Source organism: Paramisgurnus dabryanus, chromosome 4, assembly GCF_030506205.2.
Source record: "Paramisgurnus dabryanus chromosome 4, PD_genome_1.1, whole genome shotgun sequence".
Lineage (NCBI taxonomy): Eukaryota > Metazoa > Chordata > Actinopteri > Cypriniformes > Cobitidae > Paramisgurnus > Paramisgurnus dabryanus.
The window spans coordinates 28,725,177-28,831,837 of record NC_133340.1 but is presented as its reverse complement, the minus strand read 5'-3'; the positions used below and the strand labels follow the sequence as shown (position 1 = coordinate 28,831,837).

Below are 106,661 nucleotides of genomic sequence, written 5' to 3'. Positions count from 1 at the left end.
ATCTTCAGACTTATTCACTTTAATTTACTTCTTTAAATCCAAAATAAATCCAATCACGACCAACTCACAGCAGCCATGAAATGACAGAATATGATGAGGGAGTGAGAAATTAACCAACTAAACTAAATACTAAATAAATAGAGCAAAGGAAAAAAATAGCACTGTGGTCAGTGATCAGTCATTTCTGCCACATTTATGGGTGCTGACATGCTGACAAAAAAACCCCAAAAACTTCCAACCACAGACCAATGAAACATGTCGAGCATATTAGATTTACACATTTTGGAGGCACTTTTATCCAAAGTGACTTACAGTGCATAAGGTATACATCAATATATGTGTTCCTTGTGTTTGAACTTAAGGCAATGCTTTAACACTGAGCTACAGGAACAATGTTGTTGCACAAAGCAAAGTTTTCACAGAAAGTATTAAGCAGAGCTGTAAATGGCCTATGTGTTATTGAAACAGTTGAGCTTAATGTCAATGTAGATAGGTAGCCTACTTGTAACCTTAAATGTTTACAATCTCCACATCACAGCCACAGATACAGACGGGGCACTGGTGTCAAAAGTATTCACATCCATTTGGTAACTTTGTGGATTTTCAGGACATCAGAAAACTACCAACTCACTTCTGAACATGTCAGGACAACTCTCCAAATGGACTTGGACTCTCACAGACAACCAGGACAAACGTCTGTTCATTCAACAAAGAGTTACAAATAGGCTTTGTTCAGCTGCAAAAGTAGTATAGCCTACTTACCACAACATTGTCAATCGCAAACACTAATTTATTCAAACCGAACTACCTACACTCTTAGAAATAAAGGTACAAAAGTTGTCGCTGGCACAGTACCCTTTCCAAAAGGTACACCTTTGTACCCAAAGAGTGCATAGTAGTACTTCAAATTTGTACCGCTTTGTAGCCAGTAGTGGAGAAATAATAACTTTTAGGAAATAATCTTTTTCAGTAACGACCCCAACATTGGCTATTTTCTCCTTGCCATAGTGTTATGTGTTTTGTGTCATGTGCAGATGCGATGGATGAATTGGGAACAAACCAATAGGGTGTTGGAATGGTATATGTTTATACTTCTCATCCAGCCACAATCAAATTCACTCTTTTCGGATGGCGCGATTTATCTGGATAGTTTTTTTCTGACAAAACAACGATGACAAAACAAAATAAAAACAAGCCAAAATAAAAAAGAGGTAACGAGGCTATTTTTAAGTAGCCTACAGATTGCGTCAAAATGTAAGGAATAAAAGTAAAAAGTCGGCTATAAAATAATTACTCCAGTAAATTTCTACTTAACAGGGGCATTTCTAGACTTAAAGGACAACCTGGGCTTAGCCCAGCTTGACCTGATGTAAATTTAAAGATTAGCTGAGGATTTTTTTATAAATATACATTACATTAAAGGTGTTATTATAGTAGACATCAGACTACATTAGACTGGAATTAGACAACAGACTATATTAGACATACTGAAATTCCTTTCATTGGTGAGGCTTAATATAGAGAAGCAAATTTGCCTTTATAGCTATATTTCATAATTTTATGAATAAAAAACTGTTTGGGGTACAGCTCTGACATTCGACAGAACAGATCACAGACAGGTGTATGGACATGATTTTTTTTAAATCCATGACATCAACTCGAAAACTTTCTGAAAAACTGAGTGAGTTGGCATGGAATGACTTTATAAATATTTTAAATAAATTACACCAAAATAAATATCCTAATGCTCCTAATCCTAATATTCCTGATGCATTTAAATATGAAAGTGCTTCATTGATTAACTTTCTCAAGCACAAAAGTTGGTTCTGAACGGTTACAAATGTCCATGCATGGTCCTGACATAGACCTATCTGCTCCTGCTGCTGGCTCCTCCTCCTCTGTTTGTAGCCCATCTATGCTGCCACCATCTACAAAATCATGGAATCAGATCAGTGTGTGGCGTCTCCATCTCCGTTTTCAGCCCCTCCCCGCACGTTCGGCTTCTCCGAGTTTAGTGTTTAGGATTTCTTGTTCTAACAGGTTACGAAGGATAGAACGCACATATAAAAAACACGAAATAAAGTTAAATAACAGTTCTGGCTACCAAAGGTAACAAAGTATTTGTTACTTGACACCTCTGGGCACAGTGGGCAGGGGTAAGTTGGGCTTTGTTTTCTAAAGTCGGTTGGCATTTGTTTATTTGTGATGTTGAGTTGTAATGAACAGAGGTGTACAGCACTCCAACAAGCTGTGGTTCATTTACTAATTTTAATCTCCTGCCTAACCTCAATACAGACCACAACAGAAAGAGTCATCCTCAAGCTGCATATGACTTTGAGTTTTGAGCATTGAAGTATGACGGGTGAAGAGAAATGGAGAGGGACACTTTATCCAAAAATGACGATTTTATCATTATTTACTCACCCATATTCAAACCCCTGATTTAAAAAAAAATGTTTTAACCCATTCATGCACTAAATATAACAATCTCTGTCAGCATTTCTAAATGCATTTGTATTGCTCTTTGGGCATGAAAGATAATTTACACTTATTACACAGTTTACTGTAAATACTAAACCTCTCAACACTGGGTTTCCCTTTTTGTTTGTGGTATGAATTGTATCTGAAACACATTGATTTATTCGTCCATGATAAAAATGTATACTTGGAAAATGTAACGTCATCTAATGTCAACAACAGCTTAGATGTCACTTGATGTTACGTCTATTTGTTTTTTTTCTGGCATGAGTCTCCTAGAATAGAAGAGATGAGCGGATTTTACAGAGCAGCTTTTTGTCTGGCTATCTTGCCATCTTGGTTTTTAGAGACATAAATCCACACACATCGACTTGTCACTACTGTAGGTGGCACTGGCAGTCTATGGATGATATACAGTACACAAATGCTGATGAAATGTGTACTGTGAATGCACTAAGTCACTTTGAATAAGTACCTTGGAGTACCATAACATAGCCACAGTACTACACATGATTATATTTATTATAGTACAAACAATGGGTACCATGCCATGGCAATGCCTTCACTTTATCCACATCTGGAAAACATAATGCAACCTTTTTTACTTCACCACAGTTTCATTTCATACACAGTAGAATGTTCAAATGAATATACAGGAGAATTTACAATATACACTCACCTAAATGATTATTAGGAACACCATACTAATACTGTGTTTGACCCAGTTTCGCCTTCAGAACTGCCTTAATTCTATGTGGCATTGATTTAACAAGGTGCTGAAAGCATTCTTTAGAAATGTTGGCCCATATTGATAGGATAGCATCTTGCAGTTGATGGAGATTTGTGGTATGCACATTCGGGGCACGAAACTCCCGTTCCACCACATCCCAAAGATGCTCTATTGGGTTGAGATCTGGTCATGTTCAAGAATTGAAATGATTCGAGGTTTGTGACATGGTGCATTATCCTGCTGGAAGTAACCATCAGAGGATGAGTACATGGTTGTCATAAAGGGGTGGACATGGCCAGAAACAATGCTCAGGTAGGCCGTGGTATTTAAATGATGCCCAATTGGCACTAAGGGGCCTAAAGTGTGCCAAGAAAACATCCCCCACACCATTACACCACCACCACCAGCCTGTACAGTGGTAACAAGGCATGATGGATCCATGTTCTCATTCTGTTTACGCCAAATTCTGACTCTACCATCTGAATGTCTCAACAGATATCAAGAATCATCCGAACCGGAAACATTTTTCCAGTCTTCAACTGTCCAATTTTGGTGAGCTTGTGCAAATTGTAGCCTCTTTTACCTATTTGTAGTGGAGATGAGTGGTACCCGGTGGGGTCTTGTGCTGTTGTAGCCAATCCACCTCAAGGATGTGCGTGTTGTGGCTTCACAAATGCTTTGCTGCATACCTCGGTTGTAACGAGTGGTTATTTCAGTCAAAGTTGTTGTCTTCTATCAGCTTGAATCAGTCGGCCCATTCTCCTCTGACCTCTAGCATCAACAAGGCATTTACACCGATATGACTGCCGCATACTGGATGTTTTTCCCTTTTCACACCATTCTTTGTAAACCCTGGAAATGGTTGTGCCTGAAAATCCCAGTAACTGAGCAGATTGTGAAATACTCAGACCAGCCCGTCTGGCACCAACAACCATGCCACGCTCAAAATTGCTTAAATCACCTTTCTTTCCCCTTCTGACATTCAGTTTGGAGTTCAGGAGATTGTCTTGACGAGGACCACACCCCCAAAGGCATTGAAGCAACTGCCATGTTATTGGCTGATTAGATAATTGCATTCATGAGAAATTGAACAGGTGTTCCTAATAATCCTTTAAGTGAGTGTATAATTCAGTAAGATGATTTATTATGTTGTCTTGAGAAAGCCAACATGTTGTTTCTTTTTATCTTTTGTTTGCTGAATTGTCTGGAGCAAACACAGTCATGACATTTTTACTGCACCCTGGTAAGTTGATAATAACCATTCAGTATATCATTGACTATGCTGGAGTTTTGGCATAATAAAGCCATAGGCTTATTTCTGTTCATTGCATATACGCTATATGTCTGAAATAAAAACAAAGTTCCGACTCCGTCTTATCTTATCTCTAAGGGTAAGAATTGTTTCTGGCCCTGTTAAAACTTTTAAATGATAATCTGATCTCCATGACAGAGAAATTCTGCTACAATAGAAGGCACAAAAACAACATTTCAGCTGCGTATGTCTGATGAAACGGAGAACTGTCTCCATTTGTAATCTGCACTTGTGATGCATGCATTTAAAAAGGCATGTTGCCCACAAGATGTCAGTATTGTATGACATTTACATTGTCATGATGATTTAAAAGCACATGCATGTTTCATTATTCATTATTATTATGTTGTGTCACTTTTTTGTTATTTTATTCACTCCCTGTTTGTTTTATTGTTAAAGTGTCTCTCAAATAGACTTAAGATTCAGATTTTACATTGAACATCTTGTAACCCAACATAATGAAACATAGATCTTTAAAAAAAAGATCAAATATGTACAATGATTAACATGATGAACAAACAAGAAAATATTTTATGAATAAATAAACAACAGCAGAAGTACATTATCTCCCTTAAATTACTTTTTAAATCAATGTTTTATCATTATTTAGAGTTATTTTAGATATTTAATGATCTTTCTACTGTCAGTACTCCTTTAGAACAGACCTGTATCTTATTTTTGGCATTCAAACCATCATGAACCAGATGTAATTCAGTGTGATGTTTAACATGAATGTTCTCATTCAAAAAGAGTTCAGTTTATAAATGAACTGATAGTTTACAACATACATTTTGTGACATATTTTGATTTAAATATTAAACTCATATTGTGTTTTCTTTTTTAGAAAATAGTTTCCTCAGTGTAACACATTACACAATCTCTTTTACACCTGTGATGCCCAATGACATTTTCTCTCTGCACGACTGCCGCTCTATGATCACAAACAGGAAGCTGATTTTATTTCCTTCACCGCTGTCTTACAAAAGATTTGGAAGAGAGTAAACTACAATACAGAGGAACAATGAGCACCAAACATCATCTTACAGTTTTATTCTTCTGTGGCTTTAATCTGCTCGCTGGTAGGTTGAGAGTTTTTATAGACTTTTATTAGGTTTTTATGAAGTTTAACATGAGTTCATATTTATAACACTTTTTAATGACAATATAACATTTGACCTAAACACGCAAGAAAAATCCTACAGATAAATGCAAATAAAAATCACATTTTAGGTAAAAAAAACCCTCTTATTTCAGCCTTTAGGTTTATTATCTATATTATTAAAGAATATTTAAGCTACAGTATGTGGTCTGGTTGTAAATAATAGGTTATATCTGTACTTTATTTATAGCAGAAACACACAAAAAGACTGGAAATTATCATTTGTGACTATTAAAATCTAATGATGTTAACAGCTGCAATGTTTGTTCATGTGTTTATACACATAACCAAGTCCTAAAAGTCATATGTTTATTAAAAGCAAACCACACGTTACCCTGTTCAGTTTTATGAAATGCACATATTATGTTGTTTTATTTATAGTTTCTGCACAGATATGTGGAAGTAATCTGGTGGAAGGGCAATCCTGCATCATTAAACTGGAGAAGAAAAGTGGTGAAACGATTAATACGTTAGAATGGATCTTTACCAGCTCCATTGATACTAAAACACATAAAGCTCAGCAGAAAGGTGTGAAGACTATAAACAACATTCCTGATGCAACTATTCAATCTGACGGATTAAAACTTCAAAATGTTAAATTGAACAACACTGGCAAATATAGATATGAAATTTATGATGACAAAGGTAAAAAAACTGCAGGTATTGAAAAGGAGATTACAGTTTACGGTAAGTGTTTTGTTCAGCAGGATTATTTTACATCAAATCTATAGAAGTTATGAAAAGCTGTTGTAAATAACTTCATTATATGATCTCATATGTTTCAGCAAAGGTCACTAAACCCAATGTGAAGTCTACATGCGTCAATGGTACAGCTACACTCACCTGTGACATTAAGATAAATGACAAAAGAGGTTTAACTATAACCTGGATTCAAGAAAAACCAGAAAAAAAAGAAATGAAGGGTGAAAGTAATCTAATCCGGACTTCAAAACAAATAGAAGAAAACGCAGATTATTCATGTCGTGCACAAAATCCTGTTAGCAAGGAACAAAGTGATGTTAAAACAATATCATGTAAGTAGATTTTATTTAATGTCTAATTCAATGTTTTACCACATAACTGTGTGTTATAATATTTAATAAATATAGTTTATGATCTATAATTTATAAAGTCATCTAAAAATGTATTTTTATCAATATTGTCTAGAGATCTTAAAGCGATAGTTCACCCAAAAATGAAAATGTTGCCATCATTTTCTATACCAGTTTTTTATTTTGATGAACACAAAAGGAGATATTTTAATAAATGATGGTAAGCACACAGCTGATTGTGACAATTGACCTCCATAGTAGAAAAAAACAAATATTATCGAAATATTGTGATTAATGATGAAGATGTTTTGTGATGACAAATGATGGTAAGCACACAGTTGACAGTACTCATTGAATTCCCTCATATTTGTTTTTCCTACTATGGAAGTCAATGGTAATAATCAGCTTATTTATCAAAATATCATCTTTTGTGTTTATCAGAAAAAAATAATTCATACAGGTTTAAAATAACATGACAATGAAAAATAGTGAACTATCCCTTTAAGCAAAAGATTTAGTACGGAACATGTTACATTTAAATCAAACCTTATGTTTAATAGAGATAATACCTGTAAGCCTTTATTGTTGGAAAAGAAAATGCCTGTGTAAATTATACTGTACTTTACTTTTTTCACATTGCACAAAATGACCAGTAACAAGTTTTGACCCCCTCACTTTATTATTTTTCTTTTCCACATTTTAGATGAAAATATTAGTGCTGGAAAAAGATTAATCGCTATTAATCGCTTTCAAAATAAAAGTGATTTTTGTTTTTGCATAATATATGTGTGTGTACTGAGTGTAATTATTATGTGTATTTAACCACACACACATACATGTAGTCACTTCAGATTTTTAAATTTATATAAAATATAGAATATATAAAAATATACATATACACATGTAAATGTTTCTTAAATACATACATGAATGTGTGTGTATTTATATATACATAATAATTACACACAGCACACACTTATATATTATGCTTTTATTCTGTATGCGATTAATCGCGATTAATCTTTTCCCAGCACTAGAAAATATACTTTTGTCCTATACCTGTATATTAGATCTAGGGCTGTTAAAAGATTAATCGCGATTAATCGCATACAAAATAAGAGTTTGCGCTTACATAATGTATTTGTGTGTACTGGGGAAATTTTATGTATATATACAAATACACACATACATGTTTACATTAACATACATAGTATACATACATTTGTTACATTTAGATATAATATTAAAGTGTATATATAAAAACCTAAAGTGTTACAAGAGAGAGGTACTTTTTGGTTCCGAAGAGAGTTTATTCGCACCTCAAGGATACATATTAGTATCTCAAACAGTGGCGGGCGTTGACTTCTTTTTGAGGGTGCACAATGCGAAGCTCATCACAAGATGTAGTTTAGCCCGTCATGTGTGTGGCTCCGTCATGTCAAAATATGTGTTTAGTGCGTCATGTGAACCTATGTGCATTATGCGTCATGTCAAAATACATTCCTGCCGCAGACGCTTCGAATGGGGTTTATGATAAAAGTGACGCTCACGTTTGCCGGATACTCACATAATCTCATGTTTAATCAGAGTTAGTAGTAAGTGAGTGTCTTGCATCTCTTTTATCATAAACCCTTTCAATGCATGTGCAGCAGGCACGTATTTTGCCATAAAGCATGATGCACATAGGTTCACATGACACTTCGAACACATATTTTGAATTCACACCCCTTGGAAGAGTAGTCACTGGCTGACATTGATCTCAAAGGCACATTTTGGGACCAAATGTTTACATATCATTTACTGCGACCCCTACTTTGGGAACCACTGAGCTAAGGTACCTATTTTTTAACATTGTAAACATTAACATAGAATAAATTAAAAGCAGATCAACAGATAAAACAACAACAAACACTTACTGTCAGGGGTGTTCATAAGGGTTTACCTGGTTTTATGCGTCCCTCTCATAAAATCACATTAAAAAACATTGAATGTACAATCAAAGGTTATTATCTCCCCGACAGGTGGTGTTTCATTTCTTGGTCCAGGTGGAAAGCTCTTTGGCATTGACTTCTGGATAATGATTGGCATTCTGGCAGGTGGTGGAACTCTACTTCTCCTGCTCATTGTTGTCCTTGTGGTGTGTGCGTGCCGTAGCTGCAATAAACGAGAGAAAATGCAAGGTAAGGATTGTCAACTACTGTTAAAATTATGAAATTATGTCATGAGCACATTACTTACATTTTTAACAAAAGGGGATTATGAAAGTTAATCAAATAAGTGTGTCAATGAATTTAAAAAGTCTGAGTATAATCCCTCTGTATATTAAAACAACAAACAATGTAAAAAACACCCATGTATTGTGACCATTTCAGTCCAGTGTCTGTTGAAGTACAAAAGAAAACCTCAGGATTGACATAAAGTCACCCAACAGCGATGTAAAAGACTGAGAGCATGATGAGAAACTGTGGTGGCCAGTGACTTTGCTTCCGAGGGGTCCAAATTCAAAATATGTGTTCATTGTGTCATGTGAACCATGTGCATCATGCATCTTGTCAAAATATGTGCCTGATGCAGATGCGTCAAATGGGTTTATGATAAAAGAGACGCTCACGAAAAAACTCGCAAGATGCTCACTTAACACTAAACTCTGATTACACATGAGATTAAACGAGTGTCTGGCAAACACGAGCGTCTCTTTTATCATAAAACGCTCCGAAGCGTCTGCAGCAGGCACTTATTTTGCATGATGCACAGAAGTTTGCAATAGGCGCCGAACACATATTTTTAAATGACGAGTAACATACAAGACGAGCCCCCCCATTGTCAACGGTCGCCACTGTGTAGGGTTTATTTTTTTGCAAAAAAAGGCCAACAAAAAATGTATATAAGTAAAAGTATTTATATAAGCAAATTGGTAGAAATGTTGTTGGTAGTTAATATAATAAAATTTTTATTTAATTATATACCTATAAATAGCAAATTTGGAAAAACTGAAAATATCGTTGAAGTGGTCTCTTTTTTTACAGCGGTATTTATGCAATGATGATCATTTTGGCCCAACTCATTCTATATATATACTATAGGAAAGTAAAGATGGCAGAAAATAAGAAATAAGTAATACCCTGAAAATAAAATAATACAGTAACTTGACAAAAGTCCTTTACAAATTTGAAACATCTGTTTTATGTCTTTCTTAAAATCAACAGAAGAAGAGGAGCTCAGACTGCGTAGTTTTCCCAGTCCTACTCCTCCAAACCAACACAGATCCAAAAATACCGCACGAGGACAACCAGCACCCCCCATTCCTCAAGAGGATTCCTCTCAAAACGGCCCAACCACACAAACCCCACCTCAGACCCGAGCTCAACCCAAAGCCCAGGTCCGGGCTCGACCTCCGCCTCCTCCGCAGGACGAGGATGAGGAGGATCCTCCTCCCCTACCTCAACCGAGGAAGAAACGTGAGAAGAGGCATCAAGAACCCTACCGACCAATGGAGTAAAATGACACTGAAACCTGATGGAGTGACTTTTATTGATTTGCTGATGGTAGGGCTGGAAGGAATGACCAAAATCTGTTTCATGGTATGAGTGCTTTAATTTCACTATAAGGATCATGATTTCATTTGATGAGAATAGAAACCCTAACCATGTCAAAGACCACAGATGTCACACTTCTTTTTAAAATAAGATCCTCCTCCTGCTTGGGGTTTGTTTATGGACTTTTTTTAATCTATGTGTTTATGTTTTTCTGTGTTTCTTTGTCACTCACCGTTAGCCACGCCCACTTATTTACATATCGTAGTATAATCTGTTGTAGTTGACATTTTATTTCATCATAAATGTAAACAGCTTTATACCGCCCATCCCTAGTTGATGTTATGTGTAGGGGAGGTGTCTTTAGGGTGACCATACGTGCCATCTTCCCCGGACAAGTCTTGGCCAGGATTTCGGGTGTGTCCTTTGGAAGTAGTCACATTTCAGTTAAAAACATTATAAAATGAAGATTTAAGATGAGTCATTTACACTGGGGACGTCACTGTCCCTACCACTTGTTGAAATGGCTGATCTTTTCCCCAACACTTTTTGAAAGCATTTGGTTGAATGCATTGTTGCTGAAAAATCAAGCGGACCAAGAAATATTTAAGATTTATTTGTACAAAATAAAACATGCAATGCCGTTTAGATACAAAAAGAAACAATGTATATTGTCCAAAAAAAGTAACTTAAACAAAATAAACTATTACTGATTCTAAAGTACCCAAAAACATGCATGCGCCGATCAATAACTTTACACAGTTTCTTCTTGTCCAAGTTATAAATTCTCTCTCTGTAAACATGACAAACAAACACACTGTTGAGTCGGGTTTTTGACATTGAAGAGCGCAGCCAGGTCTTCATGCGTCTCAAGGCAATGAAGCTTCTCTCTGCTTTAGCAGATGGGGCACGAACAATGAGCAGCAAACGCCGAAGTGCCTCAACTTGACCGAAGAGACCACGGACCTTGGAGATTGTTGCCTATTGTTAAAAATATACCGACTTACGATTGGTTTTGTGGTCCAGGGTCACATATGTTGCGTTGTGTGCTTATACCCTACACTGTAAAAAAAATCCGTAGAAATTTCAATGTTATTGCAGCTGGGTTGCCGGTAATTTACCGTAGATTTACATTTATGTTATTTACTGGAACGAGTTTGTTCAAAGTTAAATAAATTTTAAATATTAACAAGTCGTTATCTTTACAGAATAAAACTATACAATAATAGCCTCATGCAAAGCATTCTGGGAACCAGAAATCATCATCAACCTTTTTCTGTTTTTTGCTTCAGATTTTGTTTCCCAGAATGTTTTACTTGATGCTGTTTTTTAAGTTTTACTCTGTAAAGACAAAGACTTGTAAATGTTTAGTGTTCATTTAACTTTGAACAAACTCTTGCCAGTAAATAACATAAATGTAAATCTACGGTAAATTACCGGCAACCCAGCTGCAATTTCTACGGAATTTTTTTACAGTGTACTGAAAAATCCAGCTAAGATCAGCATAAGCTGGTGAGCTGGTTTTAGCTGGTCTCCCAGATTCGTTTTAACTGGTATTGCTGGTGTAGCAAGCTGGTCTTTTGCTGGATTTTTCAGTAGGGTGGTGTGTTTTCATTTACATATGTAATGAATTTCATTGTAATCATTGACTTAACGCTGTTTTCTGGTGCTTTGGCACTGTTCGGTTGAGCTGGTGTTGCAGGGACTGTTACATGTGCAGTCGACATTGTTGATTATTTTTGTGTTGTTGACTGGCCTACGCTATGCCAATTTTTGATGCGCCGTTACTCAATATTTTTCCCGTCCTGCTGTAATGTTTTTTCATCTGATCTTTTGTCCCCACCACTTTTCAACACAAACGGATGCCCCTTCCCTTAAGATATACAATCATTATAGTTTTATTATTTCCTTGAAATGATGATGCAGTCGACCAATGTGACCTCCAGAGGAGGTCCGGGGAAAGTTGCACATATGGTCACCCTTGGTTTTACTCCTAGGTAAAATGCATGTTTGAGCTGGCTTAATTTTTAAAAATGTTTTGTACATCATAACATATATCAGTGCCATTGTTTGTCTTGATGCACACCAATATTTTTTTTTTTATAAAAACTACTTATTTGTCTAACTAAGGCCTAGTCTTGGCTTAATCTAAACTTCACCAAGTATTATACGTAGTGGGACTTACGTTAGAAAACATGAGTGTGTTGTTGGTCAATAAGCAGCTCAGTACGTCAATATTGTATAGAAATAGGTTTATTATATTTATAGAACAAAAATGTCAAAGCTATTTTTGGGACTTATATGTATTTAATAATACTGCAAAGTTTCAGTTTGACCTCTGGTTTATATACATCTGCCTTTTACTGAAAGCAGGAAATAAAGGATGTGATGTAAAAATGCCTACAATATTTCTGTTTATATCCAAAATAGAAGCAAGACCTGTTGAACTGAGATTTTGGAGCACACTGTATGTTTAATGTACAGAAGTATTACGAGTATTGTTAATATCCACGGCAAACAAAAGGAGAACAATGCAAAGCAGGTTTGCGTTTCAATTCTTGTGCTGTTCGTGGTGGCGTTTTCATAGTTAAGATCTTATGTGTGAAGTTTTTGAGGGAAGTGGTTAACGCAGCATCTCACTAAACTCACTGTGACACATTAGCTTTTTCTGCATTGTCTGCTGTTTTCCTGTGTGCGTGGGAGATGGAAGCTACAAAAAACCTCCAAACACAGATATGCGTTCAGATCAGCGGAGAAGGAGAATAGGTTTGAAAGATTATTCATCTCAAACACACTTTTCTTGTATAGTTTTACGTACTCATTATGGGCTACAGTGATGTTCAAGCCGGCTAGATGATAAAAATTTAATTAGGCAAAGAAATGAAACCGAGAATGACCACACCCTAAACACAATTGCAAGCATCCATTTAGGTTGTATCTGTATTTGAAAGTTGAGCAAGACGACCGTTTTTTCCGTGAGTGGGCGTGGTTTCAGCACCAACCCATCCCCACCGTTTGAAAGCAATTTTTTTTTTATTTGGCTGGATTGTTCATATTTTTTTCTGTGGTGTGGCAAATTGAGAACACAAACTTTAAATGCAAGTCATTTATTTGAAAACATGAAATCACTGAGCAATAATGAAATTCATGCTGTTTTGAATGACTTCCACTGAAATTCACACTGGGCGTCAACACTACTTTGAATGGGTGACAAATTTCTCAACTTCTCAAATCGCCAAAGCAGGCGTCAGACAATCAGATCGCCTTCTACACACAACCTAGTGCAGTTGTAGACAATAACGTTTATGCAAGAAATGAGAATAAAGAAATGGTAAATGGACTGCATTTATATAGCGCTTTTAACAGACCTATGGCCATCCAAAGCGCTGTACATGTTGCCTCACATTCACCCATTCACTCACACATTCATACACCGACGGCGGTGTCAGCCATGCAAGGCGCCATCCAGCTCGTCGGGAGCAGCCGGGGTTAGGTGCCTTGCTCAAGGACACCTCGACACTTGGTCCAGTGGAGCCGGGGATCGAACCACCAACCTTCCGGTTTGTAGACAACCTACATGAACCACTGAGCCACTGCCGCCCAAATGGAGGAAAGAAAAATGGTGGTGGTAGGAAACATTACAGTACATTTACACAGGGCATCAGCGTTAACACTTGGCATATGGCGTGTTTGAAGCATGGCCAACAGCCAATCACAGTGGGCCCAATCACACATGCTCCTCTGTTCTCCATTCTTGCATAAATGTAATTGCCTGGTTCTGCGCTAGATTTTTGCAAAAGGCAATCTGATTGGACAGTGGGCGACACCGTTAGAGACAGAGCGCAACACGTCATAACCTGAAAACCAAGCCCACTGGGGGAAAACAATTCAACCGTCTCCATTGACTTTGTATTACTTGAGGCTGCCTCCTTGTCATTTCTGGCTAATAACAAAAAACATAATAATGCCTAAAATCTGCTGTGTGACACGATGTACAGACAAGCCAAAAAACACAGAAATACGTTTTTATAAGCTGTTGACCCCAAAAAACGAGCATTTAAAGACACACTAAAGAGTTTTTGCTCTTTGCTCCCTCTACAGGTTGGAAGCAGAATTGTCCATTACCACTGTCGTAAATAATTTAGCCTACTGCAGCAAAGCTGGCTCTGATCGGATTATAGGTCTGCCGTAAAGCAAGTTTTTGTAGTTTTCACTCGAACTTCAGGACCGCGACCCGACGGTTGAAACTTCTTTAGTGCGGTTTTGGCCGATTGAGGGCTGCAAGCGAATGTGAAAGTGCCATTCACCCTATTTCGAGTGGATGAACGACGTTATTTTAAGGTAAAAATAATTCTTTGGTGTTTAATTCCTTACTGAAAGATGCTGGTTTTAGCTGGTCTCCCAGCTTGGTTTTAGCTGCTTTTGCTGGTTTAGCAACCTGGTCTAGCTGTGTTTTGGTCACTTTTTAAGAAGGTCTAGTTGGACTTAGCTGGTCAGACTGGAAGACCAGCTGACCCACCAGTTTGGCCAGCTTTGTCAGGCTGGGAGGACCATCTTAAACCAGCTTATGCTGGTCTTAGCTGGATTTTTCAGTAGGGTTTAAAGACACAAAAGTGCAACAGGCAACTTTTCATAGTACTACTATTAGTAGAACTGGCCCACTAAAGGGAAAAGTAGTCGGCGATCCACTTTTATCTCCGTAAAGGCTGAGTTTTACGGCTCGACAGCTTATAATAACGTATTTCTGGGTTTTTTGGCTTGATAGCTGTACATCTTGTCACACAGCAGCTTTTAGGCATTATTCTGTTTTTTGTTATAAGCCAGAAATGAGCAGGAGGCGGCCTCTTGCAATACAAAGTCATTTGGCGTGGGTTTCAAATGAGCATAACTGCGCTCTGTCTCTATGGATCCACCATTCAGTTTGGCAATGCATGACGTCACCAATTCAAAGTAAATGAGAAGCGTTAATGCTGACACCACGTATGAATGTACCGTTAGAGCTACACCAGCTAGCACAACCAAACCAACCTTTTGTGTGTTGCGGTCAACTGATTGCTGTTATTTTGATGATCGCGTCAGGGCCAAAATCAGACACGCCCTGCATCAATCTACTACTGTAATAGAAAATCATCCTTCCAGCTATAAAACTCTTTCTCTGTTGGTCACCAGATATACAAACTCTGTGTGGGAAAAGTGTATTCAAATACAAATACATAATACATGTGAAATTGGCCATCAAGTTCAGGGCCAGGTGAAAGTACACTCTCAGAAAACCCTGCTGAAAAAAACAGCATCAAACCAGCATGGACCAGCATGGGAATTATGCTGGTCTATGCTGGTTTAGCTGGTGGTCACAGCATACCAGCACCAAAACACAACATATGCTGGTCTTGCTGGTATGCTGTTTTTTTCAGCAGGGAAAAGGTACAAGAAGGTCCAAAAGTTGTCACTGACACTTAAATTACACATTTAATTAAGTACAATTTTGTTTAAATCCTAAAACAAAGTTTAAAAGCTAAGTGACTGCTGAGTTAACGTTATATGCTATTAATGCTATATGCTAGCGTTTAGGCTAAAGTTCTACTATTGACGTTACAGTTACGTTTTGCAGGTCCAAACTGAAAAATCACAAAAGTACAACTCAGAAACGTCCATTGACAATCTCCAAACATTCGATTATTTCTCAAAATCTGATACAGACTCAAACATAAGATCTGTTTACATACACACAGAGCTACTGATTCTGAAGGAGCAGAGCTCAACATTATTATTCATGACCTAGGTTTGTAAAAGGACATGTAAAACCCAGTGGTGGTTCTAGGGAGGGGCCAGCGGGGGCCAGTGCCCCTGTGACAACAAGCTTGGACCCCTTGTGGCCCCCCTAAATGTGGGGTGTGAAATTATTTACTAATTTTTTTTGAGATTGTTGTTTTAAAATCTGTTATTAGACAGTGGGAACACAACAGAAAACAACGCGGAACAGAAAACAATGCAGAATATTTTCTAGAGGAACTGCTTAAAGTGGAACACAACAGTATCATAGAACAGTGCTGCGTCCGAAACCGCCTACTACATACTATATAGTACGCGAAAAGCAGTAGGCGAGGCGAGTAGTATGTCCGAATACATAGTATTCGAAAAACAGTTTGCGAAAAGTACCCGGATGACCTACTACTTCCGGTTAGATTTTGCAGTGTGCATATGATGGACGCTTCACTATCCCATGATGCCCCGGACGAGGAGTTATCCAACGAAGAAGAGCCACGCGGCTGTTTTCGCGCTGAAATGACATGACGTGATGATGACGTATGTCACGTGATGTAGCAACATGGCGGATGTAGTATGTCCGAATCTCATTCATACTACCAAAGTTCATACTATACAGTATCTACTGTTTTAACGCCAAGTAAGTAGGTACTTCATCTAATTCAGTACCTACTATACAGTATGCGGTTTCGGACGCAGCCCATGCGTTTGCGGGTTTTCATAACAGTAGTAATAACAACAAAAAGACATGACAAAGTGTAAAAATGAAGGTGGTAAAATAAATATATAAATGTATTCTCATCTACTCTGAGTTTTATTTTCATTTTTATTTTTGTTGTGTCAAATGTTTATTTTAAATGTGAGTAATGTGAAGTGATGTGTGTAATGTGTAGATGTAATTATGTGATGTAGTAAATGTATTGTCACACGAAAAGTTTATAGGACCCCAGGAAGAATAGCTTTTAGCTTATGCTGAAGCTAATGGGGATCCAAATAAAAACAAACAAACAAAAACAAACAAACAATGGAAAACTGAAAAATACTTAGATAGACAGATATTTTGGGAAATGATAGTAAGCACACAGTTGACAGTGCCCATTAAATTCCATCATATTTTTTATTCCTACTATCTAAGTCAGTGGTCAGCTATCAGCTGTGTGTTTACCATCATTTATCAAAATATCTTCTTTTGTATAAAAGGAAATCCAAGCCACTCTTCATATATCAAAAAATATAAAAAGCCTTTATTTAGACATGGCTATATAACATTAAAAACATGAAACTGGGAAGCAACCCACGCTTAGCAGCACAGATAGACTCCTTCAGGGGGAAGTTCAAAAGATGTGTTCATAAGAAAAAAGAACAACATGTAGATGAGAAAATGATGACAGAATTCTTAGTTACTGTGACTGATACTGAGTATGTAATGAAATGTAAAAATATAATGAAAAGGCAATTACAGTTAATGTGACTAATACTGAATGATGTAATGCGGATGTAAAAAATAAAGTTGAAATGCAAATACATTGTTGAATGATAATAAACATGGTATTTTGCCTGTTAATGCCTTTAGTGCAGTGCAGAAAATGATATGACAAGAATAAGGTCTAAATGTAACTGGCCCCTCTAACAGTACAACTGGCCCCAGATTTGCCCTCCCAGTTGAAATGGTCTAGAACCACCACTGGTAAAATCATCTCTAGATCGTCTTTGCACTTAATAAAGCCACAAATCTTCTATGTAAGGTATCAGAGTACAATTTAACAGATTGTATCAATGCATTCTTTGGCACCTTTAAAGGAGCATACTGGTACCTCAAAGACAGGCTATATATCTAAACCAAAATGGTAGCGTCCCAAATTTTTTATCTGTCTTCCTGAGAGTGTATAAACAAGGCTTTATCTGCACAAAATGCTTCCGTTGTAAGAGAAATTGGCAACTGTGCAGCGATGTCCTGTATGAAAGGATGTCCACTCTCTCTCTCTCTCTCTCTGTGCGTGCACAAACTGCCTACCAGCGTACAAGTGTGAATTTGAATTTCCTTTCACAACATACTGCGCTTTTAATAATAGAAAACATGTCATCACGCCCTGTTACTCATTCGCCTGTTCTTCTTTTTCCACTTTAACGTTCCAATAATTCCTGCCCACTAAAAGCTGTACGGATGTTGCTTACCCTTATAGGCCTACATAAATGATTCGAAAAAATACACAGTTTAAATCATTACTATGATAGGCTATCTATTGCCAGATCACAGATCAAGTTAGTTGATTATCTATTAAGATACACATCTTATTTAAATACAAATCACACTTTTTCTGAAGGCTTTAAAATACAAAATAGCATATACACTCAAAAAAAATGGTGCTATATAGCACCAAAAGTGGTTCTTTGCTCATAATCATAGAAGAACCATTTTTAGTGCCATATAGCACCGGTGAAGCACCTGTGTAGAACCACATAGTGCCATGTAGAACCACATTTGGTGCTATAGTGGTGCTATATGGCCCCCATTTGATTCTACACCAGTGGTTCTCAATCTGGGGGCCGCGAGATGATGCCAGGGGGCCCCAGTTTTATGACATTTTATAAAATACATTCATTTATCATGAAATCTGTGTAATTAAACCTAAAAAAATAAGGCTACTAACCAACAGCACTATTTTGTATAATTTAATGTTTTGTTTAATTAAAATGTTACATTTTAGAACAGTTTTTGTCATAAATTTTCTTTGGGGGGGCCACGAAGGAATGCACTGTACACAAGGGGGGCCACATGCGGAAAAAGTTTGAGAACCACTGTTCTTCACAGGTGCTTTACCGGTGCTATATGGCACTAAAACAGTTCTTCTATGATTACGAGCAAAGAACCACTTTTGGTGCTATATAGCACCGTTTGTTTTTAGCATGATGTATTTTAAAAACATGTATCAGAAATACTGCCATCCCTATTGGTCACTGTAAGGCTGACGTCAAATCCTTAGCCCCTCCCCTAAAACACAGCATTGGTGCCCAGGGCAACGAGGACATCTAAAGAGAAATCTCTACACCACAAAATCTCCTCTCAAGAACCAGAATTTACTATAGATTACAGTGGACGCCCCACAGAGCCACATTTGGTTTTTAAACATTACACCTTCATTCAGACGGCAGACCGCGTTTGCCCCTCTCTCCCCCTCCTGTCCTCCTTTAAACTCAGAGGACCTCACCCCTAAACCATATACCAAATGCCACATTTTACAGGACCAAAAATTTGACATTATCTTCGATATCATTTGAAATGTCTCAGTGCGATTGGTGCAATGGTCTCATTTCCACATCAACAGAATAAGTGTAACAATAAATGAGTTTATGTTGGTACACACCTTCCACCTTAGACATGTAAACCAATCACCCACTGTATGTTAATTAGTTGCAACTCCTGTCACCCACTCACTACCAAATTTCTATCACTATTACAATGCTTTGATCTCTCTGGATATTTAAGGAAAGTTTGCACACGGTTCAGGGGGATTTACTATATTTGGAAATGAACCCCATGATGTTTCGTCTTTAGACCCAGCAATTTCAGTTGGGAATTCTGTAGCAGATTAAGCTACACTGTTACTACCAGGTATGCAATGCTTTCATGTTATTACAACCGTTCGTTGATTTATGCTATATTTTTTTCTGAATTGTGATTTGGCTTTTGAATTATGATCTCTTTATCTGGCTAATTGTTACATTTGGATTTATTCTGTGTTAATTGTTACAAAAGTTATTAGTAAATTACGTTAGGTGGCCCATATTGGCACATCAGCCGAGGATTTTGGAGATCTGAGTAGCAGCTGGTGTTAATACTTAAAGTAACCTATAAGTGTTGTCTGCCCACTCTAAATAGGGTAAGTCTAAACCTCTGGTTATTTCGATATCAATCTAAGTGTACATAAACTATGGCATGACTATACAAAGCTACTATTGGAGAAGTCTGCCAGTTTATTCTTGTGGTGGCGGTCATGGCCACTTGTTAGAAATAATTTTTGTAATAATTAAGTGTCACCTCGAAGGGAATCATGAGGCGGCCATTTGAGCGTATAGTCCAACCTATGGCAGCAGCCAAGCCTTGTTAAATTGTGATCATGGGTCTGCATATTCATAAATAAATGGGCGGTGCGTGAATATTGTGCAACCGAATGAACGAGTGCACCAAATAGAGCTAAACCAGAATAACCAGACATCCATCCAAATTCTGTGATTATTAAAAAGTAATAATTAATCCGATTTGTATTATAACTAGCAAGATTTTATCTTTTGGAACCAGAGAAAAATACCTTAAATACGTAACATTAGAACGTCATCAGTAAGGCCAGAAAAGTCAGAATGCACAAGGACCCTTCACCATTCAGATTGGTTTTTGCCATTGGACCAACGGGTGGTTCCCTTAAAGTCACTCTAGGGTTAGGCTGAAATTTTAAACACTGAAGCTAAATGTAAACTTAAGGGACGTCATACATTCACTACAAATCTTCCTGACACCAGACAGGCCATTGCAAACATGACCTAGAAAAAAACAACACCCCTCAGCATTTCATGATTGTTTTAACAAAACATCATACATTTTAAACTTGAAACGTAGATGTCATAAGGGTTTACTATACATGTTAAGAAAGTTTAAATGGATAGTTCACCTAAAAATTTTAATTACCTCATGATTTATTCTATCCTCTATGTATTTGATTATCTTTTTCAGACAAACACAATCTGGATTATATTAGAAAATGTCCTGGCTTCAAGCTTTATAATGGTAGTAAATGGTGCTTCAGATTTAAAGTTCATCCATCCATCACAGAGGTAATCCACACGGCTCCAGCGGGTTAATAAAGGTCTTCTGAGGGCAATCAATGTGATTTTTAAAATAAATAATCATATTTAAAACTTTACAAACTAAAATAACTTAACGAAGACATGTTCACAAGGGATTGCGTTTTCAGCCTTGATAAGTGGGCAAAAGTGCTTGCTTCTAGCTTCTTACCAAAGTCTTTTATTCATTAACTGGACAAATTGTTTATACATTTTATTACAGAACTTAATATTTATCAAAAATATGAACCCAATGCCAGAAAAGTACATACTTTTAGTATAGTATGAGCAAGAAAAGGCCTCCAGCATGGTGCAAATGTGATAAAGTATTAAAATGTGTTAAAATAAATATAGATATATCTCTCACATACTCATACATTTTGTTTCCAACTAATCATCATCACAAGATCTTTTTCCACAGTAATGAGGAATTGAAATGTAGCTTTTTTGGTCATAAGTGTGACATCATGGAAAATAGAAATACGCTTTGATCTCATTTGCATAGAGAGCATCTACACAGTGGCTTTGCACAAAATCTGTGACCTGTTTTTTTTTTGTGGTGGTGGTGGTTAATGCTAATAAACAAATTCCATTCATCAATAGCCACAGGATTCTGGTCTGTGACACACAAAGTTTTGCAAAATTTGAAGAAATGAATGAATTTTTTTTAAAGTTGTTTAAACAGGTCTATCATTAGATATATGTAGATGCTTTCTGTTTATAGGTGTCCACAGAGGAAGTGGCTAAAACAGCGGTTCAGCACTTTTCTAGAAACATCAAAAGCATCAACTCTGTGAGAGCAAAGGTGTTAGAAAAAACTGATGAACAGGCAACAAAGACTAAACTTTATACATGCAATAAAGTCGAGGTATAACATATAACTTAACTAGCACCAACTTATAGTTATATAACAGTAAAACATTTCACAGTGTGGGTCACCACCACTAAAATGTGCCAATATCAAAAATTGCAGCAATGGGCTTTCTATCAGACTCAGGTTGTTTTTTACACCTGCATTTATATAAGTGAAATCCAGATGTTTACAATCCAACAGATGTCTCAAACTAGGCCCTACTGTCATTTTATGGCGTCTGAAAAGGAACAAAAATATAGCAGTGCATCACAAACTCATCTTACTAATTTTAAAGTTTGTGTCTCTACTGCAGGTGAGGTGATTAATTGTGTTACACTGTAAATTATATTTGTTTACGTGGATTTCCAGCACAACTATTCGTACCATTTTCACTGGGTACGTACTGGCCAGGATTTCGGGTGCATCCTTCAAGTCGCATTGGTTGACCGCGTACGTCATCGAGGTTTAAGATTTCAGGTTCTATTTCAATAAAGCAGCCGTTGCGTTTCAAGGTAACAATAAAACTATAATGATTGTATGTCTTCAGAGAAATAAATCTTGAAGAGAACCTCAATGTGAGAACCTCGATGACGTATGCAGTCGACCAATGCGACTTCCCAAGGACACATGCATCCTAATTCCTGGCCAGGACGCGTCCTGCAAAAATGGCCACCTAAGCACAACACAAGTTTAATGTTTTAGCAGCACCATACATGCAAAGTAACAAAAGGATTGAATCTATAATTTTCTGGCATTATTTTGACTGATCTTAAAATGTAAATCTGTTTAAATTAGCCACTAAATGCATTTTTGCTTTTTCACTTACACAGTATAGCTTTTCATGTGTAACATGTTGGAGACATGCAGACAGATGCAGCAGATCCACGTAAACATTTATAAAATAATACAAAACAAGGCTGACAGACAGGAACAACGTAAACCGTAATAGAACTTAACAGGTACCAACACATTACATTACATTTAAACAACGATTGACAACAGACAATGGAAACATTATGGTTATATATCAAAGATGAGAAGACACACCTGGGAAACAATCAGCACACAAACCAATGAACAAAATAACTAAAAATGGCAAACAAAGACATAACTTCAAACTAAGAGTACAGGACAGGGAACCACAGAACAAGACCGTGACATCATGTGAGATTTATATACTTAAAATGAATTTAATGAAGCAACCTAACCACTAGGTGTCACTGTGTATACTCATGTGTTAAAGAGGAAGCATGATGGTCTGAAAAAATAAAAACTGGATATTAAAAGTTGATTGTAAACTTCAACTCCATACATGTAGTGAGACATGGTAAGGCCCAGCTCTTCTTCCTCAACCAGGGGTGCATTTCCCAAAAGCCTCGTTGCTAACTAAGTTAACAACTTTGTTGGTTGCAATGCAATTTCCCATTGCCAACCAACTTGGTTGCTAAGAGGTTATCAATGATGCTTTTGGAAACGCACCCCAGAACATCTGCCATCTGCACAAGGGCCCCGCCCAGCCTACCACACTGTAAAAAAAAGATTTTTTTGAATTTGTAAATAAAGTGATCAAACGTTATGACAATGTCATGTTTTAATGTTCACACAATGTTTAAAACAACTTACTTTTTTGCTTTTTATGTAAATAATAGAGAAACATTGCATTTTATTATAAATAAACATTATTGTAAAACATAATTTCTGAATGTTTGGTAGAAAACACAACCCTGCTAAAAAACAATAGACACCATCACAGAAATTCAGTTGGTTTTATTGGGAATTTTATTGGTGCTAATGGAATATGGCCCAAACACACTAGTGTAGGGGATTTAATGGTAAAAGTGAATGGTTCCTATTGGTATTTTAATGGAAACCATTAGAATTTTCTGTAATGGTTTTTTTTCAGCAGGAAACTCACTTATTAAGTTCAGCTGTTGATGTTTTGTTGCATTTAAAGTCACCATTATGGTGATGAGTGTTTGTTTTAGTTGGACTCTTGACCCTTGAGATTTTGTTTGCTAGCTTTGCCCTGGTTGGATTGCGTTAATGTAAAGTTAATAGTGCAATTCTGTGGAGGTTAGTACATAATAATAATAAAGATCATCATCTAATTTAGTGATTAACTCACTCATCAAAAGTTTATATATGTCAAAATGAGATCCAGCACTCTCATAGTAGTTTGTCATTAAGGATTTTAAGGAACTGTGGACAATAATGAACCGGTGTTGTGCATTTGGGACGCACAAACATCAAGAATTAAGAGTATGAATCCCAATAATGGTGACAATTAAATGAAGAACTTCATGTTGCAATGCATGGATAAATAATTATCTTTGTCACCATTGTTGAGATTCATACTCTTATTCCTGTTGTTTGTGCATCCCAAATGCATTACTTAAAAATCCTATGTAAACATTACTTAGAAAATGTGTTAAAGCTGCTGATAATTGTGTTTAGCCTTTACTTGACAATTCTTTTAAATTTTCTGAGTGAAAATAGTTTTCTAGCTTTTTCAAGTAAATACTGCTCAACATTTTATCCTCCTCTGTCGAGGTCAGCCAGTCTTTCAGCTTTAAAAAAAGCATGCAAACACAGAATTTGTTTGTGCATGACAGGACACATACACACAAAATTATCTTGAAATACCAAATATTCTCATCAAACAATCATGCCTTAAAGTGAACACATGCAGTTCGGAAAGAAATCAGATGTGTGTCAGTATATCTGGTCTGTACCCTAAAAAATCGGTTTATGTTTGTGTCATTATGTTAATCAAACAAGAGAAGACAAAAGGAAAATCACTTCTCTAGCTTTAAAAAGATTAAAAAATATTTAATTTATAGAATGAAGAAGACACTGTTATTATTCATTTACTTATTTATGTTCCTAAGTATACCGTTAAACTTTATTTTTAACTTTCATTTCTATTTCCATTTGTTCTCATTTTATTTTCCTTATTTTAATTTTTTGCTTATCCGAAAATTCTATCCATGAAATGTGATGCAATCATAAATTGTGTAATTTAAGAGGTCCACCCTATTTCACCAAGGTCCACTCAGTTTAAAAATCCAGACCTTGCCAATGCTTTGCACAACTGCAGCTCTCTGATAATAATCAAGAAGCTCATGTTTATCTTCACTGCTGTTGATCTGGAAGAGATTTAACTACAATACAGAGAAAAAATGAACACCAAACATCATCTTACAGTTTTATTCTTCTGTGGCTTTGCTCTGCAAACTGGTAGGTTGTCGTTTTTTTAATAGACTTATCTAGACTTTTAACAGTGCATTGTTTAGCTAAAATGTGACTTTGCATTATTTGTTTATTTTAAAAACATATGTGACCTGGTTCTACAGTGAATAATAAACATCCAGACAGTCATTATCACAAATAAACCATGACAGGATGATTAGGACCCTGTACTTACTTTACGGCTTCTTGACACTTGAGTAAATAATTTGGACAGAAAATTGATTTGAAATACTGTATTAGCTTATTTGTAATGAATGCATATTCACATGAGAAAAGATGTTAAAAAAGTAATTTGCCTTCTGGCAGGTGCAGGAAAAAAACTACTTAAGTGAAAAAAAAAGTGTAAAATGTGGCCTGAAGAAGACCCAGTAGGGTCAAAACGTTGCCTTTTATTAAATATTAAGAGCAGTGTTGCGGACGTTACTTTATTTGAGAAAAGAGACAACAAACTGATACATTAAAACTATACCTGGCAACATGACTTGAAAATCCTGTGTGTTATCAGTTTCAGTGGTTGTTTTCTGGGAATAACACAAACAATTGAATGATGTTTAATAATGATTTAAGCAAGTTCTTTGACTTTTTTATTTGAGTTTGTGGAACTTAAAGCAGTGAAATCATTGAAGACACATAAACTTTTAAGTTAAATAAACTATTTTTCACAGGTTTGAGTACAGTTCACTCATTTTAAATGACTACATTGTACTGTTTGGGTTTACAGGTTACCCTGTTCAGTTTCATGAAGTGCTCATTTTATTTTGTTTTATTTATAGTTTCTGCACAGATATGTGAGACGAATCTGCTGGAAGGGAATTCCTGCATCATTAAACTGGAAAGGAAAAATGGTGAAATGATTAATAGGTTAGAATGGATCTTTATCAGCTCCATTGATACTAAAACATATAAAGCTCAGTGGAGAAATGGAAGGACTGTAAACAACATTCCTGATGCAACTATTCAATCTGACGGATCATTAAGACTTCAAAATGTTAAATTGAACAACACTGGCAAATACAGATATGAAATATATGATAGCCAAGGTAAAAATACTGCAGGTATTGAAAAGGAGCTTACAGTTCACGGTAAGAGTTTATTTATTTTACATTTAATCTATAGCAGTTATGAAAAGCTGTTGTAAATAACTTCATTATATGATCTCATGTTACAGCAAAGGCCACTAAACCCAACGTGAAGCTTACATGCGACGGTGAAACTGCTACACTCACCTGTGACATTCAAATGAAAGACAAAAGAGATTTAACCTGGGTTCAAGACATGAAGGGTGAAAATAAAGTAAATCTAACCCTCACATCAAAACAAATAGAAGAAAATGCAGAGTATTCGTGTCGTGTACAAAATCCTGTTAGCAATGAACAAAGTGATGTTAAAACAGTATCATGTAAGTAGATTTTACATCATATCTAATTCATCAATGTTTAACATAACTGTGTTATAATATTTACTCAATATATTTTATGACCAACTATTTACAAAAATATCTTTTTACTTAGATTGTGTGCGGATCTGCCAAAAGGTAAAATAATAACGCAGTATGGGTGAAGGTATATTGCACTTGTTTAGGGTTAATAGGGATGGAGAGATGATTTTCAGTCTGCAGGTTTCAGCAATCCACAGGTTCACTGTAAAAGCAGACAAGTTTTGTGTACTCAAAACTTTTGTGAAAATCGATAACCGATCACATAAAAAGATTTAAGTATTAACCAACTCAACATTTTTAAGTAAATAATATTATAAACTACAATTAAAACTTAAAAGTAATTTAATTCCAGTAACTTCTGATGTAATTGAACTAAAGTATGGACTTTTTTCTTAATTTTTTATGTATCCTCACTTTAAATACTTTGAGTTAATAAGAATAATGGTAACACTTTACAATTCTCATTAACTAATTGGTTATTAGAATTAAAATTACCAAGATATTGACTGTTTATTAATTTAAAAAAAAATCTGTAAAATCTGTACTTTTACTTTTACTTAAGTATGTTTTGTTTAAAAAACATATTAGTTTTCACATAACGTAATTTGTTTTGCGCCAGATTTCACTCTCTTACTGAAACATTTGAAAAGCTTGGCGTTTCTGATTCGCCAACTAATCTGTACTTTGTGTTTGGCCTGAATACCTCTGACATCAGCAGGAAATGTGACGCCTCTTAACATGTTTGAAAGATTCGCTCACAATAACAGGAGTTAACTTAAAGGCTGTGCGTCAAAGCGAGAGGAATTATGATAATGCCAGTCTTTACTACATCACCAATACCAGGAATTAAACTGTTGCCTACAATCCGTGTGTTTGTTGTAGTCCAAGAAAAGACATTTACTTTAGTTAACTCGCATCATCGTTTATTTTGGGGTTTGTACCTTTTGTATATTGTTAACATGTACTAACACACACTTACACACCAAAGGAAATGTAAAATCGGACAATAGGAGATCTTTTATACACATATAATGCCTAATTCTGCAAAACCTTATTCTACTTTCTTAATCCTTCCCAATACTTTAACTTAACAACTACTTTACCAAGTATTAATAAGCAGTAGGAGTATATTGATGCGAAAGTAGTTTATAGTTAGTTAATAGTAAGAATTGGAAAGTGTGATCAGAATTATTTATGTACTTTTTATATGATTTATTAGAGCCGTTTCAAGACTATCTTTGTACCATTTACTAAACAGGCTTTAGAGAGTAATTAGTAGTTAGTAATTTTTGGAGAGTAATTTGTACAGTAATCTAATTGCATGATTAAAGATGTCATAAGTAACTACTATTTAATTACTTTTTTGAGTAACTCACCCAACACTGATAACAGAAACAGACAATGTGAGTCATGTGTATGTAAGTGTGAAGAAAGTGAGCTCATATCTGTTCATATGATGAAGCAACACATATCTGACCTATACAAGCACTTCACTGAATAATCGAACACAACACTAAAAAATAGCAATCTTTTCTAAATCTCCAACATAAATGAAATGTATTACACTGTTGAGTCTTTCTTTTTATTGAAAACCACATCAAATATCACTTCATTTACAAAAAAAATTCTCGTGATGCAGGCTCATGCAAAGCATGCTGGAAACTGGAAATCCTCCTCAATCGTGTTGATTTAACATTAAACTGAAGTAAATATGCAGTGGCAAACTCCTTAGCATAAAAGTTTGTCATTATTTGCACTGTTTGTTAAAATGAGGCTGTTGCATTGAAATATTAAATAACATTTTTGAGTTAGATAAGTTCTTTGACTTATTTTATTTGAGTTTGTGAAACTTTAAGGCAGTGAAATCATTGAACACACATAAAACTTTATGTTCAATAAACTTTTTTTTCACAGGTTTGAGTACAGTTCACTCATTTTAAATGAGTACATTATACTGTTTGGGTTTACAGGTTACCCTGTTCAGTTTCATGAAGTGCTCATTTTATTTTGTTTTATTTATAGTTTCTGCACAGATATGTGAGACGAATCTGCTGGAAGGGAATTCCTGCATCCTTAATCTGGAAAAGAAAAGTGTTGAAATGATTAGTAAGATAGAATGGATCTTTATCAGCTCCATTGATACTAAAACATATAAAGCTCAGCAGAAAGGTGGGAAGACTATAAACAACATTCCTGATGCAACTATTCAATTTGACGGATCATTAAAACTACAGAATGTTAAATTGAACAACACTGGCAAATATAGATATGAAATATATGATGGCGAAGGTAAAAAAACTGCAGGTATTGAAAAGGAGATTACAGTTTACGGTAAGAGTTTATTTATTTTACATCTAATCTATAGCAGTTATGAAAAGCTGTTGTAAATAACTTCATTATATGATCTCATGTTACAGCAAAGGCCACTAAACCCAACGTGAAGCTTACATGCGACGGTGAAACTGCTACACTCACCTGTGACATTCAAATGAAAGACAAAAGAGATTTAATTATAACCTGGATTCAAGGAAAACAAGACATGAAGGGTGAAAATAAACAAAATCTAACCCTCACATCAAAACAAATAGAAGAAAACACAGATTATTCATGTCGTGTACAAAATCCTGTTAGCAATGAACAAAGTGATGTTAAAACAATATCATGTAAGTAGATTTTATATCATATCTAATTCATCAATGTTTTACATAACTGTGTTATAATATTTACTGAATATATTTTATTACCAAGTATTTAAAAATATATATTTTTACATTGTCTGCAGATCTGCAAAAGTTGAAATAATAATTCAGTATAGTGGGTGAAGGGTTATTGCACTTGTTCAAGGTTAATAGGGATGGAGGGAAAACCAGTTGCAAAATGTTAATTTGATGATGTGTTTTACATTGTCAAACAAAAACTGTAGCAAAATGATCATTTTAACACATTATTTATGCATCATTGTGCATATTTACATGAATATGATAAATAGTCCTTAAAAAGAGAGAAAAAAGATAACAAATAAACATTCTGTCAGATGTGTCCAGGTGTTTAACTGTCTGTATCCATCTCATGTAATTACATTAAACAACATAGATTGTACACATGTTTTACGGAGTCTGTTGTTGTCTTACAGGTTGAGGTGATTTTAATTCAGCCTAGACTCTTTGGCACTGACTTCTGGCTAATGGTGGGCATTCTGGCGGGTGAAGGAGCCATACTCGCTCTTTATTAAAACACCAGATCATTTAAATAAAGTTATATAAATTGCTCAATGTGAGAATGATTCATATCCTGATTAACTGCTACTCTTAAACAGACAGAACAATCGGCATCAAGAACAACAAACAATCATGAACAGGTGATGTAATGATCTGTAACAAACGGGGGCAGGATGAGCGCAGATCCACATGCAGCTTTATTTTCAAATTTAACATAATGAACAAACAAACACTGACAAACTAAGATGAGCACACAATGAGAACCAATGACAAAGCAGAACAAATAAATCACTATGGAAACAAATGAAGAGATGGGTGTGGTTACAATGAATTACCATCACAACAAACAAGTGAACAGAACAGCAGGGAAACGATAGGGAACATGGCAGCAGCAGAACAAAAAACTAAACTTCAAAATAAGAGCACAGGACAAGACAGAGGAAACACAGACAGGATCATCAAGATAAAGGACACAAAAGTGTTAGAAGAAATAACTTCATGTGACTTGCACACGCTTGCTTTGAGTTTACTGATGTAAATAAACACCCGATTTCATGATGCTTTAGTGATTTACAATACTGACAAATTGTTTGTCTTTAAATATATAAACCCACTGCAAGTAAAGGATCTACTTTTAGTATACGGTATAAACAAGATGACACACAGTCTGGAACAGTATTAATAATATTAAAAATGACATCAAATTAACAAAAAGATTTTCATAAAACACAAAGTCTGCAAAATGTAAAAAAGAAGACTCTCTATCATTAGATTTATGATAAAGATGCTTTTTGTTTTTGATATTCATAAAGGATGTGGCTGAAACAGCGGTTGTGCACTTTGTCTAGACACAAAGCATCATCATCAGCACCAAACCTACGAGAACAAAGCTGTTCCGGTAAAAAATCTGGTAAATAGACCACAAAGACTCAACTTTGTACATGCATTAAAGTCAAGTGAAACATTGTGCAACAGCTATTGTTCTAATTATTAATGAATTTAACAAGAAAATCATTAAATGATCATTAAACAATAAAGTAATTTATGCTAGCCACAGAAATGTGTTAGTATGAAAATCTGTGGTAAGGGACTTTTTAAATCTCTTTATCAAACTAAGGCGTATTTTTCATTTGACTGCATTTAACCACCATCAGCAGTTTACCACACCGCTATCAATCCCACCATTTGTGACGAGTTCTGCAAAAACTAAATGAAACCACTAACATTTGTTTATTACAGACAAGTGGATGTAATGTTTGAGTCTGTTTAGTTTAAAGCTCGTTATTAGTCGCTGCATCATTTAAGTGTTTTTTTACATAACATTATACTACTGTTTTTCATCAAATATCGCCAATTATAATAAAAAATGAATGGTTTTAGGTGGCTGTGTAACTGCATAAGTAGGCTAATGTATAGACCCCCTGATAGTCATGAAATTATACTGAATTCTTATCCAAACCCAACTCAAACCTAAAGCCAGGCGACAATGGTTTAAAAATTATAAAATATAAAAAAAATCATGAAAAAAGGTATAAACCAATACTTAAATTGACATCCTTACACACACACCAAATCTAACCCTAAACCTAAGCGTCAATGGTAAGAAAATAGGAAAACAATTGAGTAACAAATATGTGACAATGACACGTAAACAGAAATGCGTGACATGTTCACGAAAAAGGCAGAAAAAGTGTCAGTGTCACGAAAAAAAGACTCACAAATTTACGTGACTATAGCTACATAATTTCGTGATACAGGGTTGCGACCCACTTAAATAGGTATAATCTATCCTGGGACACATCAGTATAGTCTATATTTTTTTAGGGTATATGAGGAAATACAAATTTTTTCTAGTTTACTATAATTATAGTAATTTTATTAATGAGATGTAAGTTTACCAATATAAAAGTTTAGCAATATCAAAATACCATATGAATATCATATCAGAATGAATGTCATTGCTTGTCATTTGTTGGATTAAACTGTTTATTGTGTCATTCACCGCTCATACAGCCAAGAGACTTTGTGCAACCCACAGTTTAAAAAAAAAACTGGTCTCGACTGTGCTAATAGCAAATGTTGCTGTTTATAAAGTGAAGTCTTTTACTGTACAGTAAATGTATGAAACTCCTGGTATCAGCTAACCAATACTTAATATAGTAACTAGTAAGTAGATGTTACTAACGTTTTAGTCAGTGCAAGGTAAATTGCTGTAACTTTTGCCTCTCTATCGCCATCTCTGTTTGAAACATAACATTACAGTTTTTTTACATGCTGTACCTTCACATTGAAAAACAGCATTTCCTGCTAAATCCGACCTGACAGCTGAACTTATATAAGTCATTACTATAAGCTTACCATTGTGAATCATGGTAAGACAATGAGATGATATTAAACACTGATTATTTATGTACTTGCTTAACTGATTTATTTTTTATTTTTTAATCAATAAAAGCTACAAATTGCAGCTTTAAGATACAATGTAATGCATAATACAAATGCTGTGCATGCATACCCAGTGAGAGTTTCATTAATCTTACAGGGTGTTGATATGATGTCTAAAACTATTCAATCACAAAACCTAACATGTATGTGTTATAGTGAAAGTCATTTTACATAACAATGACAACTTTGTAGTTTTTAACAGAAGTGGACTCTATCAATGATTGTTTAATGTTAACACATGCAGGATTTTCCTCAGCACTAGATGGCATTAGAAGCTTCCAGACCCATCTGTCCTTAATATTTGCTGATAGTGCTAGACATCTACTGTACAAAATATGATGTATCTTCAGATTACTGCAATATAAAAACGTTTATGTTATTATATATCTTTTATATCTCTCAGTCAATTAGGTGTTTTAATTAATACGAATCCATGACTATATTAAATATGCGTAAATCAAGTGTAATTATGTTAATGAATATCATCAGGACTCTAACTCGTGTATAAGGGATTCATTATTCCAGTATTTCTCACGGAAAATTCATTTTTAAACATACATATCAGCATAACAAGTAAATGACAAAGAAAAAGAGTACATTAAACAGCAAAATATTACTGTTTATCAAACTGTTTGGCAAACATGTGATTGTTAAATTGTATACAGTTACATTTAAAACACGTGCCCCCATAACAGTAGCAGTTTTAACATAAAGTGGCATGGCATCTTACGCACAGAAGCCACTGGCACGTGCCACTATGTTTAGTGGCACTTCCGGGTTCCATTGGCTCGTACCAGTGGCTCGTCGAGTGGCACTTCCGGTGTCCAGTGGCTCATGCCACTTTTTAGTGGCTCGTCGAGTGGCACTTCCGATGTCCAGTGGCTCATACCACTCCGTTTGGTTGCTCGTACACTGACACATTTCAGTAAAACTTAGGTCTGTTTGATTGAGGCATGTGGCACTGATAGTCACTGATCGATCATTACAGATTCGAGCGTAACTTACGCGTGCTGCTGCTATGTTCATTTAATTGTGACACAATGATTTTGTGTGTCCTTTTAGACTCTGATGTTTCAGGTAACCGAATGCGTAAATTGAGTCGAGAGCTAAATATATCATCTTGACGCTCGTTCATAAAGGAATTGTATGATCACAATATTTAAAATGGAAATGCATAATATTTTGAGTGTTTTCATTTAATAAAGCACAGTATTTGTCTGAGCCATGGTCGTGTGAACATTGTGCCTTTTCTTAATATTTATTCAGTTTTTGTAAATCTTTTTTTTTTTTTTTTTTTTTTGCCTAATTTAGGTGAGTCTACTACCCTTTAAATGAAAGACGAGATCGAAGAAAAAAAACTGACCCCTTCTTAAAGCATACTGTAGGCAACATATAGATCCATTGAAATGCATAAAATAAAGGAAAAACTGTGTTTGATTTAATCATTTGTAAAGTGTTTTGCTAAGTGTTTTGTAAATCTGTTTTGCTTTGAAATAATCCAACAATTTATTTAAAATAATTACTCTCTCATAAATGTTGTGAAATAATAATTTGTTCAAACCCTTATTTCTTATAGACAACAATCTATATAGACTATATAAAATTTAATTTTGAAGGGCACGTGACGTATCTGCACTGTCAACACCGTGTAAATATCAAGTTGTAAAAAAATAAAATAAATATCAAGTTGTAAAATATGTAATAGGACATTGTTTTTTTAAACATAAACATGGTTAGACTGACACCTACTGTTTTGGCGTGCATGTGTGTAAATGCGGTACTTGCAGAAAAAAATATTATAATATTCTGCGAGATTCTTATAAATGACACTTTTTATTAAATACAACACATTGGCACTGGTTACAAATAAAAACATGCCACTCACAGACTACATTTTCACAAATAATGCAATTAGAAAATTTATATTAAAAACTAACAGTATTATGCAATATAGCTCAGGCATGTTGTGCTTTATTAAATATATAAAATATTTGCCTTCCCATTTTAAATATTTACATTTTTAATACTTAAATTGTGAATTATGATCATTATGAATATCGATGCATTTCACGCATTCGGTTACCTGAAACACCAGACAGTCAAAAAGGACACACAAAATCATTGTGTCACAATTAAATGAACATAGCAGCAGCACGCGTAAGTTACTCTCGGATCTGTAATGATCGATCGGTGAATATCAGTGCCACATGCCTCAATCCAACAGACCTAAGTTTTACTGACATGTGTCAGTAGACAACCCACAAACGGAATGGTATGAGCCACTGGACATCGGAAGTGCCACTCGACGAGCCACCACTAAACAGTGACATGAGCCACTGGACACCGGAAGTGCCACTCGACGAGCCACTAAACGGAGTGCCATGAGCCACTGGACACCGGAAGTGCCACTCGACGAGCCACTGGTACGAGCCAATTGAAACCGGAAGTGCCACAAAACACAGTGGCATGTGCCACTGGCTTCTGTGCGTAAGATGCCATGCCACTTAATGTTAAAACCCCTTCTCCCCCATAAAACACTTTTAATAGCTTCGATCTGTCCTATAGAGAGACAGATATGGTAATAATGCCACTCCTCCAGACACCGAGGGAATCCCGCTTCACTTCCGTCATTCAGTCGTTAAACCCCGGCGAGCGTGAGTCACGAGTGCGCGCTCTGCGCGGTTCACACACGTCCGTCATCTCTATCGCGCTCGAACCGAAAACCTGACGTCACCGCCGCGAGGATCAACGGAGATCACAGGTGCATTCCCGAACCCGTCCGTACAGCCTGCAGTCACCTGAGCTCGGACCTGAAATACGGCACGGGATCCACGCGGACATGGGCAAAACCCGGGCTCTGATTCTCCTGTGTGCCGCTCTCGGTGAGTTTCATATTATTACATCTTCACGAAAATGTATCAATGTAACAAAAAATGTAACATGCAACGTGAATGACGTGAGATCAAAGTAGATAACCATAGATTACATTTAGGTATAGATTTTTCCTCAGGTAACTTACAAATTAATAATGTGTGGACATTTACAAACTGGAACAATTCATGTCAGATGTGTCTTTAAGTATAAATGAATTAGCCTTACTACTGACAGGTATGCAATTCAAGTATTTTTAAAGGTAAACCAGGTAGAATGAACTTAAATGATTAACTTTCACATATTGTTCCCTATAACACGTACAGCAACTTCTGTAAATGAAGTGAAATCTCACCAAACCTGTAAATCATCATAATTGATCTGTGTTGATTCAGGCATGTATTTATAATGTTTTATAGCTTTACACTATATGTCTGTCATTGTTAAACAGATACAAAAGCTGTCACTGGGGCAGTACACTTTAAAAAGGTCATGTAAGGTACAGATACAGTATATGTATAAATTTGATACCAATATGTACCTTTGAGGTACTCATATACACCTTTAGGTAGATGTCATTTTTGATACCGTTGTGCCATTAACAGCTTTAACAGCTTGTTTTATCAGGTAAAAAATGCTAAAGGGACCTGAAGGGTTTGGGTAAGGGAGGGGAGGGGAGGTAATACAGTTTGTTCAGTGTAAAAGTCATTATGTCTATGGAAAGTCCCCGTTTAGAAACCTAACTTGTGTGTGTCTTATGCATGCAGTCATTCATTAAAATCACTCAGTGCAATCTGTCGTTCGATGAATGAATTACTATGAGTTAATATACAGCGTGTACCATACGTCACAGCATGACTGACAAGATTTCGAATGCCTGATTTAGCACATGAGATTGTCACATACTGTATATGCACATGTGTTATATTCACCTGTGCTCTCCTCCACACACCAAATAATAAACACATATCTCCTGCATACTGTATGTATAGACTTTGAATGGTCTATAAAGAATAGATAAGTAATATAAAGCCCATAATCTCAGTGTTGTCTTTTATTTGCAAGACTGCTGCGAGTAAAAGACTTTTAGTACAACGGTTCATTTTCCTTTTCTGAAAGTGCCATGTGTTATGAAACTAATCCTCATAATCTCATTGTAAAGTGCTGTATGCCCAAACTGAATAAGACCAGCCTACAGTTCTCACTTGTGTGCTTCTGAAACTCAGAAATCAGGTCAGATATTCACATGCAGTGATGATGTTGAATTCTGTGTTAATTAGATATGCTTTCTAAGTCGAGCATCAGTGCATCATTTTCATCTCATTTCTGCATGTTTTTAGCTGAAGAAACTTAAAATATTACATTTGTAGCTCAGTTCATATGACTTGCACCTTATAGAAACCACTATCTTTACCACTAGTAAGGATTGCACAATTCCAGGGATTTTTAAGGCTGGAAACTTTCAATGGGAAGTATTGGGAATATATGGGAAATAACAGGAATTAATTGTAATAAACTGGGAATTGCAGTTGTCTATAACAGGGAACACTTAGATGTAGTTAAAAACAACAAGATTTAATGCAAGTTCAGTTTAATTTCTTCACATTCTTCATTTCGTCACATGCACAGTGCTTACTGAATGGCCAACGAGGCCACGCCCCCTGCATGCACTTGCATCCTTTCATAACATGCACAGATCATTTCTTGAGGCCAGTAAATCAGATATCTAAATGTATGCTAGCACTATTTCATTAAACATTTATGAGGCTAGCTATCATGTAGCAGATGCATTCTGCTATCCAGTTTTCTATTATCATACAGAATTACATTTGCATAAAATTTGTATTACCTTGCATTCATGTCTGCTTATAACCAAACAAAATGTTTATTTATGTTTGTATATGATAAAGTTTATATAAATGTCCTAAAATTATTCTTGTAAATTCCTGTTCAACTTCCAATTTGGAATATTTCCAAAATTCCCAGATTATATTCCCATTGAAAATTTCCAGAAACTTTCTGCCTCTTTGCAACCCTACTACCAGTAGATGAAGTCCTGCTGAATATTCCATCTTTTGTTTTTGAAGGTTTATGTCACTCCAGGCTGGTGACGGTTCCTAAGGGCCCCTTGCTCCGGGTTGAGGGTCAGCCATTGTCTCTTCGCTGTGATGTATCGGACTATGAGGGCCCAAGTGAGCAGGACTTTGATTGGAAAGTGACGCGAGGGACAGAATCCATCAATGTGATTTCAACATTTGATCCCACATACTCGGACCGCTCTATTGTGGACCGTATAAAGAGTGGAGACATTTCTGTGTCACGGTTAAAGGATAATGCAGTTGAGCTCAGAATCAGAGAGGCCAGAATCAGTGATAGCGCCACCTACACCTGCAGTACTCCGAGTACAGATTCAGTTATCAGTGGAAACTATAATGCAGATGTTCAGCTGCGAGGTGGGTATTTGTGTTTATGAATTAATATGTTTGGTTTTGGTTTTGGTTCTGTGTTGTGTATTAAGTGTACCAGTAGTGTTTGTCTAGACAAGCTTCACTTTTATTATTATTGCTTATACCCAAACCATGAATGCTCCTCAGATCTTTGCGTCTTATCTTTCTAAATGATCAGACTTGGCGATTTTTGCCTGATGAAAGCTTCCAAGTGATTTAAAATCCAAATTTTAAAAGTTGACAATAGATTTATCTATAGCCCAGAATATCATAAGGATTGTTTAAAATCAATCTTGGACCAGAAAGTAACCAAGTATCCACCCAGACACCCTGGCAACTACATAGCAACTTGCTAGCAGACACTTAACATCTAGAACAATGGCAGGGTCAAAATGCTTGTTAGTTATTTCTGACTCTTAATTTAAGAGGCTTCAAGCTTCAACACAATCTCATGGCAATACGTACCTATTTTATGTGGTGGGTTATTTGTATAAATCTCATTCATAGGCGTAGTAATAGTACAATCTGCTTTCGCCCACATGAGGGGTGGGGTTACTTTCTTTATTCCTCTTAAAATGAATTGATGCAAAACCACTGCTTAAAATCTGTACATTTACAGGTGAGATCGGGTTACTGTGTAGCGGTGAAATTTTTTCATTCTTTTAGTCCATAAATAAAGTAATTTTTGGAGCATTTTTGCTATTTGACAGACTGTAGTCTTGGGGAGGACAGGAAAGTACAGGGTAGAGAGAGGGGTAAAGGAACGGCAAAGGACCTTGAGCCAGGAATCGAATACGGAAACACCTGTCGAAGCACTGCCCACTAAACCATTGGCTCATTTTTGAAGCCAGCAGTGTTCATTGTGTAGGAAACAGAACTATAAATGGATATAATCACTTACTGAGGTAACTTGTTACAAATTCAAGCATTATAGATTTTTGTACAGGTACATTTTAAATGTCTAATGTTTCCTTGTAGATAAAGGCTCCTGAATCAAACTATGCTTAGATTTGCTGAGGAATAATACAATCAAAAGTCAGAGGTCTAAGTATAAAGTCCAAAATTTCACATCAAAGACTCCACTGAAAAACCTTTGTGCCAACTTTGTCTCAGATGTTTCTCCTAACATTCCTTAGGAGAACTAAATATAGGCATGAATGAGACCATACAGTAAGAGCAAAGTGTTGCATAATAACATAAATATGGAGAGCATAGCTTAGAGATTTTTAAGTTTATATTTTGGAGGACTTTGGCTTAAATGTGAGCACAGTTTTGTTCTCTTTGAAACTTAAGAGATTCCAGGAAATGAAGAGGTGTCTGTGTTGCAATCCTACCCAGTCTCACAAAGTTTCGTGATATAGTCACGTATTTTTTTGATTCTTTTTTCGTGCTATTATCACAAAATTTCGTGTTTTTTCGTGATCGTATAACGAATTCCTGTTTTCGTGTGATTATTACGTATTGGTTACTCAACTGCTTTTTCCTATTTTTAAACCATTGTCGCTTCGGTTTAGGGTTAGATTTGGTGCTTGCATTAGAAAGTCACTTTATATATTGGTTTATACTATTTTTTCTGATTTATTTTTTTATATGTCGCCTGGCGTTGGGGTTAGAGTTGGGTTTGGTTAGGAATATCATTTTATGTAAATCTAACCCTAAATTAACATTTATGATGAGCATCCAGGAGCTTTTTACTGTCTATGACAGAACAGCGCATCATGCGATCCTTATGATCTTATCATAAACAAAGATGAACACGCGAGAGAAATCACGCATTATAAGCAAACTTCAGATGCTTTGGAAAAACCTACCAAATGCAGGACTTTAAATAAGTCACGTGTCTTTACAGGATCTTTATGGCATGTGTGTGAATGCATGCACGGATTCTGGAAAATCATTGGCAGTATGAATGAACCAAAAATCAAATCCTGGATGCAATTTCCATGTGAAAAAGAATATTAAAGTCAACAGTAGGAGAAACAATTGAGATGAATCCTAGTTATGCTTTTATTTCCTTTGAGAACCCTTGTAAGATCTGTTGTGATTGTCTCTTTATCACATTAAGTCATAGGGCTCTATTTTAACGATCTGAAACGCAAGTGCGAAGCGCAACGCGCAAGTGAGTTTGTAGGCGGATCTTGGGCGCTGTTGCTATTTTCCCGGCGTGAGAAATAACTCTTGCGCCGTGCGCGAATCAATAAGGGGTTGGTCTGAAGTAGGTTCATTATTCATAGGTGTGGTTTGGGCGTAACGTCAAATAAACCAATCAGAACGCTAGCCAACATTCCCTTTAAACGCAAGGGCGCAAGTTCCATGGCGGGTTGCTATTATTATGACGGATTTACCAGGCGCACGCCAGGAGCGGTTCACAGCCGAGGAGACCGACGTCCTTGTACGGGGAATCCCACGCTTGCCAGCATAAATCGGGCACGCCGTGTAACGGGAGGTGGATCTGCCTCAGGACTTGACGCCAGCAGAGGACATCGCTGCGTCCACCCTCACCGCTGAAAGGGTTTGGGGGCTTTGAAATCGGAGCCAAGAAACGCAAGCAAGGTCCAACCCCAAAGTACTCTTACAAATCAAGTTCATATACATTAAGGTTTCTTATGAAAACATTTTAACTATTATTTACATAAAATAAACGTAATACAAAGTTATAGTTTATGAAAATATTTTAATCGTTATTTGCATGAGAATAAATAAAAACTATCACCACAATGCTCACCACTATGATTCCCCTTATCTCGTGTATTAATATTTTTAAGTGTAACAATTTATGATTTGCAAAAATAACTGTTGCATCTGTGTAGATTAGATAAGCAAAGTGTATGCGCGTTGTGCACGCTATACATTATGGTCAAGCATGCGCCCTTAAAATAGCATAATGAACCACGCGCAACGCGCCACTGACTTTAGACTAGTTTTTTTTGGTTAGTAGCGCAATTGTTTTTTGAAACTGCAAAATAGCATAAGAGATGGTTTGCGCCGCAACACGCCTCCTTTTTGCGCTGAACCGCCCAGGGAGCGCAAGTTCATTCCCTAGTTTGCTGACGTGCATCTGTGGAGGGAAAAACCCCGCTGTGCGCCGGCGCAAAATACGAATGATACATGCGTCACTGACAAAGTCAATTGCGCTGCGTGCAAGATAGGGCCCATAGAGTAGATAGTCATGGAGCCTTGATGTCTAAATACAGATTCACGAACAGGTCACTGTCAGGTGCTGTGTTTCCACCTGTTCATCTGTCAGTGGATTAACATGTTAACTGAAGCAGGTTGATTATTATGGCACACAAACCTTTGAGTTAGTAAAGCTGTGGAAATCATTACCACAGAAAAAGCTACTGCAAAACCCCTCCCTCAATTTTGTTAAAACAAAACAATAAACCTGTTTACAGTAATGCACGTGCACTGGAAGTATGTCAAGAAATACAGTAAACGCTCAAAATACACTGAAAGCACCATAATATATGTTTAAATGAGTTTTTGTTAGTGTCATCCTTGTGAAAGGAGGTCTCACTAAAGTCCTCTTCAGTTTAATTTGCAGGTTAAGCCTGATTATAAGTGCATTACTGTCATGACAGTCGAAATGATAAGTTGATAACTTGCTTCTCAGATTTCAAAGCTGATCGAGCATCATGTTGATTTGTTTAGATTCTGATCTGTAACAGCTCTGTTTGTACAGGATTGCATTTCTGATGTATAAAACAGGCCGATCTGGTTCTGCCACATGTGAATGTTCGTCAAACTAAGAGAGGACAACTCACAATGCATCTTTCCAAACAATATCTTTTACATTAAGTACTTTATTTTACTTTTACGTGTAGTACATTAGACAGACAGTGACTAGGGCATTTCCCACAGTTAGTTATTAACAACAAGGTGTGCTACAGCAAACACACTTCCTCCTACAGTACAGTACATGCCCAGTTTTATTATTCTGTATGTCAATGTTAGCCTGTCTGCGCTCACCACATTTACTGGGAAGTAAAAGTTTCACTAACATTTAACAAACACATCAGACTGTCACTTTTTTGCCTTTATTTTAACACCATGTGTTTTATCATTTCTTAGTTAAACCATGTTACATTTAAAGGGGTGATATGATGCGATTTTATTTTTTCCTTGGTTTTTGGAGTGTTAAAAGCTATTTGTGCATATAGAAGATCTGTAAAGTCGCAAAGATTAAAAGTCTCAAATGCAGAAAGATACTCATTCACGCCTTCTTCATTTAAACACGCCCCCACATATCTACATCACTGTGTGGGAAGATTTGCATAACACCACTGAATGTAGACGCAAAGAAAAAAGGCATAATCTTTATTCTTGCTATAATATTCAGTCTTTCCAGAAAAACGCCAAGTTTTTTTGTGATTGTTGCGACAAAAATCCTTGATCTTGTGGCACGTTTTCTTAAAAAAATGCGATGGAATATGCGGGATATTTATGCAATTTTATGAAATTGCGGGAACCTGCAAAAATTGACGGAACTTGTAAAAACTGTTTGCAGCTTTTCAATGATGTTAACGTCACATAATTACATCACTTCATAACGTTCCCATGGCGACAGGGGACATGGCTGTGCTTTTGTGAATTAAATGCAAAATTTTTCAACATTTGGTAAAATATATGTGAATTTTTGCTACAAAAATGCGGGGATTATGAAATCATGCAAGCCCTGCATATTTTACGCACGGAAATCTGTAATTTATGGGGCAAAAGTGCGGCGTATTTGCTAATTACGCATTGAATCATGCGATCACATAATCATGTTTTTATGGAGGGACTGAGTATTGTTGCCGCCATGTCGTGGACAAGCTGTGTTTTGGTAAGGGGCGTAACATTTCCGTCATACGGTTGAGGTAGTCGGCCAATCACAACATTTGGATAGCTGGCCAATCAGAACACACTGTGCTGTTCAGAACAATTAGGTTTTTAAAATGACACATTTCAGAAAGGCGGGGCATAGAGGAGCAACAATAATGTATGGTATGTGGAAAATAATGTTTTTTTTTTAACCTTAACCTGAATAAAAACACATTATATTACACCAAATACAATATATATCAGGGTTTTTTTTGCAGTGTCATATGACTCCTTTAAGTCAAAATAAAATGTGTTGCAGTACAGTGCACGTATGATTTCCTCTTCCTTTTTATAAAATCTTTATAACTGTCTTCTTCTTTCATTCCAGTTGTTCCTAATAGTCTAATTGTGGCTCCTGAAGCCCCAGACCCTGTCGTTCCTGAAGGTGGATCTTTCAGACTCCTTTGCAATGTTTCCCAAAACTTCATCGAGGGAATATACCTTTCCATTACCTGGTCAGTGAGAAATGGATCATCTTCGTCGCAGGATCTGCTCACCTTCGGTCCTTGTTTGGACGTAACGGTTGGAAACGGCTTCACGCGGCGCTACGCAGATGGTGCAATGAGGTTAGAAATGGGAAGCGAGGTGTCCCGCAGTCTCGTGCTCTCCGGAGCGATCCCGGACGACCGGGGGACGTACGCGTGTGCGGCCAGACTGTGGACGCGGGAGCAGGGGATCTGGAAGAGAATTCAGGAAAAGACTATGGAGATGGGGGAAGTGTCTGTCACCCCTGCAGGTCAGTGTGCTTTATGGAGATGCTTTAGTTTGTCAGCACAACAAAATGAACAGAAACGGTTGTAACAAAGGTACACAACAAACACAATGGATACGAGTAACAAAACAGAAAAAAGGAATGACTCACGACACAGATGACGCAAAACACAGAAATGATTTTACAAAGGTTGCTTACAAAACTAAATCCATTGGTGATTAATTCCAAGTTTCAGTTTTTTTGTTATTTGTTTACTCTGGGATACTGTAACTTCATTAAACTAAACGTCTTCTTAATACATTTACATTTAGTAATTTAGCAGATGCTTTTGTCCAAAGCGACTTGCAAAATAAATATAAACTAGAGTTACTTTTAAAAGATTTAGATATATATTGAGGATTGTGTGATATGTAGTCCTGTTTTTGAGAGATGTATGAGAATATTTGAGTTTTGATCATGGTGGCATAAGTCATGTGTGTCTCTCTCTTGAGAAAATCATCTGCTCTTTTGTCTACTTTTATATTGTTTAATGTCTTAGGAGCATTGTTTGAATATTCCCGTCTGGCAGCATTCCTATCTGGTTGCCATATATACAGTCAATGTTATAGCAGAGGTTTAATTAAAAATGGTGGACGGGGATGTGTGCTATCTCTGACAGATGTTACACAAACTCTTCTGTACAAATCACCAGAGAAACTCTGTATGAATTCTGACACTATGCTCATTTATTTCATCTACTTTATATTGATACATTATTTCTTAAATCCTTCCAAAGAAAATGAGAAATCAAATAGTTTACCTAGTAAGAATATTTACTCACCCCTATGTCATTATTGGTCATGTGTAGGGATGTGCATTTATGTCATTTTTTCATTTCGATTAATCCATAGGTCTGAAGAACGAGTACTCGATTAACTGGAGGCGGGGCAATAAAAGGGGCGGGGCGTACACGTCATGGTGAAAATGAAAATATTTTGATTAAAACACTCAAATAAAACTTAATTTTGAAGAAACTATGACAGAACAATGAACACATACTAGATTCCTAATTAATCAAATGTTTTTAACAGAAACCTCTAACAGGAAAAGCTGCGTGATGAAGTGAAACTAAAGGGTGTTAATAAACACAAACCGAAGCCCTTTCTATTTGACGCACTCTGCATAATATTAAGCCTTTATACAACATAAATGTACAACGTGCATCTATCTGCATAAAATGCAAGACTTCAACTAAGGTTTCAACTAAGTTATCTAAAAAAAAAGAAAGTTTAACTCCCTTTGTGGATGTGCATCAAAACAGCGCACTTTTAAACACGTCCAGTCAAAGTTCAAGCTTCATAACATTAAGCAGCTTTAAGTGTTTTGCTATCATTTTAGCGTTTAGCTGTGTCGTGTCGTCCTCTTACCTCAGTCAAGATGTAATGGTAATGCTCATATGGCTCTCTGGTATCTCTTGACATTTGATGTTTAAACATGAGATGATAATCCATTGAACTTTTGACGGCGCTGTACATTTTGCACCTGACTGACTGTTTTTCCGAAAATCACGACGTCCTTTTAATAAACCATAGTGCCTCAGTGATGCCAGTTGTGGCTGGCTTCACGGGATCGGCGGGCTGCCGCGCATTGCGCGGATCGGCGGGTTTTCTGCGGTGCGGTCGCGCGGAATTATCTGTTTGTTTTTGAATCACGCATGGTAATTACTGATGTCATACGTCGGTCTGCGTAGCTTGACACTACGTCAAACACGCATCTCCAGACCCAGTCTTTACTACCACATGCGCTTGTAATGCTAACCAGACATCCAAATGCCGCCATATCCACAATAAATAAACAAATAAACCCACATGATCATCGTTTTCGTGATCGATCATCGATGCCACGTTCGAGTACTCGAGCAATCGAGTACTCGTGCCCATCCCTAGTCATGTGAACCTTTAACTTAAAGTCCGACATTAAATGTGTGATTAACCACCAAGCCAAATTTAAATGCTTAAAAACACCAAATAAATAAAAGAAGTTATCAAAATCTTAAAAGAAAAATTGGCAGGATTCTCTGCTCTCAAACGCTGGGGGCGTGTCCGCTGTCTGTGCTGAAACCACGCCCACTTGCAGGAAAGCTGCCGTGTCTTTCACCTTTCAAATACCGCTACAACCTGAATAGATGCTTGCGAGATTGTGTTGTGGGCGGAGCCATGCTCGGTGGCTCCAGTGCATCATTAAGGGCACCATTTTAGCCCCGCCCAAAAAAAATCACAAACACAGAAATGTTTAATTGTATAACTCCATAATTTAGCACTACATGGTTCACAGGCTGTGTAACCTGTTTTAGCAATACATTTATGATATTTTATAGAAACAATTGAATATTCATAAGCAGAGTTTCTCAACTCACGCCACTGCAGATTTTCTGTGTCTCTCATATTTAACACACATAATTCAAATCATCAGCTCCCATAGGAAAGAAAATTCACTGATGAGATCTTTTTAATATCACAGTATTTCTTTAGACAGCAATAAATATAATGAAGACATTTTTAAGATTTCTTGGTCTTTCTCTCATGAGAAATATCTGAGACTAAATATCATAAACTGAGGTCAGGTTTACCAAGTCTGCAATCAAACTTTAATATTAGTAAAGATTTGTGACCCTGGCTGTGAAACCTCGGCTAAAGGTGCGTAATATAATTTTAGGGTTTAGGGCGTCAAAGTTGTCATTATCATAAAAAATACAAAAAAATGTATTTATAAGATGAAAAATACTGAAATTAATGATTTTATTGACACTTTGCTTTATTATTCTGTGCAAAAATACCTGAACTTGACTTTGATCGTCTCTGTTTTCACATCAGGCATAGAAATGCATGATGATTCTTATATCATTAGTTTTAAGAAACTTTTCTATCATTAAAAAGTGAAAACAGACCATAATATTAAATCGCACGAGCGACAATTGGGTCATATTTTTCATCTCCAAAGTTTCAGGAACAGTTTTTTTGCTCTGTAGCTCAACTTCTTACAGTATCCACCCTACTTTAAACACATTTTAAAACTGCTACGTGCAGAAATGCTGGATGCTGGTGCCTGAGGAATCCTGAGTTTGAGACACACAGCACCTAAAGCTTGTATTCGGCTGTGATTTAAGAGTTTTTTTTTTTGCTTTTTTGGACATGCACATCATTCAAACAAACCTGTTTTACAAGAATTTTAAGAATTTCCCTATACATTTGTCATATATTACTGAAAACAGAAGAATCTCAGCTTTCACATGGTATGTGACACATAGTGTTAAATATAAGTTTATTTTTATATAGAAAATATTTAAAAACATGATTTTCTTTTAAAGATGCAAATGACTGAAAAATGCATTTGCTGGGGTTTTCATACGAAGATCCAATTTTGATACGACCTGAAACATTTCACATCAGATTGACTCAAATCCACATAATTTTAGCCAAACTTTTTTTACTTTACTAAGTTGTATCTACTCTATATTTTAACTTTAATTTTTCAATTGTCTTTTTTGGTTTTATTTTTATTTATCCTAAGCAATTTTAAGAAGAAAAATCAATTGATATCCTAAAAAAAACAACAGATTTGCAAGATCAAATGAGGCACTATGAGTTTTCCTCAACAGAAAGATGAACTGAAGTGAATTTGTCAGATCAGAAAGACGTAAAACTGTGCTGTAAACCCTTAGGACCGGAGTTGAGGACCTCTCCTATTAAGCACACTTCTGTATTATAAATTCATGTATTTTCTGTGTTTTTCGTTTAGCGAGCTCTCTCAGTGTGGAGGTCCGGGAAAGCAGATCATTATCGTCCGGAGAGACGCTGATACTCAACTGTACGGTTTCTGTCAATGACTTGAACTCAGTTGACCTGGAGGTGACGTGGCTGCTGAATGGCACCCGTGTGTTGGGCGGTTTGGGTCGTGACGGCGTCCTGCGCACCTCCTCTGATGGAGTGGACGTGAGACGGTTGGGCAAGTGGGATTTTCAACTGAAGGTTCACCGAGTGGATACGACTGATGCAGGACTCTATTCGTGTAAAGTGAGCATGTGGATCAATCATAACAGTGGACGCTGGTACGAGGCCGCCGAGAAGATTTCTGCTCCGGTGCGAGTTAACGTCATCAAGCAAAGTAAGCAGATCTGCAGATTTTAATAACAAACATACATGTGTCAGCACAAAGTGTTAAAGGTGCCAAAGAATGCATTGAAATAATCTGTTAAATTGTTCTCTGATATCTACATATCGTTAAGTGCAAAAATGATCCAGAGTCAGTTTTACATGTCCATTTACAACCCTAGGATTTGCCTTTATAATGAAATGGATTATTATTACCTTATTTGAATGGGTCATGAATAATAATGTTGAGCTCTGCTCTGATTGGCTGTTTCCCCTTCAGTAGCTCTGTGTGTGTGTAAACAGATCTTATGTTTGAGTCTGTATCGATGAAGATTGTTTTGAGATTGTTAATGGACGTTTCTGAGTGGTAAGTTTGGACCTGCAAAACATAACTGTAACGTCAATAATAGAACTTATAGCATATAGCATTAACTAGCATACAGTGCTAACTCAGCAGTCACAACTTTGTTTTTAGCATTGTAACAACATTGTATTTAATGTGTAATTTAAAATTGGGGGTGTTCATCTTGACTGTAACGTCACAGTTGGTGTTATGTTGAGATTGGTCTGTTTTCCAGCGGTCTTTTGCATGCACAAGGTTTACATAAGAAGGAGGAAACAATCGTGTTCGAGGCTCACGATATGTCATTAACATGTACACAACTCTTATTATTCATCTATGCCTACAAAAAAAACAGTCGTAGACTCTACGACATCTTTAATATGAATGCCGTCAAATGTATTTTTAGTTTCTTAAGTATTAATCACAACTTTGTTGTTTTTATTTTTTATGCAAATAACCCGTAGGGTCTTACATTTTGTGACATTTTGTGAAAATGCCATCTTAAGTTCTTTACAGATTTGTTTTTACCCAGAGCTTCTACTGCCATTCTTGAAATATTCATTTGATGTTGTGCTGTATTTATATAACATTAAGGAACATAATATGCGATTATTTTAGTGAATTGCACTCAGTTTTCTGAGGGATGGCCGTGGGTCTTCTTTGAGAAGAGGATTCTTGTTAAATCTTGTTTATCTGTTGGCCTAGTGTTGATGAAATTTCAATAGTTTCCTCTTACATTCTCATACTCGCATGTTGCGACACGACTGCAAATTGGAAACTTGATAAAATGTTTAGAAAACGGGATAGTTCACCCAAAAACTTTGTCATTATTTGCTCACCCTCATGTCACTTGATCCCAACGTCTTCCTTTGTTCTCCAAACTGCAGATTTTAAGGAGTAAATGGTCCCACTTCAAGCTTCAAAAGGGCCCAAATATGTCCTGAAGGCATACAGAAGGGTTTGGTGAAAGACAAACTACAATATAATCCATAGTTTGATGAAAGTCTTGACCTGTGCCTCTCTTTCAATGCACATTTCTTGTATCTGAACTTTTTTAGGATGTTTTTTCTAATTAATGTGTAAGAACTAGGGATACTCATATCAGTTAATTTTCCCGGCCGACAACCGTAGCTTCTAAACCGAACATTAACCGTTAACTTATAAGATTTTAATATGAAATTCTCATTGAGTAAAAATACAGTTGACGGTTGTCTGTGAACTAGTAAAAACAAAAGATTTAATTTGAACGTGCAAACAGCAGCGACAGATCAACAACAGAACCAGGATTCATACATTATCAGATATTCACGCAACATTACCTTATTAAAAAGCACGCGATCAGTCCAGAGGATTAATATCCAAAAAAGGCAGATTGTCTCCGTTTCATCTACCACACAATGGTCATTTCTAAAGCAGGACGCTTTTCAGAAAGTTTTGGTTTTGCGTCGTCTTTCTCCGTTTGTGCAAAAAGAGAGATGTTTATGGTCAGGGTCAGAGGCCATCAGCGAACATCTGTCCGGATGTGCGCGAGACGGACCGCGTCATCTTGCGCGGACAAGCGCGCGTCTCTGTTCAGCTTTATCAGACCGTCAGGGCAGCAATAATTTGTGTCATTTACAGGACATTCACAAATTAAAGATAGACAAGTGGCAAAATGTCTGTCGGCTCATGACGACACGCACCATTTATTAACAAATATTTTTTTATTTTAACTGATAATGTTAATCGGTCATAAATTCTTACCTTCGGTTAACGGTTAAACGGTCAATTTGAGCATCCCTAGTAAGAACTGAAACAGCAGCAATATCCACAACAAGAAAGTCCTCAGGACACTTAAAATATATGACACAAGTCCAGTGAGGTTATTTATTTAACACTTGGGAATTTTTTGAAGCTAAAAGGTTTTTCTGGTTTGGTCACCATCCACTCTCATAGTAACCAGACAACACCAAACACACTTTCTAAATAATCTGCATTTGGGTTTTAAAGAACAAAGAAAGACACTGGGGATCAAATGACATGAGGGTGAGTAAATAATGACAAGTTTTTGGGTGAAGTATTCCCTTTTAAGTTGTCCAAATCTAAAGTGAACATGGATGGGTTGAGGTTGGTGTTTATGCTGGGTTTGTTGAGATTTAACAGGGTGCTGAAGAGCTCGAGAGATTATCTGCATGTGTTTCAGTGTTCAGACAGCAGCTCTCGTGCCTGTGGGCCGTACATGAAGTGTAATGAGACAGTAGATCTGAAGGTTTCGAGCTGTGGGTGGTCGTACTGATGGATGCTCATGTCGAGCTTTACAGGCTAAAAGCCATTGTTCATGTTAGACGTCTGCTAATCTGGTGGGATCCCAGTGTCGCTGTGATTAACAAGAGAGCTTAACTCTGTTTATTCACAGAAATTATTAAAATCAAATGTCTATACGAATCTTGTATGAAGTTCATGTGGGGTGCATTCCAGTGTGAAATGCTGACAATTTCCACCTACACTGATTGCAACAAATTTGAGCCATAAAAGACATCGTCTCTCACATCCTGAAGGGTCTCACATCCATGCCTCAGTCTTGTGGGAGTTACAATATTATTAAAGTCGGGTGTGATTAAAGTTTTTTTGTAGCATCCCTCAAATGTAATTAGAGATTAAAGAAATATATTAAAATGGATAATGTCCTTGTAATCAGTTGATCTTCTCGAACAAATTATACTAGAGATTTTCGCACAACTAAGAGTAACCACAAGTACAGTTCACCGCATTTACCGTTCACCACATTAACCACTCACAGCATTAACTGTACACTGAATTAACCGTGCACCGCATTAACCACTCAGAGCATTAACCATTAACCGTTCACTGCATTAAACGTTAACCACATTAACCGTTCACCGCATTGACTGTTCACCGCATTTACCACTCACAGCATTAACCATTCACTGCATTAACCACTCACCGCATTAACCGTTCTCTGCATTAATTAACTCATAGCATTAACCATTCACCACATTAACCGTTCACCGCATTTAACGTTAACCGCATTAAACGTTAACCCCATTAAACGTTCAGCGCATTAATCGTTCAACGCATTAACCACTCACCGCATTAACCGTTCATTGGAGTATCCCTTCACAGCAATAATCTTTCACTGCATTAACCATTCATCGCATTGACCGTTCACTGCATTAACCGTTCACTGCATTAACCGCTCACTGCATTAACCGCTAACAGCATTAACCGCTCACCGCATTAACCATTCACCACATTAAACATTCACAGCATTAACCGTTTACCGCATTAACCGTTCACCGCATTAACCGTTCACCACATTAACTGTTCACAGCATTAACCATTCACAGCATTAATCGTTCACCGCATTTACCATTAATTGCATTGACCGTTAATCGCATTGACCGTTCACCGCATTAACCGTTCACCACATTAACCCTTCACCGCATTAACCCCTCACAGCATTAGCCGTTCACCGCATTAACAGCTCACCGTATTATCAGTCCACAGCATTAACCGTTCACAGAATTAACCCTTCATCGCATTAACCGTTCACCGCAGAAAGTTTTCCGCGTCTTTTTCATCACTGTATCTACTTTATTCAATCTGTAAAATGATTTCTTTGATATTTTAAATATCTATATATAATTATATACATTTAAGTATAGATTTAAGTGTCTTAATACTTTTAGTGCCACTGTACTTCTGAAAAAAGCTAGATGCATATGACAATTGTATTTATCTACTGTAATGCATTCATTTCATCTGCATTCATTACATGAAAGTGTTTATTATTGCATTGAATATTAAATATTCTTTGGGAAAGAAGGAAATGTACCTGCTTGACGTCAGTCACAGTCGTGTCTTACTGTAATATGCCCCAAGACATTTTGAGTCATAGATTAAAAATGAACACATCCCACAGATTTCACACCAGCGTAACCAGATCAAAATGAAATTTAGGACATAAGAAGGTTATGTGAAAAGACTCCAAGAGTGAGGACATCTCCAAATATAACTGGACCCACACACACATTTGCACAGATCAGGTGTTGAACATTTGGTAACACTGGAAGGTACAGTTTCACCTAAAACATTCAGCTGTTAGACGCTGATGTGTATCTCCTCAAGAGGTTTTTAAAGGATAAAACAGTGAGCAGGAGCAGGATACAAACTTTTATTGCTACTTTATATCCCAGGAAACTTATCAAAGATGTTATTACGACCTTAAACTCATTAAAGTTTTGATTGATATACTGTAAAACTTAAGATCATGTTGATAGCATTACTAAAATCAGTCTTGCGTGTCAGATTACTGGGTCTTTCTGTCCAGGGGAAACATTTGAGAAGGTGGTGACCTCGACATTCGTTTCAGTTACTGTATGTCGACACATTAAATAACACGTTACTTTTCTGTGAAAATCCCCTGTTCATCATGCAAGTTTCAAGGTTGTTTACAGAATAAACAACTTTACACCTATCAGACACTTTTATGCATCCCAGTTTATTTAAAGAAAACTTCATCCAACAAGATTGTATGATAATAGCACACATCTGCTCAACACACTGTCAGTGGCGGAGCTAGACTTTTAAAACAGGGGTGGCAAAGGGGTGGCAAGGTATTATTTTGGGGGGTCAATATACAAAGTGTTCAATTACACTAAAAATTAATTATTTTCCACAAAATGTATATAGATTAAATTAAAGTTGTTTATTTTCCAAAATGTACACAATTATATATGTATTAAGGATACAGCAAAAATAGAACAACTGGGATCTGTTTGGCCCTGATCTGCACCTGACCTCTGCTTCTTTAGAAAGAAGTTGGTAATTTCGCTGTCCCTATAGTTACACACCTCATGAAGAAACCAAAATTTTGAACAATTTGCTTGTTTTTATTTACCATAAGTACACCGTTACTAATAATACAAATATTAAAATAATACACTACGACAAAATCTGAGTATATTGAGGTCTAGCCTATTTGACAACACAAGGAAAATTGCTTACAGACGTCTAGACTTGTTATGTTAAGGGAGGAGGGAACGAGTTTCCATTTAAATTTAATGTAATAATGTAAATAGACTTCTGTCCCTCACATTAAGCTATGGCTTCAGATGACTTTTTGAAATTATAATCCAACTCTCTCAGACCCAAGTCACCCAAACTGACATTTAAAAAGCGCGAGGCCCGAAAAAGCGTGCTGTTTACATCCCTGTACTATATCCACGGTGGTTTTATTAAGTTCAATATGCTGCATTACACGTGACAATATGAATAAGCCTACCTAATGTCTGTGATTGTTGCTGAACATTTGCTAATGACATGTTTTTTATTGTTTTAAGCATCTTCACGCAGGTGTGACAGTATTAGTCAGTTTCACAAGACTAGTAAGGCTCATTGAAGTATTAATGCTAAGCACTACAGTGCAATGTCTTCCTTACTTCCCGTTAAAACAGTACTTCGTTTAATTTAATACCAATAAAAGCCGTACATACCAGCAAAACGCTCTTCATCGATCCTGTGCGTGCTGCCGCGTTATGTTTTGGAGCACCAAGGAGCTCATGTCAGCTTAACCAATAGGCTTGTTCGACGTCATGCGGCGCCGCAAGAATCGCCAGCTGGATTACGTCAAAGTACCGCGAGAGCGATTCGCGAAATCATAGGGAGGAGTTTGCTTTTAAATCGCTCTCGTGGAACTTTGACGTCATCTGGGAGTCGGTTCTTGCGGTGCCACATGAAGTCGATCAAGCGTAATGAAAAGATAGCAGCAACGCTTGTGCGTGCTGAAGGATGCATTCACGTCCGCTGGAAGATTTGAGAAATGTTCGTGAAAATCAAACAGTGTAATGTTTTCAGCGGGGTGGCAACAGGGGTGGCAAGGACTTCGTCTGGGGTGGCAATTGCCACCCCAAATAGCCCTCTGGCTCCGCCACTGCACATGTAATGTGAGGTGTCGTTCATGTCTGTTTCAGAAACCCAAGGTGTTTTAACTGTGAAATCTCAATGCTGACTGCCAACATCTCCTTTAAGTTCCTGGATGAATGAGTCGCTCTTTAATCTTATCTATAAGCTTGTAAATACACAGCGATTCAGATGTCTTTGTGTTGGTTATGCCGCTACGCCTTCATATCTAAATACACTGCTGTGTGTGCGGCACAATTATGTGTGACCTATTTTTATCGCGGTGGATGAAAGTATGCCGGTGGTATCTTGAGGTCTTTCTGGGATGATGTCATGTTGGGGGTGGTACCTGCTGTTATCATGTTTTATTTCTGATTCATGGAGGTTCGTCCTCTGCGTGCGCCGGTTAGTGATTTATTATCCAACACAGCTCTTCAGTGAGATAATACAACACCAACACGCGGCCTTAAACTGATGCTTGATGTTCAAGGTTCCTGTTAAAGGACTCTGAGTGATAGTAGAGAGCTGCGTTTCATTCAGTTTTTGTGCATCGCTGGATGCTTTGTGCTGAAAAACCAAGAACCAAGATACTTGTGTGTAGTCAAATAAACCTCCAGATTTTCTTCGTCCTGTGTGAGATCATGTTTTTATGTGCTTGAGTTATAATTAGGGCTGTCAAATGATTAATCGCGATTAATCGCATACAAAATAAAAGTATGTTTTTTCATAATGTTAGTGCTACAAACGATTAATCACGACTAATCGTTTGGAGAATAAAAGTTTTTGTTTAAATCAAATATGTGTGTGTACTCTGTATAATAATTATGTACATATAAATAAATACACACAAATGCAAGTATATACTTAAGAAATATTTACATGTGTATTTACATTTTTATATTTATGTATAATTTATATTAAATATAATTATGAGTACTTAATATATAAATATTTTTATAAAAATTATACATGCATGTGAGTGTATTTATATATACATGATTATTATATACAGTACATACATTAATATATGATGTAAACAAAGCTCAAGATTAATCGTTTTGCAGAACTAGTGTGTATTGTGTAATTAATTTGTATGAAAATAAATTTATATTTGTATGCATTTAAGAAACATACATAATAAAAATCTTATTTTTACATGCATGTGTGTATTTATATATACATACTAATTACAAGTAAATACAATATTTATTTACATTTTATATAAAATATAACATTTAAAAATATACATAATATTTTTTATTTATACAGTGGTGTGCATTTTAGGTGTGCATTTTATATACATAATGAATACATACAAATATATAATCCAAACCCAGACTTTTATTTTGTATGCTATTTAATCGCGATTCATCTTTTGATAGTCCTAGTTATCATAAAGTCCTATTCTGCAGTTTCATATTGTATTCTTACCTGAGCTATTTTTGTTTTGTTTTATTTGGTTAGTTGAGTTGTTTTAGTTTTGGTTTGGTGTTGGGGTTGCTTTGATGTGTCTCATTTAGTTTCAGGTTTGTTTTGGGTTACCATGTGGGTTGTGATTTGCTTTTGTTTTTATTTTTCTCCTCTGAGCTGTAAAACCGTAATTATGGGGTGTCGCCCAAAAGATTAGTTTTGGTTTTCATTTCTTGTTAATCTCCAAAAGACGACCCGTGACTTACCTGGCAAGCCTGAATTTATCATTCTCTTTATTGAATTAAGGTTTTATAACAATGAGAAATAACACCTGGTTTCCGACTTGGTAAGGTAAAAGCATTGAAGTCTATTGTTTGGACAGGTGTGCAGGGCACCCAACGAAACTAGAAGAATGAGGACAAAAATAAAGCGTGGAGGAAAGAAGAGCAGACTGAAAGGATAAAGATAACGGAGAGAGAAACGCTGTGATAAAATGTGTGAGATAAAGCGTTTCCGTCTGATAATGTAGATTGAATGTCTGAGTGAAGAGTCTCTTGTTAAAGTTGATTGACAGTCACTTTGAGACCCTCCCTTGCCCCTTTCTTCCGTTCCCAGGATGCTCGGCTCTCGTCCATAGCGACCGGCTGAAGAGACATTTGTCTTGTGTGCTGTCTTTGTCTGGGTAAAGAATCACTCTCGTCTCGTCCTCTCTTTATTTATCTAGAGCTCTCTCTCTCATGATCTTTACTGGATCATTCAAACCCAAAAAGTTCACCAAACTGCTAAAAATAATGACAGTCCAATAAAGGAGTAACTAACTTTCTAAAGTAATTAAGTGGCTATTTGCTGATGATACAAACATCTTAGGTCCATCTTAAAATGACTGCACTGTGTGTGTTCTGTGGGAATCGAGCCCATGGCCTTTGGCTGCTTGCTCAGTGCTCTACCCATTGTGCTACAGGGCACCTACAAGTTGGGTTTGTTATTGAGCTGGTCGATAGTGACTTTTATTTTAAAGGATTGGTCAATTTTCACAAAAAAATCCAGATAATTTACTCACCACCATGTCATCCAAAATTTTAATGTCTTTCCTTGTTCAGTCGAGAAGAAGTTATGTATTTTGAGGAAAACATTCCAGGTTTTTTCTCATTTTAATGGACTTTAATGGACCCCAACACTGAACAGTTTTAATGCAATTTAAAATTGCAGTTTCAAAGGACTCTAAATGATCTCAAACAAGGCATAAGGGTCTTATCTAGTGAAACCATTGTCATTTTTTACAAGAAAAATAAAAAATATGCACTTTTAAATCTCTGGTCCTGTGACCTGCCAGTGTGACCTCACGCAATATGTCATCACATTAAGAGGTCAGGGATGACGTATGCGAAACTACTCCCCAGTGTTTACAAGTGTGGAGAGGACCGTTCCGACGTTATTGTATTGTGGAATGATAATAATTAATGTCTTTGTGTCAGTTTATTGTTTAAAATGGTCTGCAAATGTGCGTTTCATATATGTAACACGTGACCTTTCCATGGCATTATACAAATAACGTGAGGTAGCGCTGGCTCATCACAGAGCCGGAGGAAGAAGATAAGTTGTGGTTTAAAAGTGCATATTTTTTATTTTCCTTGCCAAAAATGACAATCGTTTCGCTAGATAAGACCCTTATGCCTCGTTTGAGATCGTTTAGAGTCCTTTGAAACGGCAATTTTAAACTGCATTAAAACTGTTAAGTGTTGGGGTCCATTAAAGTCCATTAAAATGAGAAAAAATCCTGGAATGTTTTCCTCTAAAAACATAATCTCTTCTTGACTGAACAAAGAAAGACATCAACATTTTGGATAACATGGTGGTGAGTAAACTATCTGGATTTTTTTTTAAGAAATTGACTAATTCCTGATTATTTCTCCAAGACAACACTGAGATGAAGAGAAGATGAAGTTATTGTTCCTTTGAATGATAAGGTATGGTTGAAGTGGGCGGAGCTTATTGAAGAACAGGAAGTGATGCGCATGAGAACCACACTGCGCAGATGGCACCTGTGATTCAATCGCCGTGACGTCCAAAAGCTTAACACAAAACCCACCAGCACATATGGGACTCACTCAGTGTGTGTGTGTGTGTGTGTGTGTGTGTGTGTGTGTGTGTTTGTGTGTGTGTTTGTGTGTGAGAGAGAGAGAGAGAGAGAGAGAGAGAGAGAGAGAGAGAGAGAGAGAGAGAGAGATTGTCTGAATGTTTCTCAATTGTTTGTGTTCCTTTCCAGTGTTTGTTTGGATTCTTTTTGGTGCGTGTGTGTGTCTGTGATTGTGTGTGTGTGTTTGAGAAATAGAGAGCGGAAGTGAGTGTGAGAATGAATGGTGATGTGTGTATGTGAGTGTGTGTCCGAGTGTTGAAGTGTGTGCGTGTGTGTGTGTGTGTGTGCGTGTGTGTGTGTGTGTGTGTGTGTGTATTTGTCTGGCACTGCTCACTCAGGCATGAAGGTCTCAGCTGTATAGTAGAGAGACAGGGAGTCGTTCACTACAGCAAAGCCTGTTGGGCTCACTGCCCAGAAACACTTGACACTGTTGTGTTAACAGCTTAGAAACAGGGTCACCGTACACCTTTAATGACAGCGTGCTTGTGCGTCTGACTGTATGAGATTTAAATGAGGAGGAAGATTTTTATAGTCTCAGATTTCTCACCCATGCATGAACGCACAGAGAACCACTGCAACACTTAATCCAGTTTTCCTACATTTGCACAGCAATCATGGATCAGGTTTAGTTTTAATCTTTGGGCCAGTACGCAACCACCCGAAACACCCTAGTAACTGGGACTGGTAATGTGTAGCAATGCACACACTGCAAAAAATGACTTTCTTAGTTAGTATTTTTGTCTTGTTTTAAGCACAAATATCTAAAATTCTCAAGTCAAGATGCATTTTCTTGATGAGCAAAATAACCTAAGAAAAGATGTCTAGTTTTTAGACAAAAAATATCAAATTTACAAAACATCTTGAACTTTTTTCTTAAACACTTAATTTAAGTTACAAGATACATTTTGTTTAAAAACTAGACTTATTTTCTTAGGTCATTTTGCTCATCAAGAAAAAAACATCTTGGTTTAAGAATTTTTAGATATTTGTACTGAAAACAAGACAAAAATACTAAGTAAAAACATTATTTTTTTTGCAGTGCAATGAACATCTAAAAAATCGAATTTAAACATTTTGTTTATATCCTTTTTTTTAATGTTTTAATAATCACTTAGGGTTATTTGTTACTTGTTATTTTTGTGTTGTGTTGAAAGTTTTATTCTTTCTCTTACAGATTTAAATTACGCTGTCGTTCTTGGCTCGACTTTGAGTGCAAAGTTCTCAGGAGATCCAACCGAACTGCAATGCAACGTTTCAAACGTTTCCAACCTTCACAATGGTCGTCTGGCAGTGTCATGGTTCCTTAAAAATGCTGTGTCCGGTAATGACCCGGTTACCACCCGCACTGTTGCGTCACTGGATGAGAACGGAACCCTCATACCAGGCGAGTCGTATGAGAGTCGCATGAAGGCGGGGCTTATTGCGGCCACCCGAGTGGAACCCTATGTGTTTAAGCTCCGCCTCCTGCACACAACGGATGCGGACCTGGGCGATTACACCTGTGCCGTCACAGCATGGACTCATTCTCAACATGGGAACTGGAAAAAGGCGGCGGAGTTCCTGAGTCCAGCGTTCAAAGTCAGCTTCGCTAACAAAAGTAAGTGTACAATTTTAAAGAAATAATTAAACTTTGTATTTACTTTCCCAACCTTGTCTCGTACAAAACTTGTATATGCATGTGTAAACTCATCCTTTTGTAGAACACAGAGAGTAAGTTAAAGGGACATCCACTTTTTTAAAATATGCTAATTTTCCAGCTCCCCTAAGTTAAACATTTGATTCTTACCGTTTTGAAACATATTCAGCTGATCTACGGGTCTGGCGCTACCACTTTTAGCATAGCATAATCCATTGAATCTGATTAGACCATTAGCATCGCGCTAAAAAATAACCAAAGAATTTCGATATTTTTCCTATTTAAAACTTGACTCTTCTGTAGTTACATTGTGTACTAAGACTGACATAAAATTAAAAGTTGTGATTTTCTAGGCAGATATGGCTAGGAACTATACTCTTATTCTGGCGTAATAATCAATGACTTTGCTGATGTAACATGGCTGCAGCAGGCGTAGTGATATTACACATTGCCCAAAAATAGTCCCCTTGGTTACTTTCAATCGATACTTTTAATTTTCGGTCGGTCTTATTACACGATGTAACTACAGAAGCAGGCTCGGACTGGTAATCTGTACAACCGGGCAAATGCCCGGTGGGCCGGTCGACATGTGGGCCGGTGGCCTCTGAGATTTTTTTTTTTTATGCCAAAATGTTCAAGTTATTTACTTTCGGCCCGTCATGTATAAATTAAGTTGCATTTGGCTTGGAGGGCGGGTGATAGGGAAATATTTTCGGCTTCTTCATGACAGGTTCAGTGTGTGTTACGATCGCGCCCCATGCCCCACCCCTCAAATGGATTTGTCCAAGCAGCCGCTGGGTTTATGGGGAAATACACAGTGATGATAGCACATCATTTAGCCTTGCACTTAAGAATTATAATTATGGACAACAGAGGCTCCAAAAAGAAGAAAGGGGGAGCGGAGAAGATCCGCGAGAAAAAGTCGCTTACCAATCTCATAGTCGAATCGTCGCAGATGTGTTATGAAATGAGGATCATTCAATTTTGGCCGTATATGGGTGCACACATTATCTGATTTCACATATAACAGCTTTCTCACAATATATTAATATACAGCATATTATTATAATGCTGCAAATAATATGTGAAGTAGCAGCTTTCAATAAATATTTTTAAAATGAGTTCATAAATCCATCAACCCCTGTGACAGGGCTTCACGTCCATAAGAGGTCTCTATCTTAATAAAGCCTTGCCTCTTTGTTTCGACATTTAAAAGACAAAGCTGGCAAATTAAACTATGACTTTCGTTCTTTTAAAAATTTCTATATTTTATTTTATTTATAAATCACTTTGGGTTATCTGATTTAACTATTTGGCCTGTGTTTTGTTTCCGTGCACTTGAGGCATTTTGCATATTTGTTCTGCACTTTGTTACTTCTGACCTTATTTTATCAAAAAAATTGTATTTATTTATTAAACGTAAATTCCGATCTTATTTAAGTATGTACATTTTTGATAGCTTTTTGTTGTATCGATGTTGCGCTATTGCGTGCTGGCCATGCTTGCGCATGTAATTTAGCCGAACGGGTTAGGTGCTCTGCGTCTCATATTTAGGAGTTCATCAAACTAAACATTAAAAAAACGGATGTTTTTCGACGAGTATAAGTTTTTAAAATGTATTTAAAACAAAGTGGTTATATTGTCTATCTTAAAGTTAAACTACAAAACAGGTAAGCCGTTTTTTTTATTTCGGTGATGAAACGGAAACTAGTATCTGCACCGAACCTATTTCTGCCTGACACGAATGTCTTTCTTGTAATTTAATATTATGGTCAGTTGGTGTTCACTTTCAAATTATAGCAAAGAGATTCCTGAAATAAATAATATCATCCGGTCTTTCTGTATCTAAAGTGAATACAGAGATGATCAAAGTCAGAGCAAGCAAGCAGGTATTTCTGTGCTAAATAATAACGCGTAATGTCTATAAAATCATTAATGTCATTGTTTTTCTTGTTATAAATTAAAGTTTAATGAATTGTATATAAAGATAAGTTTTTATCATTTACAGTCACAATCACAAATTATTTGTCATTTGTTGGGTTTTTTTGGTCATGACTGCTTTGACGCGCTATATCTCCAAATTAAATAAAAACACTTAATTGTTACCGGAGTTTCCAAGGCAGGATCACCTTTGTTATTTTTTTAGTTATCAAAATGTATTTTTGTGTGATGTTCTGTAGATCGTGGCTTTAAAATGTTATGAGGAATAATTAAACAAATGTTGCCTTACATTTTACCTTAAAAAAATATATATATATAAATGCATCGTCAGTTTTGTCTTCGTTTATTACTTGAAAGACAGTTTTGGTCACTTTATCAGACAGTTGTTTATGTGTGCTGCTTGTGAAAGAAAATTAAAGTTACCAATTTGTACCTGGTCTGGCCCCCTCCCAACCCATGCACACAAACATAGATGATTCGACTATCGGTCGACTATGGAAAGATTCGAAAATTCTGATTCGAATATGTAAATCCTTAGTCGAGGACACCCCTAAGAGATGGTAATCTTTTAATCTGCAAGAGAGAAATAGAAAGAGAGGCACTTTAACTGCTTCTGCTCTATCTAATATAAAGTGAAGAAAGCTACATAAACCATATAACACCGGTCACATTTATAATCTATAGACCTATTTATAATCTATAGACCTGCACTGTCTATCATTAATATACTTTACATATTATTGTATTCAATAGAGTTTGATAAAAGGGGTCATCTACACAAGTATTGCTTCATATAACAATGCAAAAATAGTAAAAGTGTTTTTGTGGTGCTTTGACAAACAGTGTCAGCTTTGTTCATGGCAAAGAGAGTTTGAGGTGGTTGAATTGTAACTATACTGTGAAATTAATATAAATGTTCAATAAATCAAAGCATTGGGTTTGGGGGGGGGATTTTGGTATCGGTGGGCTTGTGTGTGGAGTGGGGGGGGGGTCATCGGTCCAGTGGTGGGCCGTTCCACGAGAAATTGCCAGGGCCGAATTTTGTTCCCAGTCCGACCCTGTACAGAAGAGTCAAGTTTTAAATAGTAAAAATATTGAAACTTTATGGTTATTTTTGAGCATGATGCTAATGGTCTAATCAGATTCAATGGATTGTGCTAAGCTATGCTAAAAGTGGTAGCGCCAGACCCGGAGATCGACTGGATTACAAAACGGTAAGAATCAAATGTTGGGGAGCTGGAAAATGAGCACATTTTCAAACAAAGTGGATTGTCCCTTTAAGGCTGCAATCTGTAACTTTTGGCTCTCTATCGCCATCTCCATTTGAAACATAAGATTGCAGGTTATGTTAGTTGGAAAACAACTGACAATAGCTGCGTTTCTATTACCCTTAAAATTGCACAAATTGACATTGCGAATTAAAAATAAGGGCCAATGGAAACACATTAATTTTGCATAAACTCCCATATAATGCAAAAAATTGTTTTAAGTTTGCCTGAGGTGGTTTTTCAGGCAATTCGGAAAAGGTGTATTTCGCAAAACTGCTATGGAAAGTTTATTTCCATTTCCAGGTCACCTGATGTAAGTCACAAAATACTCAAACCTACCAGAAACACCTCAATATGTGTCTGCTCCCAAGTATAACAGACCTTCCTTGCCAACAATGTCTGGATAACACTCCTACATTTTATTTGATTTAAAATAATTTACTATTACCTCCAAGAAACATCTATATGTGGCCATTCCTAAGTATAAGAGGCTTTTTTAGGCATTAATGTTTGGATAATACTCTTATGTCTCCTTTAGTTAAAAATAATTCCTAGTGTAGTGGATGTGATATAAGTAAACGTACTATCATCAGTTGACGTGGAAATGCCGTCATTACACAATAGTCTTTTGACGACATTTAGAAAAGAACGCTACAGTTTTGCGCAAATATATATTACGCAGCTATTTTCTGTGAAATCCAACCTGGTAAGGAGTTTTTAACAACCTGAATGCTTCACATTATGCCTGTATGATATTGGGGGGGTGTCTGGATTCACCGAATGACTTGAAAAACTTCTGCCCTGCAATTCTTGTATAGCTTTGGAATGTTAACTTGAGTAGTTATGTGATGGTTTTAAATGCCTTGTCAAGCGACGAAATCCGTATTATTGTCACCACCATTTCAAGTTCATCTCTCTACGCTTGTGAAGCGGTAAAACATTATACACAACATTGTGCTTCGTTTGTGTTAATGGTTTAGAGGCCAGAAAAGAGCCACATAATCTTGAGTAATACATTGTTAAATATCAAAAACACAATAGATGTCTGTTTTCCTGGAGATGTGTAAATTGGTTCACACTTTTACTCTGGATGAAACCGTGTGATGTAAAATTTCATCTCGCTGGTTTTCTGCATCTGCTCTTTTGCATTTCCATTGTTACATAACAGGAAGACCCGTATCGGCAGGAACGCTTGTGCCGATCGTATGTTCTGTAATGAGGAATTCTCTGTTTCATGTGGTGATATAACTGATGGCAGTTTATACCTCATGCTGCTGTGTGTTTGTGCGATTGATGCATTTCTCCACATGCTGTGATTTATTCTGACAGTTTGAAACCGTATTGCAGCTATAATGGCTTCCTGAAGCATTTGGCATAATTTTGCCATTATCCAATATTGTGATATGTGAGACCAATAACGTCTGTGCATGAGAAAACATGGCCTCTGTATAGCTGCATACAAAAAATAGTGCAGTGGAAAATGGCCTTGCTTATCGCTCAGTTGTTGGTTGGGAGACTTAATGGCCTCCATCTGTTCGAACAGGTCCCGTCCTCGGAGTGGTGGCCCGACGGCTACGAGAAGCTACTGCGACCGGGTCTACGTTTGAGATGAGCTGCCAGGCCAATGCACAAAACCTGCCGCAGGGAACCGCTTTCTCCATTCTCATCCTATCAGAGGAGTCCGTAGGATCGCCGAGCCGCAAACTGGCATCGCTGGGTCCTGAGATGGTCCTGAAACTGGAGGACTGGGCTGAACCTGGCCGAAAAGACAACCTGATGCTGGTAAAGACCGGGAAGAAAGAATTCCAGTTCCGGATCCAAGGGGTGCAGGTGACCGATCGGGGGTTTTACTCGTGTGAAATGAAAGCTTGGTCAAAGCAGCCTGGAGAAGACTGGATGGAGATGGCCAAAGGGGTATCCAATAAAGTCCAGATTGCTTTTGAGCACAGAGGTGAAAATGTTGGGATTTATTTGGGTGAATCTCATAAAAACACGTCTAAATTGACATTCAGTTATGTATAGGTGGTAAACCACCAGTTTATCTAAGAAATAACACAAATCGATCAGTCTTTTTTGTAAATCTGTTGAATTTGAATTTAAAGCTGCATTCTGTAATTGTTGCCTCTATATCGCCATCTCTGGTTAAAATAAAAAATTGCAAGTTACTTTTTTAAGCTTACAGTTGTGAATCTGTTTTTTTAAAGATAAAGCTAAGGTCATGGATCAGTTTTTAATATGATTTTTTTTATTTCCGTTCTATTTTGATGGAAGAATGATGATTATTTTTATAAATCTAATATAAAGCTATTTTGGTGAACTCTCACTAGGTCCCACATTCGATGTGTCCATCAATTCAGACACTGTGAGTGTTTTTCCCTGGGAAACTGCAAAGATGATGTGTGATGTAAAGGTTACCGGGACATTGCCCACTACAGGTGAGTACACACTTCATTCTCATCAGCAACAAAACACACAAGAGGAAAATTCTCTATCCTTTATTGAACCACATACTGTAAAATACTCTGTTGTCATGATGGATTTTTTTTGTATTTATGTTTTTTAGTCGCCATTTAATACTAAATAAGCTGTTGAAGATTAAAATGATTTTATAAATCTGTGGCAAAATTTCCTCACAGCACATCCCTAAAGAGAACTCAGTATGTTTTTTTATATTTTGACATTTAAAGATGTTTTAATATTTAAAAGCTACACAACCTTTTTTTATTTAAGAATTAAAATATTAAAATCACAAAGATTATTTTAGTAAAACTCAATGGGTCTCATTCACTAATAATTGCGCAAGTTTTTCGTATTTACACACACTTGAAATTCTCACGAAACATTTCCTCCTAATTCACAACACTAATGAATTTGTTCTTATACTCGTACTTACGCTACCCAGTCTCACAAAATTACGTACCTATAGGCATGTTATTTAAAAAAAAAAATTCATGATACTGTCACGAATTTCCGCGTTTTTTTTTTCGTGATCGTATTATGAATTTCTGTTTGCGTGTCATTGTCACATATTGGTTACTGTTTTTCCAATTTTCTTACCATTTTTGCTTCGGTTTAGGGTTAGGATGTCACTTTAAGTATTGGTTTATACATTCAGATTTTTTTATTTTCTAAATTTTAAACCATTGTCGCCTGGCATTAGGGTTAGAGTTGGGTTTGAGTAAGGACGTCATTTTATGTAAATCTAACACTAAACCGAAGCAACAATGGTAAGAAAATAGAAAAAACAGTTGAGTAACCAATACCTGACAATGACACGTAAACAGAAATTTGTGATACGATCATGAAAAAACACGAAATTTCACGTGTGGTATTTGTTGTTCTTGAATTGTTTTGTACATTTAAAAGAAATTTTGATACGAAAGTTGTGTTGATTCACGGTTTTGTTCGTACGCACATCTCACACACACATTTGTGCGAACGCATGCTTAGTGAATGAGACCCATTGTGTTGAATGTACACTTCTACACATGAATATCATAACTTAGGGTTTTATTTATTTATAATAAGCAAAAAAATAAAAAAGATATTTAGATATTTAGGTTTTTATCCGATTAGTTGATTAATCAAAAAAACAAATACTCCGATTAATCGATTATTAAAATAATTAGTTCCAGCTTTAATGTAGTTTCAATTTTCACTTACCTTATGTTAAAGAGATGAACATTCTGGCATTATTTACCCACTCTCATGTTGTTACATACCTGTATGAATTTCTTTCATACAATTTCTATAAAAGCCATTTCTATAGAAACATCTGTGAGATCGTCATTATGTTATAAATGATGGTACCTTGTAAATAACCTGATTTCAAGGTACCAATATAAAGACCTTCAAAAATGAGCAGCATCTCTTTAAAAGTGGTCTGTATAATATTAACAACAGATCTGGTTTATTTAATATTGTGTTGTGTTTGAACTTTTTTAAGTACCTTTCTCAAAAGCGTTCCTGTAGCTCATGCATTAACAGCTCAATAGGTTGTGGGTTCGATCCCGGGAACATGCACATTGCACTGTAATTTGCTTGGGTTTAAAGTGTCTGCCAAATGATAGATAACCATAACTGCATAACTCTTCATCATCGGCTAAAGTTTTGCTGAAACAGCTGTGAATTTTTTCTGGGTTTGCCTGACAGCGGTTTATAATCAATCATGTGTGTTATTCTGTATGTTGATCTGATATAACGCCAGCTTCAGTTTGCACTTTTGTAAGGTGCGGCTGTGACCGGTTGTGCACGGGGATAGATAAAGATACGAGGCTGTTCATCATGTTCAGACCCGTCTGTTCTTGGCTCATCTTGCAGTTCAAAAGTGGAAATGAATATTTAATGTTGGAAAAAGACTTTGTAAACCTTCAGAAGTGATGTAAGAAACTGGGTCACCAGTGAAATGTCACTGTGAGCGACAAAGATTTTATGTGCAGTGATCTATCGCACAGCCACAAGACAAATAACTTCTGCTTAATAAATCCCACAATGAAAAAATATCCAAAAATATATGCTGATGTAGACTAGATAGGATAGATATTGTGGGATTCAGCCCAAACCAGATGATGAGAAAGTATGTCGATGGTGGTTTCCAATTTTAGTGAGATGCCTACCTAGATGTCATTTTAGGGCTTGGTTTTATTGCACTCCTGATGTGAAGGCTTTTCCAAAAAAAGAGCAAAAACATTTATTTTGATAACAGTCTGAAGCAAGAAATGTATTCTTTGTGAAGAATGCAATCCCTCAAAGAGCAATATTTATTGTTGAATCCATATTTATAGTGAACATTAACTGTTTTGCTACTATTTTAAATCACACTCCTATATGATTCAAGTTTAGTTTTAGTGTAGTTGCTCAGTGGTTTTGTGGATGCCTAACTTAATCCTTCCTTTTATATCTTGTAGGGGTGGTTTCCCGGCAAAACAAAAGGTACTGGTGTATTTTAAGATATGTCAGTGCAAGTTGTTTTTAGTTTGGACAGCTCTTAAATTTATTTAAGTCTGAGACTAGTCTAATCCCTGTCCGGGAAACCGCCCCGTAGAGTTTAAGATGTGCCGACTCAGACGTTAGCGATATTTCCCAAAGACACATAATACTGTGTAGTTTTACCCACGAGGATGCTTTGAATCATTGCATCATCTGTCTTGTAATATCTTTTATTCTCTTCAGCTTTATTATTTCCTAAGGCCAAACACTTGACACAACATTTGCACAGTGATGTTGGTAAGCTGATGGATGAAGAGTCCTCTTTTGTGTCTTATGTAACACTCTGCGTGTCTTTTGTCCCAGGAAAACTTCATCTGGAACAGAACAGACCCTGGTCCCATTTAAGTAGTGAAATATAATAGTAGGGCTGTCAAACAATTAATTGCGATTAATCGCATACAAAATAAAATGTTGTGTTTGCAAAATATATGTGTGTGTGTACTGTGTGTAAATATTATGTATATATAAATACACACATCCATGTATGAATTTAAGAAAAAATTTATTATGTATAATTATTTTTAATTTTTTTTTTTAAATATATCTAAATATATTTGTGCACACATGTAAATGTTTCTTAAATAGATACATGAATGTGTGTATATTGATCTATAAATATATAATAACACATGCATTATGCAAAAAAAACTTTTATTTTGTTTGCGATTAATCGTGATTAATCTTTTGACAGCTCTAATAAATATTAATATTGAAATCACAATTAGTGCACAAAGCAGCGTTTATACTGTATCACAAGCAGTGTTGGGTGTAACTAGTTACTAAGTAATTATGTTGGCTTGACAAAGATTCTTCGATCTAAGCTTATTATTATTATTATTATTCTTCTGTTCATACTTTTTACCAATTGTAACTCCTCCTAGAGCTTTCAAGCTACACCCACAAAACTTTACAAAACTTTTAAGACTGGTCCGTAGATGGGTGCTATGACTTTTCTAACTGATGGGACCTACCGAATTCCTAAACGGGGCGCTCAAACACCCCAAATTTTCCATTGACTTAACATTGCGACAAACTTTGACGGGTCATAGCTGCAAGCGAGAAATTTGTAGAAACTTGTGGGTTACCACATTTGAAGAGGTTGGCAGACTGTGTAAGAACATACATCACATTGGGGTGTAAGTTTCACCCCTGGGGCGTAAGGACCACCCAAATTTCCCCATTGACTTATAATGGGGGAGGGAACATGCCCATATAAGGGAATAAAAGCGTCCCAGATGGAATATCTTCACTTTAGAGTGTCGTAGAGACATGGGGGTGGGCTCAATTTAGTCAGGCATCCAATCAGTCTCTCAGGATCGCCCCATAGCTATTAAGCCACGCCCCTAGCAACCATTTTTGGGCACCCTAGCAACATATCCCATAGACTGCCATTATAAAATGCCCAGATGGATATCTTTGCAGCACAGTGTCACAGAGACATGGGGGTGGGCTCATTTTACTCAGGCATCCAATCAGTCTCGGAGGATTCTTATTGAGGTATTAAGCCACGCCCCTAGCAACCAAATATGAGCACCCTAGCAACATAATAAACAAAGCCTTATATCTCTGGATCCGAACATCATAGAGACATGGGGGTTGGGTCTTTTGGTCATGTTAGCCTTATGCTAGCTCCATGCTAAGTCATACTAGCTTCATGCTAGTTTCGTGCTAGCTTTATGCTAATTTCATAATAAATCTTGCTAACTTCATGCTAATCATATTAGCATCATGCTAGCTTCATACTAATTCATGTTAGCATCATGCTAACTTCATGCTAATTCATGTTAGCTTCGTGCTAGCTTCATGCTAATTCATGTTAGCATCGTGCTAGCTTCATGCTAATTCATGTTAGCATCGTGCTAGCTTCATGCTAATTCATGTTAGCATCGTGCTAGCTTCATGCTAATTCATGTTAGCGTCGTGCTAGCTTCATGCTAATTCATGTTAGCGTCGTGCTAGCTTCATGCTAATTCATGTTAACGTCGTGCTAGCTTCATGCTAATTCATGTTAGCGTCGTGCTAGCTTCATGCTAATTCATGTTAGCGTCGTGCTAGCTTCATGCTAATTCATGTTAGCGTCGTGCTAGCTTCATGCTAATTCATGTTAGCGTCGTGCTAGCTTCATGCTAATTCATGTTAGCGTCGTGCTAACTTCATGCTAATCATGCTAGCGTCATGCTAGCTTCATGCTAATCATGTTAGCATCATGCTAGCTTCATGCTAATTCATGTTAGCATCATGTTAGCTTCATGCTAATTCATGTTAGCATCATGATAGCTTCATGCTAATTCATGTTAGCATCATGATAGCTTCATGCTAATTCATGTTAGCATCATGCTAGCTTCATGCTAATTCATGTTAGCATCATGCTAGCTTCATGCTAATTCATGTTAGCATCATGCTAGCTTCATGTTAATTCATGTTAGCATCATGTTAGCTTCATGCTAATTCATGTTAGCATCATGCTAGCTTCATGATAATTCATGTTAGCATCATGCTAGCTTCATGCTAATTCATGTTAGCATCATGCTACCTTCATGCTAATTCATGTTAGCATCATGCTAGCTTCATGATAATTCATGTTAGCATCATGCTAGCTTCATGCTAATTCATGTTAGCATCATGCTAGCTTCATGATAATTCATGTTAGCATCATGCTAGCTTCATGCTAATTCATGTTAGCATCATGCTACCTTCATGCTAATTCATGTTAGCATCATGCTAGCTTCATGCTAATTCATGTTAGCATCATGTTAGCTTCATGCTAATTCATGTTAGCATCATGTTAGCTTCATGCTAATTCATGTTAGCATCATGCTAGCTTCATGCTAATTCATGTTAGCATCATGCTAACTTAGTGCTAAACATGCTAACATGGTAACTTTTGGTATCATGTTTACGGAAAGTTATAATACTAAACTAAACTTGTTTTAAATTTCTCTCAATCTGTTTTAAACGTTCAGGCTAGGCTTTGTCAAGCCAACATAAAGTTTGTCTTCAAACTTTTCTATCTAGTTAGTTACTGTAATTTAATTACTTTTCCTTTGAAAAAGTAAAGTAAGGGATTACTCTTATTTTTCTTGTAATCTAATAACAGTTACTTCTGATGTAACTAAATACTGTGTATGGACTCTAAAACAATTATGTATAGTACTAATACAATAGTGGATTCAACATGGTTTTAGTTTACAATTCTCATTATTAACTGGTTGATTATTATTAGCATTAATATTAAAGGAGTAGTCCACTTTAAAGATGGGGCCCATTGACTTACCATAGTATTTTTTTGACCTACTATGAAAAGTCAATGGACCCCATCTATAAAGTGGACTACTCCTTTAATGAGATGTTGGCTGTTTATTAATACTTAATAGCACATATTAATGCCTGATTCTGCAAAACCTTATTCTACATTCTTAACCCTCCCATTTCTACCAATACTTAAAACTAACAACTTCTTTAGTATTAATAAGCTGTAGTTGGAGTATATTGAGGCAAAAGTAGTTAATAGTTAGTTAATAGAGAGAACTGGACCCTAAAGTGGGACCAGAATAATTGATGTCCTTTTGTATATTATTTCTTCGAGCCATTTCAAGCCTATCCTTGTATCATGTACTAAATATGATTTAGAAAGTAATTAATAAGTAATTAAATACTTTTTGGAGAAAGTAATTTGTAAAGTAATCTAATTACATGATTGAAGATGTAATTAGTAACTAGTAATTAATTACTTTTTTTGAGTAACTTACCCAACACTGATCACAAGAAAACAAAACTAGTGCAAAATATCAATAAAATATCAATTGAATCTGCTGCAACTCAGAAAAACAACAAATGACTATAATTTAATTGAATTTATGTTTGCTAGACATCAGCAGCAGAAGAGTTACACTATGTTAGAGACTTTTGAGAGATAATAAGAATGAAATGATTTTTCAGAATGACCAGCATTATTCATGTCTTTAGTGCACATTTATACATTTATTGTTTCCATTGTACACTGCTAAAAAATTCTTACAGAGTACTTTTTTTTTGTTTTCAGTACAAGTAGCAAAATTAAATTAAATTAAATTAAAAGAAAGTAAGTCTAGTTTTTAGACTTTATGTTATAGAATTTATATTATACCAATTATACAATTTAAGTGAATTTAGGCTTAAAACAAGCAAAAAAAACGTAAGCATTTAAGAAAAAATTCAAGATTTTTTTCTTACCACATTTGCAGAATTTTTTTTGTTTCAAGCACAAATTCACTTAAATTTTATGTTTTGGGGTTTTTTTTGTCTAAAAACTAGACTTATTTTCTTAGGTCATTTTGCTCATCATAAAAATGCATCTTAATTTAAGATTTTTTTATATTTGTTCTGAAAACAAGACAAAAAATATTTTGCAGTGTCGTTTTTAACTTGTTTTCATTATGAATAAATAAACCCACCTCAAGATCTCACCAGGAAACCCTGCGTACGGAGGGCATCTTCAGCAACAGCATGTTAAATTATAAAGCAAGTTAAAATGCTCAATTAAGAATTCATTATACTTCAAAAACTAACCCCTCATGTACACTGCACACATCTGCGGCGGGTTACGGCTCAACCAAGGCCACCAGAGCTGATAGTGGCCACTTTAGTCAGTGCTTGTGTTTACACCAGGCACATTTCAAAACCATCCCAGAAGCGGCTCTCCGCAAAGTGCACCCTGTGCAGACTCGGATTAAATGAAATATTTATGAAATATCAAGAAAAACATGAATGGACTTCACGTCTGAAATGCTGCTGGTGTGAGTTGGCAACGCATTTAGGAACAAAACCTTCCCAAAGCGGTTACGTGCTGCAGACGTGGGAATGAGGTGTAAATGAGGGGTAAGATTTGACTGTAAACACACTTCAGGGTCTGTTTCAAAATATAAGTCTGAATCCCTTTTACACACATAAAATTGCTATGTGCGTCATACAGATTTGTGATTGTGGGAATCTTTTGGGCTGAGCTCATTAAATTGATGCCCGTTCACCATTCATACAGTAAATCCCCTCAGGCCAACACGTCAACACATATCACAGACCAAACCATACCAGACCATTGTGAGACCATTTACTGTTCCTTATCCACAGACTCTATAAATATCACTTAATATGCATTACTATAGGAGGTCACATTCAAACACCGGCTCAAGATCATGGAGGTGTAATTGAATGTTAACATTTCTGCTTGAAAGCATTTTGCTATACATTTATTCTTAAAGGAATACTCCACTTTCATAAAAAACTGATAATTTACTCACCCCCATGTCATCAAAGATGTTTGTGTCTTTCTTTGTTCAGTTTTTGAAGAAAACATTTCAGGATTTTTCTCCATATAGTGGACTTTATTGGACCTCAACAGTTTACAGTTTCAATGCAGCTTCAAAGGACTTGAAACGATCCCAACCGCGGCATACCTAGCAATAAATGTACTTTTTAACCACAACTTCTCATCTTTCATTAGCCGTGAGATGCGCCAGAGTGACCTTACGTACTGTATTACGTAATCAAATCGAAAGGTCATGCATGACATGTGTGTACCGCTCCAGTGTGAAGAAAGAGGAGCGTTCAGACGTTGTTGTATGTGGAATGATACTAATTAACAGTGTTGGGGAAAGTTACTTTTAAAAGTAATGCATTCAAATATTAAGTTACTCCCAAAAAAGTAACTTATTGCGTTACTTAGTTACTTTTCATAGAAAGTAATGCTTTCGTTACTTTTTAGTTACTTTTTCTTGGCTGATGCTTGATCTCTTTCAGGCCTTGCAGGTGTTTTTTGTGACTGAAAAGTTCAGTTTCAGTGCGTTTCACATATGCAATGGATCACCTTTTGTCGTGGATTACATAATACGTAGTAAGGTCGCGCTGGCGCATCACACAGCTGGTTCAAGATGAGAAGTTGTGGTTTAAAAGTGCTTATTTTTAATTATGTTTTTGTTGAAATTGACGATCATTTCACTAGATAAGACCCTTATGCCTCGGTTGGGATTGCTGAATGCATCTAGTTTTGTTTTCTCATTGTTGGCAGCAGCATGCGTTACTTTTCAGCTAAATAGTTTCTTCCATTAATCTGCATTGTTTACTTCAGCAACAGGCTTTTTTAACATTAAGGCATCAGTAAGGTTGGTTTCCATTGGTCATTTCTATTCATGGAAAATCACCTATTGTCCAAAATTCCCAGTTTATATCACAACAGTTTCCTGGGCGTATATGAGGTTTATAATGATCTGCATGAGCTGTAGTCCTTTGAATCCACGGCACAATAACTGTAATTATAGACCGAGCAGAAAATCTAATAAGACTCAAATATGATTGGCTGTAAACCAATGCACTGTAGACTCACTGAGGTGTCTCAAACTGTGCTTAGGTTTACCAAAATACCAAAATCAAAAAGATATGAGCTCTCTTCTAATCTGAGTTGTGCTAGCCATATTAATTTAACAGCTCCATGCATCTACTGTACATTAAAGATTAATTTCATAGATTTGTTTCTTATTTTTTTTGTTTCTCCAAGTAGGAGAAACATCGAAATGTTGATGATAAAAACCCAACTCTAATGACCCGAGCAGTGAAATCTTCCTCCGTCTGTTTCTCATCAGTTTCATTGTCTTCTGTGAAGAAGCGTTTCTAAAGGACGAGTCTTTGAATGGGCGCGTGGGTTTGACAGCAGTGGGTCGTCCTACAGTCAGTGTAATTGCTAGTTTGGGATCGGCGTAGCTTTATAGCCTTTCTCATACAACAGCAGACACATCTGTGCATCTCTCTGCCAGCCTCTGTGTGCTTTTTATAGGGCATGTAACGTCTCTAATGGATCTTTAGTTCGCTGAAGCAATATGCGTTAGCAAGAAACAGAGCAGAACCATTCGCAATTCAAAGATCTTGGAAAGACCTCTGTAGTTTTCAGCTACACTAAAAATAAAAAGGGCATTGTACAGATCATAGACGATCCTTAAATAATTTCAAAGGAAAGAATGAATATTTGTTGTTGTTTTGAATAATTTGGGCAATTTTTCTTGACCATTCTTGTGTCCTACTGGCATGAAACAATATTTTAATTAAAAAGTGAATGCTATAACTTATGTAATAGATAGTTTTGTTTCTAAAATGCGATGAGACGTGTTAAAATAGTCTGTGACAGCACATCAACTCAATAATATCATCCAACATTTCTTTCATGATTTAATGGGAAATACACTCACCTAAAGGATTATTAGGAACACCATACTAATACTGTGTTTGAGTAGCCATCAGAGGATGGGTACATGGTGGTCGTAAAGGGACGGACATGGTCAGAAACAATGCTCAGGTAGGCCGTGGCATTTAAATGATGCCCAATTGGCACTAAGGGCCTAAAGTGTGCCGAGAAAACATCCCCCACACCATTACATCATTGCATTAATGAGAAATTGAACAGGTGTTCCTAATAATCCTTTAGGTGAGTGTATATTCATAGTTTCTAAACTATGAATACTTTAACAAGACAATAACTATTGGTGAAAGTGCTGTAATGTATTTTAAACACTGTTGTATTTTGAATAAATGTGTTATCTCTCATTTCTCTTCTGTTAGATGATGTAGCATATGAGATCAAATGGTTTTTGGGTCGCCTGAAGGGTCCCAGTAGCCCCTTTTTGTTAGCCAGTGTGGATCGCTGGGGCGTCGTGCGCAAGACTCTTCGCAATGACAGCAGTGACTGCAGTCTGGAGCGGCTGGGACCCAGAAAGTTCACCCTGAACATCCATAACGCCCAGGACAGCGACGCCGGGGACTATTACTGTACCGTAACGCCCTGGATACGATCGACCGCTACTGGGATCTGGAGCAAGGTTCCTGAAGTTACCTCGACGAAAGTCTTCCTCAGTGTGAAGTTTGCATGTGAGCGGATTTAAACCATTTGACGTGGAACAGATTTGCAACATTTTACACTCCATCTAAAGCAATTTCTCATGCTTTTATACAGAGCATTATTGGGAAGCTGCCAACACAATGTTTGACACTCATTCCCACGACATTACATTTGGCTACGGTTCTCAATGCATGTTGGAGCTTGCAACTGGTTTAATATGTTAAGACGCTTGACAGTAAACAATGAGAATTTTCTCACCCTCATGATGTTGCAAACCTGTTTGAGTTTCTTCAATACAATTTATATTGTAATGAAATATAATATTATTCAAAAGGACAAAAACACAATAAAAAAGGAATGTGCACTACATCTTATGAAGCCGTACGATGAGAGAAATATGCAAATATTCTCACTTTTCGGATGACTTCAGAAGTGTTAAAAATCCAGCACACGAGTCGTAGCTTTAGTGTTGTCCCATTTATGCTGACGTCTTTGTGTTTTTCTTTTAGTGTGGAATTCAATGAAGCTGCCTTTATTGTACGGGATCTGTGCTTCGGGAACAGTGGGCGTCTTTTCTCTCGTACTGGGTTTGGTTTGCGCTCGGTTTTGCTTTAAAAGCACAACATCTTCTCCTCGCTCTCGTACCAAACTCATGGAGCTTGAGATGGATTGACAACCACAGAATCTCAGTAGCTGCTCTCTTCCTGCCTGGACACCATGTTGAGGGCTTGACGGACAGGTGAAGCTTGTTGAAAGACTTTATCGTGCAATGCCTGTGAGGACGTGACCATAGGAAGAAACTGGATTCTCAGAGAAAATCACTACTGTCTCAGCGTCGACTGCCAGGGCATTTAACCGATATATTGCACTAAACATAGTCTGTCAGCAGGAAGACGTTTTATGGATCTTTTAGAAGCGTTTTTAGAGACTGATGAGATACCCGCCATGCTTCGCAGTTTTCACAGATTGAAGGATTAATTACACAACATTAAGCTCCAAAGAGCCACCTGCCTCCAGATCAGGGTTAAAACTTCTTTCTTCTGACTATGGTGCTACTGTCACTTGCTGAGACATGGGAGGAGCTAAACCCATGCCGAAATGTGAACACTGTTTTATGTGTGATTTTGTGACATAAGCGTTGTACTGTATGCCCTGTTTAACATTCTCCCACCCGTCCGAAATGTACTGGTTCTGACCAGGAGATTGTTTTAAATTATTTTTTTAATTGTAGGACAGATTGATAGGTTAATGGTCATTCTAAGGGGAGATTACACAGCATTTTAAGCATTAATGTTTTAGACCAGGCATCATATATGGGCTATAATACGGATATGATGTCATTGATGATGTCAGTCAGTGTTCTTTTGTACGAAGTAAAAAAATGAAAAAATAGAAGTGTATTAAAACTCTTAAATTACTATGTACCCATGACCGAGTGCATAATTTATCTAGCTAGCTGGCTAACAACCTAAACATAGCCTAGCAACCACCATAATAATTACCCAAAACACCTTAGCAACACCCAAGCATGTCACCAAGAATGTCATAGAAACCACCTAACAACAATGCACATCACCCTAGCAACCCACAGAACACCTTATCAGCTGCTTATCAACACCCAGGTAAACACTAATAATGCCATAGCATCCACCTGGAACACCCTACCAGCTGCTTAGCAACACCCACGAAACACTAATAATGCCACAGCAACCACCTAGCAACCCCATAGAACACCTTACCAGCTGCTTAACAACACCCAAGTAAACAGTAATAATGCCACAGCAACCACCTAACAACCCTAGCAACCCCTTAGAACACCCTACCAGCTGCTTAGCAACACCCACAAAACACTTATAATGCCACAGCAACCACCTAGCAACCCCCTTGGACACCTTACCAGATGCTTAGAAACACCCAGGTGAGAACTAATAATGTCACAGCAACCACCTAACAGCCCTAGCAACCCCCTAAAACACTATTCCAGCTGCTTAGCAACACACGGAAACAGTAATAATGCCACAGCAACCACCTAGCAAACCCCTAGAACACTCAACCAGCTGCTTAGAAACACCCAGGTAAACACTAATAATGTCAAAGCATCCACCTAGAACACCCTACCAGCTGCTTAACAACACCCAAGTAAACACTAACAATGCCACAGCAACCACCTAACAGCCCTAGCAATCCCCTAGCACAATTCCAGCTGCTTAGAAACACCAATAATGCCACAGCAACCACCTATCAACCATCTAGAACACCTTACCAGCCACTTAACAACACCCAAGTTAACAGTAATAATGCCACAGCAACCACCTAACAATGCTAGCAACCAGCTGCTTAGCAACACCCAAGTAAACCGTAATAATGCCACAGCAACCACATAGCAACCCCCTAAAACACCTTACCAGCTGCTTAGCAACACCCAGGTAAAAACTAATAATGTTACAGCAACCACCTAACAACCCTAGCAACTCCCTAGAACACCTTACCAACTGCTTAACAACACCCAAGTAAACACTAATAATGCCACAGCAACCACCAAACAGCCCTAGCAATCCCCTAGCACAATTCCAGCTGCTTAGAAACACCAAAAATGCCACAGCAACCACCTAGCAACCCTCTAGAACACCTTACCAGCTACTTAACAACACCCAAGTTAACAGTAATAATGCCACAGCAACCACCTAACAATGCTAGCAACCACCCAGAACACCCTACCAGCTGCTTAGCAACACCCAAGTAAATCGTAATAATACCACAGCAACCACATAGCAACCCCCTAAAACACCTTACCAGCTGCTTAGCAACACCCAGGTAAACACTAATAATGCAACAGCAACCACCTAACAACCCTAGCAACCCCCTAGAACACCTTAACAACTGCTTAGCAACACCCTAACAAACACCAACAATGCCATAGCAACCATCTAGCAACCCCCAGAACACCTTGTCAGCTGCTTAGCAACACTCATGCAGACACCAAGAATGCCATAGCAACCACATAGCAACCCCCTAAAACACCTTACCAGCTGCTTAGCAACACCCAGGTAAAAACTAATAATGTTACAGCAACCACCTAACAACCCTAGCAACTCCCTAGAACACCTTACCAACTGCTTAGCAACACCCTAGCAAACACCAAGAATGCCATAGCAACCATCTAGCAACCCCGAGAACACCTTATCAGCTGCTTAGCAACACCCATGTAGACACCAAGAATGCCATAGCAACTACCTTAATAACCTAGCAAGCCCCAGAACACCTTAGCAGCTGCTTAGCAATACACTTGCAAACACCAAACACCATAGCAACCACTAAGCAACTCCTTAGCAATATCTGAGCAAAAGAGAAGTTGTGTAGCCACTGATAGAACAAAATGTGTAGTGTGATCGCTCTCAAAGAGTTAAAGTTAGGACTCTACAGACATAAAGAGAGGTCAGGGTTGGGTTGAAACTGTGCCTTGGGCCGGGGTCTTTAAGACTCTGTGTTCTGTACCTCTGTCCTATCACAGAACTAATGAAGCTGAAAGACTGTGCTGTATATTAGGGTCAGAACAGACTCTCTTCTCTATACTGATGTCTCCAGGGCAGTGTTCGGCCTTTTTCTACTTGGGTCTTTCTGAGGGTCTTTGTCTCCCCTTCTAAAGCCATCGGCTAACAGGACACAAAAGCCCCCCTGTCCACGTCCCCCATGAAACTTTCCCACAAAACACATATAAGATCCTGAATATTTACAGTGATTGCATGGCAGCCCTGTACTGATATTGGTTTTATCAGATAAAAGATCTAGTCCTGATGTTGATGAAATTATTTTAAAGCATGCTGTGAATGGTAGCAACAGGAAATGATGTCATGCTCCAACATTAGTTTGAAATGAATAATGCAATATGAAAAGATGATAGTATCCTAATTCAAAACTTCAGCTGGCATATTCTTATACTGAATTGTGATTGGTCTTATCTTACTTGCATCTGGGTGTCATTACAACAGTAGCACAACTCTCATTTGCATTATTTTATTCATGCAGATGCATCAAAATTTATCGTTCACCGTCCTGCTGACATTTGTGATCTTCAGGAAATCTGATCTGATATTCATATTGTGCCAATTTTGCTGTTACTATACATAAATGTTATTGTTCTTTTATAAATTTGTTTATAAACCAACACTTTTTGTCATATCTTTTTTTTGTGTGTTTAATGCAAACATCACATAGTATTTCTGCACTAGTGCTTTCTATTTTTTCATCTCTCTCTGTGGATCTTTCAAAGAGTAAATGTTTTCTATTATTTAACCTTTTTCCACTCGGTGGGAAATCTTTGATGTCCTCTGACCGTAATTTCAGATGATTGGCTGTTTGGGATGGGAAAGGCGTTTGTCGCATACAGCAGGCAATTTATATGCTCTCTGATCCGGCATCTTCCGCTTTACTGTTTAGCTGCGGTCTGGTTTCTCAGTTTCACTTTAGTGTCCCAATTTGTCACTCAGTTATATGTGTGTCGCACTTTTAGCAACTCTAAATATTTTTAGCCTTTCTAATGATGGCAACGTGGTACAGTGATGTTCTTTCATGTAAAAACCCATTGTACTGAAAGCTAACCCTAATCTAAAGTTTGAATGCATGTGAAGCTCATTAGGTTTGTTGAATCTGTGAGATCTGTGGGTTTGTATTACCGTGTGAGGGAGTGTTATGAGAACATGACTCTTTACTCATCAGTGTAAATGTTAAGACACTTTAAAATCCTTTGGCTTTTCATCACCGCCTTACACTTGTCATGGCAACAATGTCAACCAGCTGTGGTTTGAAAGTAGAAATGGAGAGGGTATGAGAAGATACACAAATTTAAATTCATCAGTCCTGGGTCCATTTTTAATATGTTTTATTGTAACAGCATGTGTGTTTATGTTTGAATGATTAAGGTCATATTTCATCCACAATGATTCCCACAAAATTGAAACTTTAAGATTGTAGCCGGACCATTACAGGACGAGCTATATTAAGAACTTACAAAAGCCTAAGCTAATGTCAGCGGTCTCCCAGTAAGCAATCCAACACGGCGACAGTGGCAAAGAACCAAAACGCTACTTGTGTCGAATAAACCTTATAAGAAACCAGGTTTAGCCGGGTGTGCCAGTTCTCCCACAAAACTTTGGTTAAAAAGGAAGTTTATAATATTGAGGAATAATTTTATATTTACATAAATATACATAACTGTATGTAGACATTGTGTTTTTAAAGGGTGGTTAAGGTGTTTGTCTCTCTGTGGAGCAGTTATCTTTATGGGTCTAAAGGTACATTCACATTATAATCGACTTTGTCGCTGTGTGTAGCTCATCTCTTTCAAAAGAGGTGTTTCTAAATCTGGTTGTCATGAACAAATGAGTAACATCCACTCCAGTAACTGAGCAGAGGCAGATGACGTGAACTCCCCTGCTTCGTTGTCATTAGTAGTCGCACCCGAATGTTGCTCATAATTTGCATAAAGTTAAACATTTCTCAACTTTGTTGTGTCGCCCGATGCCGCCGACCTTACATTGAAATCAATGAGATTGCGTCGCTCTGCTACTGCTAGTCGCTTATAATGTGAATGTACCTTAAAACAGATCTGTGGTGGTATTACTAGGAGTCCTCCTATTATTGTTTGAATGCAAAATATTTTATTTTTAAAAATAAGGCATTAAACAAAAATGCATTAATAGGACAATAAAATTAAAACTTGATTAAAAACATGAGCATAATATTCCAACAATAACACAAATTTAGTTCATTTAAAATGTTATGTAGTTTTGCGGAAAGATATTTTAACTCTTTCCCCGCCATTGACGAGTTATCTTGTCAATTAAGACGCCTTTGACGCTTTGACGCCAATGACGCTTTCCTGACGAGTTTTTATGGTAAACTGTAATTTGGCTATTATCCACTAGATGGCGCTCCTACCCAATTATAAAAAACTGAAGGAAAAACTAATTTAACAACATCGTAAGCTCTGTGTATGTTTTGATAATAGTTTGGTATCTGATCTCTAGCAAAATTCCTTTTTAGCAAAAATGCAATTATTTATATAGCTTTTTGCTCAAAATTTTGTATTTTTTAAGAAACCTACCCATATTTGAGAGTGATAAAAAGAGAAAAAATTACAATTTAAATTTTTTTTTTCATTTTGTTTGCTTGTTTGAAAAGGGTCTGTTTTTAATTTGATATATTTGTTTGTTTATATATTTATAGAAGAAAATTTTCCTGGAAGGCATTTTGTAAAAATCACAAAAAATGCTGGCAGGCAAATTTTGGGTTAATATCTTTGTAACGAAACTATCATAAAAGTATGTAAATCCAGTCTTAATTTGTTACATGTACCGGGGGGTCCCTGCTCCTCATCTTTATCCATGTAAATCAGGGGTGGGCATTCCTGGTCCTGAAGTGCCACTGTCTTGTTAAGCTTAGCTGAAACCCTAATGAAACACCTAAATGTATTTAAATGCTGCATGATTATTTGTAAATGACATTCATATGTGTTTGATTAGGGTTGGAGCTAAACTTTGCAGGACAATGGCTCTTCAGGACCAGGAATGCCCACCCCTGATTTAAGGGGTCCTTGGTTTGAAAAAGTTTGAAGACCTTTGCACTAGAATTTTTATTTAAATACATACATTAAAGGGATAGTTACCCATAAATTAAAATGTTGTCATCATTTTCTCATCCTCATGTTGTTCCAAACCTTTATGAATTTCTTTATTCTGGTAAACACAAAAGAAAAAAAATATGATAAGCACACAGCCTACGGAAATCATTGACTTCAATAGTTGGATAAACAAAAGTATTGTGAATTGTGAATTATGATGAAGATATTTTAATAAAATGAGCACACAGTTGACGGTGGTTGATTGACACAGTTGATTGAATTCCATAGGATTTGTTTTTCCAGCTGTGTGCTTACCATCATTTATTAAAAAATGTCTTCTTTTGTGTTAATCAGAAAATAAAGAAATGCATACAGGCCTTGAACAACATGAGTGTGAGTAAATTAAGACACATTTTTCATTTTTTTGTGTGAACTATCCCTTTAACCAGCAGTTTGTAGGCAAAACTACTTGGCCAAACACAGAGTTAGGCATTCTTTAATTTCGTGTAATCATTCCCACGGGAAAGACGAGGTGCAAATGAGATCTGTTAAATATCTTGTCTTCGTCTCCCTGACATCATTAGGATTAAATGGGAAGGAGAAAGCAGAGAGCTCAGCAGATTGTTCTCCTGAGAAAAACCCAGGAAAGAGTCTCCTTTAAAAATTCAAAAGAGAGCTCAACAACATCTAAATGTGTACTTAGATTTGTCAAGATATCAAGCCAGTGATCTCTGTTTCTCTCTTTCACTCTCTTGTTTCTCTAAAGTCCCATATTCATGTTGTTTTACAGTAGTTCATCTTTATTTGTTTCCCAAGACAGTCAGAGCAGCTATATTAGTGATCATGATGATTGTCTCCTGTTTTCAATCATGTCTTCTCACAACAGCCACTGATATATTTACACATTTACCACAACCAAAACTGTTCAGCTGCTGTACGTAAAAAAACAGGGCCCTGCTTTGATCACAGGTCGTGTGACTAAAATAGCCTCATTATTTTACCATGTGAGAAGTTTCGTGCCCAATCATAAGAAGCGAGCAATCGTATCTCAGTGTTGCTGAAAGCAAGAAAGTTTTCCTTTAAATAATGATCAAGCTGTCGAGCTCGTCATTGGCCCACAGTATTAAGAGTTAAAGTTATGTTGTGCTCACTAAATGCATTTAATATAACAATCTGTGTGATTCCTGTGTAAAATACTTAATGTATAAGGTTGTCTTGCTTCTAAACTTAAACAGTGTTGTTACATATATGTTCTTATAGCTCGTTACATTATCATTGCGAAAGGTCATGGGCTCGATACAATGTATACTGTATCCTGAATGCCCTCAAGTCACCTTGGATTAAATGCAAAATTATAAATATAAATGATAATCACCTTCTATAAGTAACAGTAAGAGTGATGACCTGAGAGGCTTCATGTAGTTTAGATCACAGCTGTTTCTGTCATTGTGGTCACGTGTTTCCCGCTGAGCCACAGAATCAGTTCAAAGCAACAGTGAGACGACCCAAGGCCTCGACTAACCTATTTTTCTTCTCATACTATTTATGTGCAATGGTTTGGCCTGCGGTCAAAGGCGACTGTATAGTCACACAGTAAAGAAACAGTTTGTTATGAAGGACACCTCTGTTTAAAGCTACGGTCACTTTTTTTAGCAACGTTTGCTCTGTCATGTGACAGGGATTGTTTCCTCAAGGGATAAACACAGTTGTCTCCACAAATCCTCCACAAGAGCAAGTGTAGGAGTTTAAAAATGTGAATGAATTTTATGATGTAAAATGAAGAGCATGCATTTAAAGTTGTGCGGTATGTTGGGGTCAATAATCAAATGCCAGATGTGACATTGACCAGGTAACGTCATTAAAAGGTTAGACTGTATTGAATGACACAAGATCAGCAAACAAGTCATGATGGGACGAAATGTATCAGGATTTGCAGACATTTAATATCAGTGTGCTTGACTGTAACAACGATTTGCACAAACTGTATCATGGTATGTCATTGAAAGTTGTGGTATGCCATTCTTAACATAGCCACAGGGTTCACATGCAACCTCTGACAGCTGTTTGAATAGTTGAGTATTTCTGCCCCCTACTGGCTTCAAAGAGAACTGTCAATCACAAAACAACTCATACTGTATACTATATGCAGGATTTCTACTTTAACTTGTAGTAGTACCTTTGTACAGTGATGATATAGGATGGCCATGCTGTTGTTTCTTTGTATGGTACTGCATGTTTTTTTGTGTTTTGATAAAATCTGACATAGTTGTAATTGTGCCATTGCCAGTAAACATCAAACATTTTCTTCAGTGCGTTGACATAGATGAAGAGTTGACCTACATACATTACACCTGCCCTTTGCTGCACATACGAACACACACACAAACGCATGCACAGAGATCTTTATCTACTAACTACCTCTCTCCATTGTCTTACTTGCCCTTATTTCTTAATTAAAGGCTTATACTGCCACCATGTGTCTGCCCCTGTAGGCTACTTTACACACAAATCTCATCATTATCAATGCATATATTGTAATACTTTACTTTATTGATTATTTACGAAACATACATAAAATCATATATTGTAAAATAAAAATGATATAATGCAAGGATTTTTTTTAAATAGGTGTTTGTATTTACTAGACCTAGGCCTACGTGACATTTTCCATGTAAGCTACAGTTATCAGATAATATTTCAAAAAAATTCCTGTAACCAGAAGCAGACTTTTTCCTCTTTTGAGATGATGACATGTATGTGTGTTAAATCTTTTTTTGCGGTGTTGTTAAGATGATGACAGACAGTAATGTTGACATACAGTGGTGTGGAAACACAGTTCTGTATGTTGTAAAACAGTATTGAATCTCATTGTGTGCGGAAAGTTGTGCATTTACTGTAAAGATAACAATACATCAGACAAAACTAAATGGTAATTACAGGTTCCACCGAAAAGCCATTGGAGCCTTTATGCGTCACTGTTTCTATCAAAGTAAGAATGGTTCAGGTCATTTAAAATTATAAAACAACACTAACAAAACTAACAGTATTCTCTAAAGTACAGGTATATATGAATGATAATAAACCAAATCATGCAGTAAAATATTTATGGACATCAACATTTCATGACAAAATCAGTGGTTAGTTACAATCCATTTCACCGCAAGGGGGCGGAAGGGAGCTTTGCGCGTGACCGAGGTAGGTCCGGGTGCGAACAGAGGTGTTAACGGTTCGTTTGAGGAGAATTTAAATGAACAAAAACTACGGATTTAAAGATGTTTGTGAGTATTGACAATTTCGTATGGTTTCAGAAATCATTCAGATTTTTATGTAAGAAATGAACTAAACTGAAATACATCACACTAAAACCTGAACCGCTAAAATCTAACACCACACGACCCGTTTTAAAATGTAAAATACTCATTTGCTAAATTCCCACATTATATTTTATGCCATAATGTTTATATTTATGAAGAAAGTAAAGTTTTTTTTATCAGGTAAAGCCGAATATCATTGTTTTAAAGTAACATGAAGTGTAGGTGCACTTGGTAACGTACAGGTGGGGCCTATGATGACAACACTTTCAAAAACCCCAAAGCTCAAAATTGATCACATGACTAGACAGAGCAGCAGACATTCCCATTTACAAAGATACCTGGATTGTATAAATCCTTTAAGGGTTTAGAAAGTTATGATATTTTTAATGTTAGAAATCGGAGGGAAAAGTTACGGATGTCAATGGAAGGTGTGTGACATTTCATCAGATATTTGCATGAAATTTTAACAGAGAGCAGAATTTTGTAAGTTCTTTCAAATGAAACCATGAACATTTACTGTTTTAGTTGGAATGGGCCATTTAGTTGGAATTAGTTTGTCATATTCAGACTCGGACCCATGGTTTTTAGAACGATGCCTGCAGTTCTGATGTTCTTACAGGACGTTCGCTAATCTACCATCACAAACGTGATACATTTTCGCAATTTATTTAAATACCTTCTCCTTCCTAGGTTTCGATGAAATTTCATCAGTACCAATATAAAAGATATATATTTTGTCACACCTACTTTTCAGTTGTGCCCCGAGTATAGTGGGAGCACAACAACCGGTTGAAAGTGGCACACATTTTCAAACAGTTGCTGTTAATTAAAACACCTCAGGACTGAAAGCTCAAAATATCAAACGCTACCGGTGGTTCTTCTTCACATATTTATTGTATTTAGTCAAAATAAATACTACAACCATGCGGCAAGAAGTGGATATTGCATGACACATCCTAAAGTAACAAGCCGGATGAAACCCAGAAGTTCGACCCAGACTTTCGATGCGTGTGCCCGCGATGTCAGCATTGCTATATACAGTATAGTAGGCAAAAAGCAGTAGGCGAGGCGAGTAGTATGTCCAATTCATATTCCAAAAACAGTAGGTGAAAGTACCCGGATGACCTACTACTTACAGTTAGATTTTGAAGTGTGCATATGACGGACACTACTTCTATCCTTTACTAGAGTTATCCAACGAAAAAGAAGAGATGTCGTCATATTAGGAATGGCAGAAAGCGGCGATGCGGCTGTATATGTCGTGATGTATCAACATGGTGGATGTAGTACGTCCGAATCATTCATACTACCAGGATTCACATCACCTACTGTTTTAACGTCAGTAAGTAGATACAGAAATCACCTACTGTCAGTAAGTAGATACTTCATCTCAGTTAGTACATACTGTCACAGTATGCGGTTTCAGACACAGCCGCAGTCCATATAGTGGACTTTTTCCACTATATTTTTCTCCATATAGTGGACTTAACAGTTTACAGTTTCAATGCAGCTTCAAAGAGCTCTAAACGATCCCAACCGAGGCATAAGGGTCTTATCTAGCAAAACCATCCTCATTTTTGCCAAAATAATAATAGAAAATAAGTACTTTTAAACAACAACTTGACATCATACACTAGCCGTGTGATGCGCCAGCGTGACCTACGTATTATGTAGTCAAGTTGAAAGGTAACACGTTACATATGTGAAACGCACACTTGTGGACCTTTTTAAACAATAAACTGACATAAAGACATTAATTAGTATGCTCCTCTTTCTCCACACTTGTAAACACTGGAGCAGTACTTTTGCATACATCATGCGTGACCTTTCGACGTGATTAAGTAATACATAAGGTCCGGCTGGCGCGTCACATGGCTAGTGCAGGATGAGAAGTTCTAAAAGTGCGTATTTTTGGTGAAAATGATGATGGTTTTGCTAGATAAGACCCTTAAGGGGGCGATGCGTCGTGCCATGAGTTCAAAAAACAGAAACACATTATTTTCTATGAATGTACGCACACTGGCGGCGTCTATCCGCTGTGACTCTGGACACTGCAATTAAAATCCCTCTCACGCCACAGAGCACCACTCACATAGTTTAACATTAAAAAACATCATACTTGTCCCAAATCGTTAGCGATTAACATTGGCTGCTAACGTAAATTTTGCATTTTGAAGTATATGCTATCTGACTAAGCTCGCACTATTTAATGTGCACTTCCGGTGTACGATACCTCTGAGTTGTCCTAGACGCGACGCAACACTTCTCGTTCGGTATTCGACAACCTATCGGTTGGGATCATTTAGAGCCCGTTGAAGCTGCACTGAAACTAAACTGTTGAGGTCCACTAAAGTCCACTATATAGAGAAAAATCCTGGTTTGTTACTGGTATCACATTCGACAAAAAAAAAAAAAAAACTTTGTTAGCCATGATTTGTTCAAGTTACTTTATTACCATTGGTGTGGAAAAATCTTAAGTTGGAAACATTACTCTACTGTACTGTGATAAAGATTTGTAAACAGGAAAAGCAGGTCAATTACCTTGTGTGACTGCATACTGTATGTGCTGCCTGCCACATGTTTTGCATAGATGATTTGTATCTGTATTGTAACATGTTGTATATGGTAAATGTTGTGGGCAGTGTTGCCAGATCTGGCGAGACAAATAAGCAACCAGGCCTGTGAAAACAAGCCCAAAACAAGCGACTTTTCTACCCCCCCATGTCCGTAAGCCTCATTGAGGAGAACGGTGCTGCATTTTTTTTTTTTTAAGTTTTTCTGTGCTAGCATGTTGTACGAGGTCCACATGGTGTGCACGTATTTCACACTTAACTGATTCTCAGAAGCAAACACTACTTACGTATTTTTACTTTCTACATAAAAGTTCATTTTTAAGTATTCGTATTTTATCAGTGTTTTTCTTTGAAAAACATACATTCCAAAGCATATTATCATAATTTTTACTCTACTACATCTCATAATTTCGCATTTTTGATTTATATTTAATATTTAAGTAAAATAAAATCAAATCAAATCAAAGTTCTAGTATTGTTCAGAAAAGTACACAGAGATAGATATGTGACATAGTAAAAGAATAGGGCAATAATATTGTATTGATGGTTTCTCACGAGTAAAACTGATATTAAGAGGGGCCCTGTTAAAATTCACTTGTCAGTTGCTGTGGTTTAAAACATTTTTTATAGTTTTATGTAATTTGAAAGCTTTAATGTATTGCAGTACAGTTAATGTCTTCCCTATTTACCAACAGTTTGAGAACAAAATAAACTTTACAACAAGCATTTGGCTTGCAAATGTTTGTGACAAATAACTTCTTCCTCTTCTGTTACTATTAAACTTGACTAAACAACAGATTCACATGAGACTATGGCATAGGAAACTGTTTTCACAGAAAGTTTGCATTTATGAACTGTTTTTCTGATTTGACTAACAAGTTAGTTCTCCATTGGAGATGGACTCAGTCAGGTCACGAATACAGTTTTAAACAACCACACAATTTGTTTGTTTTTTATGGTGCAGTTTTATACACAGTTCTGTCTTTTTGTGTTAAATATTTACAAAGCTTTAATCAAGCCTTAAATTTTAAACAAAATACATGTGATTATTTCTGTAAACATAAATGTTGGCTATGCACATCTAATGATTTAAAAATACATGTGATTATTTCTTTAAACTTTACAAATATAACTGTTGGCTTTGAACATCAAACGATTTAAAAATACATGTGATTATTTCTTTAAACTTTACAAATATAACTGTTGGCTTTGAACATCAAACGATTTAAAAATACATGTGATTATTTCTTTAAACTTTACAAATATAACTGTTGGCTTTGAACATCAAACGATTTAAAAATACATGTGATTATTTCTGTAAACTTTACAAATATAACTGTTGGCTTTGAACATCAAACGATTAAAAAAAACATGTGATTTTTTCTGTAAACTTTACAAATATAACTGTTGGCTTTGAACATCAAACGATTTAAAAATACATGTGATTATTTCTTTAAACTTTACAAATATAACTGTGGCTTTGCACATCAAACAATAAAAAAAAACATGTGATTATTTCTGTAAACTTTACAAATATAACTGTTGGCTTTGCACATGAAACGATTAAAAAATACATGTGATTATTTCTGTAGACTTTACAAATATAACTGTTGGCTTTGAACATCAAACGATTTAAAAATACATGTGATTTTTTTTTTTAAACTTTACAAATATAACTCTTTACTTTGCACATGAAACGATTTAAAAATACATGCGATTATTTCTTTAAACTGTACAAATTTAACTGTTGGCATTTGTGTTCATTGTGTTTTCGATGAACATGCAATTTCACTTCTTTCACACAAGTCAGATGAGGGTTTGCTGATCACAGCTACCTTAAAAATCTCTTTAGTCTTTTCTGTAAGCTGTTTACACCTAAAGAACTCCATGAAGGCCTGTTTAACGGAATCCCCAGACAATGTGTACAGCATCATGTTAAAAATTGTGTTAAGAACAGCGATCGGTCTTGATATCACATATGCAGCTTGCGTACCGTGGTACAACATGCAGGTGACATTCTGCATCATTCTTGTGTAAATTCTCAAAGCTCGTAGTACGTGAAAAGGCAAGAAACACACAATAAAGCAGGTCAATATCAACACAATAACTCTTCTAGCCTTCATTCGTTTCTCACTACCTGTATGAGGACCCTTCCCTAACTTTCTCATGATACGCCAGTAACACAAACAGACCACGATTAGAGGCGATATATATCCCACTACAGTCAGCACCCAGCTATACGGCCAGGCGAAGTCTGTGTTACTGCTGGCGAGGTCCGGACATACGGTTCTGTTGTTTTCGAGTTTTAATTCAAACTTGTTAAACGCTGGAGATATCATGGCCACTACAACAACCCAGACCAACACACAAGCCAGCACACCCCAGCGCTTCTTCTTAATGTTCTCCCTTTGCGATAGACGAATGACTACCACGTACCGAAAGATGGACAGACAGGTGAGGAAGAGGATGCTGCCGTATAAGTTAAAATGAAAGATGAAGCGTGTGAAGTGACACATTTGAAGTCCTAGTGTCCAGGTTTCATTGAGTTTATAGTAGTAAACTAAGAAGGGCAGGCAGACCATGAGTAGAAGGTCACTGACGAGAAGATTTACCATGATGATGGTCGTGTTGGTCCAGGGCCGTACTTTAAACACGTACACCACCAGAGCTGTGATGTTCCCCACCGTACCCACGATAAAGATGAGGCTGTACATCACCGGCAGATAGTAGCGCTTTACGAGATCATCCACATGGGTGCAGTTTTCATTCAAACTGTTCTGCGACATGATTCTCACTGCAGAAATAGAAAAAGAAATGGATAACATTGTTAATTGATAACATCTAATTTAGCGTCACTCAACGAGGGGAGTACTGCCCCCCAAGGGGCATTCAAGTCTATATTAAACTTTAAATACTATCTGCAACCATGTACGCAGCAACCACGGGGGACCAGAGAACACGTCCCAGACCACTTTCTCCGCACACCGCCAATTCTTGTCTTTGTTTTCTAATTTGTTACTTAGATTTGAGTGAACTAACATACAGCCAATCACAAGTGATCATATGAAGCAATTATTTCTCGTGCACATCTTCTGGGTTATAATCTGTCTTGTCAGTCTAGCTATCTCAATTTGCATATACCATTTTTATGATACATACGTTTTGATTTCCATATTTGATCCCACCAGTGTCAATTATTATAGCGCGAAATGGAATCGGTAGGTTTTTCCTGTATTTAAATTCCTTTATATTTGCAATAAATATAAATGCTGCATCTCGTAACAAATCAATACATGACAAAAAAGGTTGAACCACTGATCTAACTAATACTACAGTGAATTGCTCTGGGGTGCGTTTCCCAAAAGCATCTTTGCCAACCTATTAGCAACTCAAGTTCAAGTAGATAGGACTTGCGTGACTGAAATAACTGAACGGAGGTGTTTCAAACATGGCTGCCAAGTGGCACGACTTTGCTCAAGGAAACGGTGCCTAGTTTGAGTTTCACTTAATGTTTGTTAAGAAACAGGCAGATGTTTCATCCATATTTACTTTTCTATTTAAACTGCATTTAATTAAAGTCTACATATATCCACAACCACTACGCCACCACCAGCAGCTTCTCCATTGCTACTGCAGTGGTAAAAAAAACATGACAACCTTAATTTAGATGTTAAAACCTATTTGCCAAAACATTCTTCTTACTATGCTCAACAGTTTAGGCTTAATAAACAAGATATCTGTGGAAAATAAGGCAAAAACACTGATTCTTATGTTTTACGGAGTACTCAAAATAGCATAATACGTTTATTTAGTAGGATTGAAGCTCTTCAAGCTTTTTTTAAAGTTAAACTTTTTAGAATGGTAACTACTTACAATCACGCTTCACCTCCAACCTCTGGCTCTGTTGATGAAAAGGTTTATGGTGATCTAGCAGATAGTTTAGACAGTTTAAACCATCTAACCCTCCCACCCAAACCTTTGACTTCCTTCGGAGTAAATTCCATATCGCATGATAAAGTCAATTAAATTAGATATTGGCATACAGTTCCTAAAGGTCTTTGCGTGATGTGTGAAACTGCACTAAAGGATTATTCAAATTTTGTGGCTTGCGATAGAAAGATGTGCTGTAAATTGTTCCACGAACTGCCTGCTAGACAACAAAGCAGATAGAAAATCCTATAGGCTTACAAAGAAAAACGTAACCTGAGACATTTATGTTTCGTTTCCACAGTACCATACGCAAATATGTCAGTTTTCATTGTCGGTACCAAAATAGCGAACCGTACCATACCACTTTTTTGGGACCCTTCCGTTGAGGTACCAAGCACAGTAATCCGGTACTAAAAGGGTGATTCTCTCAAACGATTCTCATATTTTCAACAACAAAAAAAACATTTATTGCACTCAAGTAGCAAAAATGTGCTACACCGAACTTTTAGTTATAATAAAGTGTCTTCAAAGTCTCTTTTCCTTATTTTAAAAGATGAGCAATTTAAAATGTGTCGGCTGTTAAACATACACTAATAAATAAAAGTAATTGTACAAAAAAGCACAGGTGCTATTTATTTTAATCAAACTGGTCAACCTTGAAACTTTAGAAACACGAAACCTTTGAAGAACTAAACGATAATACAGAGGCTGTTTCTTAATCTGAAGGCTGCAGCCTTCCGGAGGTCGCATTTCTAAGATGTAAACGTCTTATTTCAGAATATTAACAATTATAAAGTTGATTATTATTCTTAGTTAATCGTAAATTGTTGTAATACGTTTATGACTTGTGAATGTAATGCTCAGTTAAGTTAAACCTGGCTCGATGACGTATGCAGCCTGCATATGCGACCAACGGAGGCTGCAGCCTTCCGATTAAAAAACGGCCAGAGGAAACTTATTTCCTTGCCTTTTTTTGGAACCAATATTGTTGCATTGTCACTCTCTCCGTCGCCACCAGGATTTTCCGCAATGGCGCACATTTTTCCTCTCATTTGTTTGAAAATTGCCACTCCAAATCCATCAAGTAAATCAATGTGTTTAGGTTTGCCGCTTTGTTTTAAGTCACACGAGTGACAGCCAAACGCCGCAAATGAGAAGAACGATCAGGTCTGATTGGTGAATTAATAGGGTTTGGTTTTACACTGCGTGAGTGTTAGCAAGTTTAACTGACATAACATCTGGAGTGTTGTAATGTAAATACGTGAACGCAGTATATCTGAATATAGGGAAATACTGTACATGCAAGAGAATCGCTGTAATTTACAAAGAGGATCGCGTGTATGTATGAATCAAGATTGTGATTCTTTTTCGATTATTCGTGCAGCCCTAGTCCACAGTGCTTGCACTTTCTTACTCTAAATCCTTTATATTATTTTTATCATTAACTCTTTCACCGCCAGCGTTTTTTAAAAAAGTTGCCAGCCAGCGCCAGCGTTTTTCATGATTTTCACCAAAGTTTAATGCCTTCCAGAAAATGTTCTTCTTTAAATAAATAAACATACAATATACCAAATGAAAGAACAGACCCTCTGCTTTCAAACAAAAAAAAAAAACCGTTTCATCCTACCTTTAGTGGTTCTTTTGCAATCAGCTTTTGAATATGGGTAGGTTTTTGCAAAAACACCACATTTTGAGCAAAAAGCGGAGATAATTCCATTTTTGTGACGGACTTTTCATAGAGATCCCATTCAGAGCGATCTTTAAAACAGACACGGACATGCAGCAGCTTGCCATAGGGCAATACTTCTGTGTTTAAAAAGTTGCGGAACCACCGGGTGGATAATAGCTGTATTGCGGAAAGACGGAAAATCTCGTCATTGGCGGGGAACCGCTTTCTCTTAATTGACGAGATATCTCGTCAATGGCGGGGAAAGAGTTAAGTTATTTCAATGCAGCAGCAAGAATAACCTTATTTTCTTGTCATGGATTCATTGTAAACTGATTAGAAGGTCAATCTATACGTCAGGTTAAGTGTGTGTGCTTAGCTTTCCAGAAATCAAAGTTTATGCAAACATAAACAAAACTGTAACATACACGGCAACATATAGCTTTAAACATGACCATATCATTACTGTCTACACTTTATCAGACATTCACAAGACTTTATCAGAACTATTGTGTCATTCCTACTTTCCGCTATACACCACATCAGCTGCATAACCACAGCAAATGTTTTACAGTGCGGGTACTGTTGGCAGTGAACAGTGTTGGGGAAAGTTACTTTTAAAAGTAATGCATTACAATATTAAGTTACTCCCCAAAAAAGTACTATTGCGTTACTCACGTTACTTTTATGGAAAGTAATGCTTATGTTACTTTTAAGTTACTTTTTCTTACTTGGTTAAGGCTTGATCTCTTTCAGGCCTTGCAGGGTTTTTTTATGATCGCAAAAATGGCCTGGCTCTGGCCTGCCATCTCTGTTTCTGACTCAAACTGTTCCCGCTCAGGTGCACAGAGTGCATAATTCTACGTTAATATGTTCCGTGTAATTCAGTACTTTATTTAACTTTTAATTTGATTTAATTAAACTGAAAAGTAACTTTTTTAAAGAAGTAAGTCTTAACACAAGTATTAATGTGTACATTTATAAAGTAATGTGTTACTCTACTCGTTACTTCATAAAAGTAATATTATTACGTAATGCGTGACTATTTCACTGAAATTTGTGAGATCAGGTTGGATAATGTACAGGGAGCAGGTTATTATCACGAAATAAGCCCCTTCAGTGTGATTCACAGTAACCGGTATACCATGGTATACTACCAAAATGTACTATGACTAGGGGTGGGTGATAAACCGGTAGATATGATATACCGGTAGGAATTTGTCAACCGCTTATGCTTATGAAGCTCGCTTAAATCTAGTCCTAGATTAAAACACATGTTTGAGCTGTCTCAACTAAAATGAACTTGCACGGACAGATCTTAAAGCTCACGTAACACACGCTGTTTCTGCATTTCTGATGTTAATCTGGAGAACCTATAGAGTAGTATGACATACATTATATCTCCGAACAGTCTTTAGTTTAATCAGATTTAAACTTATGATTCACTACATGTTCGTGTCATTTATATAATATGCACGCGCATATTTACAACATAAGACAGAAGTCTTACTTACCGCGTGCAACTCATGACCCGGTTGGGAAAATCCACCGCATCAAACACACACGCAAAACTCCGCTGCTACCCCGGATAATAAACTATATCCATCGTTTTCATAAGGCTGGATTTCTTCTACTTACATCCAAAAACACACTTCTTCATTCGTGCCATTGTTAAGTTTTGAAATTAAACAAAGATGTCGCGTGATGTGAATGTTTGTATGTTCTAGCGTCTCCCGCTGATTGACGGGTGGGCGGGAAGTGCCCATATAAAGAAGTGATACGTATAGAAAACCCCTGAAATGTCAGTTGGACCTGTAATCGAAAAAAACTTTCCGAAACTTGTACGAACCCTGGCGAAGTGCATTCGGCACAGAAATACTCTGTAACACGTCCAACTGCTTTTTTGACACTTTGCCTACGTTTAGCATGAGAAAACAACTCTATAACTGTGTTAATAAGTCAGAATGCATGAAATACCATTGAACCCCCCCCTTTAAAATATGCCAGAACCATTGATTTGTCTCCAGATAAACACCATTAGCGTCATTCTCCAAGGCATGTATATAAAAGATGTGTAAACACCTTAATTTAACTAAGGCCTAGTGCTGGGTTTAGTTAAGCCTTGTCTATGAAACCAGGTCTTTATGCAATGTAGTTTTGCAAGACAGATTCAGTTCATTCCATTCCGTTGTTTTCTTTGTATGTGGTATGACAATAAACATCAAAGCAAGCAACCTCATTCAATTTCAGTTTCCCACAGTTAAAACAGTTTGGGAAATCCCAATTTTTCAGGAAGTTATTCCCTTTCATTTTGTTGTTTAGTTTAATTCACCTTAAAACGAAAAATAAGTGTTTTTTGACATTTTTAATGATTATGCAGAAGTATTTTCTTACTTCTTATTCAAGCTCAGTAGTAAGTAATAGCTTCCTCTTAGAAGAAATGTTTTGCTGAGAAAATTTACATTCAGAGATCATGTTTATGACATGCATTCCATGGTGTTTTTCATGCTGTTTCTTTTAAGTATTGTTTCAGGTCATTTCTTAAACATTTTTTGAGGAGACATAAAATTGGAGTCATGTCAACAACTGTTGACATACTTTTATTTGCTATTGTTTTCAACTAAGGTAACTCATTTTTTTATGCACTGATGTAAAAGGCAAAGTCCCGGCTCTTAGCTACCCGTTAGAAAAGAAACATTTGGTTTATTTAAAATGTGCATTAAATAGTTACGACAGGTTAAATAAAATAATTAATGTACTGTATATTCAGTATGTAATAAAGGGCGTGGTAACTTTAATGCTCTTTTCAGTTTTACATTTATTCCATCAACATTCACACAGGTTTAGCCATTTTTAAAAATGTATTGTTTAATATTATATATATAATATATATTTTACCAATGTACATCAGTACAGTACTACATACAGAAGTCTTCACTAACAGTTAAGAAAATAAACTTCACGCTAAACATTTGGATGGCATATCAAAAAAAAAAAACTCTAGATATTCTTCTTGCTTTCTTTTCCTTTACTGTTAAACTTAACTAAACAATAGGTTGACGTCAGACTATGATGAAACAGCTGTCACTGAATGCCTCTATTTATAAGATGTTTAACTTCTTTATTCAGACAGCTGTAAGAACAACAGGTTCAGACAGGTGTGACCAAAATAACATTTTGATTTGTATGTTATCACACAGTACAGTCTTTACACAGTCCACTGCAATTCTATCTTAAATTGTTACACATATTTACAAATTATTTGATCATTAGGTCTTAATTGTTTCAGCAAAGAGAAAAAACAAAAAGTGCAACTTTACAAACTGTTAGCCATGCATTTCAAAAGTTTTGCTTTGCAAAAAGTCACATTTCATAAATGAAAGCACATACAGTAAAAAAGTCTAGACAACTATACAGTGTGCATTAAAAAGTGAATGATGAATGTACATTTTAATGTCCTATTCAGATGTTGGCTTTAGTGAGTGACTTTTCATTACCAACAGCTCATTTAAGGATTCAAATACTATGCTACTATACATACGCTACTGTAAGTCAGATGATGGTTTTTTGATCACAGCCACCTTAAAAATCTCTTTAGTCTTTTCTGTAAGCTGTTTACACCTAAAGAACTCCATGAAGGCCTGTTTAAAGGAATCCCCAGACAATGTGTACAGCATCATGTTAAAAACTATGTTAAGAACAGCGATTGGTCTTGATATCACATATGCGGCATGCGCACCGTGGTCCAACATGCAGGTGACATTCGGCATGATCCTTGTGTAAATTCTCAAAGCTCGTAGTACGTGAAAAGGCAAGTAACACACAAAAAAGCAGGTCAATATCAACACAATAACTCTTCTTGCCTTTATTCGTACCCTGCTCTTTGTGTGAGGACCCTTCCCTAACTTTCTCATGATACGCCAGTAACACAAACAGATCACGATTAGAGGCGATATATATCCCACTACAGTCAGCACCCAGCTAAAAGGCCAGGCGAACTCTGTGTTACTGCTGGCGAGGTCCGGACATATGGTTTTGTTGTCTTTTTGATCTAATTCAAAGTTGTTAAACATTGGAGATATCATGGCCACCACAACAACCCAGACCAACACACAAGCCAGCACACCCCAGCGCTTCTTCTTAATGTCCTCCCTTTGCCATAGACGAACGACTCCAACGTAGCGGAAGATGGACAGACAGGTGAGGAAGAGGATGCTGCCGTATAAGTTAAAATGAAAGATGAAGCGCGTGAAGCGACACATTTCAAGTCCCAGCGTCCAGGTTTCATTGAGGTGATAGTAGTAAACTAAGAAGGGCATGGAGACCATGAGTAGGAGGTCACTGACGAGAAGATTTACCATGATGATGGTCGTGTTGGTCCAGGGCCGTACTTTAAACACGTACACCACCAGAGCTGTGATGTTCCCCACCGTACCCACGATAAAGATGACGCTGTACATGACTGGCAGATAGTAGCGCTTTACGAGATTATCCACATGGGTGCAGTTGTCATTCGACATGGTTCTTGCTGCAGAAAAAGAAAAGGAAATGAAGAACGTTGTTAAAGAGAACCGTTATGGTTGTGGTTCTTTACTTGTCTTGACTGAATGAGATAGCGTACAACCAATTTTACACAATAACCCCTGCATCTCTACAGTCATTCACCACAGACAAACCATAAGGCTAGGGTTTTATTACATCCTAGAGATTTTAAACACCCTTATCCACACTTCTTATCTAGTTTATCAAATAATATGCAGACAGCTATGTTATATTGTTTGTTGAGGAGGTGCTTTTCCACAGAAAGCGTCCATCGCTTGATTATTTGATACACAGCAGCAGCGAGTCAGCAACGCAGTGCAAACAGATGCTTCTTTAGATTCTTTTAGTGTCTTCAGATGTTAAAGATGCTTTAAAGAACCATTAAAATAGAAAAGGTTATTCTATGGTATCGTGACACACCTTTGTATTTAAGATTGTTGCATGGCTAAAATAACTGTGCAGAGGCGTTGCAATCATGGCTGTCAAGTGTCACAGCTTTGTTAAAGGCAACCGTGCCTTGTGTTAGTACTGTACACCCTTACAGGTTTTGGTGCATTGTTTCACTTATTGTTTGTTTAGAAATGGGCAAGATGTCTCATCCATATTCACTTTCTATTAAAATTGTATTTAATTAAGGTCTACATATATCGACAACCATTCCACCACCGCCGGTATCTCCTCCATTACTGCCGTCACTGTCACAGCCTCAATTTAGATGTGTTTTGGGAGAATATATCTTATTTTCCCATTTACACATGTTTCATACTTGTTTTATGCAGAAGTCTAAAACGGGGAAAAAATTCCAAAACATTTTTCTTACAACATTTTAGTCTTAATAAGCTAAAAAAGAAGGCAAAAATACTGATTTCCTATTTTACAGAGTACTAATAATATCATCATCATATTCAGTAAACTTGATGGCCTTCATTCATTTTTTTAAAGGTTAAATTATAACAAGGGTTGCAACTTACAATCACGCTTCACCTCCAACTTCTGGCACTGCTGATGAAAGGATTATGGTGATCTAACAGATAGTTTAGACCATTTAAACCATTTCACCCTCCCTCCAAACCTTTTACTTTCTTCTGAGGAAAATTCACTTTCGTTATTGGCATTCATTTATTTGCATTCCTTTTGTGACATCAACATACCAAATATCTTTTGTGAGTAAATACAACAGAACTATAAATAGTTTAATGCTGATGTGGAACTACAGTACGGAGGAACTGAAGACACTTTGGTGTCTTTTATGTTATTTCTTATTTTATCATTTCTTATTTGTAATGGGTGTCACTCAACGTCTAGCCATTACCCCTTTACTGTAAGGCGAGTGCCAAATTAACTCCCAGGTCTCGTGTGCTTCTTGATTTACAAATATCCATAATCATTGCCTACACTTTATCAGACATTCACAAGACTTTATCAAAACTATAGTTTTAATTTTTACCAAACCTATATTTGTCTATACCAGGGCTCAACATAAAGGACTGCCCGGTGGCCCGGGGCAAGCGTGAGAGACGTTTGGGCCAGTAAAAAGTATTGTCATTTGCACGATCGGGCCAGTGCATCACCATACTGTAAGTCACTGAAATATATTTTCATTAATATGTATATAAAATAATATCTTGGAAGCAGACATTTACTTGTAAAACACGACGAAAGAAACGATCCAATATTTTGCAAAGTTTGCTGTCAGTTTATAGGTAAAGCAGAAAAGTTGGGAGCCTTTTTTTGTTGGAACATGTCTGTTGTATATATACAATTATACAATTATATTTGACAGACACTGACATTTTTTAACGGGGCCAGTGAAAATTTTGGCAGGGCAAGTGAAAACCTGAACCAATGGCCCAACCGGGCCAGTAAAAAAAATTATTTGCGTTGAGCCCTGGTCTATACATTACCAAAAGTGTCTGTCCTCTCTGGCATACACCACATAAGGGTACTGTTGGCGGTGGAAACGCAACCTGGATCAGGGTTTACCGTCCTGAATCGTGCTGTTGTACTATACCATTGCACTCGGTAGAAATGAGCCATTAGAGAGATTAACATTATCAAGACTTGTGGTTGGCTAATTTTAATCAGTAAACATGTACACATATATCACTTAAAAGACTATCCAGGATGCCAGATTAAACACCTGTTTGCTTTCAGGTTCTGTTTTTTGTATGGACTGCCAAAGGAATAGTTTGTGTGTCAACATTTTTTTTAATCAGAGAAAATTTCTTAGTCAGTAATAAGTCAGTTTGCGATTCAGTTTGAATACTTGATTGAATTGTTTGTAGTGTTTTCTCTCTTAGACAAATTTAACCTGGCTTATTTTGTAATCTTGTTTTATGAAACAGCCCTCTGGTCAAATCAGGATTCAGGTCAGGATGCTGTGAAGTTTGGAAATTAGAATAATTTGAAATACATCTGGTTGTAAGATGAACTGCTGGAGCTTTTCATATGTCAGTGTAAGACCAGGTGTCTATAGATGATCTTAGGGGAAGAGTAATAATGTCTGTATTATATGTCAGCAGACATAACTTTATAAAGCAACTGATGGAAGGTTAGCATGCTTTGGCATGCCACTTTCTCTGCAGCTTTAGGACACCTGAGTCACTTTTTGAGTCATTGACAATCCCACAATTCACCTCAAGATTTCTCTAAATGGCTAACTGTTACTTTACTGCAGTTCTGTTTGTCGCCCTCTAGAGGTCTGTGATGGCATTGCTGAGTAAAATTGTGATGAAACCAAATTGATCTCATGGCAAGTCGTGTTATTTGATTGATTAATTTATTTGTGTCATGGCACGAAATTCAGCTTTTTGTGCCTTGAGCAAGAATGTCTTTTTCGTGTCACTCAGCACAAATTTCTTTAAATAGTTTTTCGTGTCATTTTATGTATTGTTTTTCCTATTTTTTAAATCATTGTCACTTGGGGTTGGGGTTATATTTGGGGTTTGGGTTAGGATGTACTTTTATGTATTGGTTTCTACATGCTTTTCTTCCTCTTTTAAAACTATTCTCGCCTGGAGTTGGCGTTAGATTGGGGTTTGGGTTAGGATGTCTAAAGATGTGACAGAAAGTGATGCTAACCCCAACTTCTAGTGAGAACGGTAAGAAAATAGGAAAAAACAATGAGAAAACAATACATAAAATGCCACAAAAAGAAAGTTGTGCCACGGACACAAAAAAAAAACTATTTATAGAAATTTGTGTGAGTGACACGAAAAAGACATTTATGCTCAAGGCAAGAAAAAACTGAAATCATTAAAAGAGCATAGTTTAAGGTGAGATTTAAAATCGGCTATAATCATTTAGAATTTGTCACCTTCAAACACTATTACATTTAAAAAAAAAAAATATTATTACACAACGCTTTCAAATACATTTACATTTTGTCATTTAGCAGACAGACGCTTTTGTCCAAAGTGGCTCACAAGTGAGGTAAACAATAGAAGCAATTATAGCAACACAAGAACAGCAATACATAAGTGCACTGGAAATATTGAAACAACATTTATGTTTATTGTGTTGTTTTTAACAGTTTTATAGTAAGCCGTTCTTAATAACTGGTTGAAATCATCTTTGCATGTTTATCAAAAACAATAATACTCAATAAAAAAGGTCTTTATGATTGTTAGACTTGCATGTTAGAGTACAATCATGATCCCTGCTATAAGCCATACATAAATGATCACATTGTAGTCATTAATGTCAGACTGTACAACATTACATGACACATGCAAGAAAACTCATCAGGGTTTTGTCATAGGTCACCGTAGACGGAGTCACACTGCAGGACTAATGTATGTCTCAAAACCTCTTGATTTTATTGGAATTAAACATTGATTGCCGTGGTTATTTACACTCTAAAAAACGTTGGGTTAAAATTAACCTAACTTGGGTTGTTTTGCAACCCAACATTGGTTTAAATTTAGACCAACCCAATACTGGGTTATTTCAACCCAACAAGTTGGGTTGTACAATCAACCCAACCAGTTGGGTTGATTTTTTAACCCATCTGTTGGGTAGAAATAACTTTTTGTTGGGTTGAAACAACCCAACGTTTGGTTAATGTGTTTAAAGCTGAAATTTTGTGGTTTAAATTGCTTTCATACCTTTCATTGTGGTGTCTATAAATAACAAAGCATAGATTTAATTGAAAAAGCATATTTATTGCACATGAACAATAAAAGAGTACATAGCCCTACACAAACAATCAACTTTCTAATAAAAAATATATTAGTATTATATCTCACAATCTAAAATGACAGATACCCGGTTAACATTACAATTAGATCAAGTAAAAAGTTGTACAAGTAAGGGATAATGTATTGGCAGCATGTCATCACAGAAAAAAGCCCCAACAGTTTCTTCAGGACAAATGTCACAAACACATTGGTTTAATCATTTGTAAATTTAATGTCGGATATGTTATTAATAGACATTGATATTTAATTTTTGTGTAATATAAAACTGTACCTGTCAAAATGATTTGCAGCATTGGAGTTTTTAGTTTTGAGCAGTAGTAGAATGTCACGACTGGCCAATCAGAAACTAGCATTTTAGAGAACCGTGTAATAAGAAATGGTTAATGTAACACATAAGATCAACACTAAGTTGCACAAACAGTCAATATATGATCAACATGAAAAATCACCTTAGCATGACAAATAACTACACAGACTTCTTATAGAAAGGGATTCCGTTCTTGGGAGTTTGTAAACAACAGTCTTCAAAAACACCCACACTGATGTGCACTGCTTGGTAAAATTAATGTCCAAAAGATTAAAAAAAGTTTAAAACATGTCAACATCACCAAGGAGGGTGTATTGCTGGAGTGACTGTCTGTCAAAAACAACGAAGGCTTGATGGCAGAGATCGTCATCTTCCAATCCAAGGACAAATGGGAATGGTTTTGTCACCTCAGCCTCTGAGAAGAATGCAACCATGTTGGTCCCAACCTGTTGAAAACAGACATAACACTTGTTAGAATGCAGGCAAAGACGCTAAATGCATGATGCAGCATTATTATACAAAACCAAACAATTCATATTTCATACACACAAATGTAGTATGTAGTTTCATTGTAATGAAATGTATAAATTTCTGTTTTATTTCAATAACCTTACAATATACTCTTTGTTCATGCCAATAACTCAGATTCACAGTAATTTCAGATTCTGCCACGTCACTTTACTTGGCAGTAAGCCCGATTTTTTAGATTTTGCAACAACCTGCATACTTGCCCTTATTACTTAATATAGCCAACACTTTATTAGCATATATTATGTAATGAATACAGGGCTGGACATTAAAGGAATAGTCTACTCATTTTCAATATTAAACTATGTTATTACCTTAACTAAGAACTGTTGAATCATCCCTCTATCATCTGTGTGCATGCACATAAGTGCTGGAGCGCGCTGCGACACTTCGATGGCATTTAGCTTAGCCCCATTCATTCAATGATACCACTCAGAGATAAAGTTAGAAGTGACCAAACACATCAACGTTTTTCCTATTTAAGATGAGTAGCTATACGAGCAAGTTTGGTGGTACAAAATAAATCTAAGCGGATTTAAAAGAGGAACTATATTTTATGGCGTAATAGCACTTTTGGGAGTACTTCGACTCGCCTGAAAAGTCCGCTCCCCTTCTCCCTCTCATAATGGGAGAGGGAGGGTGTTACTGCGCCGAGTCGAAGTACTCCCAAAAGTGCTATTACGCCATAAAATATAGTTCCTCTTTTAAATCCGCTTAGAAAAGCGCTACGTTTTATTTTGTACCACCAAACTTGCTCGTATAACTACTCGTCTTAAATAGGAAAAACGTTGATGTGTTTGGTCACTTCTAACTTTATCTCTAAATGGTACCATTGAATGAATGGGGCTAAGCTAAATGCTATCGAAGCGCTGCAGCGCGCTCCAGCGCTTACGTGCACGCACACAGATGATAGAGGGATGTATCAACAATTCTTAGTTAAGGTAATAACATATTTTAATATTGAAAATGAGTAGACTATTCCTTTAACGTTTGTCCCTAAAGTTAATGTTTTAGAGTTGCGAGTAAAAGAACATTTTTCTTGGCCGAGTTTTGACTCTATTCCTACTTGTAAACATGTCTTCTTGCTAGTTCACAAACAAAATATTAAATGTTTTAGGTTGCTTGCAAAGCAGTGTGCAATACTTCCATTACTTACATAAACTTAAGATTTTCTTCCCACTTTTGTAGACAGGAGTTGGAATATCATCATGGGGTTCTGTAGAGAAAAATGTTTAGGTTAAATTAGTAACTTTACTGTCATAATACTCAGCAAACAACAATTGTATTCCCAAGTGTACCTGTAGGTGATTTGTTGATGCTCCTGGGTCTTGGCTGGGAAGTTGCAGGATTCTGTCTGTAAAATGCAGTGCCCAAGTTTCAAATAGCTTTTCGGCATGGTCAGGGAATAACACAGATACCGATGAGATGGGCTTGACAATTGTATACAATTAAAGAGATAGTTGGGCCAAAAATTATATTAAACCCATGATTACTCACCTCCAAGCCATCCAAGATGCATACGTCCATCATTTTTCAGACTAACACATTTTCAGTTATTTTAATGTTTTAGATCTTTCAGTTAATCAAATGTAAAGTTATGGGATCCACTCCTTCAAGTCCAAAAATATTTGCATCCATCCTTCACAAAATAAATCCATATGGCTCCACGATAATAAACAAAGGCCTTCTGAGGGTAATCCTTGCAGTGTTGTTGTAGAAATTTAACAAAAATAACTAGCTTCTGCTAATGGCGCCATCTTGGTCGCGTCCGCATTTAAGATGAGAGCTGTCCTGAATACAGAGGAGTCTAAGATGGCGGTATTACTGGAAGCTAGTTATTTTTGTTTATAAAGTTTAAATATAGATATTTCTACAAAAAAACGGCACGGATTACCCTCAGAAGACCTTTGTTTATCATCGTGGAGCCATTTGGATTTCTTTTGTGAAGGATGGATGCACATTTTTTGGACGTGAAGGAGTGGACCCTGTAACATTACATTTGATTAACTGAAAGATCTAAGACATTTTCTAAAATATCTCAAAATGTGTTTGTCTAAAAAATGATGGACATATGCATCTCGGATGGCTTGGGGGTGAGTAAATCATGAGTTTAATATAATTTTTGGGTGAACTATTCCTTTAATCGTGCAACCTTACATACAACTTTTGAAAATGACATACTCACAGCAAAATAAGCAGGGATTCTTAATAAAGAAATGCTTTGATATGTCTCATTGTATTATAAACATATCACTTTAAATAATAAAAAACAAGTGCATTTTCATGTTACCTGTAAATAACTTTGTAAAAGCTGGTTTCAGAACCTCAAAGTGACATTGTTTTAGCTTCTCCAGGAAAAAATATCCATCTTTTATCCACCAGGGTCTGAGGAAAAGAGCCAAAACTGTGATTTAAGTGGGCATCATCAAAAACATTTGAAAAAGATAAAAATGTCTTTAACTTACAGACCAAATGAGAGTTCACACCCTGTCTGTGAACTCAAGGCTAAAGTTTCATGATCTAAACATGATATTAAAAGCATCAGTTTGATTTCAACTTTTACAACAAACGATTATTTATTTAAAACGTACACGTTTCCTCCTCATATTAACGTTATCTGTTTTAAACTGAATTTCTAAACCATTAGAATACGTTACATTCTAACGTTTCTAAAATTATTAAAACAAGCCATTTTAGACATATTTCATAAAACGTTTGATCAAACGAAATATTTAAATCATTTAAAAGCAAGCATACACTCTAAAAAACAAACGGTGCTATATAGCACCAAAACAGTTGCTTTGGATCGTAACGATAGAAGAACCATTTTTAGTGCCATATAGCACCGGTGAAGAACCAGTGAAGCACCTGTGTAGAACCATATAGTGCTATGTAGAACCATATGTGGTGCTATATGGCCCCTATATGGTTCTACACTGGTGCTTCACTGGTGCTTCACTGGTGCTTCACTGGTTCTTCACCGGTGCTATATGGCACTAAAATGGTTCTTCTATCGTTACGATCCAAAGCAACTGTTTTGGTGCTATATAGCACCGTTTGTTTTTTTAGAGTGTATAGATTTACTGAGCATTACAGACTAGCCAACGGACGCTAATAAAACTTTCAATAAGAGTTATGTCTTGTAAACCATCATTTTGCATACTTTTGCATTCAGAAATAGTTTAAATGATTAAAAACAATGACACAAACCTTTTCCTTCAAATAAATCAAAGATAAGTCGATGAAAAACCGTTTATGAATCCTGAGGTGATGTTAAATTCCCGCGTCAGGTAGCGTGCTGTGGCAGGAGGAGTCTGACGTGTCTGTGTGAGGGAAGGGAGAAGTTCTCTCTGGGGAAGAACAACACTGACACCCGGTGGTCGCGCCGGTAACATTCCGACTTTTTGAAATTAAACTTTAAAATTGGCGTTCACTTTACAAACCGACTGCAAATTTGAACATTATACATATATATTCTCGCCTGAACTTATGTTTAAAATACATTTTGTGGACTAGAGAAAGTAATATTGAGAAACAGCTATATGTATCCAGTGTTTCCCACAGATCTGAAATTTACTTGTGGTGGTAGCTGGTGAAAAGGGCGATCATTATCATATTATCCACCGACAAAAAATGGTCTACTATACATGTAACAAAGAACTAATAATGTGTGACACAACACAATACTTTGATTTATAAAACATTCATATTAATTTCACATTATAGTTCATTAATCTAACCACCCCAAACTTTTTTTGCCATAAACAAAGCTGACACTGTTTGTCAAAGCACCACGAAAACACTTGATGTTTTTGCACTGATATATGAAGCAATTTGATGACCCCTTTTATCAAACTCAATTATATACAATACTATGTACAGTATATTAATAGACAGTGCAGGTCTATAGATTATAAATGTGACTGATGTTATAATGTTAATAACTTCTATATAGGCACTTTTACTGCTTCTGCTTTCTATTTCTCTTTTGCCAATTAAAAAAAGCTTAATCCACTCATTATTTCAGATTTAAAAGTCTACTTGCTGTCCCGATGACAGACTTTACATTACAGCTTTGCGTTTTTTATATCCTGAGTCAGCTAGAGCTTTGCTCATTCAGTATTAGCACTGCTTTTTGCTACAATCTCTGTGCTAACTGTTTAGATTTTAGTAAAGATATTGTCTATTAATAGTAAGATTAAAAAATGGGATAAAGAAAATGAAGCGGCGCGTGGTCGTGACAAGAGCCAGTTGCTATCGCCATAGAAACCGGAGGCATGCTAAAACAGCACTCGAGCTTTAGCACGGTAGCGCTCACTGCCGTTCTCCGATCGACTCGGGTTTTACACACAATATTAATCAGACTTGGGACCCGAAGTAATGAACTAGGACCGACCCGGAC

The 106,661-nt window shown here is 36.7% G+C and overlaps 5 protein-coding genes and 1 long non-coding RNA gene across 6 annotated transcripts; 3 read left to right on the top strand and 3 right to left on the bottom strand.

Annotated features, from left to right (window-relative positions):
* The first annotated feature begins 5,461 nt into the window (after window positions 1–5,461).
* LOC135735654 (uncharacterized) lies at window positions 5,462–11,343 on the top strand. The gene is made up of 5 exons (XM_065254126.1): window positions 5,462–5,599; window positions 6,061–6,366; window positions 6,465–6,713; window positions 8,753–8,911; window positions 9,938–11,343. The coding sequence occupies exons 1-5, from the start codon at window positions 5,542–5,544 to the stop codon at window positions 10,228–10,230; spliced, it is 1,065 nt and encodes a 354-aa protein (XP_065110198.1). The 5' UTR covers window positions 5,462–5,541; the 3' UTR covers window positions 10,231–11,343.
* Window positions 11,344–24,779: 13,436 nt separating this feature from the next.
* On the top strand, window positions 24,780–30,185 carry LOC141279815 (T-lymphocyte surface antigen Ly-9-like). Its single transcript, XM_073814364.1, has 6 exons — window positions 24,780–24,959; window positions 25,745–26,053; window positions 26,140–26,370; window positions 28,432–28,740; window positions 28,827–29,072; window positions 29,543–30,185. Exons 1-6 carry the CDS (start codon window positions 24,902–24,904, stop codon window positions 29,545–29,547), a joined length of 1,158 nt encoding a protein of 385 aa, XP_073670465.1. The 5' UTR covers window positions 24,780–24,901; the 3' UTR covers window positions 29,548–30,185.
* A 4,444-nt stretch (window positions 30,186–34,629) lies between these two features.
* On the top strand, window positions 34,630–78,746 carry ptgfrnb (prostaglandin F2 receptor inhibitor b). Its single transcript, XM_065254127.2, has 9 exons — window positions 34,630–34,954; window positions 37,031–37,396; window positions 42,582–42,989; window positions 46,743–47,108; window positions 58,061–58,483; window positions 63,275–63,682; window positions 64,059–64,166; window positions 74,305–74,610; window positions 75,091–78,746. Exons 1-9 carry the CDS (start codon window positions 34,912–34,914, stop codon window positions 75,252–75,254), a joined length of 2,592 nt encoding a protein of 863 aa, XP_065110199.1. The 5' UTR covers window positions 34,630–34,911; the 3' UTR covers window positions 75,255–78,746.
* Window positions 78,747–88,847: 10,101 nt separating this feature from the next.
* On the bottom strand, window positions 88,848–91,071 carry LOC135736133 (2-oxoglutarate receptor 1-like). The gene is made up of 2 exons (XM_065254920.1): window positions 90,961–91,071; window positions 88,848–89,881 (listed from the first exon to the last, which is right to left on the bottom strand). The coding sequence occupies exon 2, from the start codon at window positions 89,871–89,873 to the stop codon at window positions 88,848–88,850; it is 1,026 nt and encodes a 341-aa protein (XP_065110992.1). The 5' UTR covers window positions 89,874–89,881; window positions 90,961–91,071.
* A 5,154-nt stretch (window positions 91,072–96,225) lies between these two features.
* Window positions 96,226–97,203, bottom strand: LOC135736134 (2-oxoglutarate receptor 1-like). The gene has a single exon (XM_065254921.1). It carries the CDS (start codon window positions 97,201–97,203, stop codon window positions 96,226–96,228), a length of 978 nt encoding a protein of 325 aa, XP_065110993.1.
* Window positions 97,204–101,197: 3,994 nt separating this feature from the next.
* LOC135735453 (uncharacterized) lies at window positions 101,198–103,782 on the bottom strand. Its single transcript, XR_010527600.2, has 3 exons — window positions 103,558–103,782; window positions 103,416–103,475; window positions 101,198–102,177 (listed from the first exon to the last, which is right to left on the bottom strand). It is a non-coding gene; the product is annotated as an uncharacterized lncRNA (long non-coding RNA).
* Between the last annotated feature and the right edge of the window lie 2,879 nt (window positions 103,783–106,661).

What these genes read in the sequence shown, in the direction of transcription:
- LOC135736134 (XM_065254921.1), bottom strand. Translation starts at nt 97,203, where the DNA reads ATGTCGAATGACAACTGCACCCATGTGGATAATCTCGTAAAGCGCTAC.
- LOC141279815 (XM_073814364.1), top strand. Translation starts at nt 24,902, where the DNA reads ATGAACACCAAACATCATCTTACAGTTTTATTCTTCTGTGGCTTTGCT. An exon ending in TGGCTTTGCTCTGCAAACTG is followed by an intron (nt 24,960 to 25,744) that starts GTAGGTTGTCGT and finishes TTTTATTTATAG; the next exon opens with TTTCTGCACAGATATGTGAG. An exon ending in AAAGGAGATTACAGTTTACG is followed by an intron (nt 28,741 to 28,826) that starts GTAAGAGTTTAT and finishes CTCATGTTACAG; the next exon opens with CAAAGGCCACTAAACCCAAC.
- LOC135735654 (XM_065254126.1), top strand. Translation starts at nt 5,542, where the DNA reads ATGAGCACCAAACATCATCTTACAGTTTTATTCTTCTGTGGCTTTAAT. An exon ending in TGGCTTTAATCTGCTCGCTG is followed by an intron (nt 5,600 to 6,060) that starts GTAGGTTGAGAG and finishes TTTTATTTATAG; the next exon opens with TTTCTGCACAGATATGTGGA. An exon ending in TAAACGAGAGAAAATGCAAG is followed by an intron (nt 8,912 to 9,937) that starts GTAAGGATTGTC and finishes TAAAATCAACAG; the next exon opens with AAGAAGAGGAGCTCAGACTG.
- ptgfrnb (XM_065254127.2), top strand. Translation starts at nt 34,912, where the DNA reads ATGGGCAAAACCCGGGCTCTGATTCTCCTGTGTGCCGCTCTCG. An exon ending in GATTGCTTTTGAGCACAGAG is followed by an intron (nt 63,683 to 64,058) that starts GTGAAAATGTTG and finishes AACTCTCACTAG; the next exon opens with GTCCCACATTCGATGTGTCC. An exon ending in CCTCAGTGTGAAGTTTGCAT is followed by an intron (nt 74,611 to 75,090) that starts GTGAGCGGATTT and finishes TTTTTCTTTTAG; the next exon opens with TGTGGAATTCAATGAAGCTG.
- LOC135736133 (XM_065254920.1), bottom strand. Translation starts at nt 89,873, where the DNA reads ATGTCGCAGAACAGTTTGAATGAAAACTGCACCCATGTGGATGATCTC.